This window comes from Melanotaenia boesemani, chromosome 12 (genome assembly GCF_017639745.1).
Source record: "Melanotaenia boesemani isolate fMelBoe1 chromosome 12, fMelBoe1.pri, whole genome shotgun sequence".
Taxonomy (NCBI): Eukaryota; Metazoa; Chordata; class Actinopteri; order Atheriniformes; family Melanotaeniidae; genus Melanotaenia; species Melanotaenia boesemani.
This window is the reverse complement of record NC_055693.1, coordinates 29,063,667-29,207,845: the sequence shown is the minus strand read 5'-3', so window position 1 is coordinate 29,207,845 and position 144,179 is coordinate 29,063,667. Positions and strand designations below refer to the sequence as shown.

At 38.9% G+C, this 144,179-nt stretch overlaps 2 protein-coding genes, 2 long non-coding RNA genes and 2 other non-coding genes across 7 annotated transcripts; 2 read left to right on the top strand and 4 right to left on the bottom strand.

Moving 5' to 3' along the window:
* Positions 1-28,571: 28,571 nt before the first annotated feature.
* On the bottom strand, positions 28,572-49,693 carry LOC121650082. The gene is made up of 3 exons (XR_006012213.1): positions 49,429-49,693; positions 35,692-35,696; positions 28,572-28,582 (listed from the first exon to the last, which is right to left on the bottom strand). It is a non-coding gene; the product is annotated as an uncharacterized LOC121650082 (long non-coding RNA).
* A 14,749-nt stretch (positions 49,694-64,442) lies between these two features.
* trnas-gcu lies at positions 64,443-64,524 on the bottom strand. Its single transcript has one exon. It is a non-coding gene; the product is annotated as a tRNA-Ser (tRNA).
* A 4,371-nt stretch (positions 64,525-68,895) lies between these two features.
* On the bottom strand, positions 68,896-68,977 carry trnas-gcu. The gene has a single exon. It is a non-coding gene; the product is annotated as a tRNA-Ser (tRNA).
* Positions 68,978-72,190: 3,213 nt separating this feature from the next.
* Positions 72,191-90,748, bottom strand: LOC121650074 (nuclear apoptosis-inducing factor 1-like). 2 transcript variants are annotated; one of them, XR_006012203.1, is made up of 4 exons: positions 90,016-90,748; positions 89,665-89,945; positions 87,979-88,252; positions 72,191-72,201 (listed from the first exon to the last, which is right to left on the bottom strand). XR_006012203.1 is itself a non-coding variant. In XM_042001365.1 (2 exons), the coding sequence occupies exons 1-2, from the start codon at positions 90,425-90,427 to the stop codon at positions 89,677-89,679; spliced, it is 681 nt and encodes a 226-aa protein (XP_041857299.1). In that variant the 5' UTR covers positions 90,428-90,748; the 3' UTR covers positions 89,659-89,676. The 2 variants fall into 2 exon arrangements, 1 of the variants encoding a protein (XP_041857299.1); XM_042001365.1 differs by lacking the exons at positions 72,191-72,201; positions 87,979-88,252 and having other exon boundaries at positions 89,659-89,945.
* Positions 77,843-79,334, top strand: LOC121650073. Its single transcript, XM_042001364.1, has 2 exons — positions 77,843-78,168; positions 78,450-79,334. The coding sequence occupies exons 1-2, from the start codon at positions 78,108-78,110 to the stop codon at positions 79,109-79,111; spliced, it is 723 nt and encodes a 240-aa protein (XP_041857298.1). The 5' UTR covers positions 77,843-78,107; the 3' UTR covers positions 79,112-79,334.
* Positions 89,531-90,020, top strand: LOC121650076. Its single transcript, XR_006012205.1, has 2 exons — positions 89,531-89,665; positions 89,787-90,020. It is a non-coding gene; the product is annotated as an uncharacterized LOC121650076 (long non-coding RNA).
* Positions 90,749-144,179: the final 53,431 nt, after the last annotated feature.

Below are 144,179 nucleotides of genomic sequence, written 5' to 3'. Positions count from 1 at the left end.
ATGCTGAATTTCATCACATATTGTTGCTTCTGTGTTTAGAAGTAAGCAGGTTCAAAGCTTTAAATTCATCCTGCTGACTTTTTATCTTTAATAAATCCTAAACTTCATCTGTCTTTGTCATAAATATTTGATTTTATATATAAAAAGAAATATTTTAACCGTTGCTGTTTAAAGAGAAAACTGCTGCTATATCTGTTTATTTGGTTAGTGAAGAGGTCTTCGCATCCCAAAGAGCCATTTTTCCTTCAGCCCAGTAAAATAAAACTCATTTAGAGACCTAAATATTATGAGACATTTTGATTAAAAAACAACAAAATTTAATGCATTTTCTTTATATGGTTATGTAGGAAAGAGACATTTTTTTAACCATTGCCCAGCACTAATATCTATCTATCTATCTATCTATCTATCTATCTATATATATATATATATATATATATATATATATATATATTACTGCTACTTTTAGTGTTATTACGTTGTGGAAATTTAATGCAAATATTCCATAAAAAACTGAAAAATTGCTAAAATTCTGCATTTATTATAATATCTATATTTAAAAATCGCAGTAAATATTAGTTAGTTCTTTAGCAATTTAACTATGTATTAAGAGCCATTGTGGAAGGTCCAGGGAACAACTTGCAGCTCCAGAGCCGCAGGTTGCACACCCCAGATTTTTTAACACCATTTTCTGATGATAACAGGATAATTTATCTTGTTATGACAGATAATTCAAAAGCAGAGTTGCAAGGGGAATGAAGCTGCTCCTGGTCCATCACAGAACCAACACAGAGACACAAACATTCAATCAGGTGCACAGTCACTCCTAGTGAGGATTTATAGACTCTAATCAGCTTAAAGTATGTTTTAGGACTGTGGGAGGAAGCCAGGAGAGAACCCATGCATACACGGGGAGAACAAACAAACTCCACACAGGTTCCCTCCAGAAATCTACTTGTTGTTAATATATGGGAGTTATAAAAATAAGAAATATTAAGTATGTACATTAATAAATTATATTGGATTTTACTGAGTGTGTTTGTGGTCTCCTGGGCGAATCATGGGCCTCCTCCAAGCACTCCTTTGTGTGTTGGATGCAGGTCTGGCTCTGAATGAGCTCTGCAGGGCTGTCAGTGTTCCGGGATGAGAGAGGTTGGGATTGTCAAGAATATATGTGAGAGTGTTCATCTTTGTGTATAGACCAGCTTTGGTGAAGCTCTGCAGTTTGGGGAGGCACGCAAGAGTTTGGCAGAGAGGTAAGGCGGGTTTCTCAGATTGACCGCAAAAGCATGTTGTCCTTTTTGGCTGCTCATCAGACAGGGATGAGAGCTTAGCCATCATCTTCTTCTCTCCTTCTTCTTCCACCTCAACTGGTGGATCCAAGGGGCATCTCAGTACAGAGCTACTGGGATGCCTCAGTACAGCAACGGATGCAAGCTGGTGTCAGTTCAAGGAACATCCATCGCTGATCAATATTTCTGAATTTACTGACAAAGGCTGAAATTGTAATGTATTTGACTGTGTAGTTTTACTAATAACTCATTCACATAATTACACATATACACCATGACTGTAGCACCTTCCATCAGGTCTCATGGGGTCTGTTTTAATCATTAAAATCAGGTGTCACAGACTTACTTTTGAGCCCACCCTAATCCTCTCATTTGTATAACATCATAACAAGATCTATTATTGCGTTATCTCGAGTTAATGATTAAAAAAAGAACAACAGACAATAACGGCTGCTCTCAGCTTCCATAGAAAAGCCTGTTAGGTACCTTTTTAAACTCTCCCACATTAACACTAATTCATTGCTGTAATTGAGTGTTAGTTCATGCTCTAATCATTGCTTTATATTTATGGATTTCTAACAGTATGCCGAACACTTTTGCACATTCACAGATTTCTTTAGCAGATATATCTGCTCATGGCATTCAATTAATACATTTCTTAGTACAGTGAAATATGAAAAAGCTGCTATTTATGACCACTCCTGCAAGAGCACCACTGTTCTCTGTCCTGTAACAACCATGCAAACAGTGTGCAGCATCATCCACTCAACAACATAAAAAAATTCTAAAATACAAATCAAGCTCAGGATGAGAAAAACAGAAAAGATTAAGCCATCCACCATAAATGAAGATGCTGCCTTTGCTTTAATGTGAATTATAAGGTTATCATCATTGTGGTGAACAGGACAAAAAAAAAAAAAAAAAAAAAAAACATAAGATGAGATAAAGGCCTTTCTTTGTCCCCTGGTGATGCATGCTGGTGGTTTGCTAATGGTGACTAATTTTCCAGTGAGGCATAATGGCATTCGGAAAGCATATACTCCATGGGGAACATGAACACCAACAGAGATATTAGTAAGGTGAGGGGAATTTTATGAGTGAGTGAGTGGCTGAAATATGTTTGCTTACAGCCTGACTATAAATGATATACACATTAACTTAAGTAAAAGCCATGCCTTTTGGCTTGCATTCAAACTGTATAACTGCCTTGGAAGGTTTCTAACATTAACTTTGATGATATCAGCTGTTTGTCAGCATGTCTGCCTGTGTGTGTTTGCCTGGTTTCTGAGAGGGTGTCTATGCAAATGAGAAGCTGCAGGAAGCACAGACTTCAAAGTGCCCCATTGCTGAAACAATTCAATGCTGCCTGAACACTGGTGTGGGTGAAACTGCTAAGAAAGAAGGGATGTTGTGAGACTATGAGAAGAATGAGGGTGAAATTATACATAAAATTCACATTTCAGTTTGAACCTTAGTATTGGCTTGAGGCTAGCACTTAAATAAAACTACCAAAGTTTAATACATGTACTGTTTGTTGGTGACATGAGGCTATGGAGAGTATTGTGCAGGGATATTGTTTCTCCACAAGTGGCTCAATTTTTTCAGCTCCTTCAGCTGTGTGAACATATTAGATCAGATCAGTCACTGCAGACAAAGTAAGGGAAGAACCAGTATCCAATACTTTCACACACATCTTAAATCTGTTATTTTCTACAACCAATATCAGATATCTACAGTGATAAACATCCCATTCTTTATTAGTAAATGCTTCTGCATGTTGGACTTTCCAGTGAGAGGCTCTTAAACACTGCAAAGGAAAGCCCTTGCCTCCCAGTCAGTTCTGTATACTTCTGTTAATCAGCACATTTTAGTGCAACGTGATCTCCTGGCCTTCAAGGGAGATAGCTATTTCAAATCCCTATATGCACAATCTTTTCCACAGTCTTATCACTTTTCTGCTTCTGCTATTACTTACTTTCCAACTGCCCTACTATCTGCTGCACACCTTGGATTTAGAATTAATGTAGATGGTTATTGTTTATATGTTAGAAAGCATTTTGGAGCTACACAGTTTAATATGTTGCCTGATACAAAACAACAGTCCACCGAAACATTGTCTTCTCACACTCTTCAGCCTGAGCTGTGAAATTAAATTGGATGCTCAGTCAAATTTTCTTACTACAAAATTCCTGTTGAGACTGCTGCAAGTGACTTATATTTGAGTTGATATGTTATTCACATTTATGTACACAATATCACAACAGGTTCTCCAGCTGAAACAGTCATATGTTATTTGTTCACACACTTAAATATAACACATAATTCCCACTTATAAAATACTGATTCTACAAACAGCTTGAGGGAAATTTGCTTCAAATAAGCGGTTTCACATTGCAGCAGACATTACTGTCAAGCTGATCATTTAAGAAGCAACAAACTCTACATAGGGAGGAAAAATGGTGGTTTGGATGTTGCAGCTAAAAGCTGCAGTTTCAACTAACACTTTAGTGCTACTTTCTCACTTCAAGTTTGAAATTTGGGGTGCATCTCAATGGCTTAGTCCCATAACTGGAACAGTTGGAATAGGGAGCCAAGGGTAGTGTTCAGGTCAGCACATGTCACAATGCCCCACCCTCAGTGTGGCCTACTTGGTGGAGTAGGGTAAGGTGAATTGCCAGATTTAGAGTGAAAGTTATTCCAGGAAGCACCAGTAGTGATCAAAACCTTACTAGAATAGAGTTAGGATATGTGTATTTGATAAAAGAATTGTACAATACAATGCGATATGATATATTGTGATACGATATGATACAATATGATGCTACACCAGTTTTTGATGCAATCCACTACACTTCTCCCCATAGAGAAATCTGTCTCATACTCAAGTGTTGTAATAAAAGCTGCCTTAACTAAATTAAACTACTGTAATCTACATACAGCCATCCAACCACACAGCAGAAGTCCTAAATATATTACACAATAATGATTTTGGGTTATTAAATATATAAAAGTATCGAATATAAAAATAGACAGAAAATACATGGAAAAAATGAGCTAAAACCCTCTCTCTGTACAACCTTCATTGATGCCATTTTACATGATTCCATGGATATATAATCACACAGTACATTTATAAAAATCTCTCCTTTCCTGGTTGCCTTAAGGCTGTGTGATCACAAGCATCACAGTTTGGCCTTAAATGCTTTATTTCTATTATACAATCCTCCCCATCATGGACATGAAACCATTTTTCCCCTCGCATGACGCTGCCCTCACAACCACAAAAGGTAAGAAGAAGAACTGAGTATGGCAGGCGTCAAGTTTCTCTGCAACTTGATCGTAAAAGGTCACACTTAAAAAAAAACACAATTATAATCTGTATCAGCTTTAATGGGAGTCTGCAGTTTACCCGGTAGAACTACTCTGACATCCAGAACTCTCTTTTTGTGACATCTTATTGCACTAAATGCTTATCAGAGTGGGTTAGACTGTACAACTACATGCATTAAATTGTTTTTAGATTTTTACTATAATGGTTCGGGACAAATTAATGTGCCTAGAGACCTCTAGAGGAGAGAGGTCAGCCATTTATGAAATAAACACGGTTTTATGCTGTTTGGCTTATAAGAATTCAGTATCCATTTCTGTCTACTGTTTGTACTGTACATAAACCAATCTTCAAACAGACTGGCTATTATAACTTGCAGTGTAACACAAACCAAACACATATGTAACTTCTACCTGTTTTCTTTTATATTCTTTCTTCTTTGTGTCCAGTTGAGTGCATTAATTTTTATTTGTTTATTTTTTAAAGAAGAATAAATGTGTGCTCCAGTAGCTCTAAGTTTCAAATCTCCATCTTTGCACCACTTTTACTTCACCTAGATTCAAAATAGAAGTCTTGTCTCCAACTGTATTCACACAAAAGGGTTTGCATTACTTTGTCTTATTTCTGAGTTGCAGAGATACTTGATGTCTGCTATACTCAGTTCCTCTTGTCCTCCTCAATTACACACACACCCGGAAAGGCATGAGGTACCTTCCTCACTTAGAGCACTCCACTGAAACCACAATTTTGAAAAATGAATAGTGCTGAAAGTATTGATGGTGCATGCAGCTTTTTGACTGACATTTACTGAAGTTTTTTTTTCCCAAAAGTTTGTTTTTCATAAAAACAAGTCTATGAAAGTCACTGAAAACTATCTGGGATGAAACTAGGCATGAAGTGGGAAACAATCTGGATACTCAGGCATCACAAGGCTCACACAGAGACAATGTTTGTTATTGTGTTTTGTTTTGTTGTACAAAGGATGGCCTCGCCCTATTTTTACTGCAAAACAAATCTACCAAGGGTATTAATAAAGTTACCTTGACCTTGATGCATATAACCATTTACCCAACATTTGACTGTGAGGAAACACATGTACCTGGAGAAAACCTACCAACCCCTGTTCACTACTTGCTGTGAACTGTGTATAAGTAACTATTGATCATGACCTGGGTAACATTAAAAATAAAAAAATAAAAACGAGATGCCCTGTTTATTGTGGGGATGTGAATTTCAGTAACATGATTAAGGTAAGCTTAGTCTGTGCTCTAATAACATGTTGGGAGATTCAACTGTAGTTTGTCTAATTCAGAACCAGTTTATGGAGTAATAATACAGGCGTTATGGGTACAGTTGGTATTCAAATGACAATCCAAAGCCGAAGCATCAATCTTAAAAAAAGAGACAGAGCTCATGGAAATGAAGGTCAGAATAGAGAGGGGTGGCTTCCTCCATCCCACAACACAGGCAGCTATTAAAAGGGGACACAGATACAAGGTTGAGAATTATTCTGTGGTACTGTTTGACCAAAACATCTCTCAGACTTTTCATTAACACATCAAATCATTCTGTTCACATATAGTATGTTTCCTTTACGCCAATAAAGTCATCCCTTAAGCTCTACTATGTTCCTGTTTAGTTGATAGTACTGATAATTCATGTTAATAACAATGTTGGTCTACGGTGACGATGACCTACAGCTGATTCACAGCTGTCTGATTTTCTTCAGATGTTTGAAACTGGTTTGAATAAGCTCTTATTGAAACTCATCTTGGTAAATATGCTTTCACTAACCCAGTGAAAAAGCTGGCCACCCAGTGCAGATCTTCACAAGCAAATTAAATTACTGCTGGCTGTGTTGGACATAAAATGAAAATATTAAAATGAAAATATTTTCAAATATCATCTTAATCACCTGGGGGAAATATATATATATATATATATATATATATATATATATATATATATATATATAAATATAAGTGTGTGTGTGTGTGTGTGTGTGTGTGTGTGTGTATGTATGTATGTATATAAGATGTATATAAGAACAAACCATTTCACTATTATGCATGCAAGCAACCATGATGTATGTGTTCATTTGTCTACTATATAGCCTGCTGAATCGCATGTGGATGTGTATCTACAATAAATAAATAGAAATATTTAAAGCTATGTGCATCTTCAAAAACCAAAATAAGCCAAATGCCTTGGTTGCCATGGTGAAAATCATATTTAATGGGCTCATGTATAGCCTGCATATAGCTTCCTGTGCATAATTGTGTGCATCTATCTGTATTTCACAGCATGTAACAGGCTTGGAAGGGCTCAGGTGTGAGTATGTAGGTGTAATCAGACCTCCATTCCCTCAGCTGACAGCTCTTTTACTCTTTCTGTCTGAAGTCAGCGGATTCACAAGGAGCCAATATATTACTGTTGCCTGGACACAGGACTGTCTTTGGAGAGTGTGAGGCACTTCTTGAGGTAACTACTAAAACACAGTGCCTTTCCAATCAGACTGACACTGTGACTCTTGTGACACAACATCCAACTTGCCATCGTCTCTGTTTGGTTCAGTTTCCTCTGTCTTGTGTAAATGTCTTTTTGTATTTCTTTCCTGCTAATTTGAGCTAATACAACATCTCCTGCATCTGTTTATTTGACTAATTAATGTGTTATCTTTGGATTATGAGAAAATATTGTTTTGCTGAAATTTTTTATAATCTACAGTGATGCCAATCCATTATACTCTGATTTATTGTGCCTTTTGCATCAGTTTGCACTATGATTGCTAGGCCAAGGAAGCTCTTTTAGTATTTCATGGAAAGAGTTGAGCAATAAGCTGTAATGTGTCTAAAATACAGAATATCTCTGGCAGACCACCTTAATTCCTGGATCAAAAAGTGACAGACAAACTTGAGTTTCAAGATAAATTAAAGTCTAAAAACTGGTTCAGTATGTTCCCTCTTGTTCTAAATAAAACCAAATGAATTATTAAGTGTGGTTCCAGTGACATGACTGATGTGGGTTGTCAAGTAAATACACACTAACTGGCTTGCAGTATCAGCTTGCCTTGGGTTGTCTTCTGTGAAGAAGTCATTTCACTGAAAGATAAGATGTGGAACGACGGCTGTATCTAACATTAGCCCAGAAAAAAAAAAAAAAAAATCTGCTTAGCGCTCTTACATTGATTCAGAGGTGTAGATGACAAGATTTTAAAGATCATCAGTTCATATTGATCACACAACAAAACATAATTCTCGTGTTTGGGACTTTTAAAGATGTAGCATGTTCTCACTGCATGGCTCATCTGTGACAGGGGCTAACAGATTATATGAGTTTAGCCAAAACTTAAAGGTGAATGTTGTAACTTTTATCATACAAAATTAGCACTGCAAGTGGGAGAGGCCCACTCATTAATGGATCGCTTACAACCTCTCCCCAACCAAACAGTCTAGAGCAGCAACTCCAGCCCTTGAAGGCCAATGTGTTGCAGGTTCTAGATGTTTCCCTGATGCAACACACTTAATTCAAGTTAACAGGTTAAGCTTGTACAGAACTTGAAAACAAGCTGTTGGAAAAAAATTTAATCAGGTGTGTTGCAGCAGGGAAACATCTAAAACTGGTCTGGAGTTCTGGAGGTACTAGAGTAGGTGATCAAACATGCTGGATATTCAGTTGATGTTTCTGCAAGCCTCTCAAATCCCGTCTTTTGATGTTAACAAATGACAATAGATGATCACTCAACGATTAGATTGGCCTCAGTGTTACTGCCTCCATTTATCTGTGTCAGGAAAATCTTATCTCATAGTGTGAGCTACCTATGAGACATTGGTGAAACCAGTTATGTTTACCATACCAACCCAGTGTTACAAAATAAATAAATAAATAAATAATAAACAAAAGGAGTGTCACACTAAATAATGGTAAAATGTTTGTTTCTTTTAAACTACTTTAAATCCTGTAACACACAACAGAAGCTAAACACTGCACACAGATTTATAATACACATGCATGCCAATTTTACCTTCTTAAAAAATCCCATTATTTCACAAACTGGTAAATATATATTCATGTAGCATATTGTTCCTTCAGTAATTAACCTCATGGTGTGTCCTTTGTAGGGAAAGAGTCAAACAGGATAAAACAGGCGCAGCTTACCCTCTTTGGGAAGTGATAGGTTTTCAGTGTCAGTGTGAACACATACAAAGCTACTTTGAAAGACCTCTTTTATCCTATTATAAAACCTTACAGTCCTGATGGGAGTGTGCTACACTCCTCCATATGTAAAAAAAAGGATTGACTGAATGGTTTAGTAGGTATGATGATGTAAATGATAAATTGTGGCCCTCACAGTCTGTATTTTTTCAACTGCAGCCTGTGAATAAATAATGGACAAAGCCAAAATGCCACCCATTTGTTTTGAAGTCTGAAGCTGTAGTTTGGTCGTCACCAATAGTGACCAATACAATAAGCTGGAGCAGCAGAGTAGTTCTTGAAAGCTCGTCAAACAAATTATGGAATTATTTTCAGAAGAGCTAACATTACACTAATCAGGAGGGGTGGATCTAATACACAACACCAAAGTAACTAGTTCCTCAGTTCCTCAGAACCTTATCAGAGACTTCTACAAGTCCACTGCAAGACAGAAAGATACCGGAGATACGTCTTGCCAGCAATCATCACTCTCTGGAAAAAGGCCATATCATCTCATTTATTTATTTTTTCTATAAAAAAAAAAACAAACAAAAAAAGCACTATCACAACATTGTAATTTTGCTCTGGAATTAAAGCATTTTTCATTTCATTCATTTCTACAGTCACAGCTTGTGACGTGGGAAGCCATCTGACAGAGTCATATGTGAATGAAAGCAGCTTTGTTGGTAATTTGGCTGTTTTAACATACAGTCACACTTTACTGTTTTTACAAAAAGATGAAAAAATTTTTAAACAGAGATTTTGCTGTTTGGTTGAGTTGAGTACATCCGGTAGTTATTTGATCATCGGCTGCATTGTCTTGATTCGTTAGAGCGGTTTACCTTTGTGCTAGTCTGCCTCTAATTCAAATCCCATTTGTATATAGACTGTATACTTATAAATTATTAGAACTGTTACTGTAATGTTAATTTTTTTTGTTGTTGTACAGTAACCAAACAGCATACCACCAATTAAAGCTCAGTAAGCAGAGGTGTACTTCCTTAAACCCTGCTTTTCTCTTTATTTTTAGCAACTTAATTAGCTTTGAAGTCACACTACTTGGTGTCCTATTTAAACATGAATTCTATATCAGCTAGTTCAAACACATCATTGAGAGTTTATAATGATTTTATTAAACAGAGTATGTAAGCTTTTCAGAGGGGTAGTTTTTGGGCTCACTATAAAAGCAAAATGATCCAGCATAAATAAAACATCTCTGAGACTGAGTCAGCAGCCTGTTGAGCTTATTGTAACGTCTGCCAGATAAAGCATAAATAAATAAGTATTAGGACAAAGCATTGTGTACTTATTTACCACCATGTCAGCTATATGACACTCTTCATAATCCCTCTAGGATTTTCAAGATATTTTTTTTATCTCATAAAATGTACAGGCTTTGCTTTTGTATTAAAACCCATGACTGCTAAATCAAAATTTCTCAGATTCAGAAGTGGCCTGCACTTTGATCAGAATCCCCAAAATCCATGGTAAAACAGTACGGAAGTGAAAATATAATGATAGCATTAACAAGAAAACATTATTATGTTAGGATCTGTGTGTTTGTTTTTCCTCTGGCTTCTGCCTTCCGGCAGGCCGGCTCCCCTTTGCTGCCTGATTGTTCATGAAACCTCCAGTTATTTAAACTGAGCTCTTTCACAAACATTATTTTCAAGAACTTATCCCGAAGAAATAGCCTATGTTTCCTCTAATGCAGCTTTAAGCCGTATTTGTGCTCCATGTTAAATACTCATATGGACAGAGCCTTATGTGTATTTTCTGCATCCTTTACGTTTACGCTTCCGTTTTTTTTTTCCTGATGTGTAGCAAGAAAGAGCAAACAGCCAGAAACTGTGGTGGCAGTGTTGTGCAGCACAGTTCAGAAGCGACATGCAAAAGGAACAAAGAAGAAAGAGAAGTCATGATGTATTTAATGGCTGCACAGACCACTGCCATCCACGTTGCTGCCTCTTTTTATGTCTCTTTATGAGAATGAACATTATCATGAACCACGCCACTGTCAGCATGTTTGCTGTTGTGTGTTGCTACTGAAACTGACGTCATAAGTGAACTCTGCATTGACCCCTATAGCGCAGTGTTTCTCAGTCCTGGTCCTCAGGGGCCTCTGCCCTACATGTTTTAGAAGTTTCCATACTTTAACATACCTGAATCAGAAGATTGGCTCATTGGCAGAAACCTAATGAGCAGTTAATGAGCAGATGAATTCATAAGAATCAGTTGTGTTGGAGTTGGAAACTTCTAAAACTTGCAGGGCAGGGGTTCCTGGGGACCAGGATTGAGAAACATTGCCCTAGTGGATGATTGCCTAACAACCATGCAAATGTAATGCAGGCATAGGAATATGAGGGCAGTGATGTTTAACTATGTTTAAAATGGAGATACATATTTACATACACAAAGAGAACATAAATAAAGATTAAATCGCTTCCCTCTCTGGAGCGCATCATCTACAGCCACAGCACTTACTGCATGGTTCTTGACACCTTTGTAAATAAATAATTTCACTATTAGTCTTCTGGTTTCCCATCTATATTTTGATTCCTGCTTCTGATACAAAATCGTCAATCATTGTACAGCATGCCTTTTGCATCAATGTATTATTTTGCATCCACAGAACCTGGCGTGACTGTTCGGAATTTAAAGGGGTAGTGCACCCAAAAATGTGTTTTTTTGAGCTGTAAACAACACAGTATTACTTCACTGTGATGAAAACCACATATACTGTTGATAAAATTTGTATATTTTTTTTGTTTATTTTAAAAATTGGATTTTGTGATTTAAAAAAATGGCCTCTACAGTGTAAAACCAGGTTATGGCTCAAATTGTAGCAGCGGCAACTAACAGCAGCACTTCCTGCAGCTGCCACAACCTGCCGTGAGTCTCCACAGCTTTCCAGAGCTGCTGACAGGCCAGCGTAACAGCGCTAACGGCTCAGACTGATACGGTTTAGGTCCACCTTGTTCATATGTAGCTGAGGAGATTCAGATGGAAAAGTCTTCCACCTCAAAGACCGCTCTTTGACATAGGTACCTTTTCCCAAATTTCCCTGATGGCTCTCTGAAGGGATTAATAAAGTATTTCTATTCTATTCCTTTTGAATTTTGCTTTGCATCTTGCCAGTGAGCTGAGCTCCTGTCTGTCAATCATTTCTGCCTGTGCATCCCGACCCGCCCACTCTCCGCTCCCTGATCACCCCACACCTCCCACCCCAACCCTTGCAGTTTGAGGCATTTTTCAAATTTGGCAGTGGGTGGAGTTATGCAAAAAATAGGGGGTGTAGCTACACTTTAATGCTGGGAGAGTCATGTTTGGCAAGTCTTTTTGAGAAATTTGAGAAAAAAATACTTTGTGCTCACATGGTGTGCAAACATCAGATATGAAAACTTATGAAGTCATATGACTCAAACGTCATCATACCTTTCTGTATGAACTCAAGCCAAAAGTCTGTAGACATTTGAGGAAAAAAACTGAAATTTCTACAAATATTAAATAAAAAATTATTAAAATTCATATTGTGATACTAGTACAATGCAGAGAACATATAGATTACTGATAATTTTAATTCAATTTATTTATCATAATAAGAGACCAGAGACTCACAATTTAACATCCAATTTGTGTTTAAGATAGAATACAGTCATCCATACTGACGTTGTGACCCTGTTATGGACCAACATTTAGACGATGGGTAAATGTTTTATCCATCATCTCTGAGTGAGTAAAACATAAGTAGCACGCAAATAAATCACAAGAAAACTTGAACATCTAAATTGTTTCATCAGTAATTTAATTGTGAAAAAATGCAAACACTGAAGTGAGACCTGCTTCACAGTAAGAGTTAAACTCATTTAGTTTAGTCCCATTTGTAGCAACGCGTTATATAGATAAGTATTTCCAATCCATAACTGTTCACATTCACACCTTAGATTCAAATGTATTCTTCAATTATGTTCACAATTTTATTCAGTTGCTAATTAAGTAGCAAGTAGTTAGTTAAAAATAGTAATACTCAGGATGTAATCCTGCTCAAATTAAATTAAATTAAATTAAATTAAATTAAATTAAATTAAATTAAATTAAATTAAATTAAATTAAATTCTTTATCCCCCAAGGGAAGAAATACATAAAATATCCACATTAAATAATATTAAAGAGTGGTTGAGTTAGCAGACAAATTCTTAGCCAAGTACCATTTCAAGCTTTCGTTTTTCTTTTTTGCACCTGTGTGAGCTCTAACCACAACGTATAACTGACCACCTGGTTCTTAAGCGTTTGCTAATATTTGCATTTGTATCTCCCTTATACAGATAAGTTATCTAGAAACATCTTATCTGTTGTTATTATAGCAGGATATTTGTATTGGTGCTTATTAACTGGATACCACATTTTCTAACTCCTGTAAAAATATTCAAGTGTTCCATCAGTGAAAGTTTACTTACTTAATTTCTGAACACAATTCTTTGGGCTGTAGACCCATAAATCAACTTAAACTCCACGCTGAAGTTTAGGCTGCAAGGTGAAAACCGAGATAAGACAAATAGGGAGAAGATCAGTAGAGTCTCTTGTTGAGAACAGAGGACCAAAGGAGGAAGAAGGGATGATGATGCCCTAAAAGATGGAGGGAAAAATGATGGATGGAGGTCATGTCAGGACTCCACAGTGAGAACTACACTCTCCGATGAAGCATGGAAACGCAAAGGCAGAAAATAAGGAGTGTGCTTGTCTTGTCTTCTCTGACCCTGCATCACTGACTGTAACATTGGCTCCATCTCCTTGTGGACACGGGGAGGACAAAAGCTGGTGAAAGTTATCTATGGCCTGTGGACACAGCTTAATGGTGTGTTTGATTGGAAAAGTGAAAAGTAATGACAGACTGTCTTCTTGCCTGATATTTCATTTTAAGTAATAACATGTATTGCATTTTAGGAATGAAACACATGATTAAGTGGTGAATTGACAGGATCCATTTAAGTAACTGGATAACCACAGAGAGCAGTGGCTCGACACACTAAACACAGCTTAGAGAGCTGATGAGGGAAGACTTTCAAATAAACATTTAAACCAAGATGGTTGAGAACAATTGTCAGCCAAACTTGAATGTTTTCTTTTTTGACATTTTTTGTAAAGAAATGTTTAAATGGGATTTTGGGATGCAGAGCACACCGCTTTCCCCCAAAGCTTTCCTTTTTTATCTGCCATTCCCTCCTCTCTGCAGCTGGAAAAAAAGAACAATCTAGATTCTGAGAGAACATTAAAGATCCAGCCCTCAGGACAAACCCTGCTGGGTATACCTGTCAATCAAATCTCTCCCAGCGCAACTCACTGAAGGTTGATTTTCTCTGTGCAGATGACATCAGTGATAAAACGATCACCCATTTATCTCCAGGTTGTGTTAGAAATTACCAACAAGGCATTGTATTCCGGATGTGGATGCAGTTTCTATTGATCCTTCTCAAGATGAGTAAAACAGAGAGAATGGCAAGGACAAAACAAAATGAAAGAAAAAATTTTAAAAAGTGGATTTCAGACCACTGACAGCATTAACTTTAAGTCTCCCACAGCAAAATGGTGAAGCTGTCTCAGCTTCCTATTATTTAATGACAACTTGACCACAATTTCCAGCAGATGATTGTACAGGTGGCTGTAAGTATGGTGTAAACATCATTATTCTATTTATTCCTATCCAATATTGAGGAGGAAAGATTCCATTGACACCTGGAAGGTGGCGTATAGGCCGGATAGCGATAGATACGTCAGCTACATAATCTGGGCCGGAGTGGAACACATCTTTAGCCTGGAAGTTTTATAGTTAAGACCAGCCCTCTTTTTTGATGTGGAGTGGCCTGGATAAATTAAACATCTGTTCACGACTTACAATCCTGTAGTTTTTATTCTGAAAATCAAGACATTAAAAGCCTAATTTCCTGTATTAATGTACTAGATTACAAAAAACATTGACTAAAGAAGTTAGTTCTTTTATGAGAGAGCTGTGCTTGCAGCCGGTGCAGAAGCTAAACACACACCAATAGAAAGAGACTGTTATCACTCACACACCTCTAGAGACCAAAATTTATCTTCAAATGGAAGCAACTTATGTTTCACACAAACCACTCCCTCTCCCTCATGTCCTCTTGTCTCTGTCCTCTTCTTTTTGCTATCAGCTTCTATCTGTACTTCTTGTCTCCTCACCTGTCTCTTCTGCCACACAGCATCAAAGATATTTATCGTAATGTTATTATTTATTTTTTTATGTCAGAGTTTATTTTAGATTTGACCAACTGAAATGTTTTTGATCAATTACACAAATAAGAAGAAAACATGATTTATACATAAAGTACTCACATCTGTTGGTGAGAGTGTAGTTCTGCTGGAGTTTTTATGTTAAATGGAGTCTATAGATGCCTCTGGAATGACTAAACATCTCTCTGTGGTCAGTAGCTACACTGGCTGGAAATGGACCAGTGACTTTAGTTCATTTTAAGCAACACAGGAACGTGCACCTCAGCATGTATTTAACCGTACAATTTACAATTACAATCAGTCAAAATAACTTAGAATGATTGATGTTATTCTCTATCTTATCAATTAAATATTTTTCAGCCATTTCTTTTCTTTTTTTAAAACTCACAGTGGCTGTTTTATTCCCTGTACTGTATAGTTTAATGACATCTGCTCTGCTTAATGATGTACTCTGGAGGTAATCTTGCCGGGCTGAATCTAGCCCTGCTGAATTAAGCTGATCTCAGGGATTATTAATCCAAGGAACACGTGCAGCTACTTATTGCCACATTTACTTATTTCATAACATTATTTATTGTCAGGGTTGTATTTCTGCCTTGGCTTCTATTTTGTTATGTTTTTTTTTGTGTGTGTATGTGTATGTGTGTGTGACTCAGAACTCCTACCAGGCGTGGTGGTGGTGGCAGTGAAGGTGGTGCTAACAGTAGATTCTACTGCCCTGCTGCGGGTCTACTCAGCCTGCCTACATAAGAGCCAGTCTGTAGTTCACTCACCGCTAGACTGTTGCCTTACCTAGTGGCACAACGCCGGCCATTCAGAGATTCTTTGAGTTTTGTATTCAGTGGATGACTCCCAATGTTTGTTTTTCTTGTGAACTCACCTTTACAGAAGAGTTGCGTTCCCCAGTCTGAAAGACCACCACAAGGTCTGCTGCACCACCACCACCCCTGCCTCAGTTTTTTTGTTACTCCCCCAAGGACTCTAGATTCTCCAAACAAAGCTTTGTTATGGCTTTACCGAATCTGCTGTCTGCTCCTTCATGGGTCTGACCTGTCTTTCTGCAAACCCTAACATTTATTACTACAAATATCAACAGTGATATTGCTACACATATCCAACAGCTCCACATTTTCTCCCTCTGATATTACCTGACGTTTGTCAACACCCTAGCAGCACCTGTCCTTCTATCCTCTTTATGTTGCCTCATTTTAACATCATCCCCTCTGTGTTATGGTTGATTCTCGGACATTTAAGGAGGTTTGTGCTGTGCGTCTTTGCTGTTTGTGGAGCTGAAATATCTCCACTCATCGGTGCACGTTGGACTGATCACTGAGCAACGAGCAATGAATCGCATGCTGCTGCAGCGCGCTGCCTTGTTTCGCATGCCTATGGCAGGCAGAAGAAGAAGTAGTTCCTTCCCACCCTGAAAGTTTAGTTAAATAAATGCTGGTATAGTTGGAATAGATATTTCAGTATTGATCTGCATGTCATTACTAATTATTCTTCTCAAATAACTGCTTATATCAAAGTGTAGGCCCGTTCTTACTTACTCACTTATTCATTTATTCTTTTTTTTTTTTTCTCCAGCACACAAGCTCAAGAGCAATGCGGCTCACCAGAAATCTTCCCAAACTTCCCGATTTGCCACTCTTGCATTGTACATAATAGTGTGATGTCACAGTAGCAACATTTACATGGAGCACTTTTGATCCAATCGAACGTCCAATCAGAATAAAAGTGCATCATGTCAGCTGATTCGATCATTGTTCAGTCTGATTGAGAGAGGTGGTTTAAACCTTTTCATGACTGGATCAACAGCAAAAAAAATAACCATGTACACACTCATTCTGACCGTTTTGTGGTGTATGTTGTTTATCCGCATGCTTGAACCACGTGGGAGTTATGTGATGTGAGTTTCAGGGATGACTTGAAAAATGACAGCAACAAAGCTGCATGTGGTGGAGACTATGTTTTTATAAGTAACTGAAAGAGTTAAGGATTACTGAGCATTTTGACAGTCAAAAGGTTCAAATTGAGGATGTAAAAAGTTACAATCGTATTAAATCTGTCCATCATGTGAATATAACTGATCGGATCACTTTATCTAGCATCCATGCAAACATGCCAGCTGGATTCTCCTATCAGATTTATTTAAATCGGATAGATGAAATATTTGTCCATGTAAACATAGCTAATGACGTGACATTCCTAGAATGCAGCAGAAAAAGAAAGGAGGAGAATGGCAGACCCCCAGCAGTTTTTTTTTTAAACAACAAAAAAGATCCAGTCTATTTAAATAAGACACTGTTTCTGCTTTGTACTTGTTGCCGATTACACAAGAAATGACAATTCTTTAACCCAATTAATGGATTGCAGTGTATCAAACTCCAACTTTTAGGCTCGGATTGGTAAAACTAGAACCCCTGCAGAAGGGTCAAAAAATGTAGGATAGATCAGATTGGATATTTTGGCACCCTTCCCAGGTTTTGCCTGTGGAAATGAAATAAAATGCAGATTAATCCATCCTGTACCGACCCAGAGCCACTGGTGGGAACAGGGCTAAAGAGGAATCAAAAGAATATTTGTGATGTGGTGTAAAGAGCATTGATGTGGGAAGTAGAATTATCCAGCTGTAAATAATTGGACAAAACAGGAATTGTGCCGTCATTTAATCACATGTTAAGTGTAGTAACAGATGTGGTTTCAGATCAGGAGTTGAAATCAGCTGTTGGATAATTAAGGGGGGTTTTTGACTGAGCTGGTTCTTTGGTGGTTCGGAGACAGAGCCTGCCTAAGCACCGGCTATTTGATTTTCGATTGCCCAGACACCAGCTCCTGGCTCTCAAAACTGGTTTGAAGCTGGCTCCAACTCTTGGCCAGATGTCCGAACCACTGCACGTTTGTTGCATCAGAGGTCGGGGCGGGCTATCTGACAGACAAGAGCTTGTAAACAGACCGACATCCTCCAACATCCTCAAACCTACAACGCAATGGATGACAAGAAGCAAAACTGGTCAGAGGAGGAGATAACGTCTTTGTCGAGCTTCAGAGGGAGATGTCTGCTGCTGGCTATGAACGAACTGTGGACCAGCTAATCAGCAAACTGAAAAAGCTAAAAAGAAGACTTTCTGGACCAGAAAAGGGAGCTGGGACGCAGCAGCAACGGGCAACCAAAAACCAATCCGCACTTTGAGATTTTAAATTCTATTCTAGGAGAACGGCTGGCTAACCAAACTACCGCGGCCTTAAACTCTACTGCAGCTGAGTTCATCTTCTGCCCATGGTGGACGACTCAGCGGTGAAAGCCCCAAATTCCACTGAACCCAGTAAGCATAGAGGTATTTAATGGTGTTTGTACTACCACTGTGTATGAAGAGAAATGAACTGTAAATGATCTGATTTAAGATATGTTTGGGGCTGTGGGAAGCGAGGTTCATGCTAACACCCTAACGTTGCAAACAATAGCCAAACAAGCATGTCACATGACTTATGGTTACCGCTAACTACAGGAATCAGCTCGGTCTATCAGCAATGTAACTGTGCCTCTTACGTTATACTGGTTGACCGCAAACTAAGAGTGTTTTTTTTTTTTTTTTTTTTTTTCTGGTTTGTTTAAAACAAAGTTGATGTCACTGGATATCAGGGACACAGACAAAACACTACTGCCTGTGGCGTGCAGCTCACCTTCCCCAGGAATACTGTTGTCCTCATCCGCCTCATCCTTAGCTTCGTGTAACAGACCAGGTAGTAAATGTTAAGAACATGACCATTCCACTAACAAAGCGCATTAAAGTGCATTCGTAACTCAGTTCAGTCTTCTGGTTATATTTAGTTCTGAACACCACTAAAGGTATGCCTACATCCCAGTTGCTTCAACTTAAATATCTAAAAAAAACAGTTAATACTGACCACTTATTGTATAATTTTTTTTTATTGTTAAAAAAAAAAAAAAAAAAGATCCCATCTGACTTTTAAATCGGTGTAATATCCTGCCATACTGTCAATATTATTTATAATGCCTGACTATTTAGATTTCTAAGAACTTTGCGTGCCCAACCAAGGTTTATGGAAATTGATACTTGATATTGACTCTTTTTAATTTTTTTGTGGTGAACAGGCAAACGGAAGCGGAACTCCAATGCAGATGTGCTTGATTACCTGAAGAGGTCGGAGAAGAAAGCGCATGATGACAGAGAGAGAGATGAGTGGTTTACCTCTGCTTTGCTGCAAAGCCTGCAAAATGTGGAGGAGAGCTAATGGGGCGCAAGGTGACTGCAATGGAGCAATTCTGCAAAAAATAATCATGCCCTGCTTTTAGCGTTTATTTGTATTTTTCTTCTATTTTTTCAATAAAAACCATAACTCAAAGTGCATGTGTTTTTTTTACATATGTATTTGTATTAAAAAATGGCATACAGATAAAAAATTCAAACCAAAGTCAGGGTGAACAGTCAAATCGGCTCATCTTTATTGATAAATTTACACCATTAGATAGAATGCGTGAACAATAAATTATATGCTAGACTGTTATTCCTCATCATGGCTAAAATATTCAATTAAAGCTGACCTGATGTCAGACCCTTCAACACTGGCTTTGTCAGGTATTGCTTTTACTGGAGGCTGACAGTGATCTGGTAAGTCTGGGAGCTCAAAGTAATCGCCATGCTCCTGACAAATATTGTGGAGAATACAGAATACATGGCTATTTTCTTGCACAGCTCTAGTTTGCAATAATTTCTTTTCAGAAGTGACCTCCACCATCTTTTTAGCCTCCCAAAATCCATTTCCACAACTGATCCTGCACAGGTGATCCTGTAGTTGTAGTTTCGCTGTTCACGGGTGAATCTACCTTTGTCCGAGAAGGGTTTCATAAGCCACTTTGCATGGGGTAAGCGGGATCACCAATCCGGTAATGTCCAACTCCACAGCCAGAAATTGTGACATTATTTTGCTCCAGTAACTGTCTGGTGCTGAGAAGTCCCCACAAATCAGACTGATGCAGTATTCTAGCATCATGCACACTCCCTGAAAAAGCCAACACACACATCCCAAAAGAGTCCTTTTCCATCCACCACTGCTTGTAGAACAATTGAATGCCATCCTTTACGGTTGTAGTAGTCCCCAGGATAATTTTCTGGTGCAATGATTGGAATATGGCTGCCATCTATAGCACTCACACACTGGGGGCTCTCCAGCAGTTTTTAAAATATGTGGCCATCTCCAGTAACCTTGCTGGATCAGGAGTCCGGAGATGCACGGGAATAAGCAATTTAATGGCAGCATTGCAGAAACCCTGCACACAGTTGAACACTGTGCTCAGACCTATCATGAAAAGATGGCTGATGGTCCTGTATTCACCACCAGTAGACAGCTCCCAGATGGCAATTGCTACCTGCTTCATGTCATTTTTAGAAAGGAAGGGTTTGATCACATACTAGAATGATTCCTGCGACACCAGAAGTTCTTTACAAACCAAGAGTAGCATTTATAGGGAGAGAATGAACTTCTCCATGTTTACAATTGAACAGACTCTCCTTTGTTCCTCTATAGGCGGGTGTGCCCGATTATGAGGGCCCGTTTGAGATATTATTCAGAATTACTCTCTCACATTCATTCACACATTATAGTAAAACCTCTTACACACTATACTGAAACTGCCTCTTATATACTATATTGAAATTTCCTCTCATACACTATACTGAAATGCTTTCATATACCTAGGAAGTTTCAGTATAGTGTATGAGAGGTTTTACTATAATGTGCGAATGATTTCAGTATAATATATGAGAGGTTTCAGTATAATGTTTTGGTGTAAAGTTCTTTGGTCAGCGATGTTGTTTTTAAAGTGCTATATAAATAAAGTGGAATTGATGTTTTCAATTATTCTTATTTTTATATTTACTCTCTTGTCAAATCATCAATGTTTACTATTTTCTTTTAATTCGTTTTGATAAAGATTTAATCTTTCTTTAATTCTATGATTCCACAAAAAACAGGATCAAACTAACATATTGTAATATCTTTTGCAAAACAGTGCATAGAACCACATGTATTTACTAAAATAGAACTTCTGTGTTTAGTTATTCTTGTTTGGCTTTGAATACTGATGCTAAAACCACTTTTGCACTCTTTCTAGTTTGCACTTTTTTAGTTTGATCCAGGTATCATCGATATTTGATATCGAACTACTTGGTACAATGAAAAAGTCCAAACTTGGCAAGTAAGTTTTCATTTGTATTAAATCTGTCAATTAGGTCAAACCTTCTTCTGCACAAGAATCAGACATGCAGCTCCTCACCTGCATGGCTGTGATCCAACCTGCCCCATCTGCCAAAGCTCCTTCACTTGTACTGCCCGACTCACAGCTTGGCTTTTCTTCTGGCCTGTCGTTGCATCAGATTTGCACCCTGGGTGAAGTGCTGTTCTTCACTGATCACTGCTCTGACATATATTCACTGTGTGAGGCTGGACTCTGTCCTGTGACAGTATATAAAGTAGTGGAGGAGGAGGGCCAAGGAGGCCTTGATCCCCACACTCCTGTGGAAAACAGCTGGGTGTTAACTGAGGGGAGACCCTCGGAGGTACTGGACCCAGCTGCTGCTGGGGTGCTGCAGGGTTCAGGCCTCTTCAAAATCCCTAAGTCCCAAGCCTGCTGCTCTCTTCTGTTTGCACAGCAAACCAGTAAAGGTGGGTCAAAAGTTCTTTGAGCTGAGCAGTGAAATTCAGTAAATTTGTTTTAGAGAAGAAAAATTAACGCAGGCACATCAGTGATAGAAGAGAATATTCTTCAAGTGTTTTTTTTGTTTTTTTTTTTATGGACGGGCTATGTGAAATTATTATTTGAAAGTAATTATTACGCATTGTAGCTAAGCCAGCATCCCCTGAATGAGATGAAAAAGTGATGTGACATTGCAGTTCTCTGTTTTATTCCAGCTGTATGACACTAATAATAGGTTTTTTAAAATCATTGTTGTTAACAATGAGTAAAGGACTGAAGAAATTGTGACTAGCTGAATTTCCCAACCTCCTCTGTGCTTTCAGGTGATTTACTGTGCCACTCAGTGCCATGTTCATGGGTGATTACTGTCAGGGAAGCTATTAATGAAGCAAGTTTTACTTCTCAACAGAATATTGATGAAGTGGGTTATCCTTTATAATTTTGTTCGCATCAGTTCTGTTTTGCGCTTTCATTTTCATCTGCTGCTGTTCCTGTTACTGGAAGCACCAAAAGACATTTTGTTTTGTTAGATTTGACCATTACATGTGTTTTAATTCACTCATCAGGATTTTCACCTTTCTGTAAGTGAAGTTAAGTTCAGTTTTAAAATACTTATATATATTATATATACACTTTAAAGTCAGTTGATTTTAGGCAATCCCTCTGACATAACCATGTTGTCAGGTGCTGCACCTCTGAGCAGTAAGGTTAGTAAGTCTGTGTCCATGCAGACTCAGTCTGCTAGGGTTTTATTATTCACATCATCTGTTTACTAGCTGGTTTGTAATCATACTTAAGGTAGCATACCTTCCACAGGAACATGCAAACAGAGCAGGCGTATGTAGAAATTGATTCATAGAGTAACATATTGATGATACAGCTTTGTACAGTTTAAAGAGGCTGAAATGTACAACAGTATCTTCCCAGCACAGGATATTTCTGTCTGTTTCTTTAGAATAGGATGATAAATGGAGGACTCACATAGCTAAGTGGCTCTAATACAGGTAGACGCATCAGGTCTTATCAATATCAAAAAAGAAAGGAAAAAAAACAAACAAACTCGTAATCCATCACATTTATGGATTTCTGTTTGGACAAAATTACCAGCCAGGGTTTCTGGAAAATATTTTGTCAAGGTTTATTTACAGGCACTTCCATAACACATTTCTCATTAACAATCCCAGATAGGTTTGCTGGTTGTGGCCTTTGCTCATCACTTCTCTGTTTGGCCTACAATCTAATCAAAAAGCAGTTGGATATGTAAAGACTTTGGTAAGCTGAGGGTGATAAACATGTTTCTTTTCATGATCAGTGTACACACCTAGATGACTGCACTGTTGGTTTACACATGGGGTAAAATGTGCATTAAATTAGAGGCTTAAACTACAGAGCTTCACAGCATGTATATATGAATATTTTAGGCTATAGCTTAGGTTAGGCTCCAGTTTTTAAATATTATATAATTCAAAGAGGTGTTCTTGAAAACAATTTTGTGTATCTGTAAGTATATTTATGCAAACTTGTGCATTCTTGCAACAACCTTAACTGCAGTCCCAATAAGCTTTCGCTTTTGATTTCGGTTCAGTTATTTGTGTTTAGACTTTGATTCCTCAGCTGAAGTCCTACAACCAGCTTTTTACATAAATTTACAAATTACATCTTTAGGGCTTTCATTCACCAAACGACATTTCTAAAACCAGTTGTCACAAAAAGCGTTTAGAGAAACACACACACACACACACACACACACACACACACAAGCACACACAAAAACTAATACAAAACACTGGAACAGACTGTAATAAGCTCCATCCAGCTAAGGTGCAGCCACAGACTGTATATAAAAGATGGACAGAGCCTCCACGATGTCCCCTGTAGGTTTCGGAAAAGCTGAATTGAAGCTCATTGGGCGGCTCCAATCGTTGCCATCTTGGCAGCATGACGTCTGTTATCGTTCCTGGAAAATCCAAAAATGGGCAGAGGTGGAGCGAAGAGGGGGACTGTGAAGGTAGGGGTGGATGATTGACACCCATCAAACTCTGAGCTGCCTGTAGCTAACAGCTAACTGAGTGAACCCAGAGCTAATGGTAGCTAACCGGCTAACGGAGGTACAGCTATGGCACGCTGTCAGGTGGCTAAAAACTGCGGTTGTGATATGCTCTCCCTTCTTGCTGCGGATATTGGATACCTGTCAATCAAAAGGACACGCCCCCTAATTATGCCAAATTTCGAGATTAAATAACACCCAAACGGATGAGTTTGTCATGAAGGTAAACTTGACCTATTAATCCTAAAAGTGTTTTTTGTACCAGGCTTTAAACTTGTTTGTTTCTGCTGTGAAGTTGGTCTTTTTAACATGGGCCTCTATGGAGATTAACTCTGCTTTGGAGACAGCCCTTAGTGGATGAGGGGTTAAGTGCAATTTTTTGCACTTTCGCATAGGCTTCACATTTTACCCCTGGAGGCTGCCGCTTGGGTGCAACATCTAAACCTTTGCAAGAGAACATAACACTCCTGTACAAATAGAAGCATTAGTTTATTTACTGTAATCAACTAAAATCCAGAAGATTGCATACAAGAAACGTAAAGACCTGTAGTGTTTCAAAATTAATATATAATATATATTATTATAATTTAGAATCTAAGGTCTCAAGGCTGAACTAACTCAACCAAATAATGTGTTTAGAAGTTGAATTATCCCTGCATGTATTCTCAACATGGCTAAAATGGTCTAGACAAAGTTTTGGGTTTTAATTTTTTCCCAGCTTTTTGTAAAAATAACAAAACCAGACACAATTGATCCCTCTCCCATTGCTGCAAGAAAATAAGATATTCATGTTTTTTCTCTTGCAGCACAGGTTTAGGGGTTCTTGCAGAACTCAGGGCAGAACTTTTTTCTTGTGTGGTGTTTGACAACTATGGTGTGATTTGTAATAAATCTGAAATGGTCATGGTTAATATGGAAACGTGTGAAGCAGAAAGTTTCCAATTCCATGTTTCTGCTGATGCGATATATTAAATAAGGTTAAATGGACAGTTTTAAGGAACAGCTGGTCGAGACAGAGAGGAACACATGTAAGACATATAAAGACACGCGCACTGTCCCATGTAAACCACTGCCCTGCCGCCCAACTAGAAAAAAACAATCTGTTCTTGCAATGTATGTAATGGCTTTAAGACTACTTGTCAATTCAGACACTAAAGCATTTCCAATCTGTTGTATTGCTTTAATAAAATCCTGCTTTTATCACCACAGCTTCATCATTAAAAAAAACACCATTAAAGTAACTTAGAGATAATGTCTGTCCAGTAAATTCAGCCATACTCACATGTTCAATAATTTCCCACAGAGGAAGTTAAAGGCAACTCTATGTCTTGAACATTTTCCTAAGTATTTCTTATGCTGAAGCATTGTGCATACTTTGGTCAACAGCTCGGTTGTTGTTGTTGCATGTGTTGCATCCAGCTCCACTGGTTGACTCTTGGTGTCTTCCATCATTATTTTCTATTTCCCGTTTTATTGTGTGCACTTATGCCTTGTCTTGTTTCAGGCATCTTGACTTCCTACCTTCCTGTAATCAGCACCTGCTTTGCCTTAATGTGTTCCACCTGTGTCTCATTGTCTTCCCCTGTCTGAGTGTGGGTATATGAATCCTGCCAGTTTATCTGTCTCATGTGTGTCCAGCAGGCTAGCATTTTGTCCTCCTATCAGTGTCTTCTAGTGTGTTATGACACTGCATGATATTTGCTTTCTGCATAGCCCCCTTGAATACTTTTGCTTGATTGTTTTCAACTTGGCTCCCAGTTTTTGATCTCCACTAAAGGATATTGATTCTACGCTTCTGCTGTGGAATTTTGCTTTTAGTCCTGCTTCGTGATCCAGCTTTATGACAGCATGTAAACAGGGACCATGACTAGAACAGGAATCACTAACCCCTTAAATCTTGAGTCAGTGTCCTGCAGGTTTTTGATGTTTCCTTGGTGCAACATGCCTAGTTCAAATGAAATAGTTCTCCAACAGCTTTTCAAGTTCTGCACAAGCCCCATATGACTCAACCCATTAGTTGAGTCATGTGTGTCACAGCTGGGAAACATCAAAAACCTGCAGGACACTGGCTCAAGAGGTCTGGAGTTGGTGATTCCTGGGCTATACCGAAGTCTGACCATAGTTCCATAGACCATGAATCATAATCATTCTGTCTGTAGTCAATACTTTGCCAAGTTTCTGTCCTGTGATTTTAAACTTCAGATTTACTGTTACCTTTTAATATTTTGTTTCTTAACTCATCATTCTAATAAGTTGTTAGTTTCAAGGTATTTGAATCTATTTTGGCTTCTCAAAAGAAATGCCAATTGAAGACATAACCATTAGGAACTTAAATGAAAACAACTGGAATGGGTTGATTTTACACATAGATGTTTTTTTTTTTAAATATTTGGCAACTTGTGCAGTATTTCTGTTGCATATTAATTTAATCTCCAATGGCTTAGATTCTCAGTAAGGATCCTGATAAACTGGTTCAGCAGTGCTCTATAAATTCAACAATAAGCTGCACTTTTTTCATGAGTTTTAAAGAGCATCTCCCCACATGATCAACCAGTAAATTGCCATTGGAATTCTAATGAGTCAGTTTGTTTGAGGCTTGTGAACAAAGCTATTGTGATGCAAATTTACAGTGCAACCGCTGCTTGAGACCAAAGGAAGTCTGAAATACCTGACATCAGATTTTTCCCAATTAAAGTGCCAATGATTTGTTTGTGGAATTATCCCACCACACTTGCCCACTTCAAACACTGTAATAATGTCAAAACATGAGGAGCTTTGATATGCTAATGTTGTGCAAGGGGATATAAAACAGTCTTTTTTCCTACAGCTCACCACATCCAGCTGCAACAAAGATGCAGCTTAGTCTCATTTCTAACACAAAACACTCCATTAAATTCTATTTAAGCACAGTACTGCTGAACCCATTTGACAGCGCCTCCCACACTTGAACCAGCAAAAGCTTTTAAATATCAGTCACCATTGAGCCTTTTTTCTTTGTTTTTGTGCTTGCATCTTTTGCCTCAGGTCATCAGTACCACAGACCTTTTGGTTTGCACACACAGAATTTCAGATCTACCCACAGTCTGTTTTCTCTTAAATAAAACTAAAAAGTAGATGACAAATGCATGGTTTCTCATTGTCTTTTAAAAACAAGTCTTGGTGGTTTCAGTAACAAAGTTTTGGAATATTTGTAGAAGTGAGGAATTGATATTTTTTCAATTCTTTGACCTATCTATCTACCACAAAACTGTCGTTTTCATTTTACTGACATATGAAAAAGTTTGATGCTTTGGGACCAGGACATGTTACAGCTTCTGAATCACTCTATTACAAAAATAGACACCTTCTGTCATGAATGGCGGTGGAGGTGAGGACCCAAATGCAGACAGTAAGGCAGGAGGCAGAATGATGCTGTTGACGAAGGTTTATTCCGGCACTCAAAACAGGAACCATGATACGACAGGGGTAAACACAAGGACCTGACAAAGACAACTGAAAACTAAGGGGCATATATACACAGAGGGGGTAATGAGGAACAGGTGAAGTGAATGAGAAATCAGACCAGCCAGGAACAGAAAACGGAGCACATGAGGGAAAACTAACTTAACATGACAAAACCAAAAACCCAAACCATGATCATAAAACAGAAACTAAACATGACAAAAACCAGAGCTATAAACCAAAATCATAACTAAAAAACGACATACATGATCATGACGCAAACACAGCCCATGATCATGACACCTTCTGACCAATAGCAGTCAGAGTGGCCCTCTAATGAACTTCTCCAACATGCAGCATCAGACCAATCTACATCAAATACTTTGTCCTATAACGTCAGAGATGTTCATAAGTAATTTTTTGCAAGTCCAAGCGAAGTCTCAAATCTTTGACCTCAAGTTCAAGTCAAGTCTCTAGTCTTGTGACTCAACTCCAGGTCAAGTTGCAAGTCACTTTTAGTTGTAATGACTCATTTTCCATGCAATGCCTGCCATCTGGTCTGCTTAGAAGACTGCATTATAATATCCAAAGAATTTAAAATCCATATTCATCCTTTATCTGCCAGCATTTAGTAACAGCACTGATCTTTAGCTTAAACTGTCAAATGCTCAAAAATACATCTGGACCCACAGAGAAATTTCTAAAACTAATACTGTAGTTCATAGCATTTTTTTTCCTAAATGTAGAGAGGAAGGCCAATATGCTGCACATTAGTGCAGGATCACCTCCTTTCCTGCAGATTTTAGACATTTCCCTACTCAAACACACCTGATCCAAATGATGGCTTCTTGTCAAGCTCTGTATAAGCCTCTTAATGACCCAGTAATAATTTGACTTGGGTGTATTGCAGCAGGTAAACATGTAAAATGTGCAGGAGAGTGAGTCAACAGGTCCACAGTGTGTGATCCGTGTGCATCCCTGCCTCTACAGGGCTCCAGACTGCAACCAATTGGTCGCATTTTGCGACTAAAATGTGAGAGTGCGAGTGAATTTTTCATCTACTCTACAATGGCGACCAATACATTTGCCTGTCTTTTTCTTGTATTAGTTATAATTGAATTTATTTTGTCGCTAACAAACTTCTGCTCCTCTCGTCAGCCTAGTAGTTCACAGTAATGCGCAAACGTGGTGGCCCGCCAGACGTATTACTAACATTTATCTGTCTTCCAGTGCTCCAGTCAGCACGCCTCCCTGTGCTCCAGCAGCTCCAGTCAGCACGCCTCCCAGTGCGCCAGTCAGTGTGCCTCCCTGTGCTCCAGCAGCTCCAGTCAGCGCGCCTCCCAGTGCGCCAGCAGCTCCAGTCAGCGCGCCTCCCAGTGCGCCAGCAGCTCCAGTCAGCGCGCCTCCCAGTGCGCCAGCAGCTCCAGTCAGCGTGCCTCCCAGAGATCCAGCAGTCAGCTCACCTCCCTGTGCTCCAGCAGCTCCAGCAGCTCCATTCAGCGCGCCTCCCAGAGCTCGACCTCCCGAGATCTGGCCCTGGTCTGCTCATCCTCCGGGTCGCCCTCCAGAGATCCGGTCTATGTCTGCTGCCCGTCCTCTGGGTCCTCCTCCCGTGACCCGGCCCAAGTCTGCTCGGTGTCCCAGCCTTCCATCTGCAGTCTGTCTGCTGTCGTTGCAGCCTCACGGCCGGCCTCTTGCATCCCATTGGTCGTCTCGGCCTTCCGGCCGTCTGGAATCCAGCCCCTGGAAAGGGGGGACACTGTCACAGCCTGTCCTGCTAATCCTCCATCAGCACTCCCCTGATCCTCCACACCTGTCGCTGATCCTCACACTCCAATCAAGCCAACCTGTCACACCTGTTTCCCATTGACTCGCCAGCCCTTATATTCCCCAGCACCACACTCACTCCCTGTGTTCAAACCTGCATGGATCCCGCTCCTTTCCTGCACTCACTCCGTGAACCTCCATTCAGCCCTTCCATTGCCTGAGTAAAAGATTCCTTTCTGTTCTCCTTTATAATAAAGTTATGTTAACCTTCTCCCTGTCTCCGTGAGGTCCATGCTTAACAGACAGTCAATGTGAGTGTGAGCGGGGACGAACGACCACTGTGATTGGCTTATGTGTGGAAAGAGACGGGTCTTTGGGGAATTTATTATTTCTCAGTGTTGCCAACTTAGCGACTTTGTTGCTATATTTAGCGAATTTTCAGACCCCTCTAGCAGCTTTTTTTTTAAAAAAGCGACTAACACCCGCTCCTCCCAATGAGGAGCAGGTGCTACCCAGATCCCTCCCCCATTCAAAAGCACTCATACGAGGCTTGGTCCTCACCCAGCAGCAGCAGCAGCTATATTCAGAGCAGATGACGTTCACCTCTGTTTCATGACCAGGCTGAAAATGTAACGTACAAAGCTGCTGCTGGATGATCCTGCGCTGGCTTACAGTCAGAGTAATGTCTATTAATGAAGAGTGTGAACAAAAATATTTTAAAAAGTTAAGTGTTGTGACATGTTAGATAATTAAAAAAAACAAAATACTTAAAAAAAAAAACTAAACAAAAAAAAATAAAGAAAATATTGACATAATTAAATATATTTATTATTATTATTATTAGTTACTGTTCTAAACATTTTTAGATTGTCTTTTTTATCAATTTTTGCCTTTCCCACGACATCCCTCTTTATGGCAGCATCCATTAGAAATATATAGGCTGATTGTGCTAATTAGCGGCTTCTAGCAACTTTTAGGACAGCCAATAGCTACCTTTCTTACTGAGGAGTTGGCAACAGTGGCTGGAGAGCAGTATCAGTCCCTGAAGCTGTATACAGGAACTACATGGACAAGTCATACCATGCCCTATGGGGGATGATGGTGATAGTTCTGCTTTGACTACAAAGTGGAAATCAAATCAAATCAAAACATCAAATCTGATTTGATTTGACAAATTCTATGTCTACTTGTTTTGTATTAGTGTGGCCAGTAAGATGTTTTTTTATGTCAACTGCAAAAATATGTGCATTGTAAACATTGTAATTTCTGAATTTATTGTTCAAGTATTTATCACTAATACAGTGAAAGTGAGAGGAAATGTGAATGTTTGCTATGCAAGGTGATTTCAGTGTGCGCCCTTAAATTTTTTTTGCTTGCGCTCCTAAAAATTGAAGTTAGGGGCCACTGTGGTCCTCGTAAAAAAAGTTAGTCTGGAGACCTGCTCTAGCACAAAATGACAGCACCTGGGTCCAACTCACAGCAGTCTGACTACAACTTAATCACGATGTCCCAACCTGTTTGAATTCTTGCTTGTGTTGTTCTTACTCTGAGATGTTAGTGACTTTGGGGAAAAGCATCTTCTAAATGACTGTAGAATAGAATAGAATAGAATAGAACAGAATAGAATGAATTTATTGTCATTGCACAACAATTACATTAATAATCATTGGCAGTAAAATTCTTAAATCCTAGGCTCTCCTAACAATGCTAAAAAGGATATAAAACACAATAAAAATAGTCAAACACAAAAAGCAAGAATACTACAAATAAGTTATATAGAGCAGTATATTGTAAGCAATAAGAAAGTCTTAGAAGTCTTGTGGCCTGTGATATGAAGCTGTCCCTTAGCCTGGTGGTACGGGCTTGAATGCTACGAAACCGTCGGCCAGATGGTAGCAGACAAAACAGTTTGTGACTGGGGTGGCTGGGGTCCTTAATGATTTTGGTGGCCTTCCTCCTACACCGATGGGTGTAGTGGTCCTCCATGCATGGCAGGACCATCCCAGTGATGTGCTGTGCAGTTTTCATCACCCTCTGTAGATACTTGCAATGGAGGGCGGTGCAGCTGCTGTACCAGGCAGTGATGCAGCTAGTCAGCATCTGTGAAAGTTACAGAGTATCCTTGAGTCCATGTTGAGCCTTCTTATCCTGCGGAGGAAGAAGAGCCTCTGTCTGGCTGACGTTGTAATAAAGTCAATGTGATGAGTCCAGGTGAGGTCCTCACTGATATGAACCCCAAGGAACCTGAAGCCGTTGAATCTGTCTAATGTAGCCCCGTTGACAAGAGTCAAGGTGGAGGATGTGGTGCCGACCATCCACACAGCCTGTGGTCAACCTGTCAAGAAGTTCAGGATCCAGTCACAGAGGGCGCTGCTGAGCCCGAGGTTGGAGACAAGTTTGGAGTGCACGATGGTGTTAAATGCTGAGCTGTAGTCAATAAATAGCATTCTCACATATGTGTCCCTCTGGTCCAGATGGGAAAGGGCAGTGTGGAGGGTAAAGGCGATGGCATCTTCAGCTGACCTATTGGGCCTGTAGGCAAACTGAAGTGGGTCTAATGAGTCTGGGATGAAGGAAGTGATTGATTGATGATTTGACTAACCGCTCAAAACACTTCATGATGGTGGGAGTGCTACTGGGTGGTAGTCATTCAGGTAAAGACTAGAATAGAATAGAATAAAAAAAAATCTTCATAATTTTTAAAGGGAATGAAATAACTGTGTGAGTACAGAAAATATTCATTTTAAACTTTTTAAAAGATAAATAAAAAAAAAATCACAAAATTTCAATTAATTTAGATCCAATACTTGCAGGTCCAATAAATATTCCTAACATTCTTAAATCAGCAAACTCTACTTATCTAATAGACCCAGTAAAACCCTGTTGTTTACAGTGGGTCTGATCCCAGTTTAATGCCATCATGGCACAGCCGCAGTTTATAGAAATCTCTCATTCTACTTCTAAACACATCCAGTAGAGCCAATCTGATGGCGTTAACCTGATTTGGTAACACTTTATAAATATGTTCTGTTGTAAGTTATTAATAGGTGATTAATTAATGATGAACTAATCCTTTACAAAATGGAAATAATAAGTGATTATTAAAAAATATGGTAGTAAAGTGTAACCAACTCATCACTTATGTTACTCATCATTCATAAATCTTTACCTGTTACAAATTATCTGTAACAAATGTCAAAGAAACAAATAATTCAAGAACAGTGTCCATGTATGAGGAAGTGATGCTTAAAGGTGACAGCAGAATAACATTTATTTGAACAGTGACGTAATCATAACATGTCATAAGGTGGTTCATTTTGGGTTTTCTTTCGTGTTTGTTATTTTCCCTTATGGCATGTTTGGTAGCTTTACTTGTTTCATGGTGAATTCAGCTGGATGCTTTGTTTTGAGGAGAGGTTGTGTTTAGTGTCATTTACTTTTTCCTTTTCCACCTGTGACCATGATTACAGTATGGATTGCAGGTGATGGAATATTAAGTGTTGGCTCAGATAGCCAATGACTTTCAAGAGATTTGGAGTGGTGAGCCAGTCTGCAGCAGGCAGAGGAGGGGCTTATGTTTTACCCACAGATTTATGGCAAGGAGGCAAGGGATTTGCAGTATGTTTTGGACTTGCATGGCAAAGACAGTGGTGATCCAAGGGCTGCTTCCAACTCAGACAACAATAGCTACGGCGATAACAGAAGGGCATGACATGCTGTGTATGTGACTACTGCTTTTCAACGCACTGTGTTGCTTACACATTATTGAGAGAGAACCAGATACTGCCACCAACTCACGCTACAGGGATTTAATTCTCTTTAAAAAAAATCCTTTCGTACCAATAAATTTGGTCAAACTTTCTTTTTGCCTCCTCTTGGTGTTACAGCTCTCTACTCAGTACTTTTAACCTGTGGCTTTAAAATTAAAGTGGCAACTAGGGTCACAGACATACAACAACTAAGAACACCTTCTTTATAAACTCCCTCATCATCCATATATAGAGGTTTCCAATGTCATGAATGAGACGTCCTAGGGGTCCATTATGATGTTATTTTGACAACTATTTGTACCATTTAATAACTGCAAAGTTGTCCAGCAGTAATTCTTCTGTGCGGTTTCTTCTGAGTTTCCACACATTCTGCTTATAGATTCTCCATGCCGTTTCAATGTGTTGGGTAAGATTTAGATTCCAAAAACTTTATTTATCCCATATGGGCAATTTATTTGGAGTTTAAAACAGACACCAGTCAGCATTCAAAGTGCAAAGTGTCAGACATATAGTATACAGTCCCCATGAGGTTGTTGGAAGCTGTTTTTTAATCACATAAACTCATGTTTGAGTTTTCCAGTGTGTCTCTATGTTCAGTATCTGGGGGGGTCATCTTCTCCAGGGTGTGCACGTTCACAAGAAAAAAAGTACACCCACCTTCACTACTCAGTGTAAGGCAGAAGAGGTTAAAACTGCATTGGACACCACAATATTTTCAGTGTCAACATGTCACACAAGAAAAAATTAGGCTCAAATTCCCGAAGGAAAGATCAGCTCGACAGCAATGGATGAAGTTTGTTTTTGGGAGCCAGCCACAGAGTTGTACCAATGTTTGCATTTATGACTGGCACTTTACTGAATACTGCTGGATGAATAAGAACCAGTACAACCCAGGCAACCAGGCTTTAGTTGAAAGGAGGGTCGTTTCCTACAATCAAGGACTGCGTTTCTGACCCTGAGCCACCAGCTGTTAAGTAAAACCAGATAAGTTGTCTGTTTTGTTTCGATAGTGTGTAAGCAACGGTCAAACTAAAGGAATTAACCCACACTTACAAACATAACGACCAAGCTAAAAACACCCAATTACCATTCTCTGATCCTCGAGATTAGCTTAGCAAGAGTAGCTAGAAACAGTTTACTATATTGTAACAATGCATGAAAGTGTTAGCAAACAGCATCATTACCTTACGTATTTATTGGCAGATGACGTTTTCCACCTCTGTTGGCATTGTGGCACATTTGCACTGGAAGAGGCTGATCTGAGGGCCTAAATAAAGGAGTTTGTGAAAAATGATAGATTAATTCTTGCTCTTGTAGACTCACATATTAAAATAAATTAGCCTGAAATTATCACACTCGAGTCACTCGAAGTACTTTAAGTTTGCTTTTGCATCCATTTTATAACTTTAAGATGTACTTTCCCTCCACCAGCTCACTCACTTTCCTAACTAAATGTATCATCTTTGTAAGTATCTATTCTGGTATCTATCCACAGGCCTGCATAGATTAGATTTCTGCCGTAGTGCATGCTGGTTAGTTTTGTGTTCGTTATCACTGTCTTGCTCAGACGTAATCTAAAACCTGCAGTTTACAGCGGCACATCTCGCCAGCATGGACTACAAAGCACGATGGGAAATGATGTCATGTCAGCTTGAGTAGTGAAAGCTAATTGGGTCTGAGGGGTGCATGTGCCATTAAGAGCACTACAACGAGCAGAAGAAATGGCAGCAACTTCACCTACTGATGGTGCCCGAAAGCTTTCAACAGGTTTGAGGAAACGGTTTAACCAGAAAAGTGATGAAACAACCACAGAGCAAGGAGAAAAAATTAAGTGGACAGCAGCAAATTATTTCAAATATTTATCTACCACACACCTCGTAACCTTTGTGCTAATTTAGCTAACTGCAAATAATGTATTTAGCTAAAAAGTTGAAGCTGACTTGTACCACACCTTTTTGATCAGTAGAAGAAGCACACACAATAAAGTAATATAATTAACATAAATAATATGTTAATTCTATATAAATATTATGTGAATTACTAGATATGTTTCAGGACCATTGTTTTCAGGACCCATACTGTGTGTAAACAAAAATATATTTAGGATCAATATGAGCCCACAGATTAAAGTCAATGCTCAAATACACATAAAGTAAACATAACATGTGAGTTAGGTGAGATGTCCAATTTTGCATAATTACCTGATAGATGTGAAACCAGTCTCAGAGCCTTGCTCTTAACCAAAAAAAGGTGCTAATGTAATCAAAGCCTTATTTATTGCAGACAGTATAACTAACTTAATGAATAATTAACACAAACAGATCATGTTAACAACTTGATGTGTCATTTTTAGGAGTGACAAAATCCCCAACAGCTGTGCTGTTTGCTAAGAAATGTCACACACAACTTAGTAAAGGAAAGAAAAAATGTCTTCAGTCAAAGAAAATTGCTGAGTTGACAGAAGAAAGACTCCCTACTGAAGCAGTTGTCAGAATGTAAGACATTTGCAATTACAGTAGGTAAATGCTTAATGTGCAAAAAATAAAAAACAAAAAATGTAAAAGCTACATTTTTGAATACTTATGTATTTATGGATACTTATGTACTTATCATTTAGCAGGATGACTGCTGGGGCTGGAATATAAACAGGACCAGATATTTTCAAATGTATTCTGATCACATCAGAATTAGATGATATGTAAACACAGATTATTATAAACAAGACTTATAACATAACATTTAGAATACAGGTAAACATTTTTATTTATTTATTTTATAAGTAATCTAATTAAATACTTAAAAATATGTTTAACTGTTTGTATTCACTTTGAATGAAACATCTTACACTGTCCTTAAATATTACTGAATTTTGGAACTGGCCCTAACTTACCTGGGTATTGCCTGCTATTTCACTAAAGGAAACATCACAAACTGACAGTAAACACAAGGATCGCTTTTTAGATTGTACCACATTTTAACTGTTAAACATTTTAAGAATGCTTATCTCTAAAAACTAAAAAAGTCTATAAAGGTTATAACTGTATTTTGGTGTTATGTGTATCTGTACTAATGTCTTTCTCTTTCTTTCGCATTAGACATCGAGAACAGTAGTGCTGAGTTAGATGTTTTAGATCACTTACATGACTCAGACTTCTCTGACTCATCAGAGTCATTCAAGCAAGCAGCATTTTACTTCCCTGCAACTTCTTCCTCCTCTTCCTCCCTCCTCCTCATCTTCTGATGATTAGATAAAGAAAGGAAAAAAGTGCAAGAAGTACAAGAAAAAGAAGAAGCAGAGGAGGAAGAAGGAGGATAAGAAGAAGAAAATGACAGAAACTAAGTTTGCAAAGAGAGATAAGTGGTGGTACTTTTTATTGTCTTGAGCTGAGCAGTGGATTGATGGCTGGATCAGACATTAGAATTTAGTCAGGAAAATTTCTTTATATGACTATTTAGGTGAATTTATGGAAGGTATGTATAAATACTTTTTTAGGAGTGATGGCCAGGCTTGGACATAGGGGAGCCTGCAGTACACAGGATAAAAGACAAAAAATGTTATCCTCTGGTAAAGTACATTGAAAACAACTACAATTTACAACTAGTTTTGTCTCACTACTTATTGGTTGTTGTATCTTTACAAGAAGATATAACTGTTTTGCGTCTCAGTCTTTCAGCGTCATGATTTCTGAATTTTGATTTAAGTTTATGTAGTCCTGTCATGTTTAGTTTTGTTTAATAATAATAACAATAATTTGTTTACTCACTTCACCTATTCATCATTAGTCCTTATATATATATATACATATATATATATATACATATATATGTGTATATATGTGTGTGTGTGTGTGTGTGTGTGTACCTTGGTTTCCTTTTTCAGGTTCCCAGTCCATTGTAGTCTTCATGTCGTGTACCCGTCGTGTTTCCCGCTTTGTCTGTGTCAGATGGATCACGCTCCTGTCAGTTTGGCGTTCTGGGGGTCCAGACTGGCGGTCATGGCAGACCAATGTCTTATGGGTCCGTATGGATGGCTGCGGTAGTCAGATCCAACACACCTTCCCTCGTACCACCGCCACCAGATCCATGGCCCGTGTCTCCTGTGTCATCTCCTACGCTTCAGCATCCCACGCCGGCACCCAGGTCCTGTGCAGCACTTCAGTGTCCACTCCATTGCCAAGTCCCCGTCCAGTGCTTCAAGAAACCCACACCAGTGCCCAAGACCCGTCCAGTGCTTCAACTTCTCACGTTCTGTTCAGCGTTGTGGTGGGCCTTGTCGCTGACACTACCGACGCCGAGCCTTGCTCCTGTTTCTGAGGGGGTCTCAGGATGGGTCCCGGGATAGGACACTCCTCATCCAGCTCAAGTCCATGTTTCCAAGGGTCCCGTGATGGGACTCTAGTCATCCACCTAAAGTCCAAGTTTCCGCTCCTCCTCTGCCTCTAATTACTGCGCCCGGGGAGGACGCTATATATATATATATTTATATAAATAAATGTGTATGTGTATTTTAATTCTAAAATAAAGAAATAAAATGAAATCAAATTTCTCTGTAGATATAATGCATGATATTTTAGAGGGGGTTGGTCAGTTTGAGTTGAAACTGATTTTGCTTTCAATGCAACTTCCTCATTGCTAAACAATTGGCTGATAGAATACATGCAAATGACAATGGTTTCAGTCAGCGGTGAAATGGTTCATCTCTGCAAACAGACAAGTTGATTGCTGGGATTAATGATTTGGGGTTGGATGACAAACAATCTTGGTGCTTGTTATGCAATATGCCTAATTGGTGATTTGATTGAGAGAAATGATGAACAATGGCATCTCCTACTTTTGCTTCTACATATTGTTAATTTTGTATTTTCACCTGTCCTATCAGAAGGCATAACCAAACACTTAATCATTGATCATCATGAGCTGTTCAAGCAATTATTTCCTGGAATAAATATCTTGCCAAAACATAATTTTAAGATACACTACCCTCATAGCATAAGGCAGATTGGTCCAATTTTGCAAACATGGTGCGTTATGAAGCCAAACATCTCATCTTCAACCAACAATTACAAAGCTTTAAAAACATTACCAACATTAGACAAAAAGCACCAAAGTTATATGGCAATGTATCATGAATCTTTCAGCAAAGAAAGATTAAGTCCAGGCAAGATAATAATACTGTATGAGTTAAAACAAGGTGCAACGATTGCTGAATTATTTGGAACTGTTTTGTCAACCAGTATGTTTTCTGCCGTGCAACAAGAAGTGCAACAAAATTACTAAAATTAACTTAACTGCAACTTGAGTCCGAGTCCTAGACTCGAGTTCCCATTTCTGCATAATGGAATCTGCTGTGGCAATCTCAAACACTTTTAAAATTCCTTTAATTACTTGTTAAATTATTAACGCATTGCAGCTGAATTACAACACATCTGACAAGTTCTTAGTCCTTCTTTTGGGGGGGGGGGGGGGGGGGGGGGGGGTTGTTTTTTTCTTCTTTTTTTGTTCTGGTAGTTGTGTGTTTTTTATGTTCAAGCAGGCTTCACATCTCTGTCATGTAAATAAATATAACAAATGCATGTTAAAGATTTATATTTAAAAAAATAAAACTCTTTTACAAGTTTTTCTACAAACAATAAAACAAAAATCACCAGAAAGAAAGAAATGCTGACCAACCAGACCAATAAAAAAATGTTTGTGCTTTGAGCCCTGTCCCAAAGGTTTTGGGTGCTTTAAAATTATATCTTTATACCAGCACCTATTTCATGGGCAAAATTCTCCCCTTGTGTAGCCCTTGGTTTCCACAAGGGATATGGAGAGGATCTAGGAAGTGACCTCTAAATAGAACCTAGTTCCTGGAAAAGATTTCTACATATGAAATGCAGCTAGAGTACTTAAAGATGCTACGAGTTGATGCAACAATCAAGGAGTTCTACTTTACAAATACATGCAGACTTTGCTAAAGATAAATTAATACATAAAATAAAAATCAGAAATGAAGGGTTATTGATCAAAGCGACTTGCAATGGACAGGATATTCAAGAAAACCTTTACTTCTGGAGCCCTCTGGATTCAGCTGAGTCATGCTACTTTTTGCTCTCTCTTACAGGAAGCATTCCAGGAGTGTAATGCCTCGTCCACCTGATTAAACAAGATGCTCAGTCCGTAATATATCATACATACTTGTGGCATACAACAACCTGGTAACTCACACTCTACATCCAAAGCTAATTCCCATGTCATAGCCTTGTGCTGTCTAATATAAAAACAGTATCTGTGGTATCATATAACCAGTGCATTATATATAATTTAATGGCATTTGATAACTTTAACACATTATTTGGTAATGCTAATGAATTACGAAGGCAATTACCAACTAACATATAAAAGCTGAGGGTCAAACTTTCCAGTTCTATTCAGCCCTATTTGGGCCCTACTGAACTCATGTAACGTGATTGAGGTTGTAATGACATAAGTTTACTGGGAACAACCATAAACATGAGGAGGTAAATGGATGTTGGCTCAAGCTGTGGCCAGGCAAGAAATTATGTGCCAAGCACTCAGCATTAGCAGTTAACCAAAGAAGATTTTTCTATAGTCAGCTGGATGAATGGAAAAATGAATAAAACAAATGCCTCCCTTACATCAAGACAGATGGATAGGAGAGTATACTAGTTAGTCCTTCATAATGGCTTCATCTCTTTCTTTTTTCCCGTGGGGCCAGAGAAGCTCTGTACCTGTGTATATTGAAAAAGGAATAAGTGTCTTTTTCAGCTACTGAAAATGATTATATTCCATGAGGTTTTGTTGAAGTTTGTTTTTCACTTTTTGTCCTATGAATGGTATGCATATGTGCAAACATCTTTTTTGGGCAGGCAGAATAAAGGACCTGCCAGAGTTTGGTATGACAAGAGTATAAAGGGGGTAAATAATGTGTTTGGGAAAGGAATTATGCTGGAATACTGTGGAGTTTGGGCTGGTAAGCACTGGCAGAAATGAACAACTGGCACAACAAGGATCCTGAAAGCTGTAAGATTCACACAGCTGGGAAGACTATTAACTGGCTGGCATTAGGACTTGTTTATTGCTGGCCATCACTCACACAGCTAGCAGGCGGCATTGCAAAGTAGTCACAATTTGAAAATTGATTCAACACAGGGTTATGATGATAGTTTAGCATAAAGCAGGAACACATGTTTTAAATGTAGGCCATACTTTTCCATTTCATATTTATATTTTGTTTATAGATGTCATTATATAGTTTAGGTCCATAAACTGGCAATCTGGTATTTGTTGTTTTAACTGTATTTACTCAACACAGCTTCCACTTGGATTTTAGCATCACACAGTATAAAATGTTAGGCAAAAATGTTAAGTGAAGGTATCATTATGTAATTATACATGTTTAGATATTTATGTGTTTTTTTTGTAGGCTAATATGGTTTTAGAGCCAAAATGCAGTGGAGTAGAATGTAGGGGAACAACCTTAGTACTGGCCTACTACAAGAAGCCTCTGACCAACAAATTAGCCATGTAGCTGTATGTCTGACAACTAGCTGACAACAGCACGCTGTGCCATCTTCACTGTACAGCTTTTGTATGACATTGTGATGCCTTTTGTGAGGATGCTCTCAACTGGGTTTCTGTGGAAGTTAAGCAACTGATTCTGGGGGAATTGTGCTTGTTTCAGCTTCCTTATGAAGAACTGAGGTGTTGATGGTTCATGTCAGGTAGCTGAACAAAGTAGCTCCAAGGAAATTTAGTCCCTCCACATCCTGCTTCTTCTTCATGTATGTGGAGGGGAAGTGAGCTGTTTTTTCTTTTCTCCTGAAGTCTATTTCATCTCTGTGATCTTGTTGATGTCAAGGACCAGGCAGCTCTTCTCAAACCACTAAGTCAGATGTGCCACCTTAAGCCTGTAGGCTATTTTTTGTCGTGATGGATTTGTGGATGGGGGTGCAGTCATGACAATATGATACAGCATAGTTTACTAAATGCTGTCCATATGCCTAAATATATAACTTATTTCTATTTAAAAGAGAGATAATCAGAGGTGCTCTTTTAAAAAAGACGAGTCGCCTACTTACCGAAGTAGCCTTTGTTTTGTCAGTAGGCGCTATAGCAGCTTGGCATGTCAGTTTTTTAAAAAAAACCTTTATTGTACTTCACCCAACTACAACTTTAGGGACCACAATGAATAAAAACTTGAAAATATCTTGTTCTTTTGGGCTGAATTGGATGCAAAGTTGGATCTCTTCTCAGGTCCACTTAGATAAGTGTACTGTTCAGTGGATTGACTGGTACATCTAGTTGGTGATGTATCTTATTTGACTTGCCTTTCAAGTTTCGCTAACCATCCATCAATCCATTTACTGCCATTCATCTGGAGTCGTGGAGGCAGGAGACTAAGCTATCAAGTCAATATGGAGCAAAATCCTCGAGGAATGTTTCTAGCACCTTGTTGAATCTATGAGAACTAAGAGCTAAGGCAGTTCTAAAGGTAGAACCAACCCAGTAGTAAAAAGGTTAAAAGCATTACAATCATATTAAATCTGTTCATCGTGTAAATAAAACTGCACTCTATCTAGTGTCCATGTAAACATGTCAGCTGGTATCTGTGATCAGATTGATTTCAATCGGATATATGAAATATTTTGTCCATGTAAACATAGCTAATGATAAATAAACATCCTAACTGCTTAAATCTCTTTTTTAGGTTTGCTTTTACAGGCATTATAGTGAAGGCGGCGTCATTTTTTGAGAAATCTGTTTTGATTTAAATTGAATAAATCCACTATCTGTTGATAAAACTTGGAGATTTTTTATACATCTTCTTTTCTGATTTTCTGACCCTACTCTCATGACTTACCAAGGCTCAGTTAGATCTTAGCATAAATACAGACAACTGGTTTCCTGTGTTGTCTCCGTCCAAAATCAGCTTGTCTTGCAGAGAAATGTCAAATTCAGTTGTCTGATGATTTGATTACAACTCTTGTAATCCATGGACAATGATTATATTTACTTCTGTATTGTTCTATTTGTCATATAATAATTTGAATATTTGTAAGGATTTGTCTTATGTTCAATCAACATTTGTATCAACCCATTTGTACTTTACATCTTGTCATTGTAATACTTATTATTATATCTACAGCGAGTAGATATTGTTATGTATTTCAGTTGCGAATATATTATGAATTAGCATAGCACTGTGATCTAATTCTGCTTAGTCTTGTTATTTTGGGATACAGGATTTAACAGCACCGTGGGTGGCTGGGTCGAAGTCTTTCCCTCGTCAGCAGATAGTACAGGCAGCCACAAATTCACGGATGTCCTTCTTCATGGTTGGCCACCAAAATTTCCTTTAAATGAGGGAAAGGGTCCTGTTAGACCCAGGGTGACATGCCACTCGAGATGGACAACCCCACTGGATCACCTGGGACAGACATCCCATGTTAACATGGGATGTCACCACGCAGTCACAGAATGTTATTTGGATTAGCAGTAGGATCTTTAAGAGCACATATCCTGAAAATGGCATCAGGCTTTGAGTTCTTGGTTCCAGGCCTGTAGATAAGGGTGAAGTTGAACCTACTGAAAAACCAAGACCAGGGAGCTTGATTGTCTCTTGGCTGTCTGAAGGTTTTTGTGATCCATGTCCCCTGATGTTATTTATTTTTCACTTAATTTAAGAAATTCCTTTTCATTATAGAACATTCCTCTATAAAGACTGTCTTTTAAATTGCATTTGTTTTTGCTTTAGGTAGTGGAAAGTTAAATCATGTCATCAGAGAAGTCAACCTAACTTTCATCACATGGTAGTCAAGCTTGACAAATATTAAAACATGCAGCATTTAGTCATTTTTAGACTTTCTTTTTGTCATTTACAACTTGATAAGTCATTTTGTGACAATTTTAACAGAATGCTGTGAAAAGAGTAATTGATCTAGATACAGTATATATCTTACAAGATTTCTTATCCAGATGTTATTATTTGTGGGCTTTGGTTCCATTTTTGGTGTCAGATCATGTTGGATTTGTGTTTCTAATTGGCTCCATAATCAAAGATTATGTGTTTTTTTTGTGTTTTTCAAAGATTCCTTGTTGAAATATTATTCTAGTTAATCCTACTTCCTGATTTCTTTTAGAACGGTTACCCTCTGCATGTGTTGTTTTTATTTTCTTTCCTCGTAACACCTGACTTTTGCAAATTGCCTCACCTGCTGCTCATTTGTAATTAGTGCCCCTGTAGGCCTATATAAACCTTTGATTTTCAGGTGTCTGGTTGTCTAATCATTTCATGTTGATTCCTTTTCCTGTTTCCTGTTGTTTGTGGTTCAGTTTGTTTCATAAGGCCTTAAAGACTGTTGCTGGTTTTTGCCTCCTTTACGATTCTGCAATTTGGGTCCTCTTGTGCCCATAGTCATGACACTAGAAGAGCCATAGATTTTAAGCCACTCTTACCCTAAACTACATCTTTATCTTTTGCCTCAGAGTAATATTTTTAAGGCATGTGCTGGGCGTTGTCTCTGTTGCTTTTGCTTCACTTGGGTTTAAATAAAGGCTGAACAGAAGTTAGATTTGTGTGATTGGGGAGCTAAAGACATCTGGACCAGTAATTGCAAATTGATTCCATTTCCCATATAGCATCATAGAAAATTAACAGATATTCCTCTAATTGTTACAAAAATGTAAATATTTTTAAAAATATTAACCCTTTATCGGGCAAGTGACTATATTTGATCACTCCCGCAGCCCTCCTAAATGACGTTGCGCTTGTCGAAAAATGTGGTCTGGCCCAGCTAATCATCAGGGATCAAGCTTGTCACAGTTTGTGCAATCTGACCAATCAGCGGGTATCTGTTAGAGCAAAACAGGGGCGTAGTTGAAAACAGGGGCGTCTCCAGCTTTTAATGACACCCTGGGCTTAGCCTGGACTAGATGTAAATTTAAAAATTAGAGGAGCTTGATTATATATATATATATATATATATATATATATATATATATATATATATATATATATATATATATATATATATAATGTCCTCTCTCCACTCTCTCTCCTGATTATAAGACAACCCCCAATTTCCATAACTAATCTTTAGAAAAAGTTTATGTGTGTCCCCTAACATCATACCCCTACCGGATCAAATTGAACTATTCTGATCTGATTTCTATGTAATGGCAAGTCACAGCAGAAGCCTTTAAGTCTTGTTTGCTCAAACGATTTATACTAAGTTCTTTTATTAAAAAAACTAAACAGTCTGTTATTTAGCTGATGTGCGCATAGACTGAATAGGAAATACATGACATATGTCAGAGCTGATGTCTCTGTCGTGCTCTCAGAGTTTCCCCCGAGTTGCGCACACACACTGACACCTATACCAACCAAATACTCCATACAAAGATTATATAAACAAAAGAGTGCACATAACTCGGTGTTACGTCCTCGTGCTCTAGGGGTAAGGAGGACGGAACACAAAGAGAGCCGAATACCAGAGTTAAAAGGAAATATAATTTATTTTAACAAAATGGGTTCCAGATACCGCTCTGGTATCGGCCAAGCTAAATAAGAACAAAGCAGAATGATTAACCAACTTAAAGTGTCCCGTTACAGGGTATCACAATTACTATAAAAATAATCAAAAGAAAATGTCCACAAAAACGGGTAACACGCACAAAGGCGGAATTAAGTATACAAAATCAAACCAAGGTTAACTTCACCTCACTCAGGGTAGGGAACACCACACACAACTCAAAGTCCTTAATGTTATTCTTCGCTAATTCCACACAGTAGTCCGTAATTCTCTCAGGCTGGCAGGCATGTGTCCCACTGTCCACAGCTGCCTCGAATAATGCTGCCGATGAGTGTTAAATAGGGCTCCAAAGGACGAACAGCCCGCCTTCCAGTAACGAGCCGGCCAATCCAGGTGGAGGGGGGGAGCGGCGCCACATGATGCACTCCCTGTCAGTCAGCTGCCACCAGGCTGCAGTCCTGCTGGTCGCTGAGCCGGCAAGCAGGCGGCCGTAACACTCAGCGTGTTAACTAAATACCAAAAGGAGCAGCAGTTCCAATAAACTAAGTGAACACCACCACAAACAAATAGCCTAAGCTAGCCCAACATGTGTGACAAAAGTTTAACACAAAGGTTAATGAAATGGCAAAACACATACTAACACGAAGCACAGGTCAAACTGTGTGTAATACAAAGGTAAAGCCCAAGTCTTGTTACATATCAGAATTACACTTTAGGGTTAAAATTTTTAATTTTGGAGTATTTCAATGAGTGCCCTATAAAGGGTTAAACCAAGATCAACATAAAGAATGAGTGAAAGTGAGGGGGATTATATGCCTTAGAGCTGCCCAGAACCGCAGTAACAGCTTAAGCTTGTTTTGACACCAAAGATCACTTATGTGCAACTTTGAGTCACACTCTGAAACCATGGTGTGTAGGAGTGAGATGCATCTGTTATTGATCATGATGAAAACAGTTATGTCTCAGCACATCCCTAGTGACAAGAAGAAAGTGCAATGTCAAAATACTTCATGATGCATGTTTAATTAGTAAGAAGCTAATGCAAATGATCTCAATCTATGTTAACTGTTGTACCTCATTACATCTGCATTTCAATATGCAAAACAATTAATGGGTGCAATTGTACATGAAGCTCAAATTGTGCAGGCATAATTCTCAAGTTATTTACCATGAAATAGTAATGATATCACACAAGAGTAAACTCAATGACAGATGAAAAATAAGGAAGCTCATTTTTCTTCCCTTGGCTTGCCTTTAAGACTTTCTGGCAGGCCGTCCAAAAAGCTCAAGAACTGGTTCAACCACAACACAACAAATAGCTGCCAAATGGGGAGGGGCATACAGAAATCCCCTGAGAAAAAAGTCAGCAATCTGCTTCCCCCGATATGCTAATTGTCTACCTAGTTGCACACCAGGGTTAACACAAAAGAGCTCTACTCTCTTACTGAAGACAGTTTACACCCATCCACGGACGTGTCAATACGAAGTGTGTAGAACTGATTAACACACTATATCTGAAATCACTTTGTGAATGTAGCCAAGGCAGCACACACATTAAATAAGATTAAGTGCTCAAAGTCTGATAAGCTCAAAGCAACTCCCACACCAAGCTATAAATTTTATTGAGAAAATCATTATAAGGCAGAAAAAAAATCTCTTTGAACAATATGCTTTGAGGTGTGATTTTCAATTAGGCTGTCAGGGTGGGAAAGAGCAGCTGATACAGTAATGTTCTGGGTGTAAGAGTTACTAACTGCTACACCAGATTGAACTGTCATTACTCATTAATTAATTTGGGATTTTCATGTCAGAGCAGTTGATGACTACTAAAGATAAAATGATAATAACAATAATAATAATAATAATAATAATAATTGTAGCTTTTTGACACCATGGAATATACTTAGATTTGTTTGTTGGAGATCATGCAGCTGAAATGGAGAGAAAGAACATTCTCAATCCTTCGAGTTGTGTATCCTTCATTCATTAACAGATGGCATTGGTCTTTTTTCTTTTTTTTTAAAGAAATAATACATCTTTGATTTCTCTGTGCAGTAACTGATTTTGTTCAAAGAGCTGAACATGAACATTGTTCACACACAAGCATTAAAATGGTGCAATACAGTTTGTTAGCTCTTTAGATATTTTTATTTATTTATTTTTTTTGCATAGACTAAATATTTGTTCTTTATATGACTTAGTCCGTTACGGGTCACGGGTAAGCTGGAGCCTATGCCAGCATTTTTAGCAGGTGAGAGGCAGGATACACTCTGGACAGGTCACCAGTCCATCACAGGGCCAACACAGATAGGACCAAACAACTATTCACACGCATTCACAGGGAGAATTTAGAGTGACCAATTAACCTAACATGCATGTCTTTGGTCGGTGGGAGGAAATCGAAGAACCTGGAAGAACCCACGCATACACAGGAAGAACATGCAAACTCCACACAGAGAGGCCACCGCCCCCCAGGTTCAAACCTCATCCCAGCCGAGGCTCAGCTGACCTTCTTGCTGTGAAGCTGCAGTGCTAACCACCACACCACCGTGCAGCCCATAGATTAAATAAATTAACCGTTTATAAACAATTCCTTAATGTAGAGGAAAAGACAAAAGTTGACCAAAGTCAAATAATAATGTGAAGATCAGCTCAATCCCAAATCTGAACAGAAATTTAAGTTTTTCCTCTTCTGGTTTAAAGCTGATCCAATATTTGTTCAGAATACTATTCTATCCTATTCTACCTTACTAAATAATTGGTTCCTACTTGTAAACAATATCTAGGTTTTCTTTTTTTACTGAGTTTCTTTGCTGATAAGTTTTGTTGAAAATGGTTGAGATTTACAAACCGTTTAAGACAGACTAAATGGTGAAAATGCGCAATCATATTCTTTTTGGCACTTAACCAGGTGTATTCAACTAAAATTTAAAGAGGTCCAGTTAGATAAAACTTTTGAAGCCAAGGTCATAATGACTATGATTATATATATATATATATATATATATATATATATATATATATATATACACATATATATATTCTGTCACTATTTGTTGATTTTAATCTTTTTTTTAATTTTGTGATAGTGGGTATATGTCATTGCCTTTTGTGGTGAAAATCGTAAGTATTTTGCTGCCAGATGTCCTTACAAGATGTGTCTGGTCATATCCTTGTATATTTTGGTACAATTGTAGTAAAACAGTTGCTGCATTTAGTGGCAACTTTATGCATAGAATAATTATCATGGTGTTTTGTCCACCATTAAAAATGGATTAAGGGGAGGAAAACAAAATTTTTTTTTGGTTCATCACAATTTTCTTAGGCATAGGAAAAGTCACAATATTACTGACATGGGATTTATGTTCTTTGATGTCTTGGCTATTGTTAAAGAAAACCTTAAAATACACAGGTAATAAAGACCAGGTACTTCTTCCCACAGTATTAACCAAGTAGTTACTAATTTCCCACTTCCTTAATTAATATAGGTACTGTTCCACGCTAAAATCTTTTACCTGAGATTTTCCTTCCACACGTGTTCATTGATTTTGGCCAGTGAAAACAAACAACTGCTCTCAAATTAAGATATTTATTTTTACAATTAACAGCCAAAATCAGAACCCCTTTCCCTGAACCCAGTAGTTATACCTTGTCTAACCTAAACAATGGTTGGATGCTATAACTAACTAGTCAGCAACATGTTAACCCAGCTTACACAATGTTCTTGTTAAGTGTGTGTTATTTTTCCCCAACTTGCAAAGCTGCAATTAAATATTTTAATTAAGGTCATGCACAAGTTAAACATTCAAAGAAAAATTAAAATAATATCTTAACACTATCTACCAAGACCAAGATTATGCATACTAAGATTTTTTATTTTGGATTTATTTTGGGCATGTCTGTTTAGGTTAAAACTCTGTCAACCCTAGGGCTTAGAGAAATGATGAATTGATTCTTTTGAATAACTCTTAAATGAACGATAACAGATTTACACTTCGTTTTTATATAATAGTGATCCACAATGTCTTTACGTGACATATGTGTGCCGTCATGGGAGTCTAATGTCCAACACGCTCAATGCACGTGAATGCATCTATGGGCATAAAGTATTCTCTGGAAAGAAATACTTTGAGTAATATTCAAAAAATTTAATAAGTATATAGAATAAATCAATATTGCTCAGGTTTATTCTATTTTTTATTTTATTTTTTTCCTATATTTGTGTTTTTCCACTATTTAAAAATAATCTTTTACAGTAGATTTTATAAAGGTACATACATTTCAATTATTTATTATTCTTATTCATTATGAGTTTTTTACATGGCTAAAATGTTCTTGTCTGGAAAATCTTAAAAGTAAAGTTTTGCATATAAGTTAACTGTAGCATGTTTAGTTTTTGTTGTGCCACAAAGTTTTTTGGTGAGGGAAAATCTAAGCATGGGGATATGAACCAATCTTATGAAATGGTTACAATGAAAACACAAGGTAAATTAAATTATAAGAAATATTTCCGAATTCCCAACAACAAAATATATATTAGTGGGGTGTGTAAGTTTGAATTATACGGAGCCCCCCAGGTAACATGGACATTTTTTTTTATTTTGCGTGCCCACGCAATACTTTTGCATTCCCTCGCAATACTTTTGCGTGCCCACGCAATACTTTTGCGTGCTCTCGCAATACTTTTGCGTTCCCTCGCAATACTTTTGCGTTCCCTCGCAATACTTTTATATTAAGCAGGATGTACAACACACTCGTTAGTTGCGTCACCGTGGACACAATGGAGTTTCCTCACCCTCTGGAGAAGTTTATTAAGTTTTATTTTGAGATCGGTCTGCAGTATAAAGATATTGTAACTGTGCTTGCCCAAAAATTGGAAATTATTTATGAATCATTGATAACATGTTTGTCCTTATAAAATGACTGAAACGTGAAAGGGTTTCATTAGGTACAAATTTTAACAAATTGTGCGCTAATTGCCAAGTCCTGTTTACTTGTGTTTCCAACCAGGAAGCTCCGCACTTGCTAGGGGGTACTTGGCTGGAAAAGTACTACACAAGGGGTACATTGCTCCAAAACCTCAGAGAACCACTGCATCTAGGCAATCCTGAGGAACCCTACCCACCCAACCTGTTTTACCTGCAGCCCTCAGGACGCTGCTACAGGACAATCAGATCACACACCACCAGATTAACAAACAGCTGCTTCCCCTGGGCCATATCGACTGTAAATCACGAGCAAAACATTTAATCCCAGGTACCTAGGTTTATGACCTTTTTAATGCTCTTTGATGATTTTTTTAATGATTTATTTATTTGATTTCTGTACATATTCCATGTTACAGCACACTGCCACTATAAATAAATTAATTATATATATATATATGTATATATATATATATATACATATATATATGTATATATATTTATTATTATTATTATTATTATTATTATTTAAAAACACAGAAGGTACACAAGGTAAAGTCTTTGAGTCTCACGTTTTTCCCTCCTCGGAATACCTCCAACTATTCAGAGAACTGCACTGATGGCTTCTCTGAGACACATGTACAAGTCAATAGCCTGATATGGATCTGTTGGTGCCATCCGGCGGAACTCAGACATGAACAAATTGCACAGCTCATATACATCAGGATCACATGGTATGGTCAGCCGAAAGACACATTCATTTTTGCATAGTTGCACATGTTCATTTTCAGTAGGTGAAAGAAAATCTCTCGTCCTGTAGAGTTCCGGAAGAGCGTACATCACATTTGGACGGCCGCTGGGAACGTTTATGTTTTTCGATGGCCTGATTTGGTGTGCGTTCCAGACTTGTGCAGTGTCGTCCAGCTCATCCTGTGAGACAAACAGGAGTGAAGAGTATACAAATGTTAACTTTTAATGAGTTGAGATTCATGATATGATGGTTAATTATTTTATCTCACTTCACTCTTCCTGTCCTCTTACCCCCCCCCACCCCCAACCGACACACACACACACACACACGACCTATAGGGACAAGGCTGCTCCTAATCCCCTATAAATTAATAAATCACTTTTTCGAAACTTTTCTAGCATACAGCATTCTCTAATATTCTTTCTAAATCTGTAAAATAAGCAGTGCCAGACGCATACTATAGTCCATTACATTCCATCGACTTACTTGTATAAGTCCCATACAGCAAAACTGAAGTATGCTTTTGTCCAGAAAACCACCGTCAAAATATCCATTGTCTCTGAGATCAGCAAACAGGGAGATCCAGAACTCCAAGCACTCGCTGCGAAGAAACCGCCACCAATATTCAATTCTTTGATTAGCGGTGCTTGCCCCTTCCAGGAAGCTCTCAGGAGCACCATCAGGAGTGCAGAGGAGACGCTGGAAGTCTCTGACGTGGCCGTTTTCTGTCCCGTGATCAGTCCGGACAACTCTGGGGCAGCCTCCTAGGCGTTGCACTGCTTCCATGTAATATCCTCCGATCACCTTTGGATCACTGCTCGTCGTATATACGTTCAGCCAGATGATTTTCCTTGAAAATCCATCGATACTCCCATTTATACAAAGTCCGTATGGCTTAAGTTTATCGTAGGAGTCAACGTGCCAGATAAAGTTTGGGCCTTTACTAAAGTAGTTCCTTCGCCTGAGACGCCTTGCTTGCCTTCTTGAAACTCCTGAGGGATCAAGCTCTTTCAGCACCAGGCGCACATCTTCTTTCCTCACACAAAGTCCATGCTGCCTGCATTTAGCGTACATCCATCGGTACCCGTGAAGCTGTCCTGAATGCTGCAGCTCCCTTCGGATGAACTCGACCAGTACTGCAAGTTCTGAGTAGTCCTTTCGATGACATCCACTTAAATTCAGAAGTCTTTTCAAATGCGTCAAGCTTATATGTAACCCATGTTTTTGGGCAAGCACAGTTACAATATCTTTATACTGCAGACCGATCTCAAAATAAAACTTAATAAACTTCTCCAGAGGGTGAGGAAACTCCATTGTGTCCACGGTGACGCAACTAACGAGTGTGTTGTACATCCTGCTTAATATAAAAGTATTGCGAGGGAACGCAAAAGTATTGCGAGGGAACGCAAAAGTATTGCGAGGGAACGCAAAAGTATTGCGTGGGCACGCAAAAGTATTGCGAGGGAACGCAAAAGTGTTGCAAGAGCACACAAAAGTATTGCGTGGGCACGCAAAAGTATTGCGAGGGAACGCAAAAGTATTGCGTGGGCACGCAAAAGTATTGCGAGGGAACGCAAAAGTATTGCGTGGGCACGCAAAATAAAAAAAATGTCCATGTTACCTGGGGGGCTCCGTAGAATTATTCTCATCCAGAATTGCTACCAGTAATTATTTCCTGGATAGAAATAAGTTACCTCTGATTTCATTAAAAAAAATGATAAATTAAAACAAGTCAGGCTTTTAAATGGCTCTTTGACAGAATCAGCTTCTAAAGCTCCAGCTCCCTTCGAAGAGCCATTTATTTAACTCTACCAGGGTTTAACAGGATAACTGTGATTGTTCTCTGACAGAAATTTTAAGTGAAGGCACAATCTGCATCAGTCTTCTTTAAATTTAAAATAATACATTGCTTTGTAATTGACCAAAAGTTATTTTACAAAAATCTGAAACATTATTGTAATTTTATTATATTTTAATGAACTGAACAACAGCACAAAAAGTCCTATTTTATTCAATTATATCTGCAATCGAATGTTCGTAAGAGTATTCCAGTGTGTTCAAACACCTTGATTTTCATGAACGTCTTAATCTTCATAAAAAAGTTGTAAAGACTTGAACAAATTTGTTTGTAAGATCTGTTGGTGAATGACGCCCACTGTCTTTACTTGATGGGACCAAAGCAGGGGCATTTGTTGAGCCTGCAAAGATGAGGAATTTTCTGGCATCTAAATTTAGTTTATCAGCAATCAAACTATGTAAATATGACATATAAAGACGAACACCATTATTAAGAAAAATTTTACACATAAATTAATTGCAACTTTTAATAAAATCTTTCATAAAAACACAAATGTAAACATTTATTTAAGGACAATATGTTTAATCTTCCGTTCATGTGAGTATATGTGAAACAGGTTCCGGGTGTTACCTGTACTTCAACACTCAAGTTCAGCGAATGTACCAACACACTGATTTTGAAAATCATCCTCTGAATAACAGTTCTCCTTGACCTTCTTTACCAGCAGAGAAGATATGTGGTTTAATTAGCCATGCATAGAATGTGATAGGGATAAATTACATCACGTAAATGATGTACTTAGCCCCGTGGCCTTGTCTGAGGTGACTTCTCATTTTACGAAGTGCTTATGCTGAAGAACAATGTGGTTTAGGAGACGGATAATGGCCAAACCATAGAAAAGGATCAGACTTTCGACTACTTTTTTTTTTACCAGAGTCCCAGAGACCAGTGACATAAAACTATGGAAAAACAAAGAAAACATTGCTATTTAAAGTGATTTCAAATGTGCTGTAGTTCTTCATGCTGTAGCCTATATTTAAATTGTTCATTATGGCCTTAAATGATCTTTCATTCTATTTGCATAAAATCCATGCTGTCCATGCTGGTGTGTGTTCTGAACAGAAATATCCTACTAAATATCTTTAATTTAGTAATTATAGTTTAGTTTCCTGAGAATGCTGTGGAGGAACAAACTCCCTCCACCTCTGTTGAAAAGACACACGGGAGGCGACATTGCTCCTTCTCTATCATTTTCTATGGAACTCGCACGATGAGGCGAAAATCGCTGCCCTCCTCCAGTCATGCGACAGTCGACATTCGTGCATGTTAAATGTTGTGCCTGTTCACTTAGATGTGCACATGGGGGTTTGCGACACAAATAATCCACCAGCTCCCAGAGACAAACGTTGTTCTCATGGTTGTACTCTGTGTGTCTGAGTTTGCAGGTAGGGCTGAGCAGGTTGCCATGGGGACTCAGGGCGGAGTCTGGAGCTACAATTGATACCACCTGCAGCTCATCATCCGGCTCGTTATCCTGCTCAACTCCCTGCTATTTAGGGACAAGTAGGAGCTCCAATCTTTGCCAGATTGTCTCTAACTACTGTGTGGTAATCAAGCCAGCCTTGGTGATTTTTCTCGTACTACTTTGCATTTAAACCTGACCTTATTATCTCAACTCCTCAGCACCTTGATATTCATGCCTTGGAACAAACTAGCAGCTCTAGACCAGGACTTCTCTTTCCACCAGCTCACCACCTAAAGTTTGTGCCTGCCTGCTCGCCCTGCCTGCCACCTAACTCTCTCACCGCAACTGGAGATCCTTCCCTGACTTTACCCCTCCACCGTCATACCACCACTGGATCATAGTAAGCTGCTGATTTTGCTGTCATTTCCTACACCTCATCAGATCCAACGCTAACCCTCTGCCCTCTGTTAGGAAGAGTTTCCCAGACCTGGACCAAGCCTTCCACATCTATTGTTAATAAACACTGTTCATTTCCTCCCGCAACTGTGTGTGTGTTCTGCATTTGGGTTCCCCTTCGTACAACGGTCCCAGACCATGACAGTTATAAACAAACAGAACTTTTTTCTCAGTTAACACAGTGAACAACCCGGGATTTAAGAAACTCCTCACCATTTTGGACAAACGGTATCACTGCCATCTTGTCTCCATGTTAGTGGAGTGTCTCTCCTGCCCAGTATGATGAGTTTGGTGAGGGTGTTGTGAAGGATGTGGCTACAGTCCAATGTTTCGCCACCACTATGGACCTGTGGCCGCACCATAGAGCGGTATATAAATATCGCACTACATTTTATTGACTCGGATTTCAACGTGAACACAAAATGTCTCCAGACTCACTATTTCCAGATCACACCGGGCAGCACGTACCTGCTGGTCTGACACAAATAATAGCTGAGGGGACCTGGTGGAACGATGCTATCTGTATTACCACAGACAGCGCTTCAAATGCCCCCCCCCCTTTCTAATCGTGCTAAATGATTGAGATCTCAATTTCAGTCAAAATAGTCAATTATCATTTTTCCCATAATCGAGCTGCCCTAACATATAGACCATTCACACTGTTTGTTTACGCCCCCACATGGGACCCACCCCCGCCATAGTGACTATTAACTGTTTCTCATCGGGGATGGTGAGCGGACTCCACACTTTTCAAACCAGTTCAGCACTTATGTGGGTAGGTCAGACAGGGATATTTTGAAAACAATGTGCACTTGTTGGTGCTCAAAATCCATATGACTTTCCAAATTCATGGTTAAAAAAATACTCAAACATCCAATTGAAGGAGATACTGGTACCCGATTTACCTTACCTTGACATTTACAACTTTCTAGGCAATTGACAGTCATAGTGGTGGAAAGAGCCCCAACGTATTTCCCTTTAATTGTCAAAGCTGAGTAAGAAAACAACAGATGCAGATAACATTAATGTGATGTAAAAATTAGGGATGTCCTGGTGATTAGGAGTTAACATTACTAACGATTTCTGTGAGAAAACATTACTATTTTAAGACTGTTTCGTTTATTGAGACATGTCCAACTTTTCACTAACACTGAAAACTGTCACCATGGTGATCTACAGTGAATGATGAATTTGAAAAGCTGGTAGCTTTCTGACATTTTTCTGACGCAAAAAGTTAGCTGTAGGAGCTAGGCCGAGTAGCAGTACACCTGCTTTGTTTATCTTTGTTTATCTTTTTACCACCCACAAATGTCGCCGATGTGCCAGTCATGTGACTGTCAATGACGAAAAGCTGAGAATAGTATAGATAGATAGATAAACGGATAGATATTGTATTCATCCCTATGGGGGAAATTCATGTTCAGTAGCTCACAATTTTACATGTATTAACAGTAAGATAAGAAATTAAATGAAAATAAATAAAATAAGAACATCAAAAAGATTTGAGAGATATCAGTAATAGTTCCCTTTGACCATGAAAACTCAAAATTTTTAAACATGTTAGAAATCACTGTTCTACATTCTAATGACTGTGGGGACAAAGACTGCCTGAACTCCTCAGTCCTGCAACTCATTGAGATCAGCCTTTCATTGCAGCTGCTTCTCTGTACTGTCAGAGTGTTACCAGAGGGTGTTTATTATTGTCCATAATGCCCTGGAGTTTCCTCCTTATCTGTTGCTCCGCCACTGTTCTTATAGGATCCAGCTCTTTAACCCAGTACGGACTGGCCTTTTTAACTAGTTTGTCCAGACAACTCCAGTATTTGTCTCTAGTGCTGCTCTCCCACCAGGCGACAGCATAGAACAGCGCATTTGCAATGATACTGTGATAGAACATCTGCAGCATGTCACTACTGACATTGAAGGACCTGAGTCACCTGAGGAAGAAAAGGCCACTCCCGTATCCTTCAATAATGGTGTCCCTCAGGGCTGTTTTGAGTCCAGTCTTGTACATGCTTGTACACACATGACTGCGTTGCCACCCATGACTCTAACACACTCATCAAATTTGCAGATGATACAACCATTGCTGGGCGGATTAGTAACAATGATGAGCCACCATACATAGAGCATGTCCAAACACTGGCCGCCTTGTGCAGCGACAACTACGTCAACACAAAGAAAACAAAAGTAATCATTGACTTCTGGAAGTTGAGGACCACATCGCACTCAGGCATGACCATCAAAGGGGAAGAAGTGGAACGGGTCACAAACTTCAAGTTTCTTAGACTGCACATCTTGGAGAACCTGGGCTGGACTGTAAACACCACCCATGTTATTAAAAAGGCCCAGCAGCGTCTCTTTTTCCTGAGAATGCTGTGGAGGAACAAACTCCCTCCACCTCTGTTGAAAAGCTTTTACCATTGCACAACAGAGTGTCTAGATTTCTTCTGAATCAATTAGGAAGAGAACAAAAGCCAAATGGAAATGGTCACTGAATGTATGTTGTCATTTAAAACCTTACCTCACTACTTTGTAGATGTTATGTGGTCTATTGTAGTGATGCGAAGTTCGACTCTTTTCACTAACCCAGGTCTTTTACTCTCGAACAGTAAAGTGAACGAATCTTGAACAAGTCATGTCGTTCATTTTTACAGCAGGTGGCGTTGTAAAAAAGTCCGCGATTCTCAAGCAGTAAATACTGAAGGCAACAAAACTACTGGTAATGCCACAAGCAATTCAAACCATGTGAAAACGCAGGGAAGTAAATACACACCACAATAAAGTGATTTGTGTCCTACATCCTCCCTGCCATTGTTTAACAGCACAACAGTGACTCAGTAGCTATCACGTGACAAATGAACAAGAGACCGAGCCGAGAGCGAACGTACTGCTGAGCTTGATACAGCTTGAGCTGTGAACGAACGAAGGAAGACCCGTTCAGAGACTGAGTTGCAGTCACGTGACAGAGAGAAGAATTAGAGACCAATCCGAGAGCGAACGTACTGCTCGCCAAACAGCCTGAATGGTGAACGAGAACGAGACCGAGAACGAGACCGTGCAGCCCGAGCTGTCTGTCACAAATGCCTGAGCAGCCTGGCTGTCACGTGACAAAAGAACGAGGACCTGAGGACGGACCTGAGCGAGTCCTGAACGAATCATTTCTGTTTCCTGTCCTGACCTACTGACTGAGTTTATGCAGCTTCCTGCCATGTGGCGAGAGGAGGTACCGCATGAAAATGAACGAATCGCTCACTGAGAGGACCCGTTACTCCCGAGTCATATAAAGGATTAGTTCATACTGAACGAATCGTTCGTGACCGACACATCACTAGTCTATTGTAGAGTGTGTTCTGACAAAACCTAAAATAAAGAGAGGTTGTCACACTTTGCTGAAATTAAATCACAGTACATGACATAAATAACCAAAAGACTCCAACACAAATGCATCACTTTAAGAATGTTTGCTCTGGAATATCCTAAACATTTTAAAGTACTGAACATAATTTATCGCTCTGTTTTGAAAAATCTTATTAAAACGCAAAGATTATCACTCTTTGTACACAAGCTCTGTGATTGTCGTGCATTTTATAATAACACCTGTCTTCAACAACTGCTGGTTAGACCATCATAGCACGTAGTGATTACTTCCAACGAGTAACCCTCCAGGCACAAACGAGAGGAGTACTGCCAAGTACATGAATTTGTCTATACTTAAATTACCCTTCCTTTATACAGGGCGTGTGTGTGGCACGTTATAGCTGTGCCATGTCCTCCGCTGCTATTTGCAGCCCTTTTAGTCAATGGTTTAGTTTCCACCGGGTGAGCCGCAGCACATACCAGAAACATTCCGGAAGCGCATTGTAGCGGCGCTCCGCTAAATGTATGCGTATGTATCTATTTTTGACGCAGAATGCATCAATTCAGATAGGGGCAGACAGGAAATCAGACACGAGAGCAGTGTAAAAGCTTCTGGTATTTTTTAAAATAAAACCCCAAGGGCAGATTTGCACTGCTGAACCATGTAAACATTACATGTTAAGGTCAGGGGGTCTCAATGTTTTTTTTTTTCTTTGTCATCTTAGACGAGGAGACGTTTATCCTGGATGGAGAATCTTGTAATTCTCAACTCCTTGTGTGATTTCAGATCCTGTTAGGTGGACTGCACTCGCAGGCGCTCCACCCTGACACGCTCCCCGTAAAAGTTTTCATGCCACAGAGGTCAGAACAAAACCTTGGTGCAGCGGTAACGTGGCACACGGTGTAAGGTAAGAGTTAGTTACAAAGTTATAATAGTTTCGGATTTTTTATTAGTTTTAGTTTTCATTTCGTTTTGACTTTTTGTTTTCAAATTCAGTTAGTTCTAATTAGTTTTTAGAGCAGATTTTCTAGTTTTTATTAGTTTTCGTTTTTAAAAAATGCTTAGTTTTAGTTTATTTTTTATTAGTTTTAGTGTTAGTTTTAGTTTTTTGTTTGTTTGTAAATTAGGTTATCAGGTGCGAAATTCAAATAATCAGAACAAGCACTGTATAATATAAACTCAAAAAGATACAATTTTTAAAAACTGTATCAGGAGGAAACATGAACAGCCATCAACAAATCAAATGGCATACATAAGCATACATAACCTACTTTCCAACATTGTAAACAAAAACTGTGTGTGTGACTGTGTGTAGGTCTGTTTGTGTGTGTTTGTGTTTGCATGTGAGATTGTGTGTGTGTGTGTAACTGACAGTGTGTCTGTGACTCATGTTCCCTCCCCATGCTGCTCTGCCTGGCTGAAGCTTCTCTTTCCAGGGAGGGGGGCAGAGAGGCTACCTTGTACAGGTACTCCTGGTTAGTCTTCTTGTGCAGCTTTTCAAATGGACTTTCTCAGTTTTTTTGTTTATCTTCCACATATTCTATCACCTGCTTCTTCTACAAGGCACTTTTATCTTTGGCATGGTCATAGCGAAAGAAATCCCAAATAGGACTTTGCCGCTTTCTCCTAACTTTCTCTGTAGCATCACACTAGCCGGCACGGGCGGGCGGACACGCTGTTGACACGTGACGTCACAGACCTTCAGGTGCCGTACGATGCAGACACCTGGCGTAAATCTGGCAGAGCGAAGTAAATAGATTTCATATCAACCCCGATGTATGAAATAAATTTACAGAAAACGAAGGACATTTTTGCTTTCATTTTAGTTAGTTTGTAAACACACAATACAGTTTCAGTTTTCGCTTTTTTAAAAACTCTCGTTTTTATTTTTATTTCAGTTAACGAGAATGTTTTTTTTTATTCTAGTTTTCGTTTTTTATGTTAGATTTTGTTAACTAGAATAACCTCGGTCAGTTAACACACACACACATATACATTTAGAACTATTCTTTAAAATTAGTAAATATTACTATTAGCTTAATTAAAAAGAAAGCATAAGTTTTACAGCTTTACTTTTGTCTAAACATGAAAAGTTTAAGCTAGCTTTTTATCAACATATGACAACAAGCAAGCTTTTAAAGTTATTTTTAAAAAAACTGATTTAATAAGCACCAGTGCCCCCTGGGGAAAAAAAAGGAAATTATTCACCTCAAATAAAATGCGATTAAACCGTGTAACGTACCGAAAATATGTTTGAAATCCAACTGATTGTGTCGTGTAAAATCTCTCTTCCACAAGGCTTCCCGAGTTCATTTGGTGGCTCCGGAGCACTGATTAGAGTCTGCCAAGTGACACGTTCCCACCCCCTGAAGCCAGCATACTCTGCTCTGTGTTTGAGTCATAAAACGGATGTGACTGTTACACCGATGTGCTAGCCTGGAGGCAGATCTGGTCCGGAGTCAGCTACTGTCTGGAAACCAAGAGAATAAAAAAGAATTAAGCATCAGATAAGAAATCCTGTAGAGTAGCTGAAGTCAGGGAGAGACTTTTGATGAGTTAAACTTTGTTTCCACAACTTATTATTTTCTGAGTCAGTGGTCACGCAGAAAGGCTAGGAGCTGTTTGATTCTAAAAGAAGGCTAGTTTGACTCAGGTACTAGTTGGATTAGTTCTTGATATGTTTTGCACTGAATGATGTTTTGTTTTGTTTTTTGTTGTTTTTGTTTTTTTGTTTGTTTGTTTTGACAAACACCTCACTGTCAGAGGATGATTCTTTTTTTCTTTTTCTCATTGCAAAATTACTTTTTTACATGTTGCCAGTAACAGTATTAACTCTTAAGGAAAACAAACACTTAAATCACAACAAATATCTACAGTATTTCAACTAAACTTTACACATAGGCCTATACAGTTTCAGAGTGAATTTTTCCACTCTGTGATGGTCTGTCCAGATGAAGCTGTGTATGGCCAGTAATTTTGCCCTTTGCCTTACCACACATTTTGCATTGACAGTGGTAACTAGCTTTGGTTTGCTGCTTTTTTGAGGTCTCACCTCTCATTTCTCGTTCCTGATCCTCAAAGGCTGCCTTTCTCAATCGCCATTCTCTGAACCGATTGTGAAAAGTTGGTGCTGTGGCTGGCTGAATTGGATCAGGTTGCTGCGATGAGGCTGGTCACCCAGAGAGTGTGACGCTGGCACTGGCGGCAACTGGGATGGCAACCAGCCCTGAGATGCTGGAGCTGATGGTGGCTGGAAGGAGGACCAACCTTGAGATGCTGGAGCTGATGGTGGCTGGAAGGAGGACCAGCCCTGAGATGCTGGATCTGAGCGTCGGCTGGTAAGAGGCCCAGTCCTGAGAATGAGAAGTATCTTTGTGGAATGTTAAAACCTGTGTTCTGCCACCGCAGCGTGGGCGAATCACTGCTTCACCCTCCCGGTTTTCAGCCTTCTTGGAATTCCATAAGTTTATGGCCATAATGAACAGGCTCAGATGTTAGGTCCTGGGTTTCCAGGAGGGATTCCTTTGCCAAATCAACCTGTATAGGTAGCTGCACCCCTTGAAGCAATGAATCACGGTCGGTTCTCTTCTGCCAATCCTGCAGCCTAGAAGAAAAAAAATCAGCATACACAAAAGGAGCATTCAGAGGACCACGTAGATTTTTTTGTTAAAATTTGCTGGGACATCATATTCTATTTATTTATGTTTTAATTCCTAATCTAAAGCATGACTGTAAAAATTAACTTACCAGGAGGACACAGTAGTATTGTTTATTGTCACTAGTACCAGGTTGATGTTGTCCAGTATTTCGTTGCAGTGCTCAATCAGCTGTTTAATATATATATTTTGTACAGATACCTCTCTGCTGCTTGCTGGCTTGGAGCAGAGCCACCGCGCTTCCTCGAAGCTGTCCATGGCCCTGGCAAGGTGATCAAAGAGAATTTGGTTTGAGACTTGTCGATGGCATCCAGGCAAGAGTACAATTTCAATATCTCTGTTATTTCAGCGTTGGACAGAACCGTTATTGTACAGTTGAGGTTAACAAGGTACTCTGCCAGGTCATCAACTGCCTTCCATCCAGGATCACATCGAACAAAAACAAAAATTAGTGTGGCTAGTTTAAAAGAATGGCAAATGAACATGTATTTGTAATGTTTAAACATTAATTAATTTATTGAGTCTTTTCTAGAATTGTAATAGGCAGGCTGTCCTTAAATGTGGAGCTGACTGGACTGGGAGAAACACCACTGTCAAGTGTAAATTCCTAAAAGAATTATGTGTAAACAATAAGAAGCATTACGGACAGTTGCTGTCAAACATAACAAGTGTTAATTTTTAAAGTCAGTTATACACAATCCACATAGAAAGATTCTGCTTGACAGTCAAAAGTTATGTATGATAGATGGTCAAAGTGCTACTGCGTTATTACCTGTGATGAAGACTGGAATATGATGTCAGTAGCCTGAGGTATTGTGGTATCAGGATATTCATCCTGCTGGACTTCCTTTAACATCTCTGGCAGATTGATTTCATCCTGTCCACAAAGCAGATCTCCCATTAGATTGTGCCTGCAAATATTCCACTGCAATCCGCTCACCTGCCATAAGTAGTAACCAGGAAAAGGGGTAAAAAATATGTATAGTCAGTGTGTGACCTGACATGTAATCATTATCTGGAAATTTGGTTATTAATGTGATATGCCATGAGAATCTTACCGGTAGGTTTCCCTAGGGGTATGAATTCTGGCAAAAGTGCACTTCTCAGGACAGTTGCTCAATGTGTTCACATTGGACATCAGACGTACATCACAGATCTTTATTTGAGATGTCCTGCTCATGTTAAGAACTTGCTGAGATCTATTTATGTCCCATCTGGACACTCCCTCAAGCATGTACATCTGAGTATGCAAAGCATTATACCACCACCCTGATAAGACAAAAATATTTGGAACAAAACAAACAAAAAATAATAAAATAATTCATTAACGAATATTTCAAGTAAAGAGTTTTAACTTGCCTGGGATGAAACTATACTGGTACTTGTGAAGACTCTCTCGGGAGACAGAGTAGAACCCTCTGCCACATCTCAGGACATCAAGTTTTTTGTCTCCCTTCTCCAATCCAGTGCCAGTGTTTGTGTACAGCTGTCCACCAGGTGAGTCCTGAATGCAGGGCAAGTGCTTCTGCTGTACCTCCCACACATGAGACATGCTCGCCTGATTTATGAGAGGTAAACCAGTTGTGTCTGTCATTTCCCATATGAAGTCCAGCAGCTACTGAATAAGGACACAAGACTCCTCAACCCCTTGGGATCCCCTACGGCAGTGCTTGGCCAGTTCACTAGAAGTGTTGCTGGATAAGACCAGATTGTTAGTGAGTGTGTGACCCTGATTCTTATTGATAAGCTGCTCCCTCTTAGCCTGTTTGAGGTGCTGAATGTCACTTCTGTCCCATTCAAAAATGCAGCTGGACAGCTTGGGGCAGAATGTGCCATACAGCAGATGGTGCTCAGTGGTAAGGCCATTGGTGAAGTGCCTCATGAAATTAAACACATCAAGTCTTACTTTGGATGTCCAAGGACACCCAAAGTGGGCATACTAATAAACATGACATTGCTTTGTTTATACCTTCTTGGTGGAGTCAAGTTTCAAAATTCTTCCAAATGTGGATGTGATGACACCTTTCAACTCATCCAGGTGGCTAAGAATTTCGTTTAAGTGCTCAGTTTCAAACCACTGGGTCAGGGGCAGAGGATGAGGTGGCTGTTGATAAACAGCTTTGGCTTTGGTACATGACGTTTTGTGGACCTCACAATCAGAGAGTTAGTCAATGGTTCCCCTTGCCCACTCCTCACTGTGTATTTCTTAAAAGGCCTTACCAGATAGGGGGCATGCATTTACTGCACCTTGGATAATCTCCACCAACTAAATAGCATTTATAGTCAATTACCTCTCTGACTTTTGTATAAATCCCAGAGTGATGCATTTTCCTATTGCACTGAGGGCATTTTCGAGGGATGCCCCACATTCACATGGGAGCCCACAGGAACATTCACTGTCGGAAATAATCAAGTGGATCAGGGGTTGAGGTGGATTTGATGGGGCTTGAAGGATGAAACCAATTTTGAGAGAGGTTTTGTCTTAGTTGTCCTGTGCTGTCATGTAACGTAAGAGCAATCCACTCCAGGTCACACCACTTGTGGACTTTTGTAAACTGCTTTGGCAAAAAAACTTCCCCGGTTCACCTAAGGGGCCACAGAGAGAGTTGTTGTTGTTGTTTCTGTACTGGTGATGACGTCTCTTGGGCTAGGGTAGGGGCAGGAGCAAGAATAATTGGGGAGCAACTGTGTGATTTAGGCATTATACAGTAGGGCTTGAGGGTATATCATTCCCAAGATTGCAGATAAACATAGAGCTGGTGCACGTTTAAGTGAGCGTTGGAGGATTTGTGATTTCTTTTCGTAGCTTGCAAAGGGGAATTAGCTCAGATGGTAGAGCGCTGGAAGTTGAAACCAAGGCAATGAAAATGAAATATCAGTTCATAATTGCTGATGTCCATCAGAGTACCTCAAGTCATTTCAACCAAGGATAAAAGTGTTGGGTGGCGTTTTAACACTTTGGTGGGTTTCCAGAAACAATCTTGATCAAACTATCACACGCCAATGTTAAAGCTTTTGTAATAGAAGTTAGGGCCAGGTTAGGACCTGTTTGATTCACAAAGAAGGCTAGTCTGATTAAGGTACTATTAGGATTAGTCCTTGATATGTTTTCCACTGAATGATTTTTGTTTCGCTTTCTTTGTTTGCGGCTTTTGAGGGGAATTAGCTCAGATGGAAAGAAGGCTAGTTTGATGCAGGTACTAGTAGGGTTAGGTCTTAATCAGGTTAGAACTGAAGGACCTCTTTTCTTTTCTTCTTCTCCGTTTTTTTGCGTCTTCAGAGGGGAATTAGCTCAAATGGTAGAGCGCTTGCTTCGCACGTGAGAGGTAATGGGATCGATGCCCATATTCTCCAAAGGTCTATCTCTATATTTTCACTTAGTAGCGAGCAATGGCTGTTAAATAGATCAGAGAGTCCATCTGCTTTGCCTGTGAAAATTTGAAACCAAGGGAATAAAAATGAAATATCAGTTGATAATTGCCGATGTTCACCAGAGTACCTCAAGTCATTTCAACCAAGGATAAAGGTGTTGGGTGGTGTTTTAACACGTTGATCAAGATTGTTTCTGAAAACCCACCAAACACCAATGTTAAAGCTTTTGTAATAGAAGGTGCCATGTACTGAGACGTCAGAAATGCCAATGAAAGCTTGACGCAACTCCCATAGTATGTGAAACTAAGACGACGAGGATGGGATTCGAACCCACGCGTGCAGAGCACAATGGATTAGCAGTCCATCACCTTAACCGCTCGGTCACCTCGTCCTGTTGCCCTTACTTCTGCTGTCGAAACGTAGCTTGCACAACAGTGAATTCCCAGGTGATGTTTCAGTGACAATCGGCAGTAAAAGAAATTTGTTGATTTGAAACTCATTTAACACAACTTGAATCATCATTATATGAGTTAGGCATTATAGAAGTAAGGCTTCAGGTTAAATCATTCCCAAGTACAACAAGATCTCTTCAGATAAACATAGAGCTGGCACACGTTTAAGTGAGCGTTGGAGGATCTGTGATTTCTTGCCATAGCTTGCAAAGGGGAATTAGCTCAAATGGTAGCGTGCTCGCTTAGCATGCGAGAGGTAACGGGATCGATACTCTTATTTTCCACATGCCTCTCCCAATATTTACATTTGTAAGGGATGTATGGCTCTTAAGTAGACAGGGTTGAATGACTAATATGAGTTGCAGATGTAGTGAGAAGTATATGTTAAATTGGAAATGCTTTTGAGCAATTCATGAAGACATTCAAACATTAGTTGAATAGCAATGCCAGTCAACTAACGATAGCATTGAGCCCATTCATGCACCTGGCAGAGAGAGTCATTTTGTGAGTTAAACTTTGTTTGCCACAACTCTGTGAATCAAACAGGTCCTAACCTTTCTGCGGGAGCACTGACTCAGAAAATAATAATCAAAGAAGGCTAATCTGATTAAGGTACTATTAGGATTAGTCCTTAATATGTTTTCCACTGAATGATTTTTGTTTCGCTTTCTTTGTTTGCGGCTTTTGAGGGGAATTAGCTCAGAGGGAAAGAAGGCTAGTTTGATGCAGGTACTAGTAGGGTTAGGTCTTAATCAGGTTAGAACTGAAGGACCTCTTTTTTCTTCTCCTCCTCTGTTTTTTTGCGTCTTCTGAGGGGAATTAGCTCAAATGGTAGAGCGCTCGCTTCGCATGTGAGAGGTAATGGGATCGATGCCCATATTCTCCAAAGGTCTATCTCTATATTTTCACTTAGTAGCGAGCAATGGCTGTTAAATAGATCAGAGCGTTCATCTGCTTTTCCCGTGAAAAGTTGAAACCAAGGGAATAAAAATGAAATATCAGTTGATAATTGCTGATGTTCACCAGAGTACCTCAAGTCATTTCAACCAAGGATAAAGGTGTTGGGTGTTGTTTTAACACTTTGATCAAGATTGTTTCTGAAAACCCACCAAACACCAATGTTAAAGCTTTTGTAATAGAATATGCCATGTACTGAGACGTCAGAAATGCCAAGGAAAGCTTGACGCAACTCCCATGGTATGTGAAACTAAGACGACGAGGATTGGATTCAAACCCACGCGTGCAGAGCACAATGGATTAGCAGTCCATCAACTTGACCTCTCGGTCACCTCGTCCTGTCGCCCTTACTTCTGCTGTCGAAACGTAGCTTGCACAACAGTGAATTCCCAGGTGATGTTTCAGTGACAATCGGCAGTAAAAAAATTTTGTTGACTTGTTGACTTTTAACTCATTATTTTTTAAGCTCACACAATAAATTTGAGAAGTTTCAGTCAGGTTTTAGAACCAATCACAGCACTGAGACGGCACTGGTCAAGGTTGTGAGTGACCTTAGGCTCAATACTGACATGAAAAAGCTCTATGTCTTAGTGTTGCTTGACCTCAGCGCAGCCTTTGACACAGTTGACCACACTATTCTTTTAAACAGACTCCACGACATGGTTGGCCTCACTGGTACTGTTTTTAACTGGTTTAAATCCTATCTAACAGATAGAGAGTTCTTTGTTAGCATGAAGGAATCCTCGTCCAAGAGCTATAGACTGACCTGTGGTGTACCCCAAGGCTCAGTTTTAGGCCCCGCCCTTTTTAATCTTGACATGCTTCCTCTTGGTGATGTCATCAGGAGACACAGCATAAATTTCCACAGCTATGCTGATGACACACAGTTATATGTTGCCGTGACTCCTGATGAGCACGGGCCCATTGATGCCTTGTTAGATTGTATTTTAGATATCAGAGGGTGGATGGCAGAAAACTTCTTGAACCTTAACCAGGACAAAACAGAAGTTTAATGCTTGGACCTGAAGCTGAGAGAGAGAAACTGGAGGCCAAACTGAAAACAATAGCACTCAACCATTTTAATCAAGTAAAAAACCTGGGAGTGATTTTAGATGCAGATCTCAGTTTTAAGCTGCATATTAAAAACATAACTAAGACTGCTTTTTAATCATCTAAAGAACATCTCCCGCATCAGGCCGTTTCTCTCTCGAGCCAGTGCAGAGACACTGATTCATGCTTTTATCACATCAAGATTAGATTACTGCAATGCTCTTCTTTCTGGTCTTCCGAAGAAGTACCTGAACCAGCTGTAGCTTGTACAGAATGCAGCTGCACGTCTGTTGGCAAAGACCAGAAAGAGGGCCCACATTACACCAATTTTAAAGTCTCTGCACTGGCTCCCCGTCAGCCTCAGAATTGATTTTAAGATTCTTTTATTGGTTTTTAAGTCTCTTAATGGTCTTAGCCCACCTTATTTATCTAATTTGCTTTTATCTTACGAGCCCACGAGACCCCTCAGGTCCTCTGGTACTGGCCTTTTAACTGTTCACAGAGTAAAAACAAGAACCCACGGCGAGTCCTCCTTTTATTTCTACGGCCCTCGTATGTGGAACAGCCTGCCTGAGGACGTGAGGGGAGCACCTAGTGTGGATATTTTTAAAAACAGACTCAAGACCCACCTTTGTAGTTTAGCATTTTAATCATTACTTTTATTATTACTATTGTATTTATTCATTTCTTTATTCTTAACACACAGGCTGTATTCAGCTTCTATTTATTTATCATTTATGTATTTGTTTTATCATTTTGATTCTCTTATTTCACGGGTTCTCTTATTTTATGGGTCTTAGCAATATTATTATTACTTTTATACCCAGGGTTGGTTTTTAGATTGTTTTAGATTTGGTTTTACAGTGTTTTATCTCAGTGTTTCCCCACACCACTAGACCCCAGAATTTATGACAGCGTTTCCTTGGTCCTTTTTTCCTTGGTCCTTTTTTCCTTGGTCCTTTTAACTTGCTTTTACCCTCTGTGATGTGTGTGTGTTTGATGGGAAGGGGTGGGGGGTGGTCTTGCTGCTCTTGGGTTGGGGTTCTGGGGGATTTTACTCTCTGTAAAGCACCTTGAGTTGCTATTTTTATGTATGAAAGGTGCTATATAAATAAAGTTTGATTTGATTTGATTTGATTTAACACAACTTGAATCATCATTATATGAGTTAGGCATTATACAGTAAGGCTTGAGCTTATATCATTCCCAAGTACAACAAGATCTCTTCAGATAAACAGAGCTGGTGCACGTTTAAGTGAGCGTTGGAGGATCTGTGATTTCTTTTTGTAGCTTGCAAAGGGGAATTAGCTCAAATGGTAGCGCGCTCGCTTAGCATGCGAGAGGTAATGGGATCGATACTCTTATTTTCCACATGCCTCTCCCAATATTTACATTTATAAGGGATTTATGGCTCTTAAGTAGACAGGGTTGAATGACTAATATGAGTTGCAGATGTAGTGAGAAGTATATGTTAAATTGGAAATGCTTTTGAGCAATTCATGAAGACATTCAAACATTAGTTGAATAGCAATGCCAGTCAACTAACGATAGCATTGAACCCATTCATGCACCTGGCAGAGAGAGTCATTTTGTGAGTTAAACTTTGTTTGCCACAACTCTGTGAATCAAACAGGTCCTAACCTTTCTGCGGGACCACTGACTCAGGAAATAATAATCAAAGAAGGCTAGTCTGATTAAGGTACTATTAGGATTAGTCCTTAATATGTTTTCCACTGAATGATTTTTGTTTCGCTTTCTTTGTTTGCGGCTTTTGAGGGGAATTAGCTCAGATGGAAAGAAGGCTAGTTTGATGCAGGTACTAGTAGGGTTAGGTCTTAATCAGGTTAGAACTGAAGGACCACTTTTTTCTTCTTCGTCTTCTCCTTTTTTTTGTCTCTTCTGAGGGGAATTAGCTCAAATGGTAGAGCGCTTGCTTTGCATGTGAGAGGTAATGGGATCAATGCCCATATTCTCCAAAGGTCTATCTCTATATTTTCACTTAGTAGCGAGCAATGGCTGTTAAATAGATCAGAGAGTCCATCTGCTTTGCCCGTGAAAATTTGAAACCAAGGGAATAAAAATGAAATATCAGTTGATAATTGCCGATGTTCACCAGAGTACCTCAAGTCATTTCAACCAAGGATAAAGGTGTTGGGTGGTGTTTTAACACTTTGATCAAGATTGTTTCTGAAAACCCACCAAACACCAATGTTAAAGCTTTTGTAATAGAAGGTGCCATGTACTGAGAAGTCAGAAATGCCAAGGAAAGCTTGATGCAACTCCCATGATATGTGAAACTAAAACGACGAGGATGGGATTCAAACCCACGCGTGCAGAGCACAATGGATTAGCAGTCCATCACCTTAACCACTCGGTCACCTCGTCCTGTTGTCCTTACTTCTGCTGTCGAAACGTAGCTTGCACAACAGTGAATTCCCAGGTGATGTTTCAGTGACAATCGGCAGTAAAAGAAATTTGTTGATTTGAAACTCATTTAACACAACTTGAATCATCATTATATGAGTTAGGCATTGTACAGTAAGGCTTCAGGTTATATCATTCCCAAGTACAACAAGATCTCTTCAGATAAACATATAGCTGGTGCACGTTTAGGTGAGCGTTGGAGGATCTGTCATTTCTTTTCATAGCTTGCAAAGGGGAATTAGGTCAAATGGTAGAGCGCTCGCTTAGCATGCGAGCGGTAACGGGATCGATGCTCGTATTCTCCACATGCCTCTCCCAATGTTTACACTTATCAGGCATCCATGGCTCTTAAGTAGACAGGGTTGAATGACTAATATGAGTTGCAGATGTAGTGAGAAGTATATGTTAAATTGGAAATGCTTTTGAGCAATTCATGAAGACATTCAAACATTAGTTGAATAGCAATGCCAGTCAACTAACGATAGCATTGAGCCCATTCATGCACCTGGCAGAGAGAGTCATTTTGTGAGTTAAACTTTGTTTGCCACAACTCTGATTATTATTTTCTGAGTCAGTGGACCCGCAGAAAGGTTAGGACCTGTTTGATTCACAAAGAAGGCTAGTCTGATTAAGGTACTATTAGGATTAGTCCTTGATATGTTTTCCACTGAATGATTTTTGTTTCGCTTTCTTTGTTTGCAGCTTTTGAGGGGAATTAGCTCAAATGAAAAGAACGCTAGTTTGATGCAAGCACTAGTTGAGAAGTCAGAATGTCACGTTTGTGGGAGCGTTGGAGGATCTGTGCTGTCTTTCTACAGCTTATGAAAGGGATTTAGTTTAAATCTTAGAGCTTTCACTTAGCATGGTAGAGGTAAATAGATATCACATATGGTCAGCATCCACACTGTATAACATAATTGTCATACGTGGGAATATATTTTCCCATCAGTGTTATTGGGAAAATGTATTAACAGTTTCGATCTGTTTCTATTGTAGTTAATGGGTTTAATATTTGGATTGTATTCTCAATTTAAGATATATACTTGAGTTTATATGAATTGAATAAGTACAAATGGGATAAACTAAGGTTAAAAGTAGCTAATCATTTATCCCATGATTTTCACTGCTCCTCTTTATTTGATACAGGCCAGGTGCCTGCTTTTGGAGAGTGATGGCAAGCTATCAAAGACCCAGAGTGTGTCTGAAACCGCACACTCAAATGAGTGCACTGGAAGGTAGTGTGTAGTGCGCACTAAGCACTACCTTCTGTAGTGCACACTATCATGGGTAAGTGCTGATCCAAATTGAGCACTAACGTTTTGCACTTACCGGTAGTGACATACCAGCTTTTGACGGTGATTCTTCTGCTGCCTTAATTAAAAGAATTAATTTACAACTCTTGATTTTACTTTGTTTACTCCTTACTTAACCCCACCTGTAAACCTTGTCGCATCCAACGCAGGATCCTCCTCGGGCTGCACATGAATTAGAACGTATGCTTATTTATTTTAAGGTGTATGACCCTCCTACATGCTGCCTAATAGCAGTGCCGCTCTGTTAATATATTTTTTTAGGACAATCCGTCCAAGTTCTTCCAAAATCCAAAATTATACGTGTTTGCATGTCATCATACTTTTATGCTATTAAATGCCTTTTAAAAGGCCTCATTTGTAAAACAAAAACGGTGGCCTCCACTGTATTAATCTATCTTAGTAGATAACAATAGAAACCATCAGCACACATTCATGTGTCATTGCATGTCTCCCCCATACCTGTTAGTATAGAGTGCAATTTAAAACACTAATAAAACAGCTTTTAAATATGCAAAGATATCTTCACTGAATTAAAGTATGTTACATTATAAATCTGTTTTCATTGGTGTTTACACTGATACCGTTCACGTCTGGCAACAGGAAACCGATTATACTAGAAACCATCATTTAAAATATGAAATGCAGTAATGAAGACGCTAAAACAGGGATGCAGAAAACATTTTATTTAAAAGTTTTATTAAATCATTTCTCTCTTGCCACCTCCTTATCTCCACAGCAGCGTCCTAGACTGCAGGTGGTAAATGCCTCAGTGCCACTGCTGGCTCGGTAGTTTGATGCCACAGTGACCTACAGTGAACACACAATGGCAGTTTATATAAAAGCAAACATTATTATATATATGTACTTTATGGGTACTTTGCAGACGCTTATCTAAAGTGATGTACAATCAGGTACGGCTTCGTCAGCGGTACCATTGAAACGGGCCGGTTCTCTAACCAGCGGTGTTTCCTAATCAGTTTTCAGATCAAGGACCATTTCATTTACGCCAGAGACCCCGCAGTGCTTAATCTGGAGGTTCAACAATCATGAATAAACATTCGGAACCTATAGCATGAATAATTTTTAACACTTAGAGCCCATCTACAGCCGGGAAATCGGCTATAAAACTGCTAACATTTACGTTGCTAACTCTACTGCAGCCTCCAACAAATGATCAGATCCATAACTGTCATCAGGAATAGAAGAGAAAAGAAGCATGCTGCAGTTTATATTAGAATTTTGATCAAATATCTTCATACTTACACCAGTAGAAAATAGCCTCCGCCTGCATCTGTACCGCTGAGTCGGTGGCTGCCATTATTCAGCTCTGAAAAACTGGTTGAAAGTCCCTCCCCTTCCGCTACATCAGCAAGATGGCATCCGTTTAGTGCGTGTAGTGTCCATCGTTTTGCGCTAGATTTTTGGCCAAGTTTTTACTTAAATTTCTGTGTCAGCGCACTAAGCACATTAAATGTAGTGTTCGAAGTATACCTGTGTGGCCAGCATATTCGTTCATCCTTTCTTTCGCTTATCCAGGTTTGGGTTGTGCAGGCGGCAGACCTTTCCTTTTCCAGGGCCACTTTTCATTCCAGCTCATTTGGACAATTCTTTCTGCTCGAATGGCCATTTCTCCCAGTTTGTCCGGGGTGGTTTTGAAGCATTCCCATGCCAGTCCCTCTAGCCTATTCTGGATCTTGCCCAGACCCTCCTCCCAGTTGGACGTGTCCAAAACACCTCACTAGGGACACCTCCAGGAGGCATCCTAATCAGATGTAATCACTCCTCCCATAATAAAGTATAACTTAACAGTCATAATCAGCAAGATATATGATGCTATATTGTGTTAAAATAAACCTCTCCTTGCTTCAGGCTCTTCTGGGAGTTTTTATTTTTTGTTGTTGTTTTTTATTTGTTTTTATTTTTTTTACTTCCTCTTCCTATTGGCTTGTCCTGCTGTCAATCATAGAAATCATGTTAAAGTATTAATTTACAGAACGTTTAGAACGTTTAGCTGCAATATCTAAAATTAAACCCAATTACTTACTTTTTACCACTATAACTCATTTAGTTACTGAATAACAACCAGTTTGGCTGTAAATTATATTTGAAATATGAAGCAAGCAGTTGATTTTATGACCCTTTTATGACTGAAAAAAAAATTGAAAAAAAAAAAATTAAAAAGTATATATATATATATATATATATATATATATATGACAAAAAATATATGTACCAGGCCACACTCACTTTATTTAATGAAAGATTATATATCTCAAATAAACCATATTTACCTTTTATCACAAAACCAATATATATTTTCATAACCCCATTTTAAGAGCCATTCTGAAAACTGAAAAAACACCAACCATGGTGCTGATTTGTTTTCCGCTGTATGGCACTGCTATAGGGTGTTCTATTTCTTACATAATATAAAAGTTTTGTATATAAAATATAGTATAATTGTGTCAGAATTGTTAAATGGGTGTAAATATATTTTATTTGACAGTGCCGGCAGTAGGTAGGTATAGCACATGAAGTATTAGACAACAGCTCAGGCTCTATAACAGTTGTTCCCATGTCTTCAGCCCGCTTTGTTCTTAAATCATGAGCCTTCAAATATGCACTGAGGTCAAGGTTCAAAGGTCACTTTTCAAAAAAGGAGCCACGTAGAGTATTCATACCACATATGTTGTTCTCCAGATAAAGACATTTCCAATTATGTATTTGGTTTAGTGAAAGCCAAAGTTTAAAATTTTCTCAATTAATTGAGAGAGACCTTCAGTCTTAGTTTTAGAGAGCAAGACCTGGGCTGTCTTTCAATTTGCATACTTGTCTGTATGAGGGCTCTTGTGTACTTGTGAAATGTTATCAGTTGAGGCTTATGTACTAAAAGGATGCATCGAGATAGGTATGCTTCCCAGATCTGTACTTGCCCCACCCATTTTATCAAGGATGCATCAGAGGTGACTTGTGCAGACTTTGAGCAGCCTGCTATCCCAGAATGCACAGTGGCACAAACAGAAAGATGGTGGAGGAGAAAGCTCATAACTGTAAGTTCTGTTGAAAAAAATACTCTGTTTCAGGTAACGTGGACTTTAATAACTTTTACACAACAATATATATATTTTTAACTTAAGGTATCCATCCAGCTGGGGTATCCATCATCTCCCAACAGAAAGAACCCAGATGGAGGATAAAGGGCCTGCTTGTAGCATGGGCAATCGTTGTAGAACAAGCGCATCATGCACTGAGCCTGGGTTGCCAATGTACACATCCAGGAAGGCTCCCTTGGCATCACACATGCACTGCATTTTCATCGAGGGACAAATTTTTTTCTGTTGATGTAACTTTTCTTCTGTGACTCTGCAGGAGGAAGAATTGAGGAAGATGTGACATACATCAATGGCACCAAAAGCATGGTGGAAACCCTCATGACCAGCAAGGTGTGCAAATCCTGCTTCCACCTCTTCCAGCTCTTCTTCTTGATGAAAAAGAATCACTGTGTGGAGGATGGTCTTCATTTCCTCCACAACAATCCTGGAGACAGTTGCCGTAGCAAAATTTTCTGCAGTTGCACTGTAGAGGCCCCACAGGCAAGCCAGTAAATGTTGACCAGGACCTCAACCTCATGGCTCCAACCATGTGTTTTTTTTTTTTTTTTTTTCTGGGGCAACATTTGGACCAGCATATTAACACTGGTCTTAGATAGCCTGAAAGCCGGTTTGGACCAAGGCGACCCGCACCCGACGGTCATCCCAGGGCTCCTTGAAGCGTCGAAAGCTTCTGAAAGCCGTTGTGAAGAGACACGCCAAGACTCGGTCTCGGTGGGGAGTGTGTCGCTGCTCGAGCTGGATCCTCCCTCTTTTCTCCTGCGTCCACTGCTGCAGGAGCCGAGGTCTCTCTTCCCGCCACCGCGAAGACCAGCGCATTGTGCTCTGATGCGGTAGGCCGCCCTACCGCTACCCAGAGACTACTGGCACCTGGTGCTGGCCCTCGTGTGCTCATAGTGGGGGATTCTACTCTCAGTCATGTCCACGTGAACAGGGTGCAGCACATCCTGCCACTCAGGTGCAGTACTCACTGACATTAGCTACTCCGCCCACCAACTTTCTCATCATCACCCCTCAGCTTCCACCATAGTTATACATGCAGGCACAAATGATCTTAAGTTCCAGCAGTCAGAGACACTAAAGATGGATTTTTATCTACAGCACTGACAATATCAAACAGTTAAATAAACACTGCATCATTTCCGGTCCACTACTTTCACCCCATTATGGAGACATCAAGTTCAGCTGCATCCGACAGCTTCACATCTGGTTAAAAGGTTACTGTTAATCCTTCAACATCCCATACATCGACAACTTCACCACATTCTACAATAGACCATACCTTTTCAAGTCAGATGGCTTACACCCAAATCATACAGGTTCTCATCTTCTCTCCATGAACATTGATCTTACCCTCCAGTCCTGCAAAGCTTTTTCAGATTGACAGTCCAGCCAGTATACACCTCCCCCAGTTAAAACTTACTCTCTGATACATAACATACCAGTACACATCATCAGCAGACAATACAGACATGTCCGTCCACATCCACATACTTTTACCGTCAGATGTCTGTCACACATACAGTTCCCAGTACAGAACACATATCCACAACTTCACAACCGAACTTTCCGGCAACATTTAACATGGTTCTTTTAAACATCAGATCACTGCCAAACAAACCTTTTATTATCAATGATCTGATTTTAGATGATAATATTGACTGTCTCTTTTTAACTGAAACTTGGCTCAGAACTGATGCTTCAGTAATCCTCACCGAAGCATCTCCCCCAAATTTAAATTTTTTATTTTCTATCAGGGGAGGTAAAAAAGGCAGTGGAACAGCTTCGATTGCCCAACAGTCATTATCAGCACAAATAATCTCATTGACAAACTATTCTTCATTTGAGCATCACTCATTTGTTTTTAACAACCCGCCTTTTTTATCCAGTACAATTTACAGACCACCTTACCCTCCATCCTGTTTTACAGGGTGTCCGCGCAGTGGTAAAAGGTAGTAAAAGGTAGTAAATAAAATCAGCCGAAATTAAGGCCCTTAAAAGGTAGTAAAGGAAACATGCATAAACTGACTTGGTAGTAAATTTTTCATCACTGCCTCAATATATTATGAGTTTCCCGTTTAATGCTAAATATTTGGATGTTCACGTTTTAATTTAATCTAATTAAAAAATATATGTTATAGGCGCTAGCAGGACCTGATCGAGCCAGAGCTGATAGCCAATCAGTGACGCTGACGACATTTGTTGTCTTTTGCCTCTATCTCTCTGGCCTCAAATCAGACCTGAGTTGGCTATCGGTGTGAAAATGGGAAAATGTAAGTTTTCACAAACATGGCTTGATTATCCATCATTCAAAGGCTGGCTTAAACCGGTCATGGGGAATGACCGGGAAGCATTTTGCAGTTTGTGCAAAAAAAAAATCAATCTAACATGGAACGGCATTACCGCCATCAAATCCCACGGACAATCCGCCAGTCACCAGCAGCGGATTCGCGCGCGAGGGGAACAGCAGCCCATTTTCTTATTCTGTGATGCTACAGGGACCAGTACACCACCTCAGCAGCAATTCACTGCCACTAGGACCACGACCGCTGCAGCAGCCCCACAGCAGTCCTTCCTGTCTCCAACGTCAGCTCTTAGAGCTGAGGTTCTCTGGTGCCTGAACACCGCAGCCAACCATCACTCCTACAATTCAAATGACGGTATTGGGGAACTATTCAAAAATATGTTCACTGATTCCGATATTGCCAAAAGTTTCACATGTGGCAAGGATAAGACTGCTTACGTCATTGGATTCGGCATTGCGCCACATTTTAAAAAGGTGCTTATCAAAAGCGTCAATGATGCAGGGCCATATGTACTCATGTTCGACGAGTCTATGAACCAGTCGCTAAAGCAAAAGCAACTGGATATTCACATACGCTTCTGGAAAGATGACCGTGTGATGTCTTCATACTTTGGGTCACAGTTCCTGGGGCACGCAAGGGCTGAGGACTTGCTGCAAAACATCAAAGTAAGTGATTTTATTGTTGTTTTTTCTGTCTTATCTGTTGTTAAATGCTCATTTGGACTCCTCCGGGCTTCAGCCATAGCTCATCCTGGGCTGTTGACAACTAGCTTGTTGCAATAGCAAACCTCATCAAGCTAGCTAACTAATTGCTACGTAAGCTGGATAAGGCTGTGCATGCGTTGTGTACAGAGGGGTCTATAATTTACATTTAAATTTAATTTAAATTTGGTTAATATTTCTGAAAGATGAATACTGCAAAGGAAAAAATGTTTGGCAGATACTGTCTTGCACAGTTTTTGAATAACCAAAAACTTAAGATAACAGTTCTTATTTTTAAATCTTTTTTGTGACAATCCACAGGAATGTATTGTACAGCTCAACTTGAGACACTTACTGTCTGTCAGTATGGACGGCCTGAATGTCAATTTCAAAATGCTGGAACTCCTTCAGAATGAGTTTCATGGGGATGCACAACTCATTAGTGTTGGCAGCTGTGGCTTGCACACCCTCCACAATGCCATGAAGGCAGGATTCACAACATGGCATGTAGACAAGCTGTTGAGAGCCATGCATTACATCTTCCACAATGTTCCTGCTCGTAGAGAAGATTACACCAGCACCACAGGATCTTCTACCTTTCCCCGATCTTTCTGTGGCCACAGATGGGTGGAAAATGTCCCTGTGGCTGAGAGAGCTGTCGACATCTGGCCCATGCTTTTAACATACATTGATGCCGTTGAGAAGAAAAAAGTGCCAAACCCCCACACGGCCTCATATGACACCCTTCTGGCAGCACGTGCTGATGATTTTATAATACCAAAACTCCAGTTCTTCTTGTCAGTTGCACGAAGCTTCAACCCATTCATGACCAAATACCAGACCGACGAGCCTGTGCTACCCTTTTTGGCTAAAGATCTAACAGAACTCCTGATGGTAATTACTGTAGAGACGTATTGATTAATTTGAATGTGATTTATCTGTATCAGTTGAGAGGTGTGGCTTAATAACTAAAAGTTTTTCTTGTAATTTTAAGGGTTTTCTGCGGCGATTTGTTAAACGGGAACTTTTACAGGACCGTAGCTCGCTGCAGCTCCTCAAAATCCAGGTGTCAGAGGAGAAGAACTGGGTCTCTCTTAAAAATGTGGACATCGGCCTGGGTGCTGAATCTGCAATCAAGGTAACTTTTGTGCGGTATCGTGTGTGTATTGTGCAGTTGGCACAAATAAAAAGTTAAACTGTTATGTAATAAAGTAAGAATTGTCTGATGATTATTTAACCACCTCTGTGGTAAGCAATGTAGCTGTCTCAATTGTGTATCTTCTTAACTTTAGTTGTCTTCACCACCAGGCCTTTGGTCCTGTGGCTTAAACGGAACCACAGCCATGAGGATGACCTCATTGTCACTCTTGTTACATTGCTTGAATTGTTTTTAATTTGTAACTTGTCATAGTTTCATCATTGCCAATCACTGCTGTGAATGAACGTTAATGTTCTTTATTTGTTAGGCCCTGCAGAGCAAACCAGGATACAAGATAGGGGAGCTTTCTGTGCTAACCTTCAGACGAGAATGTTTGCAGTGCCTTGTTAAGGTGGCTGGGAAACTGCAGGACAAATCCCCCTTAAAGTTTCCTCTGGTTAGGCACATTGCATGCCTTGATCCCACAAGAATCTACCAAGAGCCAGAGTGGTGCATCAAGCAAATGAAGAGTGTAGTGCAGACATTTCTTCAGGGCAAGCAATTGACAGGTGGCATTCCAGCTGGTAAGAAAATATATATGTGTAGGGGCAGTAGAAGTGGGATAGCCATTCAAATGAAGGCCAAGTTCTGAGGGTGTCATTGATGCTATTTATTGATGCTATTCTACCTTTTTACCCTGTGGTGTGCGGAGTGTTAACAGTTTTGTAGTTATTAAAAAATACTGTGTGCATGTTGGCTCTCTGAGAAGCTGTGATATTATACTTTGTATTATGCTGTTAAGGAGACAGCAATGTGCTTTAATTTAGCAAATTATTATATCTTAATTTCTTTTACAATATTGTAGGTGATGTTATCATGCAGCAGTTTGCATCCTTGACCTCAGTGGAAGGGAGAGCTGAACGTTTCCTGTCCTTCAAACCAATGAAGGAGCGCCTTGATGTGTTTCTTTACACAACCCTCAGCACGCCTTACCCTGACTTACTACGGTTTTGCAAGAGTCTCCTTCTGCTGTCTCATGGCCAAGCCACTGTTGAAAGAGGATTTTCAGTCAATAAAGAGGTGGAGACATGTAACCTCCAGGCTAACTCGCTGGAATCACTGCGATTAGTCTGTGACCAGATCAGCAGTTGTGGGGGTGTTTTAAAGGTGCCTCTGACAAAGGAGCTCCTTGCCTCTGCTTCATCTGCAAGATCTCAGTATAGACTGTACCTGGAGAATGAAAGAAAAATGAAGGAGAGTGCCACACATGCTCTAAAGAGAAAGGCAGCTGAGGAGGAGCTGTTGGACCTCAGAACCCAGCGTGAGGTACTAAGCAGTGTCTGTGAGTCACTTCAAAATGATGCAGACAAGATGGCCGAGCAGGCTGAGGGAAAGGCTGGGTCCAAAATGGCCGAACTCATAACAAAGTCCAACACACTGCGTAGAAGACATAAAGACAAAACAAAAGAGCTCCGCCAACTGGAAGAAAGGATTAAGGAGAAGTCATCACAGCTGAGACTTATGTGACTGTGCCTCTCACAATCTGTGTCTCTTATTCTTTCCACCACTGTCATTCCTTTCTTCTGCCATCATGGTAGAACGGCACACGCTTAGCACCCTGTAGACCTGCATTCAAGGTCAGGAAGGGTGCTCTCTCCTTAGCTACAAGGGACAACTGTTACAACTTCCCTCTGTTAAAATTTAATTGGGGGAAATGTTCAAACTGTTATCTGTTTATTTGCATCAACCAATAAATACCAATTGTTACCACTCTGTGCACTTTGGACAGTTTTTGAATACACAGTGTAAGTTATTGTTAGAAGTGACGAAGATGATGAAATCAGCTGTTCCTTAGACAGTAACTAACGACTTTAGTCAGTGTGTGAGAACGTGTGTTTTGTTTATTATTGTGTGAGTGTGTGACACTTTAGTTATTTTTATGAATGTTTATGGCCTTTTTCAAATGTAATTTGTACCATGGCTACCTTGCCCCCCTTCCTTGTTCAATGTCGTGTAGGTTGTAAAAACTATAATAAAAGGTAGTAAAAAGGGTAGTAAAAGGTGGTAAATTCAACTCAAGAATTCCTGCATATACCCTGTTTTATTAATGAGTTTTCGGAATTTTTATCAACCATACATATTAAATACAATAATATGTTAAACTGTTTCTAAACATTTTAAACAGCATTGGTTTTAAGCAACATGTAACAGCCTACTCACAACAGAGGACACGCCCTGGACCTGGTCATTACCTATAGCCTGTCTGCTGATGTGGCCTAAATCTCTCAGATATTCAGGTCCTAGCCCTGACTGAAACCTGGATCTGTCCAGAAAACACAGCTACACCAGCTGCCCTTTCTGTCAATACAGAATTTACCCAAACACCTCACTCAGGAGGTGGAACGGGCATTCTTATTTCTAAAAAGTGGAACTTTACCTCTCTCCGTCCTATGGCTAACTGCTCATCATTTGAGTATCACACAGTAAAGGTCTCTACACCCATCACTGCATACATTCCGGTCATTGACATGCCCGCCGGGTGGCAATATAGCTGAGTTTGTCTCTGAAATGGACATGACGGACATCTCTCTGACATTCCTAGTGATGGCACACCACTAATTGTCATGGGGAATATGAACATTCACACTGGCAAACCACAGGCAACTGACTTTCTGGCTCTCATCTACTCTTTCAATCGCACACACAAAGCTGGCAATACTCTTGACTTGGCACTGACCAGAAACTGCTCAACAGCCAACCTGTCTGTCACCCTGCTGCACCTCTCAGACCACTTCCTGGTTAAATTCTCTGTCTTCCTTCCTCAGGTCACTCAAGCGGCTCCTAAAATGGTGTCCTACCGCAGAAACCTGGGATCCCTCAGACCTACACAGCTGTCTGATGAGGTTTACTCTACCCTCCCTTCCCACTCAGAGTTCTCCTTACTGTCTGTTAATGAAGCTACAGAAACACTCACCAGCCAGACAAAATCTTCCAGTCCATGGTTCACAGAGGTTCTAAGGGAGCACAGAGCCAGACTCAGGGCTGCAGAAAGAAAGTGGCGCAAATCAAAAGAGCACACTGACCTGTCCGAGTACCAGCAAAAACTTGAAATTTTCACATCCAGTCTAAAGGCAGCTTTTAAATCTGGTGTCTTTCCCTCTGCCTTCAAGCAAGCTCGGGTTACCCCGCTGCTGAAGAAACCCACACTCAACCTACCCCAGGATGAAAATTACCAGCCGGTCTCACTGCTTCCATTCATGTCTAAACTACTAGAGCATGCCGTCTTCAGTCAGGTTTCAGTTCCTCCAAGACAACAACCTGTTTGATCCATATCAATCTGGCTATAGGAAAGGCCACTCTACTGAAACTGCTCTCCTGTCAGTTACTGATTCCTTACAGCTTGTCAGATCCATTGGTCAATCCTCAATCCTTTTACTGCTGGACCTGTTCGCTGCCTTTGACACGGTCAACCATCATATATTGTTCTCCACACTCTCAGAGCTTGGCATCTCAGAATCTGTTCTCTTGTGGTTATGTCCTACCTCATAGAAAGATCCTTCAAAGTATCTTGGCAAGGGGTAATGTCCAGATCACATTATGTACAGCGCTTTGTTTCAACAGTGGTTATTTTAAAGGGCTTTATAAATAAAGCTGAGTTGAGTTTTTGGATTGTGTCATCTGCATACAGTAGTAACAGAGTGTTTTTGGCAGTAACCCTGTTTTTTTTACCACACTGCTGTGCACTAATATATACAGCCACAAAGCTACGACACACACCTGGAAATAAGGTTCTCTCAAGAGTCTGTGTCCCAATCAAGCCCCATTATAAACCATCAACCACTCTGTCCAGCCGTAATGATATAACACCTGGTCAGAGCTCAATAAGCCAATGTTTGTTTTTTTGTTTTGTTTTTTTAAAAAAACATGGATTTGATGTTTAAACAGAGTAATACGATCAGTAGAAATGAAATGTGAAATTTAATTGCAGGAGAGTCAGAAGTGAAAGGTCTGCGACCAGCTAATTACTTAAGACACAAAAATATGATTTTTCAGCTGGATTATTAGGAAACAGAACAAATTTCCTCAAATCTTCTCCCATGCCCGTCCAGCCAAATTAACACTGGCATTGGTCTCTGAAGATAGTTAAGAATAGCTATCTAAAAACCTATTTATCTGGGTAAGAGTTCACTTATATAGTACTCAATCAAAAAAACAAAGACAAACAATCAGACTTGGCTAATATTTTCTGTCATGGCAAAAAACAGCCAAGAAAAGGTGCAACTGTCCCTTTTCTCCCCAGAACTCTTGAATTACTGTGGATCAAATTGTTGTGAGGCAAAAAGAAATAAAATGTAAATAATTAAAAAGGCCAGAGTAGAATGAAGCTAACTTAGGACATAACCAAATCTGCTACATTAACTGTAGTAGGACCCAAAAGCAGACTAGTAAAGAAACATAAGGTAGATACTGATCTGAGGAAATGGGAAGACTAGCCAGAGCTTCAGTTGAAGTAAGTTTACACTAGGTTCTCACTGGAGCATAGTTCAGATATTACTAAGGAAAACTGGGTACTCTGTGGACAGGATGGCAGTCCATGACAGGGCCTCGGGTCATGATAGTGAATGTAATTTCTTTTATACAGTGTTCAGTTTGAAGGCCACAATGAAACTCAGATTTTTTAACACAATCAAGTTTTTTTTTTTTTTTTTTTGGAATCATTAGTTTTAAGGACCCAAGATAGAAAATCTTTAATTTATGATTGAACTAGCAGTGATCCCCTCTGTTATTTTAAGCTGATTAAATATCATTTAAATGATCTGAATCAAATACAGTATGTCCTTTGCACAGTAATTATCTGAAAGACATGTTAAAGGGCTCTCACATTTTCAAAATCATTTTTTCTTTTGTTTGGTTAAAGAATTTCAGCGCAGAAAACAAACAAAGCAAACAATGAACTCGCAAGAAGGACCTGAAAACCATAGACTTAAATACACAGAAAGACAAACTAGACACAGGTGACGTGAATGAATAATCAGACCAGGTGCACTAACGAGCAGAAACCAAGAACAACACTAAAACTAAACATGACCCTAAATACCAAAACACATAAATCAAAAACATGACAAGACCCAAAACGTGAAAGAACATAAAAGTAAACTATGGAACAAAGCCAGAATCATGACATGAACAATAATTTTACAGCCATTATTTACACAGAGTGGCCTCACCATTTCAGCCATCTGGAGCAGAGCGAGCTATAACCCTTTTGTGCCTGTTGACAGGTAATCTAACTCCCAAAATCTTTCCTTGGATTAATGGCTTTCTTTATAGAATAATGAAACAACACAAGTCTTTCTGGACAACTGTAGTTAAAAAAAAACAAGTTTTTTTAAAAATTATTATTATTATTATTATTATTATTATTATTATTATTATTATTATTATTATTGTTAACAATGAAAAGTTACTAAATAAACCATTGGGTGAAATACTTAAAAAGAAAAATCTAGTATTTTTTTCATGTGTCTGTACTGGTCTAAAGGTGGTATGGTTTGGTGGCTGCTGTAGCCGAGGAGGCAGACTGTGCTAAAGTTAACATGTGCACTGTAATTCTTGAAAGCAAATCCCAAAACAAAATCAAATTTAATGTAAAATGATCAAAGGATTTAAGCCATATTCATTTATAGACATACAGATTCAACACAAATATAAGGCAAAAATTTAAGACATTATCATTAAAAACAACAGTAGCCAATAAGACTAATTGACAAATTAAACTGTAACCTAACAGGAAGGATGCTGTTTAAATCCATCTCCCCCAGACAATCTGATGTTGCGTCCTCGGCCAAGACCCTTCACCCTAGGGGCCTCCAGTGCCGGCATTGCCGGTGTATGAATGTGTATGAATAATATGCACTTATTGTTATTTTTGTAATTCTAACGGTTGATCGAAAGTGGAATATGTTATTTTAAAGGTCTGATTCATTTGAGGAGTGCAGCATGAATACAGTCTCAGTCTGGAAAAATATTGCACACCTCAGCTGAACAGAGTCCCCATTGGGACTGACTCTAGCGGACATTTTCGAGTTTCACCTTCACTTTTTTTTTCAGTTTTTCACTTCCACTTCAATATTGTGTAATTAATCAACAGCTAAAGGATTACTTTTTTGGACATTTGTACATCGATTCAGAATTGTCCCTGCCCAAAACGCAATGCATCTAAAAACGACTTCCCCCACCCCTAGTCTATTTATGTTTAGGGATCCATGTCAAAGCAGTGGACTTGTGGATTAAGTTCAGTTTCCTGGCTTTTTTTCTACCTAGCTTTAGCAAAACACACTAGCAATAAGCTACCACCTGTTGAAATTTTATTTTATGTTTTATTGTCACCAATGTTAGAGTTACAAAGGGTTTTCTCCTGACAGAGACTGAATTCTTACTAGTTAATTATTACCCAAAAGGAGGCATATGTAGCATTTTAGCATCAGTAGTTATTAGCTATGACGTCACACCAACCAGCGCAAAATAGCAACGTCTTAGTTGAAAAAACTCACTAACTCAAAGTAAATGATACTTTAGTTTCATTTTCATTTTTAAAACTTGATATGACACCATCCAACACTGTCTGTAATGTGAAAAATAGTAATAAAACAGTAAATGAAGAGTTAAGAAAGCAATAACTATACACAAAAGTTACATTTCCAAATAAAGCTGCTTGAAAACTTTGTGGGTCTGACTTTTCCAGCCAGTGAATGTAGGATGAATCTATCATCCAGTTCCTTCAGACTTTTAAACTTTTCTGTCTGTTAAATATTCCTGTTAAAGTGTAGTAGAGCTTAAACAACGAGTTAAGTTGTGATATGTGTCAAGTTTTCCTGTTAAACAGCTGAAAGCAAAGAATGTATAAAGCATATTTCTGGCTCTTACAACAGTGAAATATTTTATATAACATTTCTTAACTGCAGCTTAAACTTTTGTTTGCCTCATTGTCTTTCATTTGAAACATAAAACACTACAAAAATCAAATTTCAAGCAGGAAACCAACCCACAACTAAGTTACTAAAAATTTCAAGCAAATTTATTTTTTTAACAAATGTCAAATAAATATATATTTATGATACAGCATACTTAAGTTAATAAAAAAGTAAGAATTTTATACCAAAATGCTATTTTTTTTTGTATAATTAGCTTTTATATGATCCTCATCCACAATTATCAACTGAAGTTTCTGCCCATTAATGTAAAATCTACTAAATATAACATATATTACAATAATTATTCTCAGTATTTAAGTGAAAATTATCTCAGACTTGACAGAAAACCAGTTAAAAAAAAAAGTCCTTTTGTCCTTTTGATGGGACTTACTGCAAGTGCTGTATGGAGAATGTATTTATCTTTTCTTAACTAATACATTTGATTCCTGTGCATGCACGCTGAAAAAAAAAAAAAATCATGCACGCTGTACATAATCTTCTTTAAGTGTTACATAATGAAAATTTACTATTAAAGAGAAACGGCTTAAAAAGGAAAGTCCCTTTAAGCAAATAGATTAAATAACTCAAGATCTTTAATTCTCTCCATATTCTCTATGTCCTTTTATATTCCAAACATGAAGATGAATACCTGCTAAAACTATTTGTTTATCCTTCTTTTTAAAGCCAGTGGTTCTCCATTACTTGACATCTAGTTGCACATGATCTCTCAAATGCAACGATCCAGCACACAAATGCATGAGTCACATAGTGTCAGGCCAGATGAATTGTTAACTAAACATTCACAGACAGGCCATTACAATCATAGATAAATGGACTGACCAGAGAATACAAAGACTGACAAGATAAACTAATACCTTCACTCTAGACATTTGAATGAGACTGTCGGCCGGTTTCCTTAAAATACTCAGAATACACAGCTAGGTCGAGGAAAGCTGTTTTGAGCATTTTGTGACCTCGGGCCAGTCACAGTCTATTGTCCTAAACAGCACACTGAGGCAGCTGATACGGCTTCTTAATAAAGCCCCAGAAGCTGTGAAATGATTGAAGCCAAAGGACATAGCTTTCATGGATGACCAGCTCCTGAGCCTTGTACTGAGATGTAACACAGTTCCAGAAAATCATTAAGAGCCACATTCAGCTCATTCAACTGCAACTGTTTTATTCATTTTCTGACATCAAGTCTCATTGAAATAGCAAAGAAATTATGCAGGGACACGTGCTGTGTGCTTACCGAAATAATAATAATAATAATAATAATAATAATAATAATAGAAAATGTCTTGATGTAGTATAGCTTAATGAAAATATTAATTTTAAAATTAATTTCTTTATTTTTCTCTTTCCACATTTAATCAATTATGAATTTGATGATGCAAAAGTATTTCCCACCTGATTACTTAATTAACTAACAGAATAACTGAATAATCAGTTAACAAGCTAACTTAAAGCTGCAACCCTAATACCTCACTTGTTCTCACCAGATCCACATTAAACTCATTAATTTGAGAATGAATTGAAGAGAATGAATAAAAAAAGGATTGGTGAACTTTGGCAGATTCTGTCAGTGAAGGCGTCCCCTATCAGCGGCTCATTCAGCATCCATCTTGCATCCTACCTGTACTCTGATCTCACTCCAGTCAGTAAAAGTAAGTGTGATATTAACGGTTGTCTTATAACTTTTTTCTCCTTGTGCAGTAATGTCCTCGTGTTTCTTTGATGTATCAGCCACAGTTTGAGTTCAAAGCAGCCACTGTGTTGATACCCAGTTACTAGTGTGTGATGCGGTGACTCAGCATCCCTGAAGAAAAGTTGTGAATTGCGGTTTCTCGGCCTCAGGACACTGCTGGGCCACTACGGCTTTAGAAATGTACACAATAAATGTCACTGAGCCGTCAAAATAAGTGAAACATAGATTTTTAAGGTCAGAAAGTTACATAGTTCTACTTTAAAGCCACAGAGTATAAGAATTACTGACATGTAGTCATAAAGATGGACATAGAAATGATTTCACATGCCAAGCTCAGTTGTGAATGGATGGTGGTTGTCAGCGGTCAAACTTCTTCTAGACATTGGCCAGAGCTGCATCCCATCTGCCTCATACATTCATGCTACATGTCAAACATACCCATCCAATCTGGGTGGTCAATTTAAGCTTCACACGTCCCCTCCTTTGCTGTTTGCTTCATGTTGGCTGCAGAGCTTGTAATCACTTTACATTGCCTGCTTTTGTTTTGAGACCGTCTGCCATCATCCTGGAGTCTCCAGTTAAAAGAGAAAATAGTCTTCAACATTCACTACAATATTATCCAATATTACAAATAATTTTAATATGTTTTTGTTCTTACACTCAGATGTAAGTCGCTTTGGAGAAAAGTGTCTGTAAATGTCTCTAGAATAGAAGAGATTTAATTAAAAACATGCATGCCCACTAACCTGTGGGTTGTCTGACTGAAATAAAAGTGTCAATTAGAAGGCAGTTTTATGAAACATTTAACAAAGCAGTGGTAGAAAATATTTAGTTGACTTATTTCCTTAGTTAACTGAATGTGAATTATGCAACTAATAAAATTTTTGCAAACAGCAAATGAAGAAGCAAGAATTTCAGTTTCAGTGAATGCTGCATCATCTCAAGTTAAAGGAGGCCGAGGTGCTTATGAGGTTTGTTGTATGATGTAACTTCACACTGCAGATATGAATGACTCACTTAATGATACATTTCTAGTGAATCCATATAAAAAAGCCAGGCTTGTTTGTTTTCTGAACATTTCAGCCGATAGGAACTCCAGCCACCCAAAAACAGTATATGTTGTCAATCACACAGAAAAATTGATTTTTAAGCTTGCCAGTTTCAAATTCAGTCACCCCCCCCCCCAAAAAAACAAAAAATACATGGTAGTATTAATGTAGAAATCAGGACAAAACCAAATCTGCTACATTAACTGTAGTAGGACCCCAAAGTTTTAAAATGTGGGCTCATGGCGTGTTTTCCATTGTTTCTAGCTTATCTGTAGTGTTTAAAAATGTATTACCAACTAAAACAAAAGCAAAGAAGATGCTGTACATAGCTGTTTGACTTTTTTGCAGTAAGAAAGATGGTTCTTGACTATTGCAAGATGGGACAATAATAATATTCAGCATTAAATAAGAGGTAGCAAAAGCCCAGAGAAGATACCAGTAAAGGGAAAGCAGTGAACCAACAGCCACTGACAATTAGCCGCCAGGGTGTGTCGTGTTCAATAAGACGTTTCAAGTCAAAATCCACCTGAACAGGGCAGAATGAGCAATTGACTGACAACAGCCAGAGGAGTGCAGTCTGATCCCTGAATACCACTGCCCACAAACTCGACCCTGTCCAGGTAGACTGTGGCAGTTCTCCATGTGCTCCAAGGTGCTATTCACCAGGGTGCTCATTTATAAAGCTTGCTTACGCACAAAAAGCGGCGTAAGTGACTTTCTACGGAAAGTTTCTGATTTATAAAAACTAACGTGGCGGGAAAATGTGCGTACCGGTACGTAAACTCTGAAACTTGCTTACGAACATTTTGGAGACGGGAAACTGGCGGTGCTGCTGGTGAGGTGATGAACTTCACCTTCATTCATGCATGCCATCATGCCATCATATCCGACACTAGTGCCATAGAATCATAAACACAGAAGCCTGAAATATAGATGCGTTCCTGAAATCATACCTGTAGCCGACTTATAGGCACCCCATAGGAATTTAATGTTGTCAGTGCAGTATGGTCTTACTTGTTTTGATCGTAAAGCAAATGCACTCATTTGTTCACAGAAGCCTAATTGTGACAAGGTGTGTAGTAATGAGTGTAATTACTGAGTAAACATAAATAGGTGAATTACGACCGTGCGTAATGCAGAACTTCACAATGGATGCGCTGGCACTCCTTGAAGATTACGCAAACGGCAGGATCAGGATGGAGAGAGTTTTTAGAGACCATCAAGATTTCCTGGCCAACGATGATGACTGGCTGATATGCCGATTTAGATTTCCTAGAGCAGTGCTCTTAAATCTATGTGCTGAGTTGGGCCCAGTGTTGGAGCGATCAACCCGCCGGAACCATGCCATACCCGCGCATATGCAGGTGCTGACAACTCTCGGGATTCTGGCAACCGGCTCTTTCCAGCGGGAATTAGCCGACAGGTAATTTTAATTTAATCTAAGCTGACATGTTCCAGCCCAACACTCAGTGGGTTTCAATAAGTTGTTACATTCCATTTTAGGTCTGGAATATCTCAGCCATCGCTGAGTAATGTAATGCCTGCCGTTTTGGATGGCATTATAAAAATGAGCAGTCGATACATAAAGTTTCCATACACTGTAGGGGAACAGGCCAACATTAAAAGGCAATTTGCAGCATCAACCGGTTTCCCAAATGTAATCGGCGCGATTGACTGCACTCACGTTGCTATAAGGGCTCCAAGTCAGAATGAGTTTGTCTACGTTACCCGAAAAAAATGTGCATTCAGTTAACGTGCAAGTCATTTCCGACTCAAACTTGCTTCTGACAAATTTAGTGGCACGGTGGCCTGGGTCAACCCATGATTCATTCATCCTGGCACACAGCAGTGTAGGGAATAGACTGCAGGCAGGTGCTTCGAGGGATGGGTGGCTTCTCGGTAAGTATCAACATACACTGTGGAAATCTCAACAAAGTCTCTGTTCTGAATTAATCTCCATAACCTGCAGGTGACAGTGGCTATCCCCTGAGACGCTGGCTCCTCACGCCTTTTGCGAACCCGCAAAGCGCAGAGGAGGCGCGCTTCAATTCCGTCCACGTTCGTGAGCGCTCTGTTGTGGAGCGAGCCATCGGCCTCCTTAAAAACCGGTGGCGGTGTCTTGATGCGTCGGGGGGGAGACTTCTCTATCAGCCCAATAAGGTGTGCAGGATCATCATGTCGTGTGGTGTCCTGCACAACGTGGCACTGAGGAATGGTGTTCCCCTCCCACCTGGCCTCCCTCCCATTCACCATGAGGATCCTGACGCACAGCCCCCTCCCCGGCATGAAGACCACCAACGGGGAGCCAGGCTACGTCAGCAAGTCATGCAGCGTTTGTGAAAGGAATACAGTAGGCAAATCTCATTTTTTAACAAGTTCTTTTAATGACGTGGAAATTTCAGACAGTACAGCACACATTCCGCTAATTACATGACGGATTTGATGTAATTCATCACGAATTTCCTTCACAGCGTCGATGGTGTCCCTTTGTGTTTGGAGGACCGCATCTGTCAGCACGCGGCCACCTCCAGCTGTGCCGTGCGCCCGGGGCGCACTCGTGGTGGGTCTGACCATCTCCTCTGTGGATGTACCGGGGATCTCCTCACCCACTGCCTCCATCTGTAGAGTGACTGGAGATAAATAAAAAATGTTATTCGCTGCTTTTTACATGGCTGTTAAATTAAATAAACAATAATTTACCGGTCTCTGCTGTGGCGTCCGCCTGGTCTGTGTCCCCCTCATTCTCTGGCACTATGCCGTAGATGCTTGCGGGCCCAAGAATGGAGGCTATTTTCAGCTCCAGCGGCGTGGGGTTTGGTGTGGCAGGACCCCCGCCTGTGGCACACATTCCCTGGCGGTGGCGTGCCATCCTCCTCTTTGCCTCCACCTTGAGATCCGACCACTTTTTTTTAATGTCTGGCACGGACCTCTCCGTCACCCCCACACTATTGACAGCTGCAACAACGTGTTGCCACTCTTCTGTTTTCCGTTTGTTGCTGATGCCACTACCGAGGCCGCCAAATAATATGTTTTTGCGAGCCTCCACCTCACCAACAAGTACCTCCACCTCCGTCTCCGTAAAATTACGCTTCCTCGTCTTTTCGGTTGCCATGATTTAGGTTTAAATAGCAGAGATCAGCTGGTTCATTTATATGCAGAAATGTCCATGAGGTGCTTTGCATTGACCATTTATAGTAGAATGTGGGCGTGTAGGGGGCGGGCTAGCAGCAGAATTCACTTGCGCAAGCTTTCAGGCAGAGTGTGATTTATAAAGGGAAAATTGCTTGCACCTGTGCGCACGCACGGTTTTATAAATCAGAATATTTTGTTGCTTACGCAAACTCTGGATTCTTGGCGGACGTCCACTTTTAGTAGGAATCCTACGCAGAGTTTTATAAATGAGCACCCAGGACAGGACCAAGTAAGTGTGCGACTAACAGCAGCTGGGAACCACTCTGAAAGCTACCACTTGTCCATTCAGTCCAGGGAGTGGCTTTGAGACAAAGCCAACATCTTATTCTTGCTGCCAGGCTTTTGGATTGTCATTACAATATGACTTATTTTGCACAGGAGCACAAAACACGAGCAGAAGCATTAGATGGCTGAATAGTTGAGACAATGGACTGCTAATTAGTGCTTTGCATACGTGGGTTTAAGTCCCATTCTTGTCATGTTTCCGTCAAGTATCATGGGACATGTTAAAGACTTATAATCTCTCCTTTGCATTTCCTGCCCCCCCTCCTATTCTTACTGCAAGGTTTCTCCCATTACACAGAGGCTGGCAGCGCCAATTACAACATCAGTGAGGTTGTTGAGACCATCCTGATGGAACTGTTGGAAGTTATTGATAACAAGCTTATCTCCCACTTATATGACATGAGGTGCTTCCATAATTCCCCAGATTTTTTTCTTCTCTCTTTTTCTTTAGTTGGTCACTTGAATTCTACTTAATATGTCCAAATCAGTCTGTCACATCAGTATATTAAACAGCCATGTCCTTCTTTTTAGCATTTAGCTAAAGGCCTTCTGGAGAATTTGGGCATCAATTCTGTTGCCTCTCAGGTGAAAAGCAAGTGCTCTACTGTTTCAGACAATTTCCCTTCAAAATCTGCAAATAGGGAGAAAAAAAATCAAGCAATATTCTTACTAGTATACACTGACCTGGTAGATTTCAGATTATTACAGGCTTGAAAATGTAGCTTGTTTGACAAAAGAAATGGTATAAAATAAGACTAAATACAAAAGGAAATAAAAAACTCAACTGCTTGCATCTGTTACTTCCCAGAGTGGACAAATGTTCACTGCCTTCCCCCTCAACGTGCCTCCAGGAATTCAACCCATCATCAAACACTTACCCCATATACTGTAATTTTCAGGGAAAGTATACGGGGAAAACGCTCTCTCTCTGTCTGAAATCCTGTCTGAAATTACAACGGCTCCAAAACTACTGGTACTGATAATTAACTGGGGGGAAAGTATTGTGCTATGTCCACCTTTCATGCTTTAAAAAAAAAAGACTACAGATGAACATGATAATTTTCTTAAAACATATATTACTTTATTCTGAATGTTTTAACTGATTTTAACTTTTTTTTTTAAACATTTCCTATAATAACAGTGAATATTTAATATGCTACTTAAGTATTGTGACAGAACATGCACTAATTATGAACAATACAACAATCAGAATTTGAAGACCAGTTGAAGCTCAAAGCAATTTAGTTAAAATTTGTAAAAATAAATTTAGGTTAAACATATTCACAAACCACCAGCTGCATTATTTCTGGACAGCATGTTTTCTTTTGAGCTAACTGCTCACTGTGCATTGGGATATTTGACATTTAATACTTTAAGATAAATTAACCATATAGTTTCCAAACTTTGATTATATGTATTATAATGTCTTAAAAAAAAAACAAAAAAAAAAAAAAACAAGCTATCTTAAGTTTGAATTGTTTTAAGTTTACAATGATGACATTTTCCACTTATGCAGACTCTCACCAGCACTGCAGCTTTTTATTGCTGCACCATCTGAGTGACTCTGCCTCATTTTTTTGCACACATTGTCTCTTCAGAACAGCTGGAACAGAGTAAGATTCACCATAAGGGGTACAGTAATGTATACTGCTCCAGGCAAGCCACAGGTTTCCTGACAGTTATGAGGCCCTAATAGCCCATATGCAGCAAAGGATGATGTTGACAATACTGAGAGAAGGGACAGGGAGAGAGAAGAGAGGGTGAAGACAGAGGCAGGGGTTGTATAATGAGAGGGGAGACAGTTAGAGTAGTTCATGATGGTGGCCTGGAGGAGACACTTTGTGGTATTTAAGTCTCCACACAGTTGTTGCAGGGTACTCCCTGTGTTTATTATTCCTCTCTGTGTATGCCTATAAGTATTATGATAATAAATTTGCCAGTAAATGTAATGTATAATCTGATAGCTCACAGTTGGACAGAGGCAATTAAATAAAAATCTGATGATAATCAGTAAGTTATGTGTTTTTGTCTTTGTTTTTGCATTTAAGGATACTTAAAAAATATCCTTAAATTTTATAAGGTACTTTATTTCTGAAAGTTCACAGATAAACGATGAAAATATTTAAAAAAGAAAGAAAAACTTTCCACATAGTGAAAATGCTTTGCATTGTTCTTTATTGTATGTTATTTTATTATATTTATTTTTAAAGTTGGGCCAAAAAATACATCATATTTTGGGATAAATTGCTATTTGGTTAAAACTATTAACTTTGTGATAAGTTTAGGGGTATTAAAAATAAAAAGGTAGGTGATTTAATCATTAAATATTTTGCTGGCCTCAGTGCATTTAAATTTTGGTAGCCTACCTCAGTGAAGCAAGTAGAGCAAGTACATCCCTGATGGAGAACATACACAGCTAGCAATGGCTCATTTTAGTAGGAATCCAGTGTTGACAACAAAACACTGTTGAAACAAGAAAAAATTATATTAAAATAATTCAGCTTAAAACACAAATCGTAAAATGTTCTCATTTTTGTGTCCTATCATGTCTCCATCCAACCAAGGTCACTGTTCTTGATTATATGCAACAACGGGCCATAAGTCAGGACTTGAACTAGTGCTGACTACAGTGGGAAGCTTCAGTTTCTATAGGGTTTAAATACTTTTGATGGTCAGTAAGGGTCTTTTTGCTCTTGTTTTAGGGATTTTTAGGAAATTCTTTTATGCATTAGTTTTTTTTTTTGTTGGTTTTTTTTTTTTAGATCTGCCCACCCATTTGAATTATATGTAGGTCCACAAAAAAACGTTCAGCACAGTTCCACCTTTGATGGTCCATCATGGATTTTAAAGTACAGACAATAGTTACCTGACCTTAATGAAATATAATCACAAAGGTAAGAAGGAAAGTCTGCGTATGGATAGGGAGGCCACTGAACTCTGGCATGAAGACTGCCGTGGTGAGTGAGAGCTTTGCAGCTCATCTCAAATTAATGCGCTGTGGTACACGCTGTCCAGAAAGTGTAAGAACTGAACAGAGGCATGCATATACAGCAGGTCACCAAAGTCAATCAAAGGGAGGAAAGTAGCTTTGACTTGCTTTTTTTCTGGCAAGATAGGAGAAAAAGGATTTTTTCCTATAATAAATTTCCAACCTAAGCTTTAGTTTCTTAACAAGGTTTTCAATGTGAAATCTAAAAGTTAAATGTTCATCAATTAAGATAGTTAAATACTTGTACTGAGCCACAAACGTGAGTGACTGCCCTGGAAGGTTTTAACACTGGGGGGAGAGTCCAAACAATTTTATCATAGATGGTAATCAATCAATCGAAATCAATCAAAAATGTATTTATATAGCACTTTTCATACATAAGAACACCGAAAAGTGCTTTCACAACATTAACAACTAAATATCAGCAAAGCACAACCAGACTTGTTTTTGTTCTATTGGATTTCTTCTCTGAATGATTGCATCATTTCTGATTTGGCCCAAATGAACTAAAGCAATTACAGAACAGGGAAAAGAGAGAAAAAGCAAACACTGAGAAATTTAAAGTGTTAAAAGATGGCAAAGCCTACAAGAAATTAGATACAGCTATTAGATTCAAACATACAGTTTATGTGGTTAGTTAGATGTAATAGTATTAGGCCCATTTTTCTTTAATAGTGAAGTAGTGTGGAAAAGGAATCCTCACCTTCCTTCCTATTAAATTACACTTTTCCTTTTGTGCTACACAACAAACATCTTTCTTGTGTTTCTAGTCTTTCAGCTTTCAACTTAACCTTCACCACTCCTGTTAACTGTCAGTCACTACTTTATTACATTAGAAACTGAGGAAATGGTCCAGGGAAACCGTTTTTTTTTTCTCTATTTTGTCTGCTGTTTTGTGGACATCAGTTACTTTCATTTTAATTTGCATTACTCAAGTTTCTTATAGCAGCTGATGGCTGAGATAAAATCTGAAGAATGAGAGTAAACTTGAAATCTCCAGACTAAAACTAAACTGATAAAATTTTGACACAATAAAATGCTGATTAAGAAAGTTAACAGCTGAAATCTTTTGTACTATAAAAAAGCACTTTTTTAAATAGTGCAAATAGTTTTTTAACTCTAAAATGATTACAAATCTAAAAACGTATCTTGTTTAGTTAAAAGAAATGTCACAACTTTAACTTCATGCCAAACTTTAAGTAGCCAAACATTTTCATGGCACATTAAAAAAAAATAAAAAATAGGACTATAATCTCACTCTAAGCTATAACTGGTTCAGCAGCTGATTCACTAAAATGACATATTCTGAAAAATGTTTTCAGCCAATAATGCAGTTGTTACAGACACAATGTTTTCTTTAAAAAGTTGTGGCTGATGGAAACCATCAACTACAACATTAAACACTGAAACCTTGCTTGTCTTTAAACATTATTTAAAACACTTATAAACAATCGCGTACCTGCTCCATCTCAACATAAACTGCAGCCTTAGATTGCTTTCTTTTTTCTCTTTTCATTAGAATCATACATAATAAACGTCCTCTTTCGATGGCGTCACAAACAGGATAATATTCCTCTTTTCACTCGTTTGGCCCATCGTTTGTGCCATCTCATGAGACACCTGTCACAACTAACTTCTTTTGTTAACAACAATCAGTCTGGACCAGGAAGTCCTGCAGGGTCTTAGCTCTGTTATCCTCCACCTCTTTGAAACTTCTCTGCTACAGACGTCGCTGCATATTTTATGTTCTCTATATCTGCATTAGGAGGTTAGAGGAAACGAGTTTAAAATGAAGATGCAAAGTACTGAAAGTTTCCACAAAGTCTGTGTCTAAAACTTTGGACTGAGATTACACAAATGAACCCCTACTGAGATTTGCTTATTAGAGTTTTGGAGCATGCAGTGATGTTTAAGACCCCATGATTAAGCTCAGAAGCCCCATGTTGTCTGTGGATCAGATCCTGCCACAGTCGGAGTTTTGCGTCTTCACACTCAGCTTTCTGGCTTTGCCCGATATCTCTGACATGACTTTGGGAAATGAGTATATAATGGATTACTCAGCATTTGAGATTTGCTATTGCTGAGACTGCATGTCTTAATAGAAAGGAAATATTTTAAGCTAACATCATTTTATTTATTATTTTTTGTTTTAATGCAAAGTCATACCCCAGGAAGACTACCTCTTAACTTGATCAATACGGAGGATGTTAACAGAATTTATCAAGCTTGAATGTCTGTAATATTGTTCTGCTATTGAGGCTTAATGATAAAAATAAAAAGTGGAGATGTATTGTGAAATGACAAACCAAGATTAAAGTGTCACCCAGGCCTTGCATGTTACCTTTTGGACCAATAAGTGAAATAATGAATTCATCTCAGACTCCATTTTATATCCATTAACAGAGTCCTTCCATCGCCAGAGACTTCATATCAATTTATTGGATTGTTTAATGTAATCATGCATAATGCAGGAGGATTAATTGGAAATGGCTGCACCAAGAAAGAACATTAAGGGGCTACTTAGAATCAAAAGAGGATTTGTTAAATGGTCCTTCAGCCTTGAGATACCAGTAAATTAATTCAGTAGTAGATCAGAGACATGTTTTGGAGAGTACATTTCGTATTGGAGGATGAATATGTCCTCTGTTTTTTCCGGATATGACGGGATATCAAGCTCTTATAGGTGCTTGAAAAAGTTCAAATAGAGTGCAATAGTGAGTCCATTCTCAGCTACTTAGACCTCGACGATAATGTCAGTGTCTGCCAATAGAGGACAGAGAATTAGGCACTTAGGCACAATAATGAAACTGAGGCTACAATTATCTTTAATTTTACCTTTAAATAATTGTTGGGTGAAAATTGAAAAATAAAATCATTATAGATGGTTCAACATTGAATCCCTGATTTTCACGGAAGTCATTGACTTTAACACCTTTGTATAAATGGGTGCAAATTTTAGTCTTTCACATTTATCTGGCAGTTAAAAATCAAGCTGGGATACCTGCAGCAGATGCCAGAGTGTAATTTAATTGATTTCCAACTTCATTTAAAGGTTTTGAAGGGGGATTAACTGAGATTGCATTTAAGGCTAAAATAAAACAACATATGGCTCAGTAAAACACAACCTTTCATTTTCCAGACCACATAGCTTTTTTTTATATCCCCATCATTACAAATGCCCACTCTGATGGGAACATTAGCTGGCCATCCTTTTTTAAAACAGAACATTTTCAACCTTTTCAGGAAGCCTCGTTCTTTTGTGTTATTTCTATTCAGGGTGGATACCTTCATCATTACAGATCCAGGAGACTGGCAAACAGGACATGTCCTACCCTGGGGTGATGCAGTAAATGTGGAATAACAAAACCCGTACAAGTCCAGGATATTACTTTTTTTTCCCCCAACATCTGCCTCCTTCTTTTTCATCCTTTTTCTTTTTCTGTGTCTGCTGCCTTTAATGCAGCATTGCTCAAAACTCTCATTAGCATTATTATGGCAGTAGCTAGCATGACCTTTGTTCTCATTAGTCTGAATCCATTTGCCAAGTAAAAAGAAACAACTCAAGCCTAAGGCAGGTCAGGCCATTGTTACTGCTTTAGTTAGGCATACTTGCTTAAGTTCAGTACTGAAACCTGCAGCTGGTTATGGGATTTTAGCTTGGTGTGAGCATGTTGCTGACAACATCTCTCATTTGAAATGTAATAAAACACAAAATCACATGCACACAAAGAGGCGCACCATTAGAAAAGAGGGTATACTCTTCACCAATCTGCTCTGGCTATAGGATAATTATTTGCAAGTGAAATAGAGCATGTCGGAGGGGATTTCACTTTAAGGAAAAATTGTGGTAAAATTAATTACATAGGTTAAGGACACAATGAGGAAAAACAAAAGGCTGCATCAGAAAAAAAGGGAATCTGATCACAATGATTAATTTGGGAGATTGGGAAGTGCTTATGCATGGCAATTTGGGATTAATTACTTTGGGAATTTATCACAAAAATGGTGCTCAGCAGCAATGAAAAAGGTAAGCAAAGTGGAATTTAATATGAACTATAGATAGATGACCATTTAAAGACCATTTAATTTTTAGAATTTTTTTTTTATAGTTGCATTGGCATATTTTGGGTATGTTTAAGCTACCAAATACTGTGGATTAGAGACAAAAAACCCTGGACTTCTGTGTGGTGAAATCATTGTAAATACAAAATGTGTGGTTCATTAAAGGTAATTCCCTCAATAACAAGTCAGAACTAACATTTTCACATTGTTGTTAAGTATCGTGGCTTCTGCGATGGCAGCTTCTGAGCAAGTGTTTTGTTCCTGTCAAGGAGAAAAAACAAAGAGTCGGAGGTTGAAAAGATACTGATTCAATATGTGAAAGCAGAACTGGGGCCCGGTTCTGCCAATTCTACCAATCCCATCCCCACATATTTGTGAAGCGAAATAAATGTGTACTTTTTAAAATGCAGTGGGTCCAAGCCATGTGGGTTTTGGAACCAAGCACAAAAGAAAACCTAGAGAAATGATGAATTACAACATTATCTCATATTGACTTCGTCCAGCAGTGTGCAGGAGAGCTGTGGGAAGCCAGCTTTCTTCCACACAGTCATGTTTAAGATCCAACATTCATTTATTTCAGGGATGATGAGAAACATTCTGAAAGTGTCTTTTAAGTGACTTGTTGGGGGATTTTGAACTCCGATTTGCAGCATAGTTTTTGTCTGGAAGTCAGTCTCTTCTCAGTTTCAAATTCAAGCTTGACTTTATTTACATCTGTTTCTGTGGTTGTTTTTCTTATTCGAATGAATAAATGGTAATTTTTTCAATAACAGAGCAAAAGTGAAAACATCTTTACTGTCTGTCCATCACAGTCATTGAGTTTACTTTTCCCAACTCAAAGATGTACACATGCAACTGCCCTATAGGTGTCTAACTTATTTATTTAGCATTTTTTGTGTTTCCATACACAAAAACTGGAAAGGGTACCCCAATATCTGTCCCGACCTGTCCTACTTTTTTGGACCTTTCCATTGGGGTACCAATCTAACCGATCCTACCCAAAAGGGTGGAGCTTGACACACTGCAATCCACTGATTGGTTGAATAAAAAAAGAAATAATATCATTTACCCTCTGTATGGTGGGGGTCCTTAAAAATTCTGGAATGAAACGTTTTTTGAGTTCCATATTTAAATTTCTAATTAATTAATATCATAATCAGAGTCAGTTTGCCTGAATGAAGGTGCAGAGAGAATAAGTTCTGCATTAAAAATAATGATGAATGTTCTTTGAGGGCACATTCACCTCTTTAAAATTGTGCAAAATGGCTTAGTCCACACCTGGACCGGTCGGTTCAACCCAGTTAAACGTGCAGTGAGACAGCTAGCCGAGAAAGTCATGTATTTTCCCCAAAAAGTGGTCTGGATACCAGAAAAGGGAGAGTAAGAAAACAGGGTAAGAAAATGAAGTGAGGAGCAGCAGCTTCTTAAAGGTGAGCAGCACCTGAACCAACATACAGTTTGAGCTGATATCTGCAGCAGTTGTCTGTAAGCAACACATTACGATTCATTAGGGACAACACTGATGACCTTCAGAAATTCATCGAAGTTGTTAATTTTAACCTGTCCAGCATCATGACAGCAGAATGATGGTCTAGCTGCCGTACTGTGCCGAACAAATGTACTCTGCCAAGAGGAGCCTTTGGATATGTGGCTCCCCTTGAATCTTAAATGGTATTCTTTATTTTTAAAATATGTTTTTACTTATAGCCACTGCAGCGGACCGAAGAAACAGAAGGAAGAAAAAAAGGTGAATAGAGGAGAAATAGGATGGGAAAAGAGAAGGGAGAGAAAAAAAAGTAAAAAACAACGGCAATCAAAGTTAAACACAGAAACTAAACAGCTGCTACATGCACTACATGTACATGTACTACTGTAAAAAAATGTGTTTTGTAATTATTATTGAATTACCTCATTCAGTGCATATATATATATATATATATATATATATATATATATATATATACAGGAGTGACATGCATCAGAAACACATTTACAAATCAATAATCTGTTGCTGGTTCAGATTAAATAATCTAAGTAACACTTCCATTACGTTTTATTCTATTGCATGTTATGCTATAATCAGGTTAAGATAACTTTGTATCTGTCTAGCTTATGGGTCTGTCCTTCTTGTAGCAGAGAGAAAGATATAGAAGATGCAAATGAAGAAATGGGAGGTAAAGTTTGCTATGGAGGGAGTGAGGAGGTTGAGGAGAGAAAAGAGGAGGAACAGGAAGACAGTGAGAGGCTGTGCAATGCAAATGGCCACAGAAGGCACTTCACCATTTAGAGTTTAAATTAAGATCTTGGAGTGGTCGTCTTGTAGCCTGAGGGTTGCCGGTTAGATACTCTGTGTCGAGCTCATGTCGAGGTGTCCCTGAGCAAGACACCGGACCCAAAATTGATCTTGATGGACCTTGCATGGCAGCTTCTGCCATCAGTGTGTGAATGTGTGTGTGAATGTGACGTATAATGTAAAGCGCTTTGGGTATCCTTCCAGGTACAGTAAAGTGCTATATAAATACAGACCATTTACCATATCTGGTCGTTGGCAGTTGGCTCTTCTGACATAAGAGAACAGAGTTGAGAAACTGAACGACCATAATAGGTTTCAGGCAATAAAACAAGGTACCAGCAGAAGTGATGGGATCCTGATCTGGTATCTTCTGATCAACTGATGAACAGGAGATTACTGCAATAAGAACTAGAAGGTTAACACAGGGAACTCCAATAGGTCCAGTGTTTCCTTAAATCCACCCAATGAGGAAATAAGCTTGGTCCAGATTCCAAATCCAATCTGATATAACAATCCAAAGTTCAAAACCTTTGAAAGCCACAAAAAGAGAGCAAAAGTTACCAGGCTGCACCAAGTAGGTACAATAACTCCAGAAAGGGAGAAAACAGGTCAACAGGCCGATGAGAAGGGCTGGAAACATTCAGGAGAATATTCCGATGATCTGGCAGAGAGCAGCAGTGAGACTACTGGTTATCTAGGGAGCAACACATATATAGTTCCTATCAGACTCCTGTTCTAAGGAACAGTGATAAATGGCACACACTGAGAGTTAATGTGTTAAAAACTATCTTCAAATAATCAAGCAACCTTTAAAGTAGAATACAAAGCATTCTTTAGAAAAGTAACAGCTGATTTTAATATTGTAATTTTAGGTAAAGGAAATAAAAAGTGAATAGTGTGTGCTTACTATCTGCTTTTCAATGCAAAATGTTATTATGAAGTTGAGGAGGGAGCTTGTGCTTCCTAATATTAACATTAAAAATGAACTTTGAGACCAAGCATAACTATGGGTAACAATGACTTAATAGAGTATTATTGAAGGTCTTTGTTTTGATTTACTAATTTTTCCTTGACATTTAGATAGTGATGAGTAATAGAGACACATGAGAAGACATGAGTAATCACTGACCAATCCAACATAAAACACGAGCATGAAACTATAATTACAAAATCCAAACAGAGCAATGTAACCTGGTGGCATTAACTGCTGATGATGGATTTTAAACATTTCAAACACAGAGCTGCAAACAGTAGGTTGCCCTGACAATAGTTCATGTTTGGATGAAAATGCCAAAGTTCTAAAACAAAACAATATTCTTACTGTCCTTAGAAAGTGTTTTTTTTTTTTTTTTTTTTTTTTTGCTGTTGTTCTGTTTTGTTTTTTTGGCCTCCCAGATCTACAATTTACTGTAAAAATGTAAAGGTTATACTCCTACTTTATTACTAGGAAGCTGCATCATAAGCAAGCTCCATCCAATTTCAGTGTTACCACCACCAAGAAAATGAGAGCAAAGTCACAACAACCGGTGGATTTACTCAAACACAAAGAAATGAAAACCTATAAAGTAATCCAGAATGCCTCCCAGTAGACTTTGATGATCGGATTAAAGAGATGTTACACCGCACACACTGGGTCAGTAAATCCCAATAACACTGACAATAAGTGTATTAATGTGCTGAAACAAGCAGAAAATTGCCTGTTATTCTCTTCTACAACATTATAGTTCATTACACCCTCTTGTAGTCACATACAATAAGCAAAAGCAAACAACAGTCTACCAGAAAGCAGACAGTATGTCTAGTGGGAAAAAAATAGGATTTTTACTATTCTGACTAGTTTGAATTACAGCATATGGTAGGGCCATCTGTATTTTCCAACACAGCCATAGTTCTACCTAGAAAAAGTTTCATGTAATTACTTTAAGTAGCTCTCCAGGCTTTTCGAGTGTCTTTCCAAGGCCCTTCTTTGGATGCTGCTCCTTTTTGTTCCATTCTCTGACAAAAAATTACCTGCTTCAGGGCTCTGGGGTGAATTTGTCTCTATAAGACCTGTTGCAACTGAATTTTAGGTAGTCATACCTCAGCCTTTTCTTCCTGTTTCCTTTCTTTAAAGGGGCAATAATAAAAATCATTTCACCACAAGGTTTGCTGTTATGTGTTGCCTGTAGACCAAAACAAAATGTGTAAAGAGCCACACCTTCCTCTACCTCTTCCCTCAACTCGCCTTGTTGTCCATTGAAAGTGCAAACACACTGAGCAAAGCAATATCATCATTTTGTGAAATGTCAAAGTAACTTATAACATTTACATTGTTACTTACTGCTAACTTCGATTGAAATTGTAGCATCTTTTGCTCTCGCAGTGCTTTCCTCTTTGAAAATACCAGTCCAATGTCTATCCGGGTTATGTCCCTTTCTCTATCCGACAGCTTCTTTGCCAACAACCGTTTTTTTTTTTGTTGTTGTTGTTTTGTTTTTTGTTCAAGGAAATGTCGGTACCTGGTCGTCTTCTGGTCAATGTTTTGTTCCGCTCTCTGCCATTTTGCTTTGAAAATTGCACTGCCATCGCTTGCAGGCTGAAGCCTTTTATAGGGAGGGAGGACCGAGGGTACAGAGAGAAGGGAGGAGGCGCCGGTTCACGTGAACGTACATGAAGACATAGCCAGACTGGCTGGTAAATACAGGGCTACAGGTCAACACAGAGAGATGGTGTGTGACGCCATGCTATATACTTATTCTTCACATAGCCATTTTTGTAATTCCTCCAATCTAGAAACGCTTATTTCCCATCTAAGAATGGCTTAAGCTGGAGTTATACTTGTGTGGCGTCTGTGTCAGGTTGGAGCCACATAGCTTACACAGATGAAATGCACATATATTTAACAGTAACAATAGTTTCTTCTATGGTTCGCTTCAGTTCTGGCTAGTATTTCCTGTTTTAGAACAACGATGGCAGCTGACATGGTGCAGAGAACATGGAAGCAGATGAAGAAACCATCTGTTAAACATTTTACAGAGCAAACAAATGAGAAGAAGAAGGAGACATGGTCTTGCAGTTGTTGGCAGTCATTACAGCGGTTGTTGCAGCGGTGACAGAGTAACTGACCTCATGCAGATGCTGTGCGAGTATAACTGAGCCTCCTAATGATGTTTAGGCCAACAGGACTCACATACTTCTTGAGATCAGGTATTTGATTTTTATTGTCTTCTTTTCCCTATTTCTTCTTAAAACTTTCAGATAATGTGTCCAATTTCATTTATGTCCATTTGTCCAATTTCTTAAAGTTTTACGGCCACTCTATACACTAAGTTGAAAAACAATGAGATATGTTGAGAAGTGGATGTGATTTTTCACCAACTTACAGTCTGCTAATAACAGAACACTTAATTGAAAGGCTTTTCTCACCTCTTGCTTTAGGCTGAAATAAATGTAGACATACATTCTTCATGTTTATGGAAGCCTCTTTACAGGTTGCTTTGTGAACTGGTTAAACCCTACAGAAAGTTGTCATTTACTCTATGGTTTCAGACAAAACGATCATAACTGCTCAGGCTTAGAAATCTAAAAAAATACCAACTTGGTAGGGTTAAAATACACTTTTACTTTTTACAACTTGACTGTTACCGGCATGGATGACCATTTTTACCCCTCATATAAAGATAATTTGAATGTACTTGTTGCACACTTGGACAAAGAAATTTACTCCCAAGCATGCGTGAGTTTGAAAAACATCTTTATTCTTTTATTTCTGCAACACAGAAACACAAGCACATGAACGTGTGGCTGCACACTGCAGACTACTGGGGCTTACTGAATGACACTCCCCCGTTTTACAGCCTCAAGGACCCCTAAGCTGCCCAAGGTGCCTGTGTGAAATTGCTCACTATTTTAATTTACCTCCCAGAAAACTACTGCTATTACTTGAGTATACACATTGTCTATTAGATCTAAATAAATATAATCAAATTTAACATACCCAGAAGATGAACAACTTAACAAAAACACATTTTTAGAACAAAGAGGGGGAAGTGAATGCTAAATGCTCACAGCCCACAGTCCACCACTCATTTCAATATGCCCAACATGCCTGTGGGTCCCCCACATACTTACTGTATTCACCTGCAAGAATGTACACAACTGTGACAAGTGACTTTTCTCTGCATGTTAATTTTATGTTAGACATACACTCTAACTACATACACTAAACTGTAATGTTAAAAAGATCATTCTGTTACAAGAAAGAATTTGTGTTGAAAAGGTAGTCCATGAACTGTTAAAACACATTATTTTAAAAGGATTAAGGCTATCATTAATAATTTGTTTATTTTTGTATGGGTAAAGTGAATTCAGGGTAGTGTTATCAGTGTTTATTGTAAAGTGGCCTTAGTCTGGTAATCTAAATGTCATGGCTTCTGTTTGTGACTAATCACTGTTAAGGGAAAGGCCGTGCTTTCCTCGTTTGGGAAAGTTCCCTCACTGAGGAAAGATTACATTGCTGTTCTTGTGATTATTTTTCCCCTTTTTCAGGTATTGATTATTCAAAAATGTCAAAGTAGCCATACCAAATTACTAATTTGGGTTTAAGAGCCTATTATTTTAAGAGCCATTATTGTTTTACTAAGATAATGTGGCTGCAAAGAGTGCTTGTGCAATTTTTCTGAACTTGTGTGGGGAGTATTAGATTTTGTATAATTGGATACAGGTTGTTGAAGTACATTTTACCTGTTCTATTTTTTATGTCTTTTTAAAATTTTTATAAAGGTTTAGTTAGTTGTAAACAAATGTGTTTTTACTAGGCCTGTCAAATGATTAAAAATGTTAAATTCCTGTTTTTAACAAGAGCTAGCTAATTTCTACAAACTATTTAACAAGAACAAGAATAGATTACAGGGGATTGTTAGACTTTTATAGTCCTTTTAAATATGTTGTGTTATTTGTGTGTTTGTGACTGATTGTTTTCATTAAGCCATTAAGCAGCAAGGAGAATGAGGAGGAAGATGGTGAAGGAGAAAGGTCAGAGACAAGACCAGAGTCATGTTAACTGTTTAAGGCCTTTTAATAATTAATAATAAAAAATATATCCTTACATCTCTATAGCGCTTTTCTAGACACTTAAAGTGCTTTACAATCATTGGGGGACCTCAGATTTTTTTATTGAACTGTGTAAAAGTGTCCACAATGTGGTTTGGCGGTGCCAAATCTGGCACAAGCTATATCAGCCCAGTACATTATCTTTTAGCCCCACTAATATAAGTTGTTTCCATGTTAGGCCTTACAGAATTCACAGTTATCTTGTATTTACCATTGTAGGCTAATAATGAAATGTTGACCATCATTAATACCCAATTAGAATTTGTCTGCAGAACACAGCTAGTGGTGAGGCATTGAAGTCAGAATATGGCAGTTGCAGACTGCGCTGCAGCCTCCGCTGCTATTTGTGGTCATTTTAGTCAATGGTTTGTTTCATACTGGATGCACCGCAGCACGTATCAGAAGCGTCCCAGAAGCATGTTGTCATGGCTCTCTGCTAAATTTACCCACTGAGTCTATTTTTGACGTGATGGGTTAGGGTAACGTGATGCACACACACCTGGTATAAGTCCGGCGTTAGTTGTGTAATCCATTGAGTCTTGTCACTAAGCAGTCTTACTCAAAGATGCATCAATATATGTTCTCTCCTGTCCCACAGTAAACCATCAACCAGCATGGAAGATGAGGAAGATAGGGACAGCAGTGTTAGATCAGTGTCAGGTTCATGTACAGTAACATATTTTAATAAATTTGCAAATACATAAAAGCCTGTAATGTTTTTTTTTTTTTTTTTTCCACACTATAGACTATATATATAGAAGAGGAAAATATCTTTTCTTTTCCAAGGTGGCGAGAAAAGAATGATTTAACTGTTCTTTTTCTCACAGCCTTTAAGGTTTGGGACTTCTTGTTCATAACACATCATCTGGACAGAACTTTCATCAGAAGTGGTGTCCAACAACTGTTCGTTGTGTAATTATGTGTGATTAATCTCAAAAAGCAGTAAGTTTTTGCTTTACTGCTCATGTAAAAGGTTCAAGTAGGTTGAATGCATAGAGTTGAAGATCAGCTGACTGAAATGGTGAAGTGAAAATTCATACATTTATAGGGAGAAAATGAACCAGTTTCTCTGTTCTTGTAGAGTATGAATGGGGCTATAGGCTCTTCTAACTTAGTCTTCTTCCAGCACAGTTTTTCGTTGTACCAACTGGCATATAGTCAGGGAGGCAGCAACTCATGAGGACAGGGTAGACTTGGAAGATGATGCCAGAAAATTGCGTGCAATACACTTGCTCGATCAGTAAGTGCATTGATGATGTCACCATCACCAAGGTGGCCAGCAACTATCTTAATCAAAAACCCTGGCTAAATTGGAAGGTGAAGTCTATTTGAAGGGTGTGGGACCCAACACTTAAATCTGGAGGATGGGGTCATTTTCACCCCTATTAGTCTACTAGAGTGAGTACGACTGGGACAGTTCATTTGGGGGTTGTAAGATTGACTTTGTCTAAGCTTGCTTTCACACTGCATTTGGTCACATGAATCAAACTATTTAAACAATATTCCCCTCCTCTCTCAAGATGGCACTGCATCAAAAATTACTGGAGGAGAAGATGAGACAATGAACAAGAAAACGCATCCATCTATCTAAATTCGGTTTCTGCTACATAAGAGCAAAACATGGAGCTGTATCAAGTCTTAAGTCTTAGGTATTTTCATTTTGTCTTATGCAAAAACAATATACATATAGCCTGCAGCAACTGAGTCACCATTAGCAACAGATCAGGCAGCAAACTGTCAAGAGGATTGTTTTGTACTTCAGAGAGAGACAACATTACTCTGTTGGTCCTAGTTATACAGATGCATATAAAGGTAAGGCAGAGCTGAATCTATTTATATATATTTTGGTAGAGTGAATTTATTACAATACAATTTCTAAATGTAATTGTAGCTGTGTGTATTTGGGTTTAAAGATACTTTTTCTGCTTATTTGGGATATAGTCTTAAAGATTCTTGCATTTGGTGTGGAACCAGAGATTGGTCAACAATGTGGAAAAATTAGAGATGCACTGTGCTACTTTTTGTCACGGTAAAACATATTTTATTTTTTCCTTTAAGCTGCATTCCTTCTCATTTGTAAAAATAAATAAGGAGAACATATTCATGACTTTGTGTTTAGTGGACCAGGCAACAAAATGGTTGAACAGTCTTACTCAGACCCCATAGAGGATGGTGCCAGAGGCATTTCTTGTTGACAGACCTATGCAACATGTTTTAGGCTGATTGAAGGTTGTTTCCTAAAATGATATCTATTTCTTTTTACCAAGAACGCATGTCCTTTCTGTCTCTAACTGCTCACCATGTCACACATTTTAGGAATTGTTGGCATAGTTTCTCTTCCCATTTGTGCTACCCCGCTTTACTGTATGAGTGAATTCAGGAGCTTCCATTCTCCATTAGTTTGAAAACTTTGCAAAAGAACACTGGTGTGATGAAGAGGGGCTGGTGTGAATGCGTCAGCAATGATACCGAGAGCACCTAGAAGGGAAAGAAAGGACAAATGCAACCTATGCTTAAAGGATACAGATAAATTTGTCACCAATAAGCCCTGAAGCATGTGGTAGTGTATAAAGAGCATCACTGGGTACGGAGGGACATAGACTGCCTTCGAGATCCATCACTGCCTGATGCCCTACATACCTTTTTCCCACTTTGACTTGTCTAACTCCTCCCACAGCACCAAGTTCATGCTATCAGCAGGTGATCTGCCCTTCAGTGTGTCTACGGAAGACATCAGAAGGACACCACAGAGGATTAACCTTTCGGAAAGCAGCAGGCCCGGACAATATCCCAGAACAAGCTCTAAGAGAGTACTTAGACACTCAATATGGTGCAGACAGATTTTTTGAATATCTCTCTTTTCCAGCTGTGGTGCCTGTTTGTTTTAAGGAGACAGCAATTATCCTGGTACCGGATAACTCACATGTGAAAGGCATGAATGACTATTTCTTGGTTCCCATCACATGTTTATATGAAATGCCTTGAACAGCTGGTTTTAGGCCACATTAAGAACTCAGCTGACATCACATGATGGAGCATCAGCTGTCATACACTCTGCTCAAACTCATCTGGAGACAAGGAACACATACAGGTTGCTCTTTCTGGGCTTTAGTTCTGCATTCAATACCATCATTCTGAAATCACTAGCTAATAAACTGCTAAGAGTGATGTTGAAACAATCAATATTTAACTGGTTATTGGACTTCTTGGTGGTCAGGCCACAGTCAGTGAAGATCCATGGTGTCTTGTCCTCCACCATCATATTCACCCAGTGGTGTAGTCTAGTTTATTCTAGTGGGTATACTCTGATTTTTCCCCTCCCAGCATCTGTCCTACAGCATCTGTCTTACAGCACCCCTTACAGAGCAGCATATGAGCTAAAACGGACCCGCACAATAACCACCACACTCATTAATGCATAAAGTATGCATCCACACATAATTAAGATAATAAAGACTAGTTATGTATTATCTCAATGTAAATGTATTGTAAGCAACAACATATGTATATAAGAGTAATTAATAGCTGGATTTTTAATTAACCATTGAACAGCCAGTAACAAGATTATTACGTTTCAAATAAAGAAAAATTATGAAAAAAAAATAAATAAGATACAATAAAACAAGATACTTATAAAAATAAAATTTCAGCAATCAAGTTCCAAAAATGGTGCAAACCACACAAAAAAGGTTCTCTGAAGCTTGAAAAGGCACCACAGTAACTGCTTCAATCTGCTTTGTATCACTACAACACCAGTAGTGTCAGAAAAATGTAAACAGTCTGTAAACAGTCATGCACAACTTACATCACTGGTCCACACCTCAGCTTAACTTTGAATAGCTATCAAACTAATGATTTTAAAATTATTTGCTTTCCCTTAACACCATCATTCTATGATTACTGTGATTTCTGTGTGTTCTTGGTCCAAAAGCCCTGGAAAAAAGGACAGAACTCCTGAAGAGTCTTCTTCCACCTGGTCAAGTGTCTTCTCATATTGGTCTTAGGTTGTGTTTAAGATGGGAAGGTGTGGGTGGGTTAGCCTATAGTCTACAAAGCCTTACAATTGTTTGCTCTCAGGCTCCTTTGGTGTGGATTTTCTCTTTCTCTTTGTGGCAGAGCGATGTTTTCTTAACCAAGCTGTGACATACTGCCTTGGCTCAAAGAGATTTAAAGGGGCCCATTGAGGCTGATCATCATTAAATTACATAAATTTGATGAGAATAGCGTAGCTCTCTTGTCTGTGCATACATTGTTCATTAGACTGAAACCCCTTTGGCATTCAGCAGTGCTGCAAGGGATGGTTTTAGGCTTTTAGGCTCATTGTCTCGGTGTTCAAGGAAATCTCTCATATCATTAACAGCTTACACTTCACACAGACTGAACCTGCAAAGTCGTTTCACTTGTAACTCCCCATGCCGAATGTCAGGTCTTGACGGCCAGGTGTTGGGTCTCCAGAACGCTAACATCACGAATCATTTCACGTTCAGATTTCTTTCCTGGAGAGTCTTTGAATGATGCCAGGACTCAGATGGTGCACCTCAGAAACCTGTCTGCTTTCAAAAGTTTGACTGAATGGGCCTGGAGTTGCTGTGACACGTTTCAGAGTTCAGACAGTACATTGTACACGAGTCCAAGGTCACTCAAAAATTCCTTGCTTTGCATACAATATGCCAGGCCTCTGAAGTTTGAAAATGCTGCAGGAGACCAAACAAGACACAGCAAATAGAAGCATAATGTTCAGTGCTTCATATGACCTCCACACAGCCTTGACAGTGCGTTAGCTGCTGGCCACCACCCATTGCATACTTAAAACTCAATACTCAGGATCTTTTAGCCTACTTCTCGTGCTGCCTCCAGAAGTTCCTTTGCAATCAAATTTGACCGACTAGAGCAGGGCTACTCAATTCGGTCCTACGAGGGCCGCAATCCAGCAGGTTTTCCATGTATCCCTGCACCAACACACCTGAGTCAAATTAGGTGGCTCTAACAGCCAATCAGGTTCTACACAATAATTTATTAATTTGACTCAGGTGTGTTGGTACAGGAATACATGGAAAACCTGATGGACTGCGGCCCTCATAGGACCGAACTGAGTAGCCCTAGACTAGAGGTTGTGGATCTTCTCCATGAACACCTTGAAGTGGCTGGCTGCTTCAACCTCATTCACAGCATCAGATACAGACAGTTCCAAACAGTAGTTTATGCAGTGAATGTGAAAAGGTTAGGGTATCTTGCAGTTAGCCTGGTTGCCACACTAGTGTTCTTGCCTAGCATGACCATCAGAAACAAATGAGACCCAGTTCCTTTGAAGTAATTCTTCACTGAAGCCTGCAGTGTTCAAACAGTTAAACAGAGTTTCCCCTATACCAGCTGCTCTTTCGCTTTCCAACTCAACCAAGTCCAGTCGACTCATGCTCGCCATACAACTTCACTGCTTCCTTAGTAGTTAATGTCGAATCCACGTCACACTTGATGGAAGACCTGATGGTCCAAAAGTGCCCACTTTGTAACACAGAAGGTGAATTTATGAACGAGAAAGTACTGTCTGTCAGTGAGGCTACAGAAAACACTCTGCTGCTCTCTTGCCTCCTCTCTGAACAAACTCTGTCCTCTGGTGTCAAAACCAGCTAGACAAAACCCTCCCAGTCCATGGCTCACTGAGGTTCTAAGGGATCACAGAGCAGGACTCAGGGCAGCAGAAGGTAAGTGGCGCAAATTGAAAGAGCACACTGACTTGTCTGAGTAGTGGCAAAAACTTTCAATTTTCAGATCCAGCCTAAAGGCTGCCAAGATAGTCTTTTATCAGAACAAGTGCAATGCTCCCAACACACGACACATGTTCATGGCGTTTAACTCTCTTCTGTCTCTACCACCTGCTCAGCCACCCACTGTGTTGATAGTTGTTGAAATGTTTGCTTCCTACATTGTTATGTGGCATCCTGACATCTTCTGTGCTAGTCTGGTAGAGCAACTGCTCTGGGGCTGACAGCAGGCACTGGAGGGTGGATGGGGGACAACCGCAGAGGAGGGTGGAGGAATGAGGTGTGGTTGGTGTAGTTCTGCCGTTGGGGCCTGGGCTTGGCACTTTGCCCACTGTACCTGTGGCCCGTGGCTAGCCACCATCTGGATGGGTCCAGGTAGTCTTTGTGGTGTGATGGCTGGGATTCGTGCTCCAGGATTGCTGCTGATTGCCCGGGTCTTGAGCCCCCGACCCCCCCGGTCTGCTTTTGATCTTCGCAGAGGTGCAGTCACATTCCTACAATCACACTTATCTTTGGTCACTCTTCATTTCTCTTATTCTGCATGCTGACACAGTGAGTGTGTTGTCCTGTAGGTGTATATGACTAAGAGCACTTTCTGTGTTTTTTTGTGTGTTTTTCTGGTACTTTAGTTTTTGCTGTGATACATGATTTTTTTTTATTTTTTTTTTTTTTTTTTATTCCAGCTTGTTCGTACTCCTGATTATTGTCAGCTTTTATTTTCCTGTGAAAGCCGTAGGAAATTCTCTGTTGTGTTTGTGTACAGGTGTAGCAGATGGTTGTTGGTGTTTCTGGTTAGCTCAAAAGGCCAGTGATTTTTATCTAGTCTATCTTTATCCCTTTCTTTTTTCCACTCTTTTAATTTCTGTTCACGCTATATCCTTTTTTCTGTCTGCTCCGCTCAGATTGAGCAATATTATTTAAATTCAGTAATACGCAATTACTCTAAATAAATAAAAACATCGAGAGGATCCTTATACCCATAAAGCTTCCCTTGGGAAAGTACATTTGTGCACACAGCAGACAGATCATCATTCTGCTGCTGTTGATAGGCTGAAAAAAATAACAGCAGCCTTCCTTCTTTAGAGGACATTTATGTCAACAAATACAAAATGATGGCATCAAATATCATGGTGGACCCTCCCAGTCCATGAACTGTTCACCCTCCTGCATCCCAAACAAGAAGATTGAGGTGCAGCTTCTTCCCTGAGGCTCTAAGGCTAATGGACAATAAGTTATCCTCTGCACTTTCTTTCAATTTTTGGCTGTGTATTTAGTTGTTACAGTATATTATTTTAACTGTCTTCATTCCTGGGTTTTTAGGTTACTTATTGAATCACTGTGATACTATCCATTCCATTTATTATTTATTTCAAACCCTCAGGCGCCGACGAGGCACCTGATTGTCAGCACCTGGGGTGCCTGAAGCTCAAAAAAAGCCTATAACCTGTTGGAGCAGACATCCCATGGGCTGGACATGATAAATAAATATGTATCTTACTCAGTCTCTCTTCCAAATACCTACATGTTATACACCATTTGAAAGCTAGGAGAATTGAATGATGTAAACCATTCAAGGCTAGAGTCTGATCTGTTGATTTAGTTACACTTATTATTAGCCAATTGCAATTGAAATTTACCTTATAAGCCGTACTGTACTCCAGTAGCAGATGCTATTGCTACAAAAACAGTCCTGTTGCTTTAGCAAGGATCTGCTAAAAGCAGTCCACAAGTGTGTTATCAATAAAAACACGTCTTTGGCAAAAATTTGCAGAATTGTAAGGGAATAAGCTTTTTGTCAAGTTTTCATGGGAGCAACCCACATACTCAACTCTGCTGCTCACCCCACATATACATTTTCTTTACAAATGTGGCACCTTTTAGAGGTATAGAAACATACTTTTCAACAGTGAAATTGCTAAGAAGCATTGTTACTAAAGAAATAATCCACCAAACACAACTTTCTTTTCTTTTTGTGTTGAATTGGATGCACATGTTTGATAGATTGTAAGCAGATATTGACCTGTTTATTTTTTGTAGAACAGTCTGACTTTGTAAAACATACTTTAAAAAATTGGAAATTAGTCTGCTTTCAAAAGAGAATACTTCTATACCTGGCTGAGCGTCAGGGACCAAACAGTAAAGCAAGACACAAAATAATTTTAAAAACTTTTTACTGACTCAAAATTAATATAAAAATTCAAAAGAATGAATGTATTAGCCAATATTAGCCAGCCTGAAAAAGAGGTGAAATAAATATGCCGCTATATGTGTAAAAAACAAATCAAACTTAAACGAGGAAAACTGACCTCCCACAATGATACATGAGGGTAACATATATTGTGGTTTGGCCAAACCAGATAACACACACAGTGGAAAACAACTTGGCTAACAATAACTCAACCAGATTCCACTGCCTTCCTCAACCAGGGAGGGAGGGAGCTTGCCCCCACCACGGTAACTCAAAGCAAGAGAGACGTATTAAACTAAATATATAACCTTTCATTATTGCTAAGCGTGCACTCCAGAGCACCAATGCGTTGTGAAAATGAAATTATATTTGTCTGTAAAGAAATGTATTGTTTGAAACAAATGTGCAAAACATTACCACTGTAAGGCTTGAGCCATCACACTGAGCAATAGGAAACATGAGTCCCCTTTCCATTACAGGAACTTTTTGTTTTGTTTAATCTAGGATTAAAAAATTAAACAAAGACATTGGTACATTTCCACTGACATGACCGAGGTAAAAACATTTCCATCATTCTCAAACTTAACCTGAAAAAAATTCTAGAAGTAGGACTGTATGCTGTAGAACGGCGAAACATACTTATGGTGATCTGCATTTCTACGTATAAAATATGCAGCTGCAAACATTTTACTTCACCAAACTTAACTCTGTGTTTTAATTGTATGAAAAATAGAGCAATGAGAAATGGACAGATGATGAGGTCCAGGTTCTTTAGAGCAAATTTACCAAGGATGACAGTCAGCGTGACTTTGAGTCTGCAACTCGAAACTGCACACAATGAAAATAGCCAACAAGTAGGACACACACAGAAACAAATTCGGGAAAAGTTGAAGAAACAATTGAGTTTTAAGAAGCTGAAGTACTACAACACCAGAAGGGGGTCAGACTGCTGTACCAACAGCTAGCTTCAGCCTGATTAGAACTTTGTGCAGTGGTGGAAATGCAAACCACGTGGATCACCAGGAGTTCTTTTACCCTGGTCAATAAATTGTGGGAATTAAAATTTCTTTAAAGTCAGTGGAACAGCCCTTATGAATAGAAAAGCTTATAATAATCATCCAGATGGATGCATAATGTGGCAAAAGATGTCTGAATTTAAGAGGAAGTACACTAAGGAATATAACAAAGATGCCAGTACAGAAAGCAAAATGCATAGAAAACAAGAAAAAAATACAATAAAAGAAATTAAAAACAAAATAATAAAAACAGGACTTCATATTTGGGGGTGAATAGCAAGGAACTAGTTGAAAGAAATAGGGCTGGCAAACAAAAGAGCTGAACATAAATAATTTTTAACACCTATGTGCACGAAATTATCACCAGTTTGCACCTGATGGAGATCCAATGAGACATTAGGATTATTACCAAAAGAAAATTAACACATTCCCAGGGTTATTGATGAAATGTGGCTGTACGTCAGGTTAAGGAAAAGGAAAAATTGCAGTAATCATCTCTAAAGTAAATGAATGCACAGGTGTACACAGAAATGTTTAACACATTCTTTCATTCCATCTGTCAAAAGTAGATTTGATTATGATGATGAACTCAATTTTCAGGATAATAACAGATGTTGTAACAGAACAGGTATTTTGACCCAGACCAGCTGATTCAGTTTATGATAATTGGCACCACAAATCTTTACGCTCCCTTAAATGTGAATAACCTTCTTCTATCAATCTTCTTAAAACCACTAAATACATGCAGAGTTTGCAGGAATCAGCAAGATGGAACACGGTAAATACTTTAAAAAAATGTGATAATAAAATAAACATCTATACTCCAGCACAGTGATGAGTATTAGATCATCATTCATTCTACTTTGTGTTTAAGGGGGAAATAAAATAGGAAGAACAGACATAAGAAATGATGGATCAACCAGATTAAGGGTGCATTCAGACCAGGATAATCCACTAGACTCGGTCCCATTGGGGGACTTGGTTCAGTTGTGGGGTGCAGTATTCTTCCGTACTGCGTTCACAACTTAAACAAATCGGACCTTTTCAATAACGTGTTCTCCCGTCTGAAACTGCCTGTTCTCCCACAAATGCTCATGTTTTGATTGTCGTTACCCGCGATGCCCTTTGCTGAACCCACAATGCACTTTGCTGATTGTCAGCTTCCTCTATTTAGATTGCTTGAAACGGTTTTGGATTCCAGTCAAAAAGGCTGGTGTGAATGCACCCTCAGAGCAGAAACAGGGTTTCTGTGTTTGCTCGATCTCAACCAGGTTCAGCTAAAGACTGAATGAAGTTTAATGGGTCTTTACTCAGAACAGAACCTCAGTGATGTGAAAGCAGTGGGACACATCACAGCTTCTACCACCACCACCATCATCATCATCATCATCATCTCCAGCAGCTGATGAAGGTCCTGCTGTGGCAAACATGTCAATCATATTTTGACATTTGGCAGTGAGTTTTTTTTTTTTTTTTTTAATCATGCAGTTTCTCCTCTCTGTTTCCCTTCTTGGTTCTTATAGGTCGCTGCTTTCACTGGCAAAGAACCAAATGTGGTTAAAAGCATCTGATTGGTTTAGCCTTGTGCTAGGGCCCGAAAAAGGGGGGGTAAAGAGGAAGGATTCTCGGGGCCCATGACTGACAGGGGGCCCAGAAGGGCCCTCAATGAAATTGTAATACTAACAAAATTATCTAATACTCAATGATAAACCTACAATCACACAAACATTTTAGTTGGTATAGTATCACTAAGTTTCTTTGTTTTGGAAACATTTCTGAACACCCCCCCCCCCCCCCCCCTCTATGTTTCACTTAAATGGTTCAGTCCACTCGCTCCTTCAGCTGCAGAGCAGCGCAACAGACAGCCAGCCAGTGGATGCTAAGATGGCAGGATGCCCCCAAAATTGGGAAGTTTAAAAAGAAAAAAAGCTGAGACTGGAGAGAGAACAGAGGGGTGGACAGTATGTCACCCAGTTCTTTCAGAGGCGAGGTGGTCAGTTAGCTCGTCTGATGGAAAGTTGTGGAACATCAGCTTGTTGTCTCTCCTTAACGTTGTTCATATAAGCTAGCTCACTTTACTCCCATATTAGCTCATATTTCTGAAAAAAACTCTGGATTTTATTTAATTTCACTTTTGTTTTAATCAAATAATCAAGGCAGGCAAATGATTAGCAAGCTGCTCTACTAAAACATCATGCATGTCCGAACAGACACGAGAGCAGCCGAAGCAGATGCTGCCAGACCCCCCCTCCCCTGCCCGTCCACCTGAACCTGAACAGGTGGCCCCTGAGGAACGAGGTGAGTGTTGGATCGGTTGATTAATGTGGCGAAAAAACATTATATAATAGAAAAAAGTTCTGAATTAGTAATATTAAATAAAAATAGTTTGCATTTATTTTCTCAGCTATCTCTGTAATGTTAGGTCAGGTCAGTAGTTTGGGACTCATCCTCCTGCTTTGCAGTAGGAACAGAGACATTTCTAGTGCAGCAGACTGAGTGACTGCTTTCAATCCAATCAGAGAAATATTTATATTTTCTAGATATCAGAAGATTAACTAGCAACAACCATATAGCACCATATATGTTCCCCCACTAATCTAATGCTTCACTGGTGAGTCTACAGATCTGGAGATAAATTAGACTCCGTGTTGCTACATGAGAGAAACAATGACGTGGAGGATTGGTAGTCAAATCAATTTCCCTTGACATTGTTGGTGAAATCACTGAAAGCACCTTTAAGTAAAACAAAATAGTGTGAGACCACCAGAAATAATGATTGTGGTGCTGTTACACATGACATTACACGATTGGAGATACTATATGATAGAACAGCTGGATAGAATAGAAAGCTGGACTTCAGGACTTGATAAGTGGTTTTCCTCAGAGAAAGCTCCACGTTGGGTTCTTGCTGAAAAAGGCTGAGCAAGGACAGTGATGGTGAATGAGATTGCAAGAGCTTGATTCAGCAATAGTGCACCTTTACCACTCCTTGATATCTTATTACACAAAGTTCTACCTTTTAAAATGTAATTATTTAACTTTAAAGACGCTTCCAGCCATTGTTTGGCTGTAAATCTCCACAGTGGTTTGCTTGCGACCGTATTACATTTAGTTAATATAATACAATAAACCATGTAAGGTCCTGCTATGTTTTGTTTCTGAGCCTACCTAATTTTTTTACCATTGGCTTATGATTTAATGATGATAATGCTCGCAGTACAATAAGTCATAAAAATTGAGTGGTCATTTTGTTTTTGATGGTGTTTTAGCTGAGATTTGATTTATTTCTCCACAGATTATAAATGCATTTCATTTTCATGAACGAGGTTATTTTGTATTAAAGTTTTGTATTTGTAATTTGTTTTGTAATTATCATGAGATAATTACGTATTTAAAAAAAAGATAGATGGGCTTTTAAATATAAAGTATCCGTCTTGCAGCAAATAGTTGAATCTAAATTAACTTCATTGTATTTTTAGTGCTTCCCATGCCAACTAGCCTGTCATGTTTTTCTTTTCATTTCTTTTAATTTAATTTCTTTTAATGCCATTTTGATGGTCAAAATAGCATTAAAATTGCCAATTGGATGTATTACACTATTAAAATTTTCAGGGGGGGCGAATATACCAGGAATATACCAGATGGCCAGTCCATCACCGGATGTATGGTGAGACACAATTGTACAAATGTATTATGAGTTGTGTTCAAGAGTATGAAATAATCACCGATACCAGTTAATTAGGGGGACTCGTTGTATTAAAACTGCTTTACAATGTAATTTTGTTTTATTTTATATTGTATATATTTTACCCACATCTGTAACATGTTCAGACATTGTTTATTACAGATGCAAATCCCCTGGATGGGGAAAAAAATGATAATGCAAAATTGTAAAATTTAGAAGCAAAACAAACGAACAAAAACAAATCACAACATGTCAGTAAGGGTACCTCCTCCTTCTGGCACCTTTTAAAACACATTTACTGTACCAGTGTTCACCTGTGGGAAGCCAGTGAGGAATTTACCAATGACTCATAGGGTGCGATGCCTGTGCAGGGCATGTTGAGAAACATTAACGCTGCATGTGTTATATTTTCTTGGTATGACTCCTCACTGGCTGGTCAAACACACAGCTGGTGTCTCCATGTGTGTCAGAGGAGACTTGTGGCAGCTTGAATTCACAGCGGGGGACAGTAGCAATTAGCAGCAAGAGCAAAGGCAGCAAAGGAAAAGAATTCACCACTCCATGTTGTCAGGAAAAAAGCACCAATCAAACGAGTCACATGTTTGATTAATCATGCATAAATATTTCGGTGATCGGTAACAACAGTGGTGGAATTTTTAAAACTGTTGCCATCTACTTTTCACAGTGACACGGACACATCATGTTTCACACTTAAAAAGGAGAGATTTGAAAAGCCAAGTTTCGTTTCAAATTGTATGTGCTTGTTATGTAAAACCGCCACCTTAAGGCTGTTGTATCAGCTTAGATCCTGTCGGCCAGAGTTTTCATATAATTACCAGCACATGGTCACCCAGGAGGCCAGAGCCTGACACTCTTTGATCATAAATGATAGTGAATGGCATTTACCCCCTGGACAGAGTGAAACCTGTTTCTTTGCCTCTATGAACAGATGGCTACAGGATGGTGGAGGGCGTAGCTATTAGTCAAAAGATCTTACAGAGAATGTGGAATGCCAGAAGCTTTTTTACCCACCAGGAGAGTTGGATGAGAGATCACAAATAATTCAGAGAGGATTTGGGGCATTTGAGCTTCATATAACAGTAACCTCCTGTCAAACGCCATGGAAGGTGCTGTCAACTTTTGACATTTGCTGGATGAATTATTTTTCTGCTCAAGGGCTGTTTCACTGAAAAGCTAAACACGGGCAATGTAACTTGATATTCGGTTCACACCATGTTTAAAGGCTCCTCAGACGTCAGCAAATGAAAGAGGTATGTGAAATCTTACCTAATTTATTCCTTTCCCCTTCTATTCCCCTGTACCTATGAAAAGTTCACCTCACACTCAGCAGTAAGAAGTGTTTTACACATTTTGAGGCCAGTTTGGAGCAGAAGGAGGTGATGCACATTCCAGCTGAGTAGTTGCCGCTTATGTGTTGGAGAAAAAATGGACAACTACAGTCATGGAAAAATAAATGCATCCTTACAGTTCTGAGGTTTTGTCATCAGTGAGCGTTGGGTACTCGTTACACTGTCACCATTCGACAAATGGTTCCCTTTTGCATTTCTAAAACTACAAACAGTTGCACATCAACAACCCAGATCACCTGCTGCTTCTTCATCTAATAGATGCAGTGATTAGAACCATTTTCAGGATTATTTAAAAGTCAGTTTATGGATTTTATTACTGATGCATACTGGAAATAATAACATTCTTAAAAGCCATTAAGTTACTCTGAAATCAACATATTGTATGCGTACCATCTTTGTTTACTAAAATTTAACTGATATTTTGCTCAAAATGTAATCAGTTGTAAGAAATTAAAATGGTCATGGTATGATTATTGCTGGTCTTCTTAATTCTAACTCATTCTGAATCTGTTGTACCTCTAGATTAGAAACGCTTTATCCTGGGGTAAGCACCCCTTGATAAACTACAGCAATTCAAATGATGATAACTTATTAAGTTGCACTAAACCTGATGTCAATCATAAAGCTAACTAAAAAAAAAAAGAAAGAAAGAAAAAGATAGGCATACTGTGTTTTTGAGCATTTCAATGCATCATGTAGCTGTATATGTTTGAGCCAGAATCAGTGCTTGTTGTTGGGCAACACCGAGTCCCCTGTGACTTTTTTTTAGGATGGGCAAGGGGCACAAGTCTCTAATAAGACCCGAAAACATCGCTATGTTTGTCGCTTATTCATAAGTCACTTTTTTTAAAAAGACCTGCAAGGTTGGTAACGGTGTCCGCAACAATGGCAGAGGGTTTACTTCCAGTATTTGCCCATGTCCATCATCTGAAGTCACAGGAGTGTGTGTCATTCACAATAAATGACAAAATTACAGAGTAATAAAGCAAAATTATTTTCAAAAATTATTCATTTATTTTTGGCCATATCACTGTTATTGTGACTGTATGGAGCCAAAATCAAAGTTCAGTATATTGCACAGCCATAAGTTTGCTATTGAAAAACCCAAACGATGTTTAACCCCTTCGGCTGCCTTTCCAGTCAGTAAACCTGTAATCTTTGCACTAAAATCTGTTTGTATACTTCATGCCAAAAGAAAAAAAAAAAAAAATCAAACAAAAGTCTTTCCTGCTTTGTGTTTTTTTGCCAGGTCTCACAGGAAGTGATGTTTTGTTTTCAACCAATCAACGGACTGCAGTGTGTCAAGCTCCACCCTTTTGGGTTGGATCAGTTAAACTGGTACCCCAACGGAAGGGTCCCAAAAACGTAGGATGAGTCATGTCGAATACTGGGGTACCCTTCCCAGTCTTCGTGTGTGGAAACAGAAAAATATGTGTCCCGCCTCACCCCGCACCCACTGATGGAAACAAGGATAAAGTGTTGGATTATCTTTGACTTTTAACTCCAGTTTCATCATAAAACCAGTGTTGCATTGGAACTTGTTCATAAAACTGTTAAAGGTTGCAAACTGGAACGTTTTTGTGAATATATTACTAGCCAGGTAAAACAAACAATATCTACTTTTTTAAATTTTGAACTTTTACATGCCACCAACAGGTGAATAAGTGTTTAGTCTTCATGGTTATTTCTGGTGTTTCTGTGAGCTCAGGTTGCACGAGCAGTTCTCTGTTGATGTTTTGACTATTGTTTGTGGTAACAAGCAGACCAAATTACAATAATTAGATTTACTGAGAACCAGCCTGGTGTGGCAGCAGTGAAAAACAAGCATTTCTTTTCAATTTTAGTCATCAGAATTGACATCTGTGGACTATAAACCAAGCAACTACCCTACATTAAAAACATGACATCAAAATGGTGTTTTTCTGTTTAAAAATGTTTTGTAGATATTTTTTTATCAGCAGGATTTTATCAGTCTTTGGTGGGTATTCATGTAATGTTCATTCATATGCAGATAGCTAATAATTCTGTAGCATAACTTCCATGCCTACAGCTGTGTTATTGTATATTGTTTACAGGGAATAAGTCAATGTGAAATAATCTACACAGGATTATAAACATTTATTTCTCTTGCTAAGTTTTCTTTGCTTGTGTTCTTATAATAGGCTACTGAATTACTCCTTTAAATGCAGCCAGGCAAACTGGGCATTTCAGAGGCAATAAAGGAATATAAAAAAGCAACTCCCAAATCAGGACAATCTATCAGCTTGGATTTAGTTTATGACTGTATTATATCCCTCAATTGTTTTCAGCTTCTTATGCTGAATTGGATCATAAAACTGACAGAAATGTATAACAGGCTGGAATAATAAATTCCCAAAACAGTAATAGGAACAAGGGAATAAAGGTTTAAACATCAGCGGCACAAATACTGGAGGGCTGAGCAGAAATGCAGCAAAAAACAATAACAGCAGTGTGATTAGGCTGCAAAGCTTTAAGCATTTTAATTAGACTGATGGCTGCTTTCATGCCATCATCTGCTGCCAATGATACAGTCTTAATTAACCCATTTAAAAGCAGTTGTGTGTATTTATGTCCATAACGAGCTTTCCCAGTGTCAAAGAAAAACACATTACTGGAATAATGCTGTCCCCAGCAGCTCACTCTGATAGTTAGCACACAGGCTTGATCCATTGTTCTCATTTGCCAAGGCTATTGTAGAAACTTGTCAACACCTTGTACAGTGTGTCATATAGAAATTTATCTTATTCTCCCACATAGTACCTTATCAAAACAGTGCTTAAACGTCATACAGAAAATTAAATATAAAATCCTAAAAATGTAGAAAGCAATTTAAAAAAGATACAATGGACATTATAAGGGTGCATTTCAAGCCAGCCTTTTTGATTTGAATCCTAGTACTTTTGCTTGGGAAAGCGTGAACAGACTCTGATTCAGATCGCAGAAGCAGACTCGGTCCACCTACAAACACGGGACTCTGTCTGCTTCAAGTGAACCAAATACAGGAAGCCGAGTGTTAAATGCAACCAAAACATATGTGCATGTGCAACCAAAGGTGGTTCTGGATGGGCGAAATGGCTTACAGTCAAACGAGTCTAGCGGACTTTCCCGGTGTGAACTCACCCAAATGTCAACATAAACATTATGAGGTAGAAAAGCTACAAAAAGGAGGAGGAGGATGATCTATGATTAATATTTATATATTAATCAAAGCTGAAATAGAAATCATTTCTAGACAATCTAGATTTAGGCAGTGAGACCAAGTCTATTATTTAGCATTGTGCTGGACAAAAACATCTGCATCTTCAGTTTGCATTCAGGGACAGTTAGCAGTATTTTATCAAACTCTTTTTTTATGCTATGGAATAGAAAAGAAATAAACTTTTTAGCCTAATAAGTGTTCTTCAGTTTTCAATTCAGTTTAATCAAAGCCATCATAAACAGTGGGCTGCATGGTGGTGTGGTGGTTAGCCTCTCAGCAAGCAGGTTGCTGGCTCAAGGCTCGGCTGGAGGGAGTGGGCTCTCTCCAGGTACTCCAGCTTCCTCCCACCACCCAAAGACATGCATGTTAGGTTAATTGGTCACTAAATTCTCCCTAAGAATGAATGTGAGCATGAGTGGTTGTTTGTCTCTCTGTGTTGTCTCCTGTGATGTACTGACAACCTGTCCAGGGTGTACCCTGCCTCTCGCATTCTAACTCAGGGACGGTTTTAGTCAATATGATGGGTGGTTTGCCCAGGATGCAAAACTAGCCAGGACCGCCTCTGTGCTAACTGCTGGGGTAGGTTCCAGCTCTCTGCGACACTGAAATGGACTCAGTGGTACGGATAATTAACAGTCAGAATTACATCATCGAAAAGGATCTGTTTCTATTTACAGTGCTAAAGAAAACATTTTACTGTCAAGCTATTTTTGTAACAATCACACTGTACCAGTTCTTTTGAGGGATTTTTTCCTCTTTCTTTTCTCTTCTGCTACTGATATTTGGTTTCTTTCTATGCTGGAGTCAACACCTTCATTACATGTCAGACTTACAGTAAATGCAGTCATACACAACCAGTCATATCACTAATGTCATAACCACTCTAACCTTATGGGACCATCCCGAAAGATATCCACAACACTGACCAGATTTCAGTAAATAACGCAATTCTTTTATCCTGAGGGGCCAGTTGTTCAAAAAATTGAATACGGATAAAAGCTATCCGGATTTGGGAATTCCATTTTTCAGGACGGCGGATCACAAAATCCATCTTACCTTTATCCTGGTTGTTCAAAGCAACATTGGATTGTATCTCCCTGATCTAGAATCCCATTTTTCCCAGATTTTAGGCATTTAAAACAATATGGGCTTTCGACTATGTGAAGAACAGCAGGTAGGAGAGCCGGTATGGGGCTACTTTAAGTAAGTTTCACTTGGTGACAACACACAGCAATCATGAACATCCACTTCTATGTATAATTCTATGTCTTCTCATCGGAGCCACAACAAGTATAAATCTAATCCGTTAAATACATTGTGGATATTCTGTAAATGTCTTCATGAGGGTTAAATGTCCCTCTCTGTGACAATATTAATTATGCACCGGAGCCCCATGGTGAGGTACAGGCCCAGCTTCTGGCATTCTGTCAGAATGAGGGACGGACAGGACGTGTAGTAAGAGAAGCAGTCATTAGACATTATTTGTGACAGGATGTTACATCCCCCTTTTGTCCAGGGGTGAATAGGAGAGTAACACAGACGAAGCCGGACCTAGGATAAATAAAATACAATGTTCTTTATTAACAATGAAAACAAAAATGGGTTCCTAAACACAAACAATCCTTCTTCGGCTATGGTTTAACTACAAAACAAAATAAACAAACCAAAGTGTCCCTTTCGGGTTATTAACAATTATCTTTAGCACTAATAAACAAACCAAACAAACCAAAAATATCCCTAAAACGGGCTACATGCTCACAGGCGGAATACTAAGAATCAAAACAAAACCAAGCTCTCAATAAACAAACACAAAACCTCCTTATTTCAGGCAGGGACGGTACTCAACTCAGAACACAAAAGAATTAGGCTTACATCAAAATCTCCAAAATCCACGCAGGAAAAGTCTCTAAACCACACAAGCAGAATTCTCTCTCAAACTGGCATGCATGTGTCCCACTGTCCACAGCTGCCACGAATGATGGTGATGATGGCTTCTTAAAGGAGGCCTCTCCTCCGGATTGGGTAGCTGATGAGGGAGTGACGCGTAAGGTGACCAATCATGAAGCCAGGGAGGCGGGTGCTGGTTAGTATCCACAGTCACTTGGTTTGCCAGCACTTCCTGCAACTCCAGTTCCTCCAGTTCCTCCTGGCTGATAACCTGCGGGCGTAACACGGGTTATTTTCTGATTATGCAGCGCTGACAGGAAAATCAATCATTTTATGTGTGTTTGTTTGGAGGTGTATTTTGTGGGGACAAGATGATATTGTGTTTTATTCTTGCTTTACTATGCTGAAGGCTTAATAGGTAGCCTATGCCTATTTTAACCACTTTATCCCTGTAACATATAAATATTAGCATATGCACTGATGAAAACGATACTATTATTTGTTCAAATCTGAGGTTTTACTGCAGTTTCGTCCTGAAATCCGCCTTGTAATCCTACCCTCTGTTAGGATCAGGATAATCCTTTTTTTTTTAAATCAAAGTTATCTGGATTCTACTCAGAAGTTTTGAACAACCGAAACTGAGGGTTTTATCTGTTAGCTGGCTGCTGACTAAAGCCAACAAGGAAACAAGCCTTTTTAATTTAAAAAGAAATAAGAAAGTTATCAAATGTATTAATAAGTAACAATAAAGAAAACTATTTGCTTCAGAGGTGTTATAAAAATGCACATATACAGGTTTTAGATTATTTAGTTAATACCTCTGAGGTGAAAATAGTTAATATTGTAAATTAAATTAAATGAAAAAATACTTAATTAATCCAAGAGATAAATCACACAGAGAAACAAAAAGAGAATGAAATAGTATAAAACTAATAAGAATGAAGACATATACAAACAAAATTGTATTATTCTACCCCCCACCCCCATAAATTATTATTACAAATTATCAATATTTTTGTTTGTATTGATTTGCAGTAACAAGGCAGAACAAAAGGTTAAATCAAGAAAGACTTAATTTGCTTATAAATCAATGCATTTAAATTAACTTTTCTTTCCTCTGAACAAAAAAACATGTCAGTGAGTTCATCAGTAGTGTTTGCATGTATGCAGGAATGTAGATGTGGTGAATTAAGTGTTTTGTATTGGGCCTAGGTGTTCCCAATACAAAATGACCCAACCTCGCCTGCTGGGGACCTGCAACACAAAGCACAAAGAGTCAAAGCAGCCCTGCAACCGGCAGAGGCAGCGGCATCACACTAACACCACTTGATAGAGTTGTTATAAAACAAGTCAGATACCCTTCTGTTAACTGCCTAAAAAAATTTCATCTTAATTTAAATTCAGATTTCAAAGTTAAAACATTGTTTGGGACATGTATTAGAAATTTGCATTTTTTCATAAAAGTCTATTTTTCCCATCAACCTTCCCATGCACCTATCACACTAGCTGCGTTTCCGTTACTCCAGGAATTGCACAAAAGCAAAATATTGGGGGGAAAAGAAACTGGTAATGGAAACACCAAATTTTCAAAAAACCTCTCAAATTTTGCTAAAATATCGCTCTCATGAGGTGGTCTTCTAGACTCGCTGATATAGAAGTATATCACAAAAGTGTAATGGAAACACTTTTTTTGCATTTACATGTCCCTGGACATGATGTAGGCGGTCATGTGACCAGTTCATTTCAAGTAAAGATGGTGTGGTATGCATAGGACATGCTAGCAGGAGGACACCCGCAAGTCGCAAATGCACTTTGACGAAATTTTTGAAATATCACTTGTATTTTGCAAAAACTGTAATGGAAATGCAGGTATTGATTAAATAAGTTGATGATTTGCTCATTAAACAGAGAAACAGGGTTGTGTGGAAGTGTGGATGTTATGTGCTTTAGAGTTTAACCACTGTGAAGCAATCGAAAATAGGGTCTCTTTCTCTGATCTGTTCCACAGTGGAAGACTCCATACTTGAACGATCTGCAGGAAGATTCAAGGACGCGAGGCCAAGATGCTTTGTTGGTGTTAAAAGCAGTCCAGTAATATAATAATATATTCCTGATGGCCAAGTATATCTGGGGCTTTGCATGCTTGTAAGCCTAACCACAGATATGTGAAGTTATATGTCCCATGGCAACAAAGCGTATGTGCTGAGGCTGAAACCTGTAAAGCTCTGGTCAAATTTAAACCCTGCATACCAGGTCAGCAAGGCTGAGGGGGAATAAAGGGAGCCTTAAATGACACCTGAATACAGCTAATTGCAGTAGTCAAGGTAAGAATAGACAAAAAGATCTATAACTTTTTGCGCCATCCAAAATTCAAATTCAAATTCAAATTAAACTTGTATATCTTGATTTTTTTTATTTTCTTAGTTTTTATAATATATTTTGCATTTGAATCTGCAAATCTGTATGTCACTTTTTAAAAACCAAAAATAAATAAATAAATAAATAAAAAAGTCGGTGCAGATTAGGCCACGGTAGCAATATCTGGTCATTATGCTGAGCATTAAGTTTGGTGAAACCCTTACATATCATACCAGTACAAATACCTTACACACACTGACCACGGTGGCGAAGGGATGATGATTTGGGCTTGTTTTGCAACCACAGAGCTTGGACATCAACCATGAACACATTTGCCAAACTGACTGAAAAAGTAAATCATAAAGGTTTCATTGACCCAAAGTGCAAACATCAGCCTTTCTGAAACAATGTGGTGGGACCTGCACCTGCAAACATCAATGAACTGAAGCAATGTTGAAAAGGGCAGTGAGCCAAAATTACCCCATGACATTGTTAGAGACTGATAATGTTTCACAGAAAACAAGTGCTGCTAAAAGTGGATCTGATGTTACTAACTGGTGTGCAATTGGTGTTGAATCATTAATTCTGCATTTTGCATTTTGCATATTGTTTTTTTTTTTTCTTTTCATTTTTAATTAATTAACAGTGTAATATGTCATGTGTTGTTTATTTGAGGCATGGTTCGTGTTATTTTTAGACAGTAACGCCTAGATGGGTCTACATTATGTTCATGTAAAACATTAGAAATTGTCTATGTTTCATACCTATTTTTTAAGCCTGTAAAAGTCTTGTTTTGACACACAAGCTTCAACATCAGGGGTCTTTCACAGATGAACTTGTTTTGAAAGCTTTCACACCCTCATCTAGAGTCCTATGATCAACAAGTCTACTTTTATCCCCAGTTGACACCCCTCCACCCACACAGCACTGTATTTTACCGACCCACTCCATTGTGCCATTTTCTTCACCTTCCCTCATCAACTCAAGCCCAAATCCCTCCTTCTATACTTCAGTCGCCCACTTTCCTCTCTTTGTGACTTTCCACACCTCTGTCAGTCATTTTAGTTTTATTCTACAGGAACACAGGAGGCGTGTGATATATGAATGTGTGGGGAACACATCAACAGAGGGGAAAAACAGACCATTCCAGGGGTCCATATTTCTTCTTCCCAGTGGAACAGTTGGGAGGGAGCTCAGCACAGCAGTATGGCCTTTTCCCCATCCCTGTGAAGCCACGGTTTGTGAGTGTGTGCAAGTGCATTTGTCATTACATGCAGTGCATATGTTTATGTTTAACTCCCTCCACATCTGTGCTGGCAACAATAGCAGCAGGCCCCACTGGAATGACCAAAGCTGTCAGGGTTCATCACACACATCCTAAATTTAAATGATGTGGACGCTTGAGACCCAAGATCTACAACATGTCTTTATGATGAAACCCAGTCACCTATGCTCCTCACAATCAACTCCATTTTCTGTTAACAAAAAGCCGAAAATGGATGTAGTGACGATATCCATATGGTTCAATCAAACTGCTCTGACAATGTTCTTATGATGAGACCATTGTTTTTCACTGTCAGCCTGATAAAATGTAAGAACAGTGACCAAAAATATAATGCTCCATGTTTTAAAACCAGGTAGATCCAGCTATAAGAACAAAACAGCATCTAAAAGTAGAAGTTTGCTCAAAGTCTTATGAAAGGAAGTCATTATCCACTCTAGCCGATTGGGGTGGACAGGCGGGCAAACGTGCTGGAAATACAGAAACGCACTGCTGACACAACGGAAGTGCTCCGGGTTTCTAGGGCCCGCGGTGCCTTTTCATTCAAGAGACAGACAACAGTGAGAAGAACAGAACTGGTGGGAAGTTTGAGCAGAGTGCAGGGAGAAAACTACACTACCAAAGGGGGAGTTTAGGGTAAGGTTCAAGACTGTCAGCTGGCCTGATTGCATCTGTCAAAATTTCAAAAGCCTCACATCAATATACAAAAAAAAAAAAGAAAAAAAAAATGGCCTTATGTAGCATAAAATGTACAGAACTGTAACTTTTCTCCGTAGTTTTACTGGATTTATTTATTAATTTTTTACATATTGCATCTTGGGAACAAGAACTCATATCAAAACTAAACCTACCTGGAGTCATCTGAGATTATTTTCTACTCAAGATTGACATGGTGTTCGTATTTTTATTACATACACTTTTCTCCACATTCACAAATCCACAGTGACGGTGTCTTTACCCTGCCTTGATTCTGTTCTAACTTAAAAAGCAGCTAAAGACAGTTTTATATAGGCAGATCTTTAATGAGATATGGGCTTGGTCTGATGTTATGTCTTTGTGCTTTATGCCATATTTTATGTTTGTTCTACTTTCTGTCCTATTCCTAATCTCATGTGGGGTGTTTTTGTCCTCATGTGTGGTCACTTTTATTTTTTGCTCTCTTTTTGACTATTATAAGCACTTTGTGGCTTTTCTACCTGGGAAAGGCGCTATATAAGTAAACTTTCCTTACTTATACAGTGTGCACAGACTGAGGCTCATGGGAAATGCATATTCAGCAGGAATTTTACCTATTGAGATTGCTACCCAAATAATTGTTTATAAGCTTTACTGTCTGTTATGTTTACATTTAGACATTGTTGTGGGGATGTTCAGTTCTGTTAGAAGCTTAAAACTGATCCCGTGAGTAAAGTGGACAGTACAGGTAGGGACACCGACTAACACTACTAGCTCAAGTCTTTTCATTAGGGCTAGAAATTATGCTGGATATGAACGTGACAACTGATCTTGGATGAATTTAATCATATTAATTTTTACCAATTAGTGTAAATTATTCAACTTTTGTCAACAGTTATCTGTATTAGTATGATGTCATTCCGTGAATGCAACAGTGCATGAACACACGTCCTTACAGGTAAGTAAGGGATAATGCCCGACGTGGTGTCCATTATCATAAATTAATGGAGGCGTGAACCGTCCGCGAAGTTCATTAATTTATGATATATGATATATATATATATATTATATATATATATTTATATTGACATTATGTCCATGATAATGGACATAATGTCAATATATGCTAATTTAGCATTTGTGGACCCTGACCACTGCTGGTTGGGACATTGTGGGACGACAAAATGTTGCTCCATTCTCGTCTCTCCTGGACTGACGGAGCACAATAAGCCTGCAGGCTGTTTTCACAGCAATGCGCCGCCACAGATATGATCTGGTGTGTCTCCAGCTTGGTGTCTGAGTTTCTGTTGCTACGGTTACCAACTAGCGTTTAGGCAGCGCAATAATTTACAACAATAAGGCTATTTGACCAGAATGTCTTTTAAATGTGTTCATTATCACTTTTTAATGGACAACCTACAGCCAAATAGAATCGAGAATTCACCCAGACCGTTGTATAATGGTTTTTATTTTGTGAATTTATGATATTTGATTATTTTTTTCTTATTCTGATACAAAAACAAGAAGAAAAAGAAAAAATAAATAAAAAAATTAAGAGAAACTTGGGTGAGCATGTGTTCACCACACAAAGTCTGAAGCTGCAGGTCTTTTTGAGCATGTTTCGGGGCACACCTAGTTGTTGGGATATTTTCTTTTATTCCTTTTTCTAAACTGCTCTTTCATAAGCTTCTTCAAGCTGAATGGGCTTTGTTGCTAAACAGGAGTCTTTGCTAAACTCAAGTGAGGTCTAGAATTTGACAGCCATTCAGACATTTTGTTGGCATTTTCCTTGATGGCCAAAGAGTTTAGTTTCTGTCTCTTCTGATCTGGATATTTTTTCACATTTTTCAGATTTTTCTGAATTCCTGTGCAAATTGTACGACTAGTGTTTTTCAATACTTTTGTGTGATTGTTTCATTGAACGTTTTTAACCAAAGACATTTTACTGTCCACTCTTCCATAAACCATGTATAACAATTTTACAAATTCAACTGTGGAGGTTTTACATTTTGAAATTCTGTTCTTTTTTAGGTGTGTTGCTGTACTATATTCTTGTACTATAGGTCCAAGTCCCAGCCTGTCCCAAACAAAACAACAAGAAGCATTTACCTTCTGCCAGAGTTACAATGTCCTATACCAAACGGCAAACTCGGTATCCACCATGATCGGGTAAACAGTTTGTTTCTCCATCAGCCTCTCCTTATGCACACCATGTGTGTCTGCTCAACGTGCTGTTCCGCTACAGCACACGCAACATGCTATCTAATCCCACCCTCTCACTTTTTTCATTTTTCCCCAAAATACAAGACAGCCGTATCTGGGCTACACAAATATAATAACTAACTGAATAGCATTCTTGGATTGGGTTGTTTCAGATGAGGTAGAGAGTTGCAGTGCCATCAGTTACAAAAAAAACCTATATCTTACATTAGGTATTTTGTTCAATCGCGTTTTCATTAACACAATTATGCACTACATTTCTTGAAAAAGTATCTAGTTTTTAAATATTTAATATTTCTATTTTTCCAAGTCAATAATAATCCTAAATTTACGCTCCCTCTTAGAGCACTCAGGGCTGTTAGCTTCACCAGTTCACCAGGTCAGAGTATAGTTTACTGCTACTGCAAATCAAAACATAAAACTTTGGCAGCGTTTCACTCTAAATAGCACAATTCAAACATATTTTAACTGTACATATACAAAAGTTATATAGGAAACATTGGTCATCAACTTAAAAGCCATTAACATGAAGTTATGCATAACACATGACGCTTGGGTAGGTTAGACAGATATTTAGGTTCCAGCAAATGATCACACTTAAGTGTTAAAAGCTGTTTCTCAGTCCATTAGTCTGTTAGCACTTTTTTTTTTTCACTTTCCTAAAGGAAAGGAGGAATGTCTGGGACATATGGGATCTCTTATGAAGTTAGAGTCTTGTTTATGGAGGTGGCTCTACAGCAGATTTGACTTCCTGTAGCAGAATTTTCCTGGCTGAAAAGGTGCCACCAGGATGTTACACTGTATGGGAGTAGGCCAGGATATTCAACCATCAGTACAAATTATCAGCTGTTTTCTGAAGTAATTTGCACTTCAGGATCCTGCAAGAAAAAAAAAAAAAAAAAAAAAAAAAACAAAGCAGAGAAAACAGCCCCAAGACCCGGACAACCAGTAAACACCATGGAGCGTGGAACCTTGGCAGCCCACTGTGGGAGTAACCACCCACCAACCCAGAACACAGGATAGCCAGAGCTCACACAGCTGAAGCCTTCTCCTGAGATTCTTTGACCAGGTAAAAGCTATTCAGGCTCTGCATATTCTGCATATATATTATTCCTTCACAGACACCTACAGGTGTAGGTGATCAGCCTCTATACAATCATCCTCAAATCTTTGTGCTTCTTTGAATGTGACTATCAGCTGTGAATTTCCTTAAAACTACTGAAACCATGCAGTGAGCTGGCAGGAATCAGAGAGAGTAGATATGTTAGTAAAATTAGCATCTATATTCCAGCACAGTGATGAATAATAAAGAACTATTCATCCTACTTTGGGTTTGAGGGTGAGATAAAATAGGAATAACAGACATTAAAAATGACAAATTAAATGAACACTGTTGTAGAAATAGTGTCTTTGTGTCTGCTGCCTGCTCTTCTCTTCCTCACAGACTCTTTCCTCCTCTAGAGATTTCATCTCAACCAGGTTCAACAAAAAACTGAACACAGATTTTTTTTTTTTTTCAACATAGTGATGCAGTCAGATCCAGAATGATTAGTGCATCAATAACATACAGACAAAAATATCTTACCCAGTGTTTATTTCTGTTGGTTATCCATAAACAACAGAAGCTTCCTCCAGCATATTTTGACCCCAAAGTATCTGACTGTCAGCCCACAACAAATAACAAACAGGCTATTAAAAAGAAAATCAGAAATCTGCTGACTCACTGTTATTGTTGATGAATGATGTTTAGACTCAGGTTCTCACTTTTAATAAGATGATTTAGTTCAGAAAGACATAATAGAACTAAATGTAACATCTGCTCTTTTAACTAGTGACCAATACCAGTCAAACAGCTGTTTTCCTGCTGGAAACTCAAATCATTTAACTTCACAAATGTAACAAGACAAACTAAGGTTGTAATAAAACAGTTGTTTCATTGTAGTGGCTTAATCAGTTCATCATAACTTTGTAAACTGCTAGCGTGTGCACCGCTAACTGGCTTGTATGTATAGAACTTACTGGGTTTACTGGGTCTAACTAATTTACTTAAAACAGAAGCTTAGTGATGTGAAAGCAGTTCAGATTACCACAGCTTCTGTCATCATCATCATCATCCACAGCAGCTAATGAAGGACATTTTCTGGTCTTGGTTCTGACAGATGCATTCACTGGTACAGAGCCAAAAAGGGTCGCAGATAAACATGTTGCATTGTTCAGGAAAGAAAGTTCTGTGCTGTTTGAATGAATAACTCAGGCACAGGAACCACAGTGAAAAGGGCAATGTGTTTAAAAATGTGAGCAGACTGGCCCAGTGTTAGTTGGGTCGCTGAGCTACTGATATTTATGGACCAAATATAAACCGTCTCAGCCCAAAAACACATCAACCCCCCCGAAAATGCCTGGTTTTTCTAATGTCCGGTCCATCCCTGCTGGTAGTGTAGGAAGTTGAATCTACTTACCGGCTTCCAGTCTCTTTCCTGGACTATCAATCTCTTCCTGTTTTGTGTCAATTTTTGTTTAGTAGAGGATCATGGATAGGTTAAAATAATTATTTCTGTCACTGTCACCTTAATTAACATACTGATACTTGAAGCTGGCTATCACAAAATCTGGAGGATGTGTTCACTTTATTTGATCGTAAATTCCTGCAGACATGAACAACCCTTGGATTTGTGTGTGTCAAATGAGAAACTGTCTCTTATCCGGGTGCGGATAATGTGAATTCAAACTTGCTTGTCTAACTTCTCCCTTTTGCATTAATAATTGTAGCTCCTGTGGCAGGGTGTTTGTGTGTGTGTGGTTTAGTTCGTTGGATTTATCCCTGTCTTGAGTTCTGGAATAAACCTGTCACCTGCACCAATTCTGCCTCCTGCCTCTGACTGCCTGCAATTGGGTCCTCACCTCCTCCGACGTCCGCCATTCATGACACTTTATAAACACATTTATAAATGTTTTACTCATCATTAAGCACATCTACATTGTGTTTAATGATTGTGTTTTAATGCTGTAAATTATGGATGCAGCATTTCAAAATGTAGTATTGCATCAAACTGCTTATTTTTTTTATTAATGCTTGCACTTACATACAGTGTCCAGACATGTACTAATGCTTAGTAAATATGTTAGCGATTATTTTATACAAACTCACATATTTATTTTCCAACTGATGTCCTATAAGCAGTTATTAATACAGGAATTCATTATTGCAGCTAGTTACGAAGCATTTACTACTCATTAATTAAGTATATGGTGTGAGCTCACCTATAGTGTTCACTATCTATGCCTTATAAAGCATTTACAAATGAGATTTAAAGGCTGCCAATACCTAAAGACTCACAAAAGGGTCAGTTATTCTGAAAAAGAAAAGACACAGCACATAGGAATATCAAACAAATTGCATTAATATTTATTGCAATAAAGAGCATGGCTCAGTAAAAACTTGCCACCAGCAATGGATCTGAAGTTTTCAGTAGTAAATACAAAAACGCAGAAGTACAAATAAAATCTTTAATTATAAAATGTCATTTTTAGTATCACAAAATAGAGTGAAAAAATGTCACTTTGATAATTCAAAACTCTAGTCTCAAAATGATAAAACAGATAAAATAAACTCAACACATACTAAAAAATTACCCAAAGAAATGTAATTTTTTGACACTACTAAGACAAAGCATTGATTACTTGGAATTTGTCTAAGCAATTTCCCACAGACAGGCAAACTTTTTAACAATGGCTAAGTTAATGTCTACTTATACTTTCTGGAAATGTCATAAATCAGTCTCTCAAATGCACCATCACGGTGTTTCTTTGCAAGCCATTCATACCACTAAATCACAGAAAGGTGGTCAGAAAGCAATCTGTCATTACGATTTCCCCTAAGCCTCCAGATCTGCTCCTTGTAGGATCTCCAGGCTCTCTCAAGATGCTGAGTATGGGCACCAGTTTGGGGATCTACATACCATCTGCTGTGGTTGACAGTGTAATGGTTATACCCTAGTGCAGAGATTACGCGATAAGCACGCCACTCGTTGCTGATCATTGTGAATCCAGGCCTCACATGATGGGCTATCAAAGTGACTGAATGTCTTCGAGATGATCTCTTCATAAGACGCAGAATAGGCTTTCTTTGTCCCTGATGATGCCTCACACTTAACATCCCAAAGGCCCACTGCTTTCTTTTCCACCCATTCTTCCTCTTCTATTTATTTTATTAACAATGCATTTTTTTAAACTCTATTTGACACTAATTTGAAGTCACTATTACAGTAAAATACCTTTCTTTTGTGCCGAAAATGGCTCTCATCAATCACAACAAACTCCCTTTGACCACCAACCAGCTGGCCTCTACGCCTTCTCATCCTTTCAACTGCTGTGACACAGACGTTCTTCATTTTTCTTTTTTGTTTAGTGAGAGTTGTTGAACTTACAGTAATTATGTCATCCATCATGTCAATCTGTAGCAATCGTAGACTCAGAAAATCTTCACAAACAAGAGAAAGAACGTTTGTCATTAACAAAACAGATTATGCATTATTTTGTATATTGTATGTTTTATACAATTGCTGTAAGAGCAGCAATTTCTCTGTTTATGCTCTGATTGTTATTACTTTCCCGCCTGTACATGAACTGCATCCAGTTGCTGAGGGAGACCTCTGAATGACTGAACATTGACTTGTGCCTGACAGATATTTGTTTTCCCTTTCCTCTATGTGCTGCTTTACGACAGGTCCTAAAAAGAACAGTAACATAAAATACTTTTTACTGAGGGCATGGTTTCGTTCAAAACTGTAGTTATATCTCACTCACACACACACACACACAAATGTTTGGGTAATAAAGTAAATACAGTAGCAGTAACAGTAAATGTAATCAAGATAACAATCAGGCTAAAAGTCAAAGCCAGTTTGTCTATACTGCACTATATACAGGAAAAACAGAATTAAAATTATGGTTCTCTTAAACCTTGGTGTAGTGAAATACATAATTGTAAGCCAGTAAGTACTGCCACTAAGTATATAAAACACAAGAATAAGTGTAATTATACTATAGTCAGGTATAAGGATTACTTTAAATTTTTTAATTTTATTTTATTTGGGCAGGACAAGGAAAAAAGAAAAAAAAAAAAGGAAGATTTTTATTTAAAAAAAAATGCCAATTTAAAAATGACAAAACTGTAGCCTACAGTGCAGCTGTAGGTAAATGATAACATAATATAATAAAATACAATATTTGCAAAGATTGATATATCTATTATATATATATATATATATATATATATATATATATATATATATATATATATATATACACATATATATTAGTGCAGGGCAACTATTAAAATTTTTAATCACAATTAATCGCATGACATGTTGCGATTAATCACGATTTATCGCATTGTTACGCGCAAAATGTCTCTTTCCTTTAAAAGAAGGCCTACAGCTATATAAAAGAAATGCAGGTTTTTAAAAAAAACTAACCAACCTGCAACTCTGGAACCTCAAGTGGCTGTCTGGACCTTCCACAATGCCACAAATCTATCTTTCCTGTGATTAGGTTGGAAATCTGGGACTTTTTTTTTTTTTTTTTTTACTTTACATCATATTCCACAAATATCTACATCCCTTAGAAAAAAGTCTGTCTATCCTCTTTTTGTAAAGGTTTCATGTTTGTATTGATTATAAAACATAAGAATGAAAATACAAATGTGGTTCTTCAAAAATAACAAGTATTCTATGGTGGCTCTTCATTAAAAATATATATTAAGTAGCCTTTTTGAAAAGTTGTCATAACATCTGCCGCTCTAAATGAGTTTTATTTAGCTGGTTAAAGGTAAAAATGGCTCTTTGGATTGGAACGGTTGCAGACCCCTGCACTAAACAAACAGCAACAGTTTTCTTTTTAAACACCAACAGTTAAAATATTTCTTTTTCTTTCTCATAAATATTTGATTTTATAAATATATATATATATTTATAAAATCAAATAGTCATCAGAAAGAATGATGAAATATTCAGGATTTACTAACTAAAAGGTAAAAAGTCAGCAGGATTAATTTAAAGCTGTGAAGCTGCTTTCTTCTAAACACAGAAGGAACAATATGTGATGAATATCAGCATCAGGTGAACAGACAGAAAGCAGGATTAGAATCTCACAGCTTCTAGATGGTGAGGAGAGAGAAATATTCACAATATGCACAATAACGTCCATCCATGTACCTTTAATGCTTCATTGTCCAGATTTTTGGCCTATAATTTCTCTAACCTTTCATTCTTAGCTTGATTGTTTAGCGTAACACCTTTGCACTTGCACCCTCCACTACTGGGAGTTAAGGGGTTAACAACTCGTTGCCAGGCGTAGTGTCAGGTCTGAAGATGTAACTATAAACATGTGGTATCCACAGAAAGTCCAGGATCTCAGCTAACAACTCAGTAAAACCATTTCTATCACCAACAAACACAGTTAAGACAACAATAATTAAAAGACCAGGTACACAAAGTCTGAAAAATATGTATGTAAATATAGCTCCATCCAACGCATGAACACGAAGAAACGACTCCTCTACTGAAAGCTTACATCTCACAGGTGTTTTCGTTTATGCAGCGCTTTTCTGTATCTGCAGCACGTTTCCACCTGTCGGCCACCGTAGTTTCCTCTTCTGAAGCCACTTTATCAGCTTCAGAAAAGATTCTTCAGCCGGGTGAGTCTGCTCATTGTCGTATCCGCTTTCGTCATTGGTTCATGAGCGGGGGGCGACAATGTACAATGAGGAGCTTTACCGTAGAGCCAACGGTGTCCAATTATGGAGAAGTCCAACCAAATACTAAAAGTTAGGCAGACCTGTGGCAAAAAAGAATGTCGGCGTGGAGATCGATACATTGGAGTCAGCTGCTAACAGCGGCACATGCAGTGAGTAAGTTTCTTTGCTAACACAGTTTGGATGATGGCTAGCGTGTTATTAGCTAGAGGGTTTAGCCACTCTAACGTAAACACAGCACATAACATGCGATCAAAGCCTAGCTAATTGACAAATATTTAAACTTTGAAAGTACGCTAACAGCGGAGCATAGTACAATGCCATCAGTCCTCCAATTAATACCTTCTGTTATTACAAGACAAGGTTTTAACATTTAAGACAATGCATAGTTCCTGTGAATAGGGGGATTAAAAGCATTTATACTTAGAAATTTTTTTAAAGTATTTATTTGATAGTGAATTTCTAATAATTAAAATAAATTATATTTTAATAATTAATTAATGCATCCAAAATTACTCATAAGAAGTATTTGAAGTTTTTTGTTGTACAAAATTCATTTTTGACATGCAGACATTGATTATTGTATCTGAACATATATTGAATAGAAATAAATACATTTCACTTAAGAACTTGTGTAAGTAGCTTAAATGTCAAGGCATGCCAAAATCACTAGTCTGAAATACTGTTGATACATAACATTCTATATATATATATATATATATATATATATATATATATATATATATATATATATATATATATATATATATATATTTAGATGTGTCCATCGCCCCTACTGCACAGCTGGCAGACAAAAGAAAATTCCAGGAGCTGGATATGTGTCAGCTGAAGCTGGAGTTGCAACAGGAGAAGATTAGTGAGCTTATCAAGGAGAGAGACTATCTAAAAGAACAGCTGACGTTAGGCAAGTCTCCCTACACACAGTATCTCTAAAAATATAGTTGTAGTTACTTTGTTTGTTTATCTCTGGATTATTGTGGACTAGTATGCATGTCTTTCCTGGCAGTGTTAACCTGATGTTTGTATTTGGATGTATTTTAACAGCTTTTAAAAAAGACAACAAAGGTGCTACCCAGGCAATCCACTTGTCTTCATCTTCCTCTTGTGACAGCCTAGAGGAAGATTCCTCTGTGTTTGACTCCTCCTCAAATACATCCTCATCACAGGAGGGCAAGAACAAGAGGAGGAAGAAGGGTAAAGAGAAAAAGTCTAAAAAGTAAAAAAAAATCGAATCAATGACATGTAAAAGAGGTAAGGTAAAAATGCTCTGTGCACTTTCACCCCTTTCTACTCACAGGGCTTTTGGTTTGGTCCTTGGTTTGCATGTGCGTGTGTGTGATTGTTGTTGGATTAACTTGGTGAACCATTTATTTACTGCAATTGCTCTAATGAAAATCTGATACTGTAGATTGAAACTAATTGTGTGTGTGACTCCCAAACCTACACTTAATATAGTGTATGTGTGTGTGTGTGTGTGTGTGTCAATACAGACATTTTACTGTGAGTAACAGTAATTGTTGGTCCTCTGAATTGCAGCCCAAAATCCAGATCAGGTGGTGTCCAGGTACAAAAAAATTCTCAGGCTTCTCAGTCGAGGATTGACCATGTCGGCTGCTTTCAAGCGTGTTGGGGTGGACCAGAACACGGCTGTTGTCACAGCTCCAGAGCTGTTCTTTGCTGCACCCAGCAAATATAAGGATCAGAATCACTGATGTTAGTTTACTGATGGGAAATGTTAAAAAGACAGTTCATGGTTGAAGGTGATATTACAGTTGTTTGTATTTTTATTTTATATTGTGTTTATTTAATCTGTTTTATAATTTCAAGACTTGAGATTTAGAATTATTTTGAATGTCTTATTTTTTCACCTTTTGATACCCAAAATGACGTTTTATAATCAAACATTTTATTTGTACTTCATACTTTTTTGTATTTACTACTTGAAACTTCAGATCCATTGTTGGTGTTGGCAAGTTTTTACTGAGCCTTGTTTTTTATTGTGAGAAAAGATGTCTGAAACATGCTTTATAAATGATGAATTCAGTATTTGCTAAGTCATAACTAATGAGCGTATCGTTGATGGGTAAAACATCTACAACTGTGCTTATAAACCACATACTAATGAATATATGTAGAAATATGCTCTGTAAATGATGAATTCAGTATTTATTAAAGCTTAACAAATGCCTCATAGTGTGTACTTGTTATAAAGTGTTACCGACTTCAGTCTGAGGCGTTAGCGCTGTTATGCTGGCCTGTCAGCAGCTCTGGAAAGCTATGGAGACTCGTGGCAGGTTGTGGCAGCTGCAGGAAGAGCTGCTGGAAGTTGCCGTTGCCACAATTTGAGCTGCTGTCTGTCACCAGCTGAGGATCAGCAGGTAAAGAATAAAGTTCCGTGTTACTTTTACACCCCTTAAAGTACAAATCCGCCCCATTGCAGGACTATTTAATCAGAAACTCTGTGAATAGAAGTCTGAAACTAGCAAATCTACACCATCTAAGCTCACATCCATTCATATGCATTGGTGGGCGTGGTTTTCTATGCCTGCAAATCGAGGACCTATCTATCTGCATCTGGGGGGAGAGGCTGTGGGGTTTTTAAAATTTTCTCATGACGCAGATAACCTCTTTATGTCACGAAAAATATAACCTGGTTTTACCCTGTAGAGGGCGTTATGAGCCATTTTTTTACCCACAAAATCCTGTTTGTAAAATATATATATATATATATATATATATATATATATATATATATATATGTATAACAGTATATGTAATTTTCATCAAAATCTAGTAATTATGTGTTGTTTACAGCTCAAAAAACAGATTTTTGGGTACACTACCCCTTTAACCAGGTTTGTATGATGTCATGTTGGAGGAAGCCATCATTAGAAACATCTCAGTAATCTTATTTGTTTTATAGAAATAGCAACAAGTCTTTAACGTTTTACACTAAGCAGTTCAAGCTAATTTAAGATGAAGCACTCACACAAAAGCATGTTGGCAAACATCATCACTGTTTCATGAGCTAATTTTCTTTTCTCTTAAACATAGTTCATAAAAACAATAACATTGATTTCAAAATACTTCATGTAATGTGTGCAGTCATAACTTAATTAGATGGCAGGAGCAAGGCGGAGGGAAAAACAGAGAAAATGCCTTCTCTTCCAACCATTCTGATGGGAAAACGTGAGATTGCTAGCGAACAAAATGAAAAAGTTTGAAGTGCTAACAAGGACTGAAAAAGAATACAGGGAGTGCAGTAATATGTGCTTCACCGAGACATGGGTGCATGAACACATCCTGGACTTTAATGTCTGTACATTGCTTTAAAACTTCTTGTGTAGACCGTAACAAGAAAGTCAGCAGAAAGCTGAAGGGAGGTGGAATTGCAGAGCGGCTGCCATCCTGGACATGTCACTGTAAAGGATGTGATCTGCCCAAAGAACATTGAACTGTTAGCTGTGAGTTTTCATCAATATTATTTACCCAGAGAGTTTTCAAGTGTTATTCTGGTAGTGGTTCATATCATACCTGGTTCTGCTGCAGACACAGCCTGTAACATCATCAGCTTTATTGTTGCAAGGCTACAAACACATCATCCTAACCCATTCATTGTGATCTCTGGAGACTTCAATGTCTCCCTCTCTGCAACATTACCAACATTCCAACAATTTGTCAACTGCTCTACTAGAGAAAATAAGACGTTGGACTTATTTTATGCCATTGTTAAAAAGAATCCAGCTCCTCTGCTCTGCCCCCTATAGGAAGATCAGACCATAATCTGGTTCTTCTCACCTCCACCTACCAGCCCATCGTTCAGCAGCAACCAGTCATCACACAGACTACTAAAACCTTGTCTAATGAAGCTGAAGATGCTAAAAACCAGGCTAAAAACAACCAGCTGATTAGCCACGTTAAACAATATATACAAGTAGTGGCTAGAAATACAGCTAATTATAATGTAACAATGCATGAAAGTGTTAGCAAATAGCAACATTACATTATCTATTTATTGGCAGCAAAATGTTCCACCTCTGTTGGCATTGCAGTACATTTGCCACATGTACACCTATTAACAGGGGCATGTACAAATATATAAGGCAAGTGAAGGATGGCAAACAACGTTATATCGGACTGTAGCTTGGGGGTGTGGAAGGTCATGTGTCTGTCACTTCTTTTTGTTGAGGATGCAGAGGAAATCTACACATCTGGATTTATGATAACTGGGTTTCTGCTGTTTGGAGCGGTTTCCTGGTGTACCGCAAAATTCGGGCACTGTTGGCGGCCACTGGCAAGCTGCCGGACTTCTGTGCTAGTGTGTACAGAGCTGTGAACAATCAGACTATGGCAATGCAGGAGCTGAATCTGGATGCGATTCTAGCTCAGAATGGTCAATAACATAAACAAACCAGACCAACTTAAAGATATTTAACAATTTATTACAAACCCAGGTTTTAACAAAAGATCTTCAATAATAAATCAATGAAAGGTGTCCTATATCAGGTAATATCCTGTCCGGTACAAAAAAGAAAACAATTAACAAAAGGTGTCCTTACTATGAGGTAACAATTAACATTTACCAACTAACGATTAAATATATAGAAAAAACAAACTAAATCACAGTCTTACAATTATCCTCAAAATTACAAATTAAAGCTTTCTGTACAAACCAAAAATCAACTACCAAAATGTCTTCTAATGAGATAAACCAAAAATCCTTTGCAAACTCAACACAAATGACTACTCACAAAAGATGAGAGCGTCTCTTCTCAAGTAATCAACACAAAAAGCACAATCGTGCACCAACTACAGGGAATTACTAAATGCTCTGAAACCACAAAGGTACTCTCACAGACCAGCGTCTCAACCACAAAAGTTCACAGACTCACTTACTTATCCTTACTTACACACACATGCACGCACAAGCAGGCACACTTGTGCACACTATTACAGACACACCCCTCCATGATTTCACCGCCTTGGTTGGTCCCTTCCCCGCCTCCCTCCACTCCCGGGCAGAGGGTGGGTTGGATGCACTCAAGTTTCAGCTACGTCCACACTTGGCTGCGATGGGAGACCCCTCTCCCCCCCTCCATGTGCTTTCTTATGTTGTGAATGTCTGAATTATGTGCTTTTATGTACTGAGATTTTTTTTTTTGTTTGTTTTGTTTTGTTTTTTTTTGGATCACAACAGTGGCCCCCTTCAGGCCCAGTGTAAAGATGCCTTTTTGTTCCCCTTCATCCCGTTCTATTCCTAATGTTATCTTTTTCCAACTGCGAAACAGGTGTGCCGCCCCTGTAGCTGCTACCTCAGTCTGCCTGATCCTGTTTGTGTTTATATGTTGTTGCTGTCTACTCTTGGACGGGTTGTACTGGAAGAAATTTTGTCTTTGTACGGCTGCATGTTTTATGTTGACATTGTTTATAGAATAGAATAGAATAGAATAGAATAGAAATACTTTATTAATCCCTTTGGAGAGTCCTCAGGGAAATTTGGGTACCAGCAGCAATGCAACACCAACAGTAAAGCAGGACAAGCACAAGACCAATACATACAGGTACAAAGCAAAATAGAGGCAACAAGGTGCTCGAAAAGCACAAATAGAATGCAATAAATAACAATAAGATAAGTTAAATAAAACAATATAAACAAGCATTGCAGACAGTAGAGGTGGTACAGATTCCCAGATCACTATTGCACGTATAAGTTATTGAAACTGTTTGTATGGGTTATTGTGCATGTGTTGTATCAGGCGAACTGCACACCTCCCTCTCCCCCCTCCTTCTCCCCCTCCTGCCTAATGCAGAGTTGTACAGTTTGATGGCTCGGGGGACAAAGGGGTCTCTGAGCTGGTTGGTACTACTCTTGGGGAGGAGCAGCCTGTTACTGGTCAGGCTTCTCTGTGCACTGATGACAGTGTGCAGAGGGTGACTGGCATCATTCACAATAGCCAGTAGTTTTTTTTAGTGTTCTCCTCTCTGCCACTGTCACCAGGGAGTCCAGCTTCATGCCAACCACAGAGCCCACCCGCCTGTTGAGTTTTTCCAGCCTGTTAGCACACCTTTTTGTCATGTTACCCCCCCAGCAGACAACAGCATAAAAAAGCGTACTAGCTACCACAGACTGATAGAACATCCACAGGAGTTTCCTGCAGATGTTAAAAGATCCCAGTCTTTGCAGGAAGTACAGACAGCTTTGGCCTTTCTTGTACAGGTGATCTGTACAGCATGTCCAGTCCAGCTTGTTACTCAGCCACAACCCGAGGTACCTGTAGTTGTCTACAATCTCCACCTTGTCGTCCCTGATGGTCACTGGACGTGGTTGTGGGCTGGACTTCCTGAAGTCAATAACCAGCTCCTTAGTCTTTGAGGTGTTAAGCTGGAGATGGTTCATCTGACTCCAGGTGACAAAGTCACTGACCAGATTCCTGTACTCATCCCCTCCATCATCCCTGATACACCCCACGATGGCTGTGTCATCTGCAAACTTCTGGATGTGACACAGCTCTGA

Excerpts from the sequence above, each read along its gene's own strand:
- LOC121650073 (XM_042001364.1), top strand. The coding sequence starts at position 78,108 with ATGAAGAGTGTAGTGCAGACATTTCTTCAGGGCAAGCAATTGACAGGT. Across the intron at positions 78,169-78,449 it reads GACAGGTGGCATTCCAGCTG|GTGATGTTATCATGCAGCAG; the intron begins GTAAGAAAATAT and ends ACAATATTGTAG.
- LOC121650074 (XM_042001365.1), bottom strand. The coding sequence starts at position 90,427 with ATGGCAACCGAAAAGACGAGGAAGCGTAATTTTACGGAGACGGAGGTG. Across the intron at positions 89,946-90,015 it reads GGACGCCACAGCAGAGACCG|TCACTCTACAGATGGAGGCA; the intron begins GTAAATTATTGT and ends ATTTATCTCCAG.